This window comes from Cupressus sempervirens, chromosome 3 (assembly GCF_028749045.1).
Source record: "Cupressus sempervirens isolate cs-2001-9-10 chromosome 3, ASM2874904v1, whole genome shotgun sequence".
Taxonomy (NCBI): Eukaryota; Viridiplantae; Streptophyta; class Pinopsida; order Cupressales; family Cupressaceae; genus Cupressus; species Cupressus sempervirens.
This window is the reverse complement of record NC_143120.1, coordinates 9748273-9892451: the sequence shown is the minus strand read 5'-3', so window position 1 is coordinate 9892451 and position 144179 is coordinate 9748273. Positions and strand designations below refer to the sequence as shown.

General features: G+C 34.7%; 2 pseudogenes; both read right to left on the bottom strand.

The window, feature by feature from the left end:
• Positions 1-45684: 45684 nt before the first annotated feature.
• On the bottom strand, positions 45685-90206 carry LOC149564466 (uncharacterized; annotated as a pseudogene).
• Positions 90207-90656: 450 nt separating this feature from the next.
• LOC149564465 (uncharacterized) lies at positions 90657-105797 on the bottom strand (annotated as a pseudogene).
• Positions 105798-144179: the final 38382 nt, after the last annotated feature.

The window sequence follows — 144179 nt, the reverse complement described above, 5'->3', positions numbered from 1 at the left end:
CAGCCTGAGGGTTTGTAGAAGCTTGCATGTCAGTTTTGACAACTACCCAGATCTTGCATGTCATAATTTATGATTGCATGTTGCTTCTAATCAGCTGCATGTCAAAATTTATGGTTGCATGCTACTTCTAATCATTTTCATGTAAGTTCTTGGTGAATTTGGTGGTTGTAGAAGTTTGCATGTCAGTTTTGAGAACTACCCAAATCTTGCATGTCATAATTTATGGTTGCATGTTGCTTCTAATCAGCTGCATGTCAAAATTTATGGTTGCATGCTAATTCTAATCATTTGCATGTTATTTCTTGGTGAATTTGGTGGTTGTAGAAGTTTGCATGTCAGTTTTGAAAACTACCCAGATCTTGCATGTTAGTTTTGACAACTACCCAGATCTTGCATGTCAGTTTTGACAACTACCCAGATCTTGCATGTCATAAGTTGGTGGTTGCATGTTGCTTCTAATCAATTGCATGTCAAAATCTATGGTTGCATGCTACTTCTAATCATTTTCATGTTAGTTCTTGGTGTTTGAAGAAGTTATATCCTATTGGGGTTACACTCTACTTTATCCAGAATGGACAGGTATAGTACAGAGTCTCAGAGGACACGATCTTGGACAATTGATATCTAGAGTCAAAACAATAGAAAGGATGGTTATTTAGACATTCGAGATAAACTTATGAAAATAAGCCATGACATGTCTGAAGAATTGGTTGAGCGCCACCGTATAATGAATGACATGTTGTCTGAACCAGCTAAGGTGGATAAGTTGATTGGATTTCTATTTGGCAGATTTTCTCACAGGACAGATGACACAATTCCTAAGAACTTGCATGAGGAGTTTGAGAAACTAGCTGATAGCCAGGTAGAGGTCTCAGATTCTACTTTGCCACAGGAGGTGGTGGGAAAGGATATTACACAGATTGATAGTAATGGTCAACTTGATACTCAAATTGAGACAATTGTTTACAGGTCGTCGGGTGATGCCACAGGTATTCAGGATGGTATAGTTACAACAGGCAGTGACTACAATGTAGTGGGTTCAGATGATGATTATGAGGATGTTGTTGTGCAGGATGGTGAGATACCTGGTAGAGATGAGCAGACATTGAGCATTCATGACTTTGCTGAGAAAGAGTACCAGGCATAGTTAGATGCTTCATCACATGAGGTTGAGGCTGGTAGTACTTCACATGATTTTTTCAGCCAGCTAAAGGTGAACAAAGGTAGTATTGTGACTTCATTATCTCATCATGACAGGTATATGAAGTTAATTGGTATTGGTCATATTACTCAGGTGAGGAGTTTGCTTGAGTTACCAGTTGATTCTAGTTTACGGATATGGACTCGAGATTGTTATATTAGTGTTTGGGATTCAGTTGACTGGAGATCTTTAACACTTTTTGGTAGCAGTGTTTGTTTGGGTGCTATCATGGATTTGATTAGCAGATTACACGGTGTTGTCTTTTCTTGTGCCAGTATCTTGTCTGATGTTGGTATTAGTTTTTATACACCGATGTTGGGCTTTGTTCATATATCCAGTCGACCATACTTGCTGGAATGTGTTGATGATATTTCATATTTGGCAGTGTGTATAGATGAGTCCTAGGATCATATTGGCATTGATGACATCCAGGAGGATGCAGTGGGCAGTTTTGAAGACTTAGTTTCCTTGTGTATAGAGGAGTTGGACAGTAATGCTAATTTTTTTGATACTCCGTATGTTGATATGAGCTTTAGATTTGATTCACAGGATATGGATGGTAATACTCTAGAGACTAGTAACTTTGAGGATACTCCTTTAGACAGTGCATCAGAGGAGGTTTGTAGGATACAGTCAAGCCAGTGCCATCATGTGTCTAATCAGTTGAGAGTTAGTGACCAAGACATTGCTATCACTTGCCAGCATTTTGGTGTTGCTTGTCAGTTGTTAGCAGTTTATGGATGGGGTTCTCCTACTAGTGATGAGCAGGGAGGCAGTTATCTTTCCTTGACAGAGTTCCACTCTTTATGGGAGGCTATCTAGATTCTAAGAAAAGATTATATGCAGTTGGTAGCCGACAAAGATTATCTTATGGAGTGGGGCAGTACAGTATATGATGCATTGTTGGCCAAGGAAGATGAGGTGAGTGAGCTTACTAAGAAGCTTGAGGTGACTTCTAAGATTCTTGAGAGTATACAGTTGGCTTTCAAGGAGTCACAGTTTCATTTGGCTAAGGTGACCATGGAGTTAGAGTGACTACAGTCTTTACCTGATTCTATACAGTCACAAACTGTGGTGTTTGGTGATCTGAGGATGTCCATGGCCGAGATTGTCAGAGACAATGGAGATGGGGATGCATCCATCCTTGATACTAACATTGGCATATCAGGTTCATTCCCACTAGAGTCAGGTTCAGTTGAGTTGGGTGTTGCAGCAAATTGTTGTATGCCTGACATAGTGGTGGCCTCTAGTACTGATGGCACAGAGACTAGAGATGTATCAAAGATCATGTGTGATGTTGGTGAGTTGGATGTTGGCATGGTTCCTGCTAGTAATACTACTCCCTTGGTGATATCTTTGGAGGTAGTAGTCAATTCAAACATGGTTAATGATCAATTGCAGTTAGTTTCATCTAGATTACAGTCTGAGCCACTGACTGAGATTGGAAAATTCTATTGGCATTACATTGTGAGGTACGCTCATCAATTTACCTTTGATGACCATGTTGATGAGATGATGATACAAAGATGTACTTTGGTTCCTAGTGCTTATCATCAGTTATGGGATAGTTTGATGCCTCAAGATGAGAGTTGTGATGGGCATGACATGGTGATAAGTTCTGCAGTTGATAGCTTGATAATATGTGACTTAGAGCAGGAGTTCGGGAGTGATGCTTCAGTGGGTGTTGTTATTGATTCTACTCCTTTGGCTATGACATCTCTTGACTTAGCTAGTGATCAGTCACAGTGGGTTGTATCACTTGTTCATGGTGAACTGTTGACTAAGGTTGGTTTTTTTAATCAAAATTATATTGCAGGGTATGTACATCAGTTAGCATTTGATCCTTGTTTTGAGGAGTTGATGGCAGGAAAATTTGGTTTGGATTCCATTTCTTACTCTTTATCTTGTAATGTCTTTTCACCATCAGTAGTGCATGGGAGTTATGGTTATGAGATAGTGGTTAGTGATTTACAGAGTTGTGTTGACTGTAGGAGTTGTACAGCGTGTGGATTCTCCATACTTGGTACAATTTCATTCGAGAGCGTTCACCATTGTTGCAGAGTTGGATTGTACATTCCGTATAGGCTAGTGGGATGTGTTGATGGTATTTACTGTGTTGGTAGTTTGATTTGTCCAATTTACTTGAGTTCTAATGTTCTAAGAGTTTGTGTCTCATGGGTTTTTGACTGTGGTAGTGGTGATTTTGGAGTTTGGTTGAGCTATAATTGTCAGTTTGATTATGGATTCCTCTTGGTCATATTGCAGAGGATATTGCAGGAGCCTGTGTTAATTGGTAGTAGTATAGTTCATGACTACATTTGGGATCCAGGTGGATTGATTGGTTTATTGTTCAGCCATTGCTTGAGGACAAGAAATTTTTGGGAGGGGAGGACTTGTCATGTCCCCTTTTCAAATAATTAAAAAAATAATAATCTTTGTTATGGCAGGCAGGCCCAAGAAAGTGAAGTTTCGGAAAAAGGGGGTTAATCTTTGGAAACCGTTGGACTAATAAATGAAAATTATTATTAAAATATGTTTCATTAACCTCTCTTGGACATTAGTTACAGTTATGCCCTCTTTTAAGGAGTTTGGAGGCATTTTGGGCTGATTCCATAACTTGATTTTTGCTCATTCTTTGTTATTCTTAAGAGGCTGCCAAACCTGTGGAGAAGGAGACCCAAGAACGGGAGTTTGCAGGTTTCCAGGGAGACCCAAGAATGGGAGTTTTCAGGTTTCTAGGAAGGCTAAGGACGGGAGTTTGAAGCCATTCCATGTGCATGCTCATACAGAGTTTTCCTTTGTGCTAAACAGTGCAGATTTGTGAGTTTTCGAGTGTGTTTTTTGTATGAGTTTGGTGTTTTCAGTTGAGTATTTCATATCAGTTTGGGTTGCTGCTGTATTTTAGACTTTAAGGTGTTAAAATAGGGCTGAATATATGTATTGGGACGTGATTAAACTTCTGAGATAGATTATTAGTGTTTTTGTGGTGTTTTCGGGCATTTTTGTGTTAATTTCGGGAGCCTGATGAGCATAGTTTTTGTCCTACATTTGAGAACTGTTGTGTAAAGGCTATACGGATCTAGAAATGTCATTTTGTAGGCTATTATGCTGCTGAAATTTTTGTAAAAATGTCCATTTTCAGATTTATTAATAATTTGTGAAATTGTGAAGCTTTTGGCACTATTTTCAGCATACCCAATTTGGGGTTTCTTGAGAAATTTGGTGGATCTTTTTGATATTAGTTGTTTGATCTTAAAGATCTGATTAAAGGTTGGAAATTTCATACAAAACCAGTAAAGGGAAATTTCAGGCACCCATACAAAGTCTTCTACCAATAAACATTGATTTTCCAGATGAGTCAATTCTAACACTCACTCACCATACATGGGTTATGTTCATCGATGGATCCTTCACATAACAAGGATCAGGTGCTAGATTACTTTTCATCACACCACAGAAATACTCATTGCCCAAAGTGTACAAGATTCTATTTCCTTGTACAAATAACATTGTTGAATATGAAGCTTTGATCAATGGTATGAAAATCGCAGCTGAATGGAGAGTAGATCAGTTGGATATCTTCAGTGACTCTCAGCTTGTCATCAACCAAGTAAATGATGTGTATCAAAAAAAGGATGAAAAACTAATTCCTTACAAATGCATAGTTGATGACTTGACAAAATATTTTGCACACATCACCTTCCAACAAGTTCCATGTGCAGATAATAAAGCGGTTGACGCCATGGCCACTCTGGCCTCCCTTCTACAAATGCCAGAAAATGATCTACGACATGAGTTCTTGGTGGAAGCGTTGCACTACCCAGCCTATGACACACCTGATTCCAAGATGATCTATTCTATTATAGGACAAGAATCATCCCGCTACCATCACATCTATTCCTACCTTCATAATCAAACCATTTTGGAAGGTCTAACCTAGAATGAGAAACGTTACCTAATCTGTAACACTTCACATTATGTCATTATTGCTGATGATTTGTATAGGAAAGGTCTCGACGGAACACTCCTTAGGTGTTTAGAACCTGACGAGTCAAAATGTGCACTAATTTACATTCATGAAGGCATTTGCGGATCTCATTCCAATGGCCTAACACTAGCTCGTAAACTCCTTCATGCTGGTTACTACTGGCCTAAAATGGAGCAAGAAGCTATTAAATATGCTAGGTCCTGCAAACAGTGTTAGCTACACAAGAATCTCATTCACGCTCCAGCCAGAGAGTTGATTCCCTCTACTACAACATGGCCATTTCAATAATGGCCCTTTGACTTGGTGGGACAGATTCACCCAACCTCTTCTAATGGACATAAGTTCATTATCACCACTACAGATTATTTCACGAAATGGGTAGAGGCAGTCCCTCTCACAATTGCTGATGGCAAAACTGTAGCACTTTTTATCACAAACTACATCATCTGTAGATATGGTATACCGTCCTCAATCATTATTGACAATGGAGGACAGTTCAAAAATAAAGACCTTAAGGAATTGTGCAAGAAATTCAAAATTACATAACATTGGTCTTCCATTTATTACCCCCAGGGTAATGGCCAAGCTGAGGCATCCAATAAGGTGATCCTCAAAATTCTTCATCGCATAGTCAGTAAGTCAGGGAGAGACTTGCATCTCCAGATCAATCTAGTCCTGTGTGCATATAGAAAAAGCATTAGAACTCCAATGGGCATGATTCCTTGAGAATCTCTATGAAAGGTCTTATCACAGATGATGACTATAGGATAGCCTGGCTTCAAGAGCTTGTATTGCTGGATGAACGATGACAAGTGGCCTGTGATCATCTATGAGCATATCAAAAAAGAATGGCATGAAGCTACAATAGGAGAATTAGGTCACGTGACTTCCAGCTGGGTGATCTCGTCCTGAGAGAGAATCCTAAGAATCAACAACAACGAATGCAAAAGGGAAAGTTTGAACCAAACTAGCTAGGTCCTTACATCATTACTGTAGTATATGGATCTGGCACCTATCAACTTTTGACAACTGAAGGAGAAGTGCTTAAAGAGCCTATGAACACTCTCCACTTGAAGTGGTTTTACAGTTGATTCAATCTCAGCAAGCTCTCTGTACATATCTAAATGTCCTGAAAAAAATCCTAAAAATCAGAAAAAGTCCTGAAAAAAGTTGTTACCCTGGTGAAAACCTAGCAATAGGTGCCTTCGTTACACCAAAAAAATTGAAAAATCTCAAAAATACCAAAAAAAAAAAAAAAGAAAAGAAAAAAAAAAACAAAAAAGCACCATTGATGAAAATCTAGAAATAGGCATCATGGTAGCGAAAAAAGGAAAATCCTGCCAAGAAGGTGAAAACCTAGTAAACAGGCGCCTCTTGTTCCCAATGCTCCATCTTGTAGCACATCTTTTGGCTACTCTGTATAGTCACTTTCATGCTTTTTTTTGCTCATGTATCCATGGATTGAGTCTTTTCATAGCTCGGGGGAATTCCCCTCTAAGTGTCACTTATCTCAAGATTCTCCTCATAGAATCTCCTTCATGATAGTCACCAGTCATTCTGATTGTGTCTGCCTACTGTTACTAGTGTCGCTCATCTCAAGATTCTCCTCATAGAATCTTCTTCGTGACAGTCACTAGTTGTTCTAACTGCGTCTGCCTACTATCACCAGTGTCACTCTTTTCAAGATTCTCCTCATAGAATCTCCTTCGTGACAGTCACCAGTCATTTTGACTATGTCTACCTACTGTCACTAGTGTCACTCTTTTCGAGATTCTCCTCATAGAATCTCCTTCGTGATAGTCACCAGTCGTTCTAACTACATCTGCCTACTGTCGCTAGTGTCACTCTTTTCGAGATTCTCCTCATAGAATCTCTTTCGCAATGGTCACCAGTTGTTACATCTGTGTCTTCCTATCGTTGCTCGGGTCATGTCTCAAGATTCCTTTATGGAAGATCTCTTTTGCATCATTCACCAGTCGTCTTGGCTGTGTCTGTCTACTATCGCTTAGTTCTTCTTAGGTTCTTTATCGTGAAGATTCCTCTTTGACCTTAGTCACTAGTCATTCTGACTGCGTCTACCTACTATTGTCACCCTACTAAAGAGATTTTTTCTTACATGTTTTGGACATTGATACTTGACATCAATCCCAAAAACATTGAACTCAAAAAAAATAAAAATAATGATATACTTGTTTGGATATGCTAAGCATTTTCTTTGTTTTCTTTTTTTTGCTTTATCATATCTCCTTGAGCAACTTGATGATGTCATCTTCGCCTAGAGAAGTAATGACTGGGGGCATGATCTTTTTCTTTGCTTTCTATTTACGGTTTAGTTCTAATAAGTTGATATATTCCTATAAGAGGGGTGTCCACTATAAGAGCCTCCATCTCGTATTGGATGGCCGTGTGTACCTCGACTCCTTTTATACAGATACGTCAATGATATTGGTTCTTCTCCTTGTTTGTTGGAGTGAACTCTTCATGCTACAGTAAATATTGATACTCATCCTGCTAAGTGAACGTACGAGTCACTGTGAGAATATCTAGCACACTTCTATCTCAGGTTACAAATGCAAGGGTCGTTGTGGACAGAATGAATGCAGAATACTTAGCATAAGGGGGATCTCTTGTGTGTTTGGTGTGCCTGTTATGCAAGCAACATTCAGGTCATCCTAGTGTTTATGCTTTGATGCTTATGTTAACTTGATACATTAAAAGGGACAAATGTTCTGGTCATTCTGGCTTCTTGTGCCTCGAATGCTTACATTTAATCCTGACATCCCAATAACGTATGTTATATTCATATTTTCATGATTGCAATGTCAGTGAAAATTGTATAACATACAAGCTTTATTTTATATCCAATGATGATAAATCATCGAGGCTTGGTAACCAGACCTAGGGTTGCATTTAACATAGTCTTGCATACTTCATTTGCATTAGCACGTGATTCAATGGTAATCCTATTCATACTCCACATGCATCAGATTCCTCCACGGCTGTACAAGCGTTTGGTTCATCGATTCTCGCTCCTCAATGGAATACCTGTGACTGTCAAACAAAAACACACAACACTACTTCAGATGTCAATTCATTCATATTTTTTCTATTTAAACATACATCTCATGTACATTAGAGAAAAATAAAATAGACAATGTCATGTACACAGGAATACTCGGCTCAAAATATCGTATATATATATCAAAGAATGGGTCAGTACAAAAAATGGGCGCAAGTCGAATGCAATCGATAAAAAATGATACATCTGGTGCTGGCACACCAATCGATACATAGCTAGAGATCAAAATAAAAAATTAGGCACCGAGTGTCTAAGTCTGTTCCAAACTCTTGCCTCCAGGAGGAGCAAGAGGAACAGGGGCAACAGGTGGTAGAGGCAGTGGTGGCATATCCGGCCTGACAGGAGGTTGTGCACCTCTAGACTCTCGTGCATACTGAGAGAATCGCTACACCTGCAATGTCTCATCAGGTACTGCACTAGTGTATGCAGCATAATAATATGTAGCTCGAGCAGAATGGAAGCGGATCTCATCCTGTGCCAGCTCTAGCCTCCGCTCTGCAGCTTTCGCACACTCTCTCTAATGATCTGTCTCTCTCTGTCTCTCTACCAGCTATGCATCCCTGACTGCCACTACAATCTAAAAATCTCCCAACTATCGAGAGGCTGCACAAATCCACTCTCGATACTGTCGTACTTCTTTCTATACCCCACCTTCCAGCTGATCCGGCATATCCTCATCAACCATCTTTGGTGCATGCTGTTGTAGAGGTGCCTGCTGCGGTGGAGGTACCTGTGGCTGTGGGACTTCCTGCTGAGGGGCCTACTCCTCTATCCTCTTCCTCCTCCATCGATTATGTCCTACCCTACTACCCCCAGCACCTGGGTCTGATCTCATCTGACGTGGAGGAATAGGTATCTACTGTACCCAGTGCTGGACCTATGGTGGCACCTGTGGCTATGCCTGTTACTGCTGGGGCACCTGTCCCTGCCCCTGTACCTGCCCTACCACCCCTAATGGATTTGTGAAGCGTGGGAATGGATGGCTCATCAAAAATGCTTGATATGCAGGCATCATCCCTGCATCTACTACCTTTGGTAGGTAGTCCCACTGAACAGCAGCCAAACTGCGAATATCTATCATGGATCATCTTGGATCCATCCGTTGAGGCCATCCCCGCTCAATATACTTCTGCACCCTGGCATAGGCACAGTACTTAGCTAAAATGTCCTGTGGTCAGCCATACTGCTGCCACACTCATGAGATCACAAATCTCTCTATGACGGATGTCATCTTGCTTGCCAGTGGTCGAGAACTAAACATCCAGGGTAGCTCTCTCGGGGCATCATCCTAGTCCTCTGTCTCTCTCTAGGGTTTCCATATAATAGACACCAGGTCATTGAGATGAGTCTACCAATGTTTAGTCTTACCCAAGTGGGCCTGGGTAATATGCCCTCAATATCTGCAGATGTAGGGCTCCATGGACTCCCGAGAGTCCTCAAAAATTGGCCTACATATAGGGAGATGCTCCCAGGCCCAGATCTGTAGCACATACACACCCGCTGCCATGGTCTTCTTCTCATAAAAGATGACCTCATGCATCTCATGAAAAAGATGGGCCAACATGCACTGACCCCACCCAAAGATCTCAAGTGCCTCAACCATCCTACGGAGCATGACACCCCATCCACACTCCAATCCATGCTATCCCCTATCAGGACATAGGAAGTAGCTCAAGAAAATACCCAGCATGGATGCCAACCTATGTGTAGGTACATAGGTATGCATTAGCTCATCCCAGCTGATGGCTCTGCCTCTCGGTAGCTCTCTCTCTCGAATACAATGGAAAGTGCCTCTGTCCCTAATCGAGGCACTGTATCGTAGATGACTCGAGCACCGTGAAATGGGATCCTCAGTATCCTCCAAATATCCTCCGGGGTAATCATCATCTCACCCATCGGCAAATGAAATGTGTTCATCTTCGAATGGAAATGCTCTACCAATGCAGTCAGTAAACTGTGATTCACCATCATGGCTAGAATCCGACATAGTGAAGACAAACTCAATCGGGCAATGTGTGCCCGATCTGCGTCATCCAAACTTCGCAATAACTCTCTATAAGGCAGATAATGAGATCTGAATGACACGTCTTCGAAGACCTCCTCCATGCACAACAAAAAAATGACAATCAAATGATCAGTATCAAGCCAAATTGAAGCATCAAAATGAAATAAAGTGCGATTTCTAAATGCAAAAACACAAAACTGTCACAAAATTTCGCGCAAAATTCATAAAATCTTGTGCGAAGATGTTCAGTTTCGCACGAAATGATTTTTCTTCATGCAAAGAATCTCTCCTTCGCGCGAAAAAAGATATTCTCACGCGAAGATGGATTTTCCCGCGCGAGAAAAGAGGTTCTCACATGAAACACGAATTGGCTCGCGCGAAGAATCTCCACCTTCACGCGAAACCAAAATCGTCGTGCGCGATGATATTCTGGCCGCGTGCGAAGAAACAGTGCACCCTGTTTCTTCGTGTGAAGAAAGAATAGCTTCGCATGAGAAGAGATTGGTCTCGCATGAAGAAAGAATTGAACATCCTAAAACATGCTAAAAACGTGCATAAATGAACTCGAAATGCGTGAAAATGAAAGTATGATGATGGAAAATCGATGACTCACTGGTGGTCCATAGTCTGCTGGCTGGCTGTGTCATCTAGAGTGCTCAAAATGATGATATCTCATGTTCACTGCCATTTCTCCATCAGAGCTCAAAATCACTACAAGACAAAAAGCAAAAATGAATTGAAAATGACCCTTCAAGCCCTTATATAGGTGTTGACCAAAATTTTCGAAGTGCTCAAATTTTCGCAAAAATTGCACCCCTGGCTAATTGGACCGTTCTGGATCCATTTTCGAGATCAAATTCAAAATTTGACACACCTAAGAGCCTTAAAAATGCATTTTAAAATTTTGGGGACCCATGTGATCGAACGCTTGTGCAGCCCAAATCTTTCAGATACTTTATGATTCTTGAAATCCTTTCAACTTTATATTCTCCACATTTTCAAAATTCATTTTGAAAATAGTCAAACTTAAGTCAACTGTGGCTGAATCTAGTCAACTTTTGGTCAAACTTGGTTTTTACGACTTCGCAATCATTTCAAATCAACCCTGAATTTTCTTTAGATCGTTCTGATCTCTTCTACCTTCTGCTGAATCTCAAATTTCTTCTATATCTCCTGATGTACTGCTTCAATCATATTTCTGGTGTGTCATCTTTCGATTTCACTCCCGAGGGGGCAGAATGATTACATCATTAAATACTTATTTCTCGGGGCATCTAGTTCTCATCTTATGTCCTAGTCACTTGGGGCATCTCATCACTTGGGGGTTTTTGTTCCCTTCTATCTGGCATCTTTACCATCTATCTTATCTTTTCATCAATTGATCAACCTTATAAAAACTCTTCTTAGAGTTTGATATACAGGTATTGGGACAATCTAAACCCCTTCTCCTGAGGATCAAGCCTCATTCTGAGGATGATTCTATGACTCATGATTGAACCTTGTTATCTTTCTTTTATCAATTTTGGGTATCTAGGTGTTCTATCTGGATCCTTGAAGATTACGCTCTGTTCTGGAAATAGTCTTCTAAATGCTTTCAATATCAGGTATCTAGGTGTTCTATCTGGATCCTTGAAGATTACGCTCTATTCTGGAGATAATCTTCTAAATACTATTATTCACGGGTATCTAGGTGTTCTATCTGGATCCTTGAAGATTATGCTCTATTCTGGAGATAATCTTCTAAATGCTATCGATTTCAGGTATCTAGATGTTCTATCTAGATCCTTAAAGATTACACTTCATTCTAGAAGTAGTCTTTTAAATGCTATCACTATTAGATATCTAAGTGTTCTACTCAGATCAATTAGGATTAAGCTCTGTTCTAGAGATGTTCCTTAAAAACTTATCAATTGGTCTCCGTATCATCACCTTCGAAACCAATCTCATCTTTGCATCATGCTTTCTGATTTTCTTTGAATTGAACGTGCTACTCGCACATTCATTCAAAGAGGGGCAAAATGTAATACCCCAAAATTGGCTCATTGCCATCTCAACCAATTTCGGTCTATTTTTTATCAATCTTAAAGTCCTATTCTAATAGGCAATTCTCATTCTGCTATTTGCTACTTGACTTAATTGTCAGATGCAGAAACCCTAAATCTACATTCATCATGCTTATTATTTAATTCCTATAGTATTTACTCATATTAGTCACATTAAACCTATTGATTAATATTTAATTTAATTATTAAGTATTTATACTTTAATTAAATTAAATTTTATCCTAAGGCTAATGTACTATGGAATTAAATTTATTTAATTTAATAAATACACCTATTTTAATTAATTAAATGTAATTATTTAATTAAATGAGAAAGGTATTTCTAATTAATTAAAAGAAATTATTTAATTAAATGGAGTACTTACTTCTAAATAATTAAACAAAGTTATTTAATTAAATGGGAAGCCATTCCTAATCAATTAAATGAAGTTATTTAATTAAACAAAAGTGTCTCTAATTAATTAAAGATTATTTAATTAAATAGAAAAAAATAATTATGAGAGTATATCTCATTTTATTAAATTAAATATCTCAACAAAATCTCTCTTCAGTTCAAAAAGGGAAATTTCTAGTTCACTATTGATCAAAAATGAGTTAAATCAGTTAACTCCTTTTTCTACTCAAATTAAAATAGTTAACTCCTTATTTAACTCAAATTAAGTCTGTTAACTCCCTTTAATTTGGGAATCTCCCTTTATGACTGAACCTCATCTTCAATCCTGACCGTTGATCTGAATCGATCTCAACTGTTGATGGATTCCAGGAGAGTCTATTTAAGAGACCCTCATCTCCTCATTTTGGAGGATGAATGTGGAGAATTTGCATCGAATCGTTGCTGAAATTCATGCTCACGTTTGCTTACATTTCTTGTATACATTCTCATTCTTAGTTTAATCTCATTTTAGTTTAATCATGCATATGCTTAATCTAGTTTGGTTTATTTGTTCTTAGATTACATTGCATCTTTCATTTTAGATTAATTTGCATTCTCATTCTTAGCTTAATTTCATTGTCAAATCCTTCATTCTTAGAGGGTCTGGTTGACTGCACCTTGATTCTGAGGATATTAATAGGCAAAATCCCTTTAGATAGAAGGCAACAGGTCGCTTTGCAGGGCAAATTTCAGATGAACAATCCAATGTTCATTCCGAGATGAATCCGCATGCAATGACTGTGTTGAAGTGTGTGTGTTAGCATAGGCTGCATTTTCACATATACAGTATCATGGTCTTCATTTTTCACCTGGTCAACTATGTTAGATAGTTTCTCTACTATTGGCCTTAACTCATCAAGTGTCTACAAGCTAAAGGCATCCATGAAGATGTCCTTTATCTCATTCAGTGCTTGCCTATATTTATATTCTTTTCTCAAGACCTCTTGTCTCCTTCTTCTATCTAGTGCATTCTATATCTCATTAATCTTTTGTTTAGTGAGGATGCTATATTCATAGTAAGGTATTGTGATTTCCTCATCAAGCTCAAGAATTCCATGCTAAATTTTCCTGGCTACTTTTTTTGAGCTTGAGCTTGGTGTTCTAACTTGTAATGCTAGCATTTTAGTGCTTGGATTCTGAAGATTTTGAGTGGGAGTACCTATTTTTGGTAACTCAACCAAAGTTTATATTGTAGATTGCTCCTCATCTCTTGTCTCTTCCTTCTCTTCAACTTGTTTCTCCTTTTCACTATCAATGGTTGGGGGTGTGCTTACTAGCTATTCTGTTTTTCCTATTTCTACCTCTGCTGTTGCACTCGGCACTTGAAGTGCATCTGTTATTATTTTTGGTGGAGATGGTGGAGGAAGGAATAGAAGTCCAGTAGTTTGAGTGGTCAAAGGTGGTTCTTGTTTTTTCACCTTGACTTCTTTTGATTTTACTACTGCCTTTTGCAACTCATCAACACTGACCAGTATTGGGCTTGAACATAATCTAGCTGCTTGTGTTGATTGGTCAAGGATCTTTGCTAGATTCTCTATAGTTAATGGATTGATGTTTTGACTAGTAGTGTCAACAACATCCTTAACCTTGATAATCTTTGTAGGTGTGATGGTGGCATGAGGAGGGCTAGGAGGTGATAGTTGTGTTTCTTGCACACTTTGTTCTTGCTACTCATCTGTAACCTTTTCTTCCTCTTTCTCCTCTTTATTCTCCTCTTCATCTTTCTTTTCTTCTTCCACTTTCTTCTCTTCCTCAACCTTTTTCTTTGTCATTTTTATTTCCTTTATCTTGGCACTTGCTTCTGCCTTGTATTCCTCATCAAAAACATCATCAATTTTCTTATAAATTATTTTTCACAACTGTGTGGATTTGCTCACAAAATGTTCAATTTTATTCTATAAAATACTAAATGACCTATGCTTTGGAGTAAATCTATTATTGCGCCTCTTGACTGCATTAGTTACTTGACCCTTAGCCAAATTAGGAAACCATCTAGCTAAAGTAGACTCCCTTATTTCCTTTTCCATTTGTAGATAGAAATGCCATTTATCTTCAACAATTTTATACAACTCCTTGGGCATTGAGCCATCTAGCTCTAGAGGTGTGTGCTTGTACTTAGCCATCATAGCATACAAAAATTCCTCTATTTTATTTTTCTCTTCCTTAGTGAGCTTATTAAAATATAAATTCTTTAAATCTTTTAAGTCTCCATTTCTAATCTCTGTACACAATTTATCTATAGCAGACTTGGGTGGATGACTTACCACTTTGAACTGACTATTATCATCTATCTCTGTCTTTTCTTTTTCTGAGTCAAGTTGAGCTACACATTTTCTTCTCTTTCTTGTCTCCTCATTAGTCTTCTTGGTAGCTTTTTTCTTCTTTTCTGCCTCTTCTTTGGCCTTTTGTGTTGTAGCTTTGGTGGTGGCTCTAGTAGTAGGCTTCTTTGGTGCATGTTTTGCCACTTTCTTTGCTTTGGGTTGAGGAGAAGGTGAAGTTTTAGCCTTCCTCTTGGTGACTTTAGTTTTGATAGGTGCTTCCTCAGCTTCTTATTCCTCTACACCTTCCTCTTTATCCTCAACTAGACCTTGTGTTAGTTGTAAAGGCTCATCTTCTTCATTTTCATTATCATCCTCTTCTTCATCCACTTCCTCTTCCTCTATTGAGCCTACTGCTTCAACTCTAAATCTTTTCTTGATCTTCTTGATCAATTTGTCCTTCTTCTTCATTTTTGTGGCTATCTTAAGGTCTATCACCACCCTTGATATGATAATTTCATAGGTTTCAAAATGTTTTGTAGCCTTGTCAATGTCTTTTGTAAGTAGAGTTGTTAGTGCTACTGAGGCTTGATCAACATCAAGTTCATAACCTAGTGGCCTAAGCCATCTCACTCTAGGTATGATTGCTTGTATATACGTGTAATCAATATCCACAAGAAAGCAAATGTCCTTTTCATGCTACTCAACTAATGAGACTGCTATTCTCATCCTTTGTTTCATGGTCTTCTTGAAGTCCTCAAAATAGCTAGTCATTTGGGCATCAAAATTCTCACCCATCTGCTCAATGAATCCATTTATTTTCTCAACAATGGTCTTATTCTAATCCCATTTCACCTTGCCTATTGAAGGGAATTCTTTCATAATATAGAAAAGCATACAAATTAAAACTGAGCCAAATTTGCATTGAGCTCCCTTAGACTTCCTTATAGCTCCGAAATTCTCATTGATCTACTATAACATGAGCTCTACAAGATCATATGTATAATCTTTCTTCATCAATTTATAAGCTACATCCACTGCAATACATGGTACATTGTTTAGTCTCCTTGACTGGTAGAATTTGTGGGATATGACTCTCATAGCAAAATCTAGTAGGGGTTCTGTAATGCTGTCTATTGTCATTCCCTTATTATTCCATTTTGCACTTGTATTCTTCTCTATGGATTCCTTTTTGTCACTTCTCAAGGTCTTTGGTCGATCTAGGGTTGGAATACCAGTAACCCTATGGATAGTTTTCTTTGTAAACTTCACTAGCCTTGTCTCTAACCAAAAGGCTCCATCATGGATTCTACTCAACCCTATGCATATCCATTTTGTTTTGAGAACAATAGGGAAAACTAGGGCTTTGGTCAAACCCTTCTTCTCAACTATGGAGAATTCATCTTTAAGTTTTCCATTATCACATAGTTTATCTGATGCAGGAGCATCCAGAGGTATAAGGGAAATCCTGTGTCACCTAAAAAAAAAATGCACTTAGACTTAGTTTCTGTTTCATGTGTTTTCATTTTTGGATACCCATTTGGGTCAAATAAAGGTTCCAACTCTCACAGTTCTGCTATTAGTGTGTTATAAAATCCTAAAAAAATAGGAGCATGTAATTGGGCTATCATTTTGGTAAACTAGAAGGTGTGAATTGGCTAGATGAATGTAATCATGATTTAGAGCATTCTAGAAAAAGAATCAGGTCAATAGGCCCCACGGTTTGAAAGTTATTGTAGTTTTTCGGGTTTTGGAGACCTCCTAAGAATGCTTCAAAATTAGGTTAGGGGCATTAAATGACCTCTAAAAGGGATAAAAATGGGGGATGATTGAAGCTGGTCCATAGGGCTATAGAGCGCTTTGAGAGCTTTTTGTAAATGTAAACGATTCATCAATCGAAGCTACAGTTCAAAATTTATGCCTCTCAGAAGTTCGGTTACCATTTCTGGATTCTTCTAGATTTGCACCGACTTCTACCACAGCTTTCAGAAACTTCTATTTGGTTGGTGGATGCCTAATAGAACTTTCTAGAATGTACTCCTAGTCCTTAACCCTCTGGGGTCTATTTAAGGAGGTTTCTGGCATTATAAAAGGCAGTTCGGAGTGGAGTTTGAGAGGAGGTACTGAAAGGAGAAATTATCTCTAGATTTATGCTATTGTAAGCCCTTAGGGCATGTTTTGAAGATTATTTTCTCTGTACTATTTGTACTAGCTTATTTTCTCAGTTAATATAATTTCCCTTTTTCTGTTGTGTCCATTCTGTTGTTGGGTTGTGTCCCCATCAAGTGGTATCAGAGCTGGTTTTCCTGAGTGTGTAGACAGAGCGCCGACTGTGAGGCAGTTTGCACCAAGACTATGTGGTTGTGGGTTCGAGTTAGAAGATGCCTCCACAAAGAGAGCATGGTGGAAGGGCTAGAGCTATTAATCCTGAGGAGGTTAGAGCCCTCCAAAGGTAGGTACAAGCATTGCAAGAGGAGCTCCGTAGAAGAGCAAATGTTGTCGCTGGTGATGATAGTAAGGATGACAATGAAGAAAAAGTTATGGGATCAGAAGGGGATTTTGATGGGGAAGTTCTGAATCATGCAGAGGAAAGGCTTTTTAGGGCCATTACTAAGTTTGGGAAAAGACCCACAATTGAAGTGGGTGTATTTTCAGGAAATCTAAAACCAGATGAGTTGATCGATTGGATCAATGAACTGGAAGAATACTTTGAGTATGAGGATGTCAGGGACCCAGATAGGGTTAAGTTTGCAAAGGCCAAACTAAAAGGCCATGCCAAAATCTAGTGGAAAGAGGTTCAATTGGAAAGAAATAGAAGAGGAAAGGAGAAGATCACAAGGTGGGATCGCATGGTGGACAAATTGAAGAAGCAGTTCATTCCTGTGGACTACGAGCTTGATTTGTTTAAGAAGATGCATGGGTTAAAGCAAGCAGGAAGATCAATCCAAGAATATATAGAGGAATTTTATCGACTCTTGATTAGAGCGGGACATGCAGAAGAAAATAAGGAGAAGGTTGCTCGTTATATCAGTGGGCTGTGACCTAGCATCCAGGAGGAATTAAGTTCGGTAAGAATGACCAGCGTTGAAGAGGCATACCAGTTTTCCCTATGAGTTGAAGAGAAGCTGAATAAAAGGTTTGAAGGAAGACAAAAAGGGCGCGGTCAAGGAGGAAGGGGAAGCGGTAGATCATTTGGAGGCTGCAATGAAACCCAAAAGAAAAATGAAGATGTGAGTACTAGCATGAACCAGAGGAATAAGGGTTTCAACTGCTCCCATGATCAAGACTTTGGAAATCAAAGAGGAAGAGGTAGAGGACGTGGAAAAGGAAGAGGTGGCTTCTGTGGTACCTGTTTCCATTGCAATGAAGAAGGCCATCGTGCCTTTGAATGCCCTCAACGACAAGGAAGGATAGATAGGAGAGCTGAGGGCCAAGCTAGGGTTGCTCATGTGGATGAAGATGCACAATCATCACATTCAGAGGATGCAGAAAGAGGAGAGACCTTGGTAAATGAAAGAGTCCTACTAAGTGGTGAGATTGAACTAGGACAACGGAGGAGTCTATTCCGTACTAGATGCAAGTGTGAGGATAAATGTTGTGACGTGATAATTGATGGTGGTAGCACTGATAACTTGGTATCAGAAGAGATGGTCTCTAAGCTAAAAGCTCAAGAGGGAGAAACATCCCCAGCCCTATCAGATTGCTTGGGTAAAAGATGGTCATAAGGTCCTAGTAAGTGAACAATGTTTAGTGAAATTCAAAATTGGGAGTTACCATGATGAAGTTCTCTGTGATGTTATTTCGATGGATGTTTGCCATCTATTGTTGGGTAGACCATGGCAGTTTGATAGACATGCAGTACATGATGGACATGCAAACACATACTCTCTGACAAAGGATGGAGTTTGCCACAAATTGAAGCCCATGAAAAAGGAAGGTGAAAAGGAATGTAGCAATGCTAGGATTTGTCTTGTTGATGGAAGGAAGTTTTTAGATGGCATGAAACATCAGCATATGTGCTATGCTTTGATTCCTAGGAAAGATGAAGAAGGTAGTAGTGAAATACCACTTGAAGTTTCAGATTTACTAGGGGAGTTTGGAGATATTGTCTCTAATAATGTTCCAGATGGATTGCCACTAATAAGGCAAATTAGTCATCAGATAGATCTAATTCCAAGAGCTAGTTTGCCTAACAAGGCTGCTCACAGGATGATTCCTACTAAAACAGAGGAGCTAAATAGATAGGTTCAGGAGCTGTTGAGGAAGGGCTTGATTCGAGAGAGCCTGAGTCCATGTGCAGTACCTATAGTACTCGTACCAAACAAGGATGGAGAGTGGAGGATATGTACAGATTCTCAAGCTATAAATAGGATAACCATCAAGTACCATTTTCCTTTGCCAAGGATGGATGACCTTATGGACTTCTTGAGTGGAGCTAAATACTTCACAAAGATAGATATGAAGAGTGGCTATCATCAGATACAGATTCGAGAAGGAGATGAGTGGAAAATAGCCTTCAAGACCAAGGAGGGTCTTTATGAGTGGTTAGTCATGCCCTTTGGATTGACAAATGCCCCAAGCACCTTCATGCGGCTCATGAATGAGGTACTTAAGAAGTTCTTGGGAAAATTTGTTCTTGGGAAGTTCAAGGCCATGGGAGGACATAAGTATGGATTTTGTTCTTGGATTTCCAAGGACACAAAGGGGTAATGACTCAATATTCGTGGTGGTTGATAGGTTATCCAAAATGGCACATTTCATTCCATTCCACAAAACTCATGATGCTGTCCATATTGCAGACTTGTTTTACAAAGAGGTGGTAAGACTACATGGACTTCCAAGGAGCATAGTTTCTGACAGAGATACTAAATTTGTGAGGTATTTCTGGAGGACATTGTGGAAGAAGCTGAGAACAAACTTGAAATTTAGTTCCATGCATCACCCACAAACTGACGGCCAAACAGAAGTTGTAAACAGAAGTCTGGGAAATTTGCTAAGATGTTTAGTTGGGGATAAGCCCAAGGGATGGGATTTGATTCTACCACAAGCAGAGTTTTCTTAAAATAACTCTATAAATAGGAGCACTGGAAAATCACCGTTCCAAATTGTATATGGGAATAGCCCCAGGACTGCACCAGAATTGAGGAAGATAGAGCAAGGGGAGAGGACAAGTGTTGAAGTGAAAGAATTTGCTAAACATATCCAATGTCTACATGAGGAGGTTCAGGCACAGATTACCAAGATGAATCAAGAGTATAAAGCTAAGGCTGATCAAAGGAGAAGACATAATGAATTCCAAGTAGGGGATCTAGTCATGGTGCACTTACGAAAAGAAAGATTTCTAGCCGGTACTTACAACAAGTTGAAAATGAAAAAATTTGGCCCCTGCAAAATTTTGAAGAAACATGACTCAGGAAATGCATATGAAGTGGAGCTGCCAGATGGTATTCACATTTCTCCCATTTTCAACATTGCAGATTTAACAGAGTATCATGATGATGGTGTAGATGAGGAGCTGGTGTTAGAGCCATGTCCAATTCCTGCTTCTAAGAAGGAGGAGATAGAAGACATTCTAGATCATCGTGTGGGTAGGAGTACCAGAAACAGGCAGTATGAAGAGTATTTGGTCAAATGGAAAGGATGATCAATCGAGGACTCAACTTGGATTTCAGCAGCTGAGGTTTCCCATTTGGGATTTCCTCTACCATTCATAAAGTGATAGGGTCACTTTTCAATCTACCCTAGGTGTCTAATGTAGGAGCATCCAGAGGTATAAGGGCAATCCTGTGTCACCCAAAAAAAAAGTACTTAGACTTAGTTTCTATTTCATGTGTTTTCATTTTTGGATACCCATTTGGGTCAAATAAAGGTTCCAACTCTCACAGTTCCACTATCAGTGTGTTAGAAAATCTCGAAAAAATAGGAGCATGTAATTGGGCCATCATTTTGGTAACCTAGAAGGTGTTAATTGGCCAAATGAATGTAATCATGATTTAGAGAATTCTAGAAAAAGAATCAAGTCAATAGGCCCCACGGTTTGAAAGTTATTGCAATTTTCCAAGTTTTGGAGACCTCCTAAGAATGCTTCAAAGTCAGGTTAGGGGCATTAAATGACCTCGAAAAGGGCCAAAAATGGGGGATGAGCAAAGCTGGTCCATAGGGCTATAGAGCGATTTGAGAGCTTTTCGAAAATGTAAACGGTTCATCAATCAGAGCTACGGTTCAAAAGTTATGCCTCTCGAAAGTTCGGTTACTGTTTCTGGATTCTTCTAGATTTGCGCTGACTTCTTCAGCAGCTTCTGAAACCTTCTATTTGGTTGGTGGATGCCTACTAGCACTTTCTAGAATGTACTCCTAGTCCTTAACCCTCCGGGGTCTATTTAAGGAGATTTTTGGCATTGTAAAAGGCAGTTCGGAGTGGAGTTTGAGAGGAGGTACTGAAAGGAGAAATTATCTCCAAATTTATGCTATTGTAAGCCCTTAGGGCATGTTTTGAAGTTTATTTTCTCTGTACTATTTGTACTAGCTTATTTTCTCAGTTAATATAATTTCCCTTTTTCTGTTGTGTCCATTCTGTTGTTGGGTTGTGTCCTCATCATTATCAAATGCATTAAAAATATCCAAATCTCCTATGGCCCCAACTTTACAGTTATAGCACTTTCAAACGTCTTGAACCATAAAAACCTTATCAGGTATTACAGATAGGGCACCAGTGGGATCATTCTTATAAGTGACTTTAGGAATGGGCCTAAACTCAAGCTATTTGACTTCATTACTAACTAGATGAATTTCAAGACCTTCCTTTCCTTTGGTAGATTTTGACCCAGATGCCATCATTTACTAAACTAGGGTTTAAAATTAAATAAGCTTTCAAACTCTGTATAGCTTAGCACATGAATGAAATACTTGTGAATCGATGAAATTGAGTTGAATCACTATTGGAATCACTACAAATCACTATTTGATTGTTGTAGAATTGCCTCTTTGCTCTGCTCAACTTTTCTTTATGTTTGAATGATTGAAAAATGAACAATTTTCAACTTTATTAGGTTAAAAAACCTAGCATTTATTCCATTTGTGATTACAGTTGTACACTTAACATCCATTATCACATCTTATTCAACATCAACTAAAATTGTCAATTGCTCCACAACCACTAACATGTCTTACTTTGCATCCACTAGTCTATTCAACTCAACATTTACTAGAGTTTCACTCAGCAACCAAAGGTAGCTTGGCATCATCTTCTAAATTTTAACATGACATCTTTCCTCTTGCATATTTATTCTTTGCAATACTTCTATGTTTTCTTGGCTTGATGTATGATACATATTTATATGTATCAGCCCCATGTATCTATCTTGTGCTTAATTGGATGAGGTGTGATCACTTGACCTCTTGGGTGAAGTGATCTCTCCATTTGATGTGTTGCATTCACCTTTCTTCTTCTATGTCTTGTTCATTTGTCCTCTTATTTGTTCAACATCAATCTTCTCTTTTCCTTTGTTGAATTTAGTCTTTGGTGCTTTTGACTTTGTAGGACAATTTCTACTAATATGACCAGTCTTCAAACAACTAAAACATGTAGCTAGTTTAGTTTACCCATCTTTTGTAACTTCCTTTGAAATGTGTCCTTATGCAATTTTCAAGAATGTATCCATACTCATGACAATAGTGATAGCTATACCTAGTATTGTAATCCCAATTGTAGTGATGCGCATGATTGATTCCTCTTATAGGCTGATTAGGTGTCCACACAGGCTTTGATCTGCATTCAAATGCTCTATGTCCATATTTTTTGTAGTTGTAGTAGTGACCTTCAAATCTTGGTGTCCTCATGGTCTTGGTTCTATAGTCTTGTGTTGAATGTCCTTGCTTTTTGCACTTGTGAAAAAAATTTACATTTGTAGGCTTATCATGTTGATGACTATTCTTGCTTCTACACATGTTAGAGGTATGTCCCTTTTTACTATAGAAATGACAAGTTGGTTTAGTATTCTTACCTTTGTTACTTCGTTCTTCTACAACCTTGGATGATTCTCCTTTTTTAGTACTGATGTAGCCAAGTCCTAAAGTATCATTACTAGCCCTTGGTGATTTTAGCAATTGCTCAAAGTACTTGATGGCCTCATTGGGTTTGTGTAACTTTCTGCTATTTCCTTTTCTCTCTTCAATTCATTCTGTAATTGTTCATTCTACATCTTCAAGGTGTATATATCAATGTCCTTTATGTTTAGCTCATGATGAACATTCATCATCTGGCTTAAGTTATCTAGCTGCATGTTTGAGATCTTTTCAAATTCAATTGTCTTCTCTTCAAGCCTATTGATGAGATTTCTCTTGTCATCTTCTATCATGGCCTTGTCATCAATAGCTCTTTTCTTTTGTTCAATCACTTCACAAAGAATTATGGCTTGTGATTCTTGTTCAGGCTTAAGTAATTTGATTTCTTCAGCTTGTGCTCTATTTTTCTCCATTAGTTTTACTATTACTGCATCAAATTCCTTGGAATCTCCATTGGAAAACACTTGTGTGGTGTCAATCTCCTTGTACTGTATGTCATTTTCAGCTATGGCTATCTTCTTCCTTCTTTTCAAGGATTTTCTCAGTTCCTCCTTGGCTTCCTCTACTTTGTGTAGAGCTAGTTGTACATCAATCACCTAATTGTCAATGATCTTCCTAAGTTTGAAGAATTCCATCTTCTAACCTTTTTCTCCAAGCTGTTAGGCTTCTCCTTGTGAGAACTAGTGCTCTAATACCAATTTTTGGAATATTCAAAATGGGAAGAGTACTTCTGAGAGGGGGGGTGAATCAAAAGTAACTAGTTTTTGTCCTTTTAAACCATTATTAACACACAACTAAAAGCAATGTACATGCATGTAAACATATGAGAAAACATGAATTGAAAGCATGCATCAACACATAACACAAAGATTTGGTAACCCAGAAACCCTCCAGGAATAAGAAGGTAAAACTGGGGTGGGGATGACACCCACAAAAATTATTGCAACAATCAATGTTCAACCACTTCTAATGTTTTGCCCTATGAAAGGCCTACCCTATTAAATGCTTTATACTATGTCAATAGTGACCTGGTTAGAGGATTTACAAACACTTACATGAAGTGTCACCCTATTAAAAGATTTACAATAGGTTGTTAAACCCACCTAATACATAGGATTTTCAATCAGCTTCTCCAAAGGTTCTCATACCTAGCTATTAAGCTAACCTATTAACATAGGATTTTGACCTCTAATACAATTGTGAGAGAGTATTAGAACATTTGTCCTAATTGAATGTAATCTCAAATTGCTGGATTCAAGTACTAGATCTACTCGTCTTGTTCTGATCCTTGTCCCTTGTGTTATTCTAATCAACTTGATATGAACTTGCTACTCTAATCCTCTAAGTCTTCCTTCTTCTCACTGAAATTTTTCTATAATCTCCTCATACACTATTTTCATCCACATATGCAATGGTTCATTTGAGCTCCTTATAAAGAATGCAAAGATTGAGGGTTAGGTATGGATCTACAATCCATATCAAATCTCAAATTCTCGCTCAAATTGGTTGTATGCAGATTGCATAGGGAATGTAAATGATTCATCCTTATCATTTTTCTCCTTTGAAATCTCTCTAAGTCAGCTCCAAAAATGGTTTACATTTTGGTTTGTGAAAGCACAAACTCTTATGCTAATCTTGAGTTACTCAACACTCATTACATTATTGATGCTCAACATGAACTGACTCCTAGATTACTCGGCATCTATTACTTTCCTGGTTTGCTTGGCACCTGTTAAACACTGTATTTCTTGGTACATGTATGTTCTATATTGCTTGACATCTAAACATTTCTAGATTACTCAGCACATGAACATTTCTTGGATCACTTGGCACATACTACGTTCTAACTTGCTTGGTACCAATTATGGTTCGACACCTACTGAAATTCTGGCTCGGCATACATTGTGTACTCAACATATATAGTGAAAATGGTTAAGTGTGTTGACACTCAATTGTCAAGACTATTATTTTGACCAACACATTTTCTCAGTACTATTATGACTTAATGTGAATGCATTCGATCATTACCTCGACAATACTCAATCACCAAGAGATAATATAATTTGTAAGTACAAATTTCTACACACTTAGTTTGGTATGAATAGTTTCGATTGAATGCAAGGATAATTTCTTGTGTGAATTCAAGACATTAATGATTAATTTAATTTAGCACAAGTATTATGCAAGTGTGTATGTATGCATGTAAAGCAGCTGACATAGTGATCTGATATACATACATGCAAGCACATATGAATACAATCATCATAATCAGTTGTCAAGATGAATCTAAATAAAGCTATTATATATGAACAAGAGATACATGTTTAGAAGGAAAAAAATAACATTTACATTTGTACCTATTCTCCCCTTGAAGAAAATCATAGAGCAAGCGCACGAAGATCACAAGAGCATCACATGGTAATGAAATACAATGATCACAAGGGAACGGCAACAAAATCCTAGATCACCACTGATATCCACCCTCATTTGGAGCTCTCCACTCTCTTTCATGTGCAACTCTCCAAAATCAATCAAAACAAATGAGGAATGATTAATGTCATTTTTTTTTGTTTTCTTTTTTATAATCCATAATCCACAATCTACAAGATCTCTCTATATATATACATACATACATAGACACACACATATGTGTGTGTATGTGTGTGCGTGTGCGTGTGTGTGTATACATACATACATATATATACATACATATATATACATACATACATGAAAATGATAATGCACTTCCTAAGAGTTTACAATTGTTGAAAAAAAGTTAATATTTTACAAGAAAATGCACCTAAAGTATTGTTATCTCATAAGCAAGAATGTGGCATTGAAACAATACAAAAAGTGCTTGACATGAGAGGTCTACAATTGAGGGTGTTGATCAATCTTGAAAACTTGAATGCTAAAATGAAAGCTATTGATGATAAAACACCTATGCCAGAGTTATAACACAATGTGAAGTTGATTTTAGATAAGGTAGAGGAAAATATTCAAAAGTTTGATAATCAAAATTTAAGGCCCACTAGAGTGAAGGAGAAGGAGCGGCTTTAGAAAGAGAAGGAGAAGAAGTGCTTTAGAAAGAGACTGCATGGCAAAAACAACAACTAGACAACATAAAGGATATCATGGGAGCCACTGGATAGAATCTAGGAAAGTGTTGCAGTGGGTACTATGTTATTGGAATCACTTGCAAGTATCTTTGAGAATTTACAGTCCAAATATCAAATGTTTATAAGAGTGTTTCAAGTATTGGCACAATCTCCCTTCGACAATACAATGTATCAAATGCTTATAAAAGTGTTTCATAGTTGAGAACCACTTCAACATCCTTTGCATGGTTTAGAGGTAATGACATTGTGGCAAAGGCTTCTACAAGGGAATGTGCCTCATGATTATGACATTTACACAGAAGAAGAACTTGCTTCTTCAATTCCTTACACTCAAATCTTCACTGAAGTCATTCTTCTAGTAGTGAGAATAGATGCTACAATTTCATGAGAGCCAAGGGACCCTAAACCTATACTACATTTTCTAGAGACATAGGAGAAGTTACTACTAGCTTCGATACTTCATAACATTCTAGATCATATAGTGATGCCCACATTAACATAACAATAGATACTTGGGATCCTCCCAGGGAGAGCATGTCAATACATGCACATGGTTACATTCTTGGCTTCCATTGTTGGGCTAGTGTATGGAGCCTTTATATCCAACCATTCATTATAAATTGGGGAATGTGCTTCATAGCTGGCATTCAAGTGATGCATCTACATATGCAATTTTATCACCTTGGAAAACTATATTTGATCCTGCTAGTTGTGAACAACTAATTGTTCATTTTATTGTACCTAATCTAAAGATAGTTCTATAGGAATTTGTAATCAACCTAGCTAATCAACAACTAGATCCATTTAACTAGGTTATGGCTAGTTTCTTTCTAAAAATATCTACTATGATAAGTTTTTGTAAAATTTGTTGTGAACTTTGCTTATTTTTCTTGGTCTACATTATTTTTGTAGAGAATCTTGAGGTAACTTAGCATGGGTTGAATGAGTTTTATTTTCTTATTATTTGGATTCTAGTATATGTATGTAGCTAGATCAATTTTTATGTTGTGCTAAGATGTAATAAGAGCCTTAAAAAAGATATCTAAATATACATGTTTAGAAGGAAATATAAAGAGATACCTATTTAGAAGGAAAAGAAATGAACATTTACATAGCCCTTGAAGAAAATCATAGAGCTAGGGCATGACGAAAAAATCACAAAGCAAGGGAATAGAGATCACAAGGGCATGGTATGACAACAAAATCATAGAGCAAGGGAATGACAATGAAATCATAGAGAAAGAGAACAACAACAAAATTTAGAGATCACAAGGGCATGACAACCAAATCGTAGAGCAAGGGCACGAAAATGAAATTTAGAGATCACAACAAAGAAAGCATAGAGCAAAGGTACAAACATGTTCAGAGCTCTCCACCCTCATTCAGGACTCTCCACCCTCTTTCGTACGTAGCTCTCCACAATCAAAACAAATGGGGAATGATTATTTTTTTTATAATCATGGGGGCATTGCAATTACGACACCAATGTTGGTATTGCGATGGCATCAAGGATAGTTGCAAACAAAATGAAAATCACCACAAATTACACCACCATTGCAAATTGTTGTTGCAATTTGACCCCAAATGTTATAGTTCCTCTGTAATGCCTTGCCAAGGAACCCTAGAGAAATTAACCTAAATTTTCACTAAGTTTGTCAAACCTTTTTTTTAAAGATAATGATAATAAACAACAACATATAATACAATGGAAGCAATAACAACAAGAGATAAAATATAGCAGAAGCATTAACCCACATACATAACAACCATCATAAACATATTACATCTCCTAAGGATCCCATGATGTAGAATCACATTTAAGTCTATTAAAATTAAATCTAACACATAAATAAAATCTACCTCATAGAATTATTACAAGTATAAAACCATTTAAAAAATATACAATTATAGGATGCCACTTGGCAATAATCAGAATGCACAATCATCCACTATAAAAGTCATAGGGTATGAAAGGCTAAAAGAATATACGCCATAAAATAAATACATCTCATAAGATCTTTTATAATAAAGTACTGTACAATAGAGAATAATCATCCATCAAAAATTATACGATCAAAAAGTAAGGTACATCTATACAAACACATCCAGCAATGACATCCAATGGTTGGATCTCAATGGTATAAGAAAAATGCACTGCCACTTGACCTCATGGAACCTAAATGGCCCACTTCCACTGTGTTGAGGAGATAAAATCAAGTCCCACATAGGATAACAATACCAAAAGTCATAACCAACATCTAGGTCAAGGAAACACTTGAAAGCAAACTATCTCAAGGGGTACCAAGACTCAAGTATCATCTAATCCAAAAGGCAACACAAACATGTAAGAAATCTACTATGCAAGTGGGAAAGTGTCATCACATGAACCAACTCTAAGGTTATCCTAGTAGCCACTATGGATTTGACCCCCTAGTGTCTCTATGTGACATCAATATCCTTTCGTATAGATAAGGCATACTAATAAGTCAACTCTAAGGTTACCCTAGTAGTCCCTTAAGACTCCAAACCCCTAGTGACTTTGTGTGGCACCTTATCTTACTAATTTATTTTAACCCATTTAATGAAATGTTATCACTTATTAAAATAACCTACAATGGGTTACCCAAGCAGCCTCTTTAGGGCTCTGGCCTCCATTGCAAGCCACTTCCCAACATGTCATACAAATAACCTACCCTAAGCTTAGAGAAAGCAGAAGGTCTCATACATCCATAAACCACACATTAGTTCTTAAACAAGCAACTAGTATGTAATAAAACATCAGTGGTCAAAATCAAAGATTTCACCAATACAATCATCCTAACAAGACTGATCCAAAATCAAGTGCACATATACAAAACCATGACATCATATGACATCATCTTAAAAATAAAAAAACTCATAATCACCTTAGTCCTATACAAGCAACTGGGAAGAAATCCAAAGATAACTGATCAAAGACTCAAAGGTTATATCAGAAAAGACACATCATCCACCTTAGTTCTATAAAAGTAACTAGAAGCATTAACAAACAATGATCAAAACTCATCATAGAAAACACATGACACATTATCATGGTCAGGTATAAAAGATCATAACCATAACATCTCAAAACAAAACCCCCAAGCCTCAGGTAAACATCTTGATTTGGTCAAAGCTAAGTCAACCCTAAAACCCATAACAGTAAATCATATGTCATAAAGATTACATACAAAAGTAACTTTCATAATTCATTAGGTTTTGAAAACACAAAGGTTTAATTTTCACTATGGTTTCAAGCTTTCATTTTTATTTCCAAATATTACAGTTCATAATGTTTTCGATCTCAATGATGATTTCAGATTCCATTCCTCTAGTTGCTAGATTCACTAAGGTTTCTAAGTTCACTAGAATCCTAGATGATTCAACAATTCATATAAAGTTATTTAAACATTGTTTCATAGTTCAATTCCTTATCAAAACATAAGAGTTCAGTAAACATACACATTATAGTTTTTGTCTTTTTAAAGTATGATAACTACTAAGGTTTTTGAATCATAAAATTTTCCTAGTGTTATAAATCATTTTCATATAAAATTGTGCAACCATTAAGCAAAACCTAAGTTTACCAATCTTTCAATTTTTACAAAACAATAATTATTTAATTAAATCAACCTTAGACTTAAAATAAATAACTCAAAAATAATCATATAGGTTTAATATTGAAAACCATTCCCAAAACTTGTCATTTAAACTAACATATAATTTAAATTCATCTGAACTAGATTAAATAATTGATATTAACTAATACAATAATAATAATTAACTATTAATAAATAATTTTAATTTATTAATAATTATCATTACTATAATAATAAAATAAAATTAACTAAATTAATATTATAATACCTTTCAATTTAATTAATTAAATTTGAATTAATTTAATAATAATATATATTAAAACTATATTAATTATATTAATTAATGAAAATTAAAATAAAACATTTTAAAATATTTGGTAAATAGACAATTTAATAAATTTTAAAACACTAAAAAAATAATTTTTAAAAAAATTTGTCTTTAAACAAATACATTTATGGTCTGTAAACCTTAAAGGCATTACTATTGTAGCAGCCTACTACCACAGTAGCAGGGTAATGCATCAGCAGTACCTGCTATTGTTGCAGTAGGACTGCTGTGCACAGTCCTATGCGGCCACCAATATAGTTAGGAAGGAGGAGAAAGGGGTGGGGGGATTGGTGGCCCCCACCTACCCAAATATAGTATACATTTTTTTTTAAAGCCAAACCCAAACAAGCCCGCCCCTTAATTTTTTTTTTAAAATATTTAATAATATAATTACATAGTAATAATTACAGTGTAATTATATATATATATATGTAATTATATATATATATATATATATATATATATATATATATATATATATATATATATATATATATATATATATATATATATATATATATATATAAGTTTCTAATCCAACTCTCATAGAACAAATAGGAACAATCAATCGAATCTGTAAACAACATTCTTGATTTCTTTATTGTTCAAACCCTACTTGAAACAAAAATACATATCTGTAAACTTACAAAATGAGGGTTTCAAAATCATCAATTTGTTTACAGAGGTTTCTCAATGAAGAAGAAATAATTTCATACACAAGGGTTTCAATCTTTATTTATTTATAGACGATTTAGAAATGAAAAACAATAGAATCACAACAAGGGTTTCAGATTTTCAATTCATATATAGAAGTCTCTCAAATGAAGAATGATAAAATTACATACAAGGGTTTCAACCCAATTGAATTCTAAAAATAGATTCACAAACACAGAGAAGATAGAGAAATCAAAGAACAAGAAACTACTGCACAAACCCACAAGATCCTACCTGGATCTGGTGCTAAAATAATGAACACACAAAATACGCAAGAAATTTCTTTCTCTTTCGAAAACCCTCTTCTCGAAAATCAACTCCTCCAAACTTGTGAGTGGAGAAATGAACTCTAATTTCTTAATAAAGTGTTTTTCCCCCAAATCAAGGATTTGATTTTGCAATCCTACGAAAACCTATTACCTTTATATTAATTTATTATATTTTAATTTCATATACAAGGTTTATGCAATTTAATTAAAATAAACTTTATTAAATTAATGCTTTCTTTCTTTAATTAAATTATGAAATACTTTTAATATAATATTTATTAATTTAACTAATATTATTAGTTAGAGTTTATTACTAAAATAAAACTCCTGAATAAATTATTATTAAATTAAATAAATATAAATACGCCAAAATTAGAACTTTAATAAAATCTCTTAAATTTAATTCTTTTATTTAATTAATTTCTCAATTAATTAGATATAATTAAATATTGAGTTTTATTTATGAAATTTTCATTAAATTATCTTTTAATTTGATTTAATTATAACAAAAAATCACAATAAGCCCACAAAACCAGCTACAAAAGCTCAACTAAAAGACAAAGCACATAATCAAACTCTAGAGTTAGAATTACGAATTCATGTCACTTGACAAATTTGGATGGGTAAACAACTCAAATACTTGTCCTACTTTCTAGGACAATTGACTTAGGTTAGGGTTTGAACTCAAGAATTATCTCCCCACTTATACCTTTGAGATACTACGATAGGGTATGCTCATCCTATCAATTCAAGGAAGACGATACCTAGTACCTGCAATTTGCATAAAATCCATGCATGTACATACTCATATATTCTAAACTAAATAGGCAATGGCGGGGAGTGGTACATCATGTAGATCTCAACTAGTAGGTGACTATGACTCCCTCCCTCAACTACATCAGGGACATCAATCATAAAGTAAAACATACATGTACACCATACACATGCAAGTATGGGGTAAGTATCCATAAAAATTGCATATAAATCACTAAATGAACATACATATATCATCATCGAAGTAATCCTGAACACATGAAATAACTAACTAACTCAACACATATATTAACTAAATATGAAATAACATATAATCAATCTAGTAACCAAGTACCGCTAATCATAAAATAGACCTAAAAAAATCTGATAAAACAATATGAAAAGTCAACTAGGGGTAGGCATTACCTCCTCCCACCTATGGAGGAGGTTCTCTATGAGATATCGAAAAAGTTGGAGATAAAGAGGCAGAGAAAGATAAAGAAAAGGAGAAGGAGAAATAATTAATCAAGGATTCTTCCCTTGTGCTAGTTATCAATCTTGATGGCAACAATAACCATTTGGATGGTCAACAAAAGGAGGCATCTCAGTAAGGTGATACTCTTTCCCTCCCAATTACTAAAGAAAATGCCTTTCCATTTGCTAGCTAAGAAAGGTGACACCCCCCGTTGCAAGGAAGCTCTTTGATCCAACAACCATGTAGTCAGAACTCAATGTCCTTTCGACTTAGTCTTGGTTGGAAGAGACCATTGATAGAAAAATGAGCAGATGTGAGAAAGGTGCTCCATATAAATACCTCATTGTACAAGAAACTCAATCTTAGCCAGTGTCAAAGAAGGTGAAGAAGCAGAAAACTCAAGTAGTGTTGGCAACAGATTCTTCTATGGGACACATGATAGTGGAGATTGAAGAACCTTAGAATGAGGGAAAATTTCATGAGTTAATCCTAATTATTTTAAGAGTAGAACTATTGACATGGGCATTCCAGTGCAAGATTCTATGGTCAACATCTAGAAATTAACAAATGTAAATATTGAAGACAAATTGGAAGAGTTAAGGTCAGAGAAAGAGGTAATAAAAGCATCGAATAGAGAATTAATGGATTACATTAGAGTTGCACTTGGAAACACATCTACCAATACAACCAATCCAAATGCAAAGGAGAAAAAGAATTTATTGCTCAAGCTACAATTGGAGAGGCAATTTGATGAAGTTGGTCATGCCTGGATAGATGAATTAAGGAGCCAAAGGTCCCCCTCTCCTTGAGAACCTTGGAAATCTATTACTAGACATAGATAGATTGAGAGAAGCACTGCAAAATCACCAGACCTCAATGAAGGAGTCTAAAATCCTGATAGAGAAATTAGTCATGTTACAAGAGGTGATTGGCATGAAGACAAATGTCAATGTGATCCATGAAATACTTAATTTGGGCCAAGAACCATTTCTTCATTGGAAGAAATCTTTGGAATTCAAAATTGAGAGTTCACTGAAGTCTGGGCATGAACTAAAATATGTCTATAATCTAGTAATGAAAGTAATGGATAAGATATTTGATTACTTAAAGATTTTGCACACTGAATCATATGTCAGCAACAATGACCATCTGGTAGATATTGAACAAATGAAAACTAAGTTTTGGCATTCATTGAAGAAGCTACTAACCAAAAAAACTTCCAAGTGGAAAAGATTCTAGAACTCACAGTAGTGGATTATGTATTGAAGTGTACAATGAAGAATCTCTAATCAAGGATGTCCAGAGTTGAAGAAATAATAGAAATGTATGACTATTGGATGATCAAAGCTGACAATATCCTCATTCCAAGTGTCATGGAGCTGAAGAATGTAACTAATGTAATGAAGCCCTATAGAGATAAATCCATAACTCCAAAGAAGAACTGACACTTTGAAAAAAGCATTACATTTTCCCTACAAGATGTGACAAGTGTCACCCCTTCTCTCTCTTTCTGATATTTTAGCAATATATGGAATTCTCCTTATAGAATGAGGCTCTATAACAGATAACTAACCAGTCAATACTATTTTTAGAATACATCTGTTCAATCATTCTCTATGTAGTAATCATGAAATGTAATTTGCCAATTCTAAAGGGCCTATAAATGTAACTTTTTGAGAAGTGAATAAGATCGACAAAATTTCTATGTGGGAAAATGCCTATAGTTGGGACTATTGTGTGAGACTTTGCATCTACATTTTGAATTTTTTGTTCATGTTAATTTAGTTGTAGCTCTTGCATGGTGTGTGGAATGAAATGTGTTTTTAATGAAAGCTATGGGATTGAAAATAAACCGGGTTTTGTTGCTTTCCTTTTAGTGGTTATATGACATATTACCATCATTCACAATATTTATTCATTTCCTTTTTTCTATGTAAGCAAGTTCCATGTACATTTTCATGGCTATATGGGAAGTTTGGTGTTTAGTTAATATAAGGTGCTAAGTAGGAAGCAAATGGTTGTTGTGAAATCTCATTAACTTGGGCAATCTGGGCAATGTTTAGTAGATCATATTATCTCTTCTTATACAATATGAATTAGTAAATTGTCTTGCATTTTACATCTTACATTTAGTATATAGGATAGAATGCATTTTAGGTGTTAGAAAATATTTAAAATCACTCACATCCATTCATAGTTGTCGAGGTTGTGATTCATTATCTAAAATCTGCCTGGATTGCTTGAAGTGTTGGGAAATCTAGTTATACTTCTTCTTCTCTCTAGTCAAGAGCATACCTCTAAACTTGTTGATCTACTAAAAACAATATGCATTCTAAATCTTTGCACACAAGGTAATTGTACCTTTCAATTTAGGGATCTTTGATAGAATACCTACATTGACCCATTCTATTGCTAACAACTTTGTCTTTCACCACATTGGGCACATTAAGGGTTGGGGTATAAACCATAATCCAAGGAAGAAAATTTTTTAACTAGTAGATTATTTCACCTAAATAGAATAGAAATTAATTGATTTTTTTAAATATATCTTATTAACTTTTGATAAAAGATTTTACAATACTTGAAAAATTAGCTTTCACAATAAACTCTATTATTCTACTATTATCATTATTGATTATTTTGTGTTTAAATCATTTATTATTTATTAGTTTTCAATTTATGTTTTGAATTAATGCAATAGTTAATTTTGTGTTTGAAAATAGAATAATATGAAACTAATTTTAATGGAAAATAGAAACATTTTTTAAAAGAAGTTTTTAATTTGTGCTCCTTGGTGAAGAGTGATAGTGACATTGGAGGAACTCGACAACCACCTAAAGGGAAACAATATGTAATTTTTTCTTCATCAATCTTTCTTTAATCAAACAAAATTTCTTATGCAATTAATGTTTTTGTTTAGTATTTCTTATCAAGCTACCCATGGAAGATTATAGTTTATGAATATGACACCATCACAAAATGATCAAAATTCTACATGTATAATTTGACTCAACTCTTATCTCAAACCCCACCACACTATATGCAGGAACTTTGATTCTTACACCCCTTGTTTTCAAAGATCTAATAACACACATATTTTGTTTTAAAAATTTAAAATTTAAAATAATACTCTTAGAGCTATCTAAATATGAAACGTCCTCTATTTCTTTCTATTCCTCATTGACCTAACTAACCAATTCATTAAATGAGATATTTATACTCCACAACTTACATATGAAAATTTGACAATGACTCTAGATTGCAATATCTATTCTAAAAATTTGATATTGAAGTGCTTTCTTTTCAATAGATGTGAATGAATCCCATCTTATGGAACTATGGAATTTGTGGAGGTTTCCATTTCTACTGAGTTGTCCTTTTAAAGAGGAAAGATTGTTTTAGAAAAAGGGTACAATTTAAATGTCCATAGTATTATGTAAGTAATATCCATTAGTAGATATACATATTTATACATCTAAGAGACTTGACAAATTTTCTATAAATATGAAAATTAAATAAGTTGTCATGGAACTACCATTTCTTTTGAGCATATATCTCAATAGTGATTAGTAAAGAGGAGTGTGTTGTGCAGTTGAAAATAGCTCTAGAGTAATAGTACAAATCAGCTATTGATAATTGCGAAAGATTTGTCTATAATCATAGTATGATCTAATTATTAAATATTAGCAAATGTCATAGAAATTTCCTTTGATTTCTACAATGTTAATTTCTTGATTAGAACAACTTCTATGTTGGAGATCCATCAAACTCATTTTTGTACTATGTTCTCTACTTGTTTAGATTATATTCAATATTTAAAATCAATTATTTTAAAATTTTGTATTGATTAACTAACATAAATATCATATTATTTGAAAATTGTAAATGAAGAAAGGTATTGAGACTTCAAACAATAATATTTGCACACTGTTTGATTTCCTTCAAGCTAAAAAAATATTGCATTAAATTATTTTTAGATGGAATAAATTCCCACAAGTTTTTTTAATGTATTGTCCTTGCTTGAAAGTATGCCATTCTTTGCCACACCTTTTTGATGTACTCATTTTGAAACCTTCCACAAATTCAAACCTTGTTAAAATAAAATAGAAGAGTTTTTAGATGATAATATTGTTGGTAGGTATTAATTTCTCCACTAATTCGTCATTTCACAATCAATCTTCAACTATCACTAGTTGCCTATATTAATTATTGCTATATAGTAAAATTATATGTCATGTAATACATGTGTTTGATATTCTAGAGAGTTCTTAGACCTCTATATATAGAGGCAATACATGTGTTTGATATTCTAGAGATTTTTTAGACCTCTCTATATAGAGGCATTATTTAAGGATTTGAGTATCAGATGTTTATCTGATCATTGTGGATCATGAGTGGATAGAATGTTGTGGCATTCTAAGGACTTGTAAAAAAATTTAGTTATCCATGAATTTGTTGTAAATATAAGGTAGGCAAAGTTACTGAGAGGGGTGAATCATAAACCAATAAAACTTTATCTTACTTCACCAATTAATCCTTCATATAATATTCTGATCTAATTGAATGCATGAAAAAATGAAAGAAAATAAATATTCATAATACTTTGACACAAGATATGGTAACCCATAAACATTCCAATTAGAAAGTAAAACTAGGGTGGGGATGATACCCACAAGCTTTAGTACTTCAATATAAAGTTAACATGTTAAGGCTTATAATTGACCACTTCTGGTGATTTTCCCTATTACGAGCAATAAGGACTATGAGGTCCACCTTGTTAAAGTATTTACAAACATACAATGAAGTATGCACTTGGTTAGAAGATTTAGCAAAAATTGTTAAGTCTAACCTGTTAAAGGATTTGACTGATACACATGTTAGGATGAACTAGTGGATGATCTCTGATCTACAACTCTAATTTACTAGTTGAGATTCCTTGTATTGCAATGATCACCTAACTATGATAGATAAAATTTTGTTGTCCCTTATACTATTTGTGGCCTTATTTAATTTGCACTCCTGATCATTATATACTCTTCACATATATTTTGGATATGATACAATCTATTACATATATATCAATCCAAACTATAACTTACTGAAATCAACTACAATACAAATTTCATCATAATTCACAAAGTTGGCCCAACTGCTATAACTCAGGTTCTTAAGAAAAACTCGGTGATGTTTTGATACTTTAAAAACATTGTCAATGCTTGGAAATCTTTGGTTCTCGATTGAACTTTAAGCTCAGTTCATACTAATTGCTTCCAAGTAGCTTAAACTTGGTCAACACTGTGTGACTTTGTGAACACTGAGAAAATCAATAGCTGCTAGATTACTTGATTGACACTGCATGACTCGGTCAACACTAAATCCACTTTGTTAACCCTAGGAGCTTGGTAGATATTTTTGTACTTGGTTAACACTACAGAGCTCGATTAATACTATGATCTTCTTTAGTTTCTTTGAATAGCTCGATAGCCTCTACTATACTGGTTTGTACTGAACTTGTTTATGAATCTTGGTAAACATTGTGTAGCTTGTCAAACACTATATTCTGACTACTTGGATTAGGAATAACTTAATCACTTGGTTAACACTGCAATTGTAGAGCTTGGTAGAAATTAACTAAGTGTTGAGTCACTGATAGACAAATTGACCTTAATGTCAACATTCTCGCCATTTGGCATTAGTGACAAAAAAACTTATCAAAACAAAAATTTGATCAATCAAAACTTCCTTTTCCATTATTCTGTGTCTTCAACTTAGTTTTGACTTCCGTCTACTATGGCTCAGTAACATACTTTCTTTTTCTAATTTTTCAAATTTTCTTTTTTAAAGGTATTTTTGGCTTATCCATACAAGTATCTTCATGATACTACACTACTCCCCCATACATATATCTCTCCTATATAGTATACATACACATGGAGTATAGTACATACTTCTTCTCCTTTATATTACCTTTTCCCTCTTTACATATTACTATTCCCTCTTTTTAACATAAATGCCAAAGGTGTATAATATCTATATGTTAATACCAAAATGTGACAAGAATTTAGAATGTACCTTCAGAATAAGTACCATTATATTGTCCCAATTCTCCTATAGTACCTTTCTTGCATGCAATGTGATCTAAACTCCTATTGATAATTCCATCATGTGATCAACTATGGAGAAGTTGTTATCATGGATGACTAACTTTGGATGTGCAATGTGTTTTTTTGATGCATCCATGTTTGTAAGAAGCATGCCTTGGATTTTTGCAAGTGTGGCTCTGATCCTAGATTCTTCCTTCAATAATCTACCTATAGATTTATTAGGTATATGATCTTTGAATAATGTGTAGAACTATGACTTGGGTCAAGTGATAGCTGGTGTACACTTGCCTTCATGTCTTCGTCTATCTTGGACAATTTTTCCTTGATTAATTTTGTAAAGATAGAAGTTTCACTTAACTTGACAAATAGTGAAACAACATTGTTAACAGAGATTTCTAGTGAACCAAGAGTAGAAGCTAACTCTACTTGATCTATTGCAATTCTTTGTGCAACTAGTTCCAACACATTGTTTTTAAAATTTCTTTCAACTCTTTGAAGTAGCTTCTCCTGTCCATTCAAGTCTTCATTGAATTTGTGGTTAATTTCTACTAACTGATCAAGAATAGGTTGAGTACCATCAACCTCAATAATCAAAGCATCAATAGATATGCTCTTTATGTCTTCAAAAACTTGATTTTCTTTCTTCTTCTCTTCTCTAAGATTTTGCTGCTTAGCTCTCTTCTTTAGTAGGTCACCCATGATGTCCATTTGATTAGGAGTGAGGGTAGAGATATCCCTATTTGGAATAACTATATCCTCATCTAGATCAATAGCTTCTTCTTCTTTGTCCTTTTCCTTCAGAATGGTGGAAATAATTTACTTTTCCTTGTCTAGGACTTTAGTACTCAGTTGGGACTAGTTCTCAACTATCATTGTACTAGCTATGGATATACTTGGAATAGAAAAAATTGTGGAAAATTATGAACTAGCAACAAATGTTGAAATGACACTAACAATAGAAATACTTGGTTATTTCTTAGTCAAGATTGATGATGGAAGACCTTGCTACTCGACAGATGAAGTGCTGAGCACTTCAGTCAATGTGACATTCAGTTGAAAAAATTTAGAGTTTTGTTGGGTGCTTGGTATAGCAATGATATCCACAACCAACTCGGTAGAACCTATCTCTGAGCCAAGTTGCACTAAGGCTATGCTCAAAGAGTGAGGAAATAAGGCCATGACTACTACTACAATTTTCTTTGCATCAGTTTCCTTAATGCTTTGAATATCTAGAAGGCTTCCTCCAATAGCTTCCAATTCTTCCTCCTCATCATCCAGATTGATATCATCTAGCTCATCATCCTTTATTTCTACATTTTCTTCCTCATCTTCCTCATCCTTATCATCAACATGAACAAGAAAGTCCCTAGGTTGATGCAACTAATATATATTATTCCATGTTGTTGTAGCTACCTTCACCACATATTCAATGTCCTTAAGTAGTATCACACAATTGTTTAACTTGAGAGTGAAATTCTTCTCATTTTGTTTCAAAGATTCTTTTACATCCTTCTTACTAAGATTTGGCATGAATTGCTTCAAGGCCTACTCATAGATGTCCTTGGCAGTCTTCTTTGTATTTTACCATCTAGGCTTCATTGCTTGCATAAGCTCATTAGGAATTTTATGTGCAATCTCATCAGGTGAGTACTTCCATTTACCTAGCTTGGTCATAATAGTGTCCTCAATCTACCTTTTCTCTTCCTCATTCCTTATCTCATACTTGAGAAATTTTAAATTTTCCATGCCAACTCCTTCTATCTTCTTCCATCTTTCTTGAAGTGTAGGTGTAGATCTCTTGAAGATTATTTACTTGACTTCTTCTTCACACAACCTCAATTTCTTCCTTGAATTGGTCTCCCTTCTAATGAATACAACAAGGGATGACTTGGTAGGTCTGGTTATAATAACCTTACCTTTCTTCATTAGAGTTTCTTCGTCCTTAGATTTGGATTCTTCTTCTTCATCCTCTTCATCATCCTCTTTTATATCATCACCTTTTCCCTTAGTAAGCATTAGAGTAGAACTTGCTTGCTTTGTGCTTTTCAGTATCTTCTCTACTCTTTTCCTTCATTTTCTTACTACTTGAGGTAGCTTGATCTCAAGCTCAATTCTAGCTTTTTCCTCATCCTAAGTTCCAAAATAGGTGGCTTTAGGATCCATAGGCTCATTCAATAGAGGCTCAATTATATCCTTAGTGTTGCCAATGCTAACCTCATACTCTAGAGGCTTAACCCATGCCACTTTAGGTCTGACTACCTAAATGTATACTTTGTCATAGTCCATCATGAAACATATATCATCCTTGTAATCATCTACAAGTTTCTTAGGAATACTAAATCTATTATGCATCTTCTCTTTGAATGATTCCAAATAGTTATCCATGATGCTATCAAAAATTTCACCCATCTTTGCTATATACTCATTGATCTGATATAAAATAGGAACATCTTTCCTCCATACTATTGTACCTTTGGAAGGGAAAAATTTCTAAAAAAAGAAGAATAAACATGTCAAAAGAGATCCAAACTTACATGGATTATTCTTTGATCCTCTACTGCTCTCCATTTTTGTGTTCAATTGGTTCAATAGTAACTCGGCAAGGTCGAAGGATAGGTTATTCTTCACAACCTTGTATGTAAGATTGACAGCTTCACATGACACATTATTTAATCAACTAGAGTTGTAAATATTGTATGCAATTAAATTAATGCCAAACTTCAGCTTCATTTCTATTACACCATTAATCTTCATACCTCTTCCACCTGACTCGAAAAGGGTCCACTTTTCCAATTTGACCCAACCTAGGGTTTTGGTTGTTTTAGTTTTATTAAGCATTGGACATCCGGTGATTCTGTGAATCATTTTCTTCATTATTTGAAAGGGTTGTTCCAACCATAACTTCCCATTGTGTACATGGCTTAGAATATATCTGATCCACTTGACCTAAAAGTCTCTTGTCATATGTGAGATATGCGTCAATCCCTTGGTTCCCAAATGTTGATGTTCAAGTTTTAATGCTTTGTCCACACATAATTCCTTGAATTTTTCATTCATCTCTAGGGTTCTGAGTTCCTAAATAGAATAGTGGTAAAAGGAATAAATTTTATACATGAGTAATACATTAAGTAGAGTTTGAGACTATGCACCAACTAGGTCAAGTGCCTCTATAATCGTTGGACTCAACTTGAAATTAGGTTCCTTGCAATCGACTCCATAAACTAACATTTTGGAAACCTTTCTTCGCTTTTCTACTTGAAGATACCATGCTTGGTAGGGTTTTTAAAAACTCAAGAATTCTTCAACAATAAATACTCAAATTGCTCAGGGGCTCTAAAATCACTCTGCACTAATAGCTCTAGAAATTCACAGTGAAACAATGCCTTTGATTTCTTCCTTTTAACAAATTTCCTCTGTTTGATCACCATTATTTCTTCATACTTCATACTCACTTAGTGATAGCTTGTCCTCCATTCAAATTATTCTTTAATGCTTGGGATACATATACACCCCAGTAGAGTCACCATCACTAGGTAGGAACTATCAATTGTGTGTCTACAATAATATGTAACTAGACCTTGCTCACTAAGGTCTTGCAACCCAACCTTGCTTGGTAAGGTCTCCTATTTTCTATCATACTCAGTGATCCTTGCATATCTTGAATGTTGATGTCAATCTTTCTTCTTGCTGGCTAGAACTAATGTTAGATTACTTCTTTTGAATCATAATTCCAGTGGTCTCCATAAGGAATTAAGTTGAAACGAATGAAGCACCCAACTCATTGACTTGGGTGTCATTCACTTCATGATCTTGGTTAGCATTCTCTAGAGATTTTGGTAGCCATTGCTACCTCATTTACTTTATGATATTTCAGCTTTGACTTTCTTATCATCTTCAATTTTACTTGTGTTCATATAGTTCCTATCAAGATGTCCAAGTTCTATACAATAAAACACCTCTTAGTATTATCTCTTTTCCTCATGTGATGTTTCACACAATTTGCTCCAATGTACCCAAATTCACCATAGTAGTGACATCTACACCATGTATTATAATCCCATCCAAATATTGCTTTCATAATTTGTTTTGCTGGGTTCCATTGCTTACTTTTTCACTCTGAAGATTTGTGTCCTTGTTTATTGTAATTGTGACATTGACCTTCAAATTTAGGTTTCTCTTTGCATTCTCTTTCTCTATGACCATGCTTATTGCAACTATAACACTTTCCATTGAATTTTTCTTTACCATTACTACAACATTTTTTTGATGTGTGACCTATCTTACCACAATGATTGCAAGTAGGCCTTTTATTCTTTTGAGCTCTTTGTTGAGATGATTCACCTTCTTCTGTGTATTCTATTCCAACTTTTTCTTTGTGTCTATACTAACTTTGTTCATTTAATTGATTCATGATGTGCTCTCTATCCATTGGAATGAGTTGCCAAAAAAATTCTAAAATTCCCAACCTTTCAGGTACAAACCTAGTTAGAATGTGGTGAGGGTGGACACATCCATATGCTCTCATGATGGTAGTATTCCCAAACAAGAAAATATCCCCCCCAATTATGACTCAATTTTAATTCATCATTACACAAAGTAGGCCTAAGAAATTTTCATACTTCTCTTGGGACCCTCTCCATATTAGGTACTATCATTTTCATTATTGGAAACACAAAATCATTGTAAAATGAAATAGAGTTGGCATGAGGATGAAACCTATTCCATAGTCTGGTCCACAATCACACAAAGAGCATCTCTACCATTTCTTTAGTTTGCTCAATGAAATTAGGACTAATGTGCCCAATATTTGTGTACAATAATAGATGAATCAAGCTTTTCCTTTGTGTCTGTACTAACTTTGTTCATTCAATCGATTCATGCTTTCCTGAGATTTCATCATTCTTTCATAGGTTTTATTTTCAATGTTGAGATCATTTTGTAATCTTTCATTCTCTGATCTTAGATTCAAAATGCCTCCATTTGTATTAGTGAGCTAATCAATGAAGTCTTCTGCTGAAGGGATAGATGTTGGATTTCATTTTTCTTTTCTTCTATATCTTCTTTGTTTTTTTTTTTTTTCTTCCATGACTTCACATAATCTCACTGAAAGGATTTCATTTTCTCTTTTTATCTTTCTAACTTTTTAAAGATTGATATTCTTTTCTAATAGGTCTTTGATTGCTTCATCAACTTCATCTGAATTTCTTTTTGGATATATATCTTCATTTCTTTCTTGAGTGTAGAGATTGTCATTCATTTGTACTGCAAGATCTTTCCTTCTTTTAAATGACTAAGAGAGTTGCTCCTTTACTTTCTTCAGTTTTCCAATGGCCAATTTAAGATCCAAATTTTCATTTTCAATAGCCTTATCTAGCCTATATACCTCCATTGCCTCTAATCTTTTCTCAAGCTGTTAAACTTCTAAAGTGAGAACCAAATTTTTCAAATACCAATTTTTGGAAATATAAGGTAGGCAAGGTTACTGAGAGGGGAGGGGTGAATCAAGAGCTAATACAACTTTATCTTACTTCACCTATTAATCCTTCATTTAATATTTTGATCTAATTGAATGCATGAAAGAATGACAGAAAATAAACATTCATAACACTTTCACACAAGATATGGTAACCCATAAACCTTCCAATTAGAAAGTAAAAATGGGGTGGGGATGATACCCACAAGCTTTAGTACTATAATATAAAGTTAACTTGTTAAGGCTTATAATTGTCCACTTTTGGTGATCTACCCTATTAGGAGCAATAAGGACTATGAGGTCGACCTTGTTAAAAGATTTAAAAACATACAATGAAGTATGCACTTGGTTAGGAGATTTAGCAAAGACTATTAAGTATACCCTATTAAAGGATTTTATTGATGCACCTATTAAGATGAACCAGTGGTTGGTCTTTGATCTGCAACTCTAATTTTCTTGTTGAGATTCCTTGTATTGCAATGATCACTTGACTGTGATAGATAAAACTTTGTTTTCCCTTATACTACTTGTGGCCTTCTTTAATTCACACTTCTCATTATATACTCTTCACATATATTTTGGATATGATACAATCTATTACATATATACCAATCCAAACTATAACTTATTGGAGTAGGCTACAATACCAATTCACCATAATTCACAAAATCAACCCAACTATTGTAACTTGGGTTCTGAAGACAAACTTGGTGATGTTTTGATAACTCAACAAATACTATCAATGCTTGGAAATTATTGGCACTTGATTGAGCTTGAAGCTTACTTCATACTAATCACTTCCAAGTAGCTTGAACTCGGTCAGAACTATGTGACTTGGTGAACACTGAGAAACTCGATAGTTGCTAGATCACTTGGTTGACACTTCATGACTCAGTTAATAATAATCCATTTTGTTAACCCTGGGATCTTGGTAGAGACTATGGGACTTGGTTAACACTATAAAGCTCGGCTAACACTATGATCTTCTTTACTTGCATTGAATAGCTTGGTAGCTTCTGCTACACTTGATTTGTGCTGAACTTGTTTATGAAGCTCGGTAAACACTATGAAGCTCAAAAAACATTGCAAATTGACTTAGGTGCTTGGTAGACATTGTATTCTATATACTTGGCTCAGGAAAAATTGAATCACTTGGTTAACACTACAAAATAACTAATAAGCTTGGTAGCAATGTAATCAATTAACTAAGTGTTGAGCCATTGATAAACAAATTAAACTTAATGTCAATAGAAGTGTTGTAGAACATTTTGATAAATCTTTCTATTTTACATACTGAATTGAATGTTTATCTTTTTGTTTATGTTTGTCCACTACATCCACCTCCTACAAGTGGTACTAGAGCATTGCCTCTATTTTTCAACAAGTATTGTATTTCAATAGGCCACACATGGTTATATTTTAGTATATTTTAATGTAGTAGATGATCAATTTGCACAACATATCATAATTCCAGAGCCTTAAGAAAAGAATATAATAATAAGAAAATAAATTATATTAAGATTTATTTACTTTAAAGCATTTTTATAAAGATTCATGATAAAAACATTCTATAAAATTTTATATCCTTTTTTTAGAGTATTTGAGATATTAACATTATTAATATTGGAAATATGTTTCATAATCTAAATATTTTATCATAAATAAACTTATACTATAGTATATAAGCTATCGAGTCACAAATTTTAACAATATTTTGTTGAAAACAAATACTCTCTTTATATTTAAAATAGAGAGAGAATAATATCATCCATGATTTTAATGCACAGGATACTCCATGTTTTTTTAAGACACAACATTCCTATTACAATTGAAAAGCCAAATGCAAACCTAGTTGCCATATCCCACCATATATCATCCTTTAAATCTTCATCAGAACCTTGATCATCTTCCTAGTGTACCTTTGAACAATTAGGAAGAGTACTTGAACATGTCACATATATTTGTAGACCACATAGACCTAGATCGTTGTTGAAGAATTTAGAATCAAATGTCATGATGTGTCTTCCTTGTGGTATCATCCTTGATTGGTTAGTGTAGGAGACATTAAAGTAACTTAAGGATGTGAGGGGTTGTAGCTCAGTAAGAATTGCCCTTGATAGATAATTTTGAGGAAGATCAAGCAATTGAAGTAGTGTCATCTTTCCAATAGACTTAGGAATCTCTCCACTAAAATGATTACTTGAAATGTTGAGAATAATCAAACATTTGAGTGATACAATATCCTAGGGAATGTTACCTAATAAATTATTGCTAGAAAGATCAAGACATTTGACTAATCTCAAAATTTTCACAAACTCCATAATTTGCACTTTATTGTAAATTGTTATTTCATCTATATAATAGTTCAATGTTTGAAAACTAGAAGCCTCATGTTCAAGCATGCTTATATTTTTTGATTGATTTATCATTGTGCTAAACTTGATAAAGTCTTTTGGAATGGTCCCTGAAATTTTATTTTTGGACATATCTAAAATATGAAGATTTTGTAATTTGGTTAATTGTAATGGGATTGGACCATTGAAACTATTATTTTTTAAAATTAAAATTTGGAGATTGCCCAAGGTTTCAACCCATCTTGAGATCTTACCTTGCAAATTATTAGTTCTCAAATCGAGGATTTGTAAATTTCTACATTTTCTAAAAGATGATGGAATATACCCTTCAAATGCATTTTCTCCTAGTTTCAATGTCTCAAGAGAATCCATTCCCTTACATATATTTGGTATCATTCATTTTAAATCATTCTTCTCTAAATTTAAGATAGTCAATATAGAACAATTCTTGATACATTGGGGTATCTCTCCATTGAACTTATTATTTGACAAATCTAAATTATCTAGACTCTTCAGTTTAAAAATAGAAGCTAGAATATAACCATGAAGACTATTTCCAGCTAAAGAAAGAAACCAAAGATTTTGTGTATATTTATCTATTGATTTTATAATTGATCCATCAAAAAAGTTATCTGAAAGATCTATGTACTGAATGTATGTGAATCCCCAAAGCCAATTTGGAATAAAGCCACTAAGAGAATTGTTTGAAAATCTAAACAAATAATGGAATATTCGGTTGAAATGAATGTAGGGAAACTTCCTCTAAAATTACAGTCATGTAAGGCTAAGTATTTAAGCTAAAATTTGGGAATGATAGAAGCAACAAATTTTATGGTCAACGTATTTCTTGAGAGATCCAAAGCATAAAGTTTGGTGCAATTATTCAAAATTTAAAATGAGAAAGTCCCATTTAATTTGTTTTAGGCTAAATTAAGGAACCCTAGGTCAGATAGCTTAGAAAAGGAAGTTGGGATTGGACTAGTCAAGGAGTTATTCTCCAATTCAAGATCAATCAGGGCTCTAAGATTCCCTAGAGTAGATGGAATGGTGTCATTCAATTTTTTTGAACTTGGACTAAGATATACTAGTTTGGAAAGCTTCCCTAGAGTAGGAAAATTGCTTCCATTTAATTTGTTTGAACTGAGATCAAGTGTGAAAATTCCTATTGCAGCCACTGGTAATTAATCTCCTATCATAACAAATTATTAAATTGTCAAAAAAAAATTTATGGTTAATATCAAAAAATAACACAACTGCAACTTCACTAATAAAATACAGAAAGAAATTCACAACACAAAGAACACAATATTTTTAGACAAATCATCCTTGGAAAAACCCCTAAGTGAAAACCAAATCTACAGATGGAAAATATATTAACTTCAAACAATCAAGAGATTCAAAATTCCTTGTCCCTCACTAGAAGAATTTAGACAACCTCCTAATTTCTCCTAATGATATTCCCCACTGCTATCCCCAATGCTATCACTGCACCTTTGCTAAAACTACAAGATTGTTTTCTATCACTGCAAACTCATTTGCTAACACTACAAATGTTTCTAAAACTTCTTGTTCTCCAAATGCCTCCCTTGACCCCCTTTTATACTACCTAACCAAGAGGTTTCTAGTTTCTTTTTGATGAAAGAAAACCTAACCAAGAAGTTTCTAGTTGCTTCTTGATTAAAATAACCTAACCAATAGGTTACTAGTTGCTTCTAGAAGGGGTCAATTAATTATCAAATCTTTTCTAATTAAACATATATGGACAAACAGTGGTCCAAGATACCTAAACTAACACTCCCTCTTAGTGAGGAAGTTGTTCTGCATGACACCTAGCTTATCTCTGTAGAAGATGAATTTAACCTTCCCCAATGCCTTATTTATAATGTCTGCTACTTGCTCCTATATAGGCATGTACTATAGTTGAACAACCCCCCATTGTACACAATCTCTGATGAAGTGATATCTGATGTCTATATGTTTAGACCTATCATGAAATACTAGATTCTCAAACAACTTGACACAACTCTAATTGTCACAGTGTATCACAGTAGTCTTAATCTTGTGACAAAAAAAGGCTTCTAACAAATTTCAAAGCCATATAAATTCACATGTCGCAATGCTAGCTACTATGTATTCTACTTCTGTTGAACTCAGAGCCACAAACATTTTCTTCCTACTGAACCAAGATACAACTCATGATCCCAAACTAAAACAACACCTAAAGTGTTCCTTTTGTTTGTTGTACTTCCTAGCCAACTACATCAATATATCCTATCAATCTGATACCTTCACCTCAAACATATCTGATCCCATATTCAATTGTACCATGCAAGTAATGCAATACATTCTTGGTCATTGTCCAATGTACTATCTTTGGTTCAACCATGAACTAACTAAGTGAGTTTACTACAAATGCAATATCTGGCCCACTATTAACCAAGTACATAAGTGAACCAATCAACTACCTATATAAAGTGCGATCTACATCCTTCTACTTAGATGTATCTACCTTCCTCCAATTCATGATCATGGGTGTAGACATGGCTTTGCAATCCTCCATATCGAATCTCTTCAAGATTTTAATGCAATATTTCCCTTGACCAAGAAAAATCTCTCCATCTATTTGCCACACATCCATGCCTAGAAAATAGTGCATGAGTCCCAAATCCTTCATCTCAAACTCTTCTACAAGGTCCCTCTTGTAGTCTTTTATGAGCCCTAGTCCACCTATAAGAAATAGGTCATCCACATAAAGAACAAGAATGAGAACCTCACCCCCACCCACCAAGTAGTAGAGGTTAGCATCCACTTTACTCTTCATAAAGCCTATTTCCTACAAGTATGTATCAATTCACTCATACCACACTCTGGGAGCCTGCTTGAGTCTGTACAATTCTCTCTTTAATCTGAACATGTGGGTCTCTTTGCTATGTGCTACAAAGCCTTCTAATTTCTCTATGTACACCTCCTTTAATTCAACATTAAGGAATGGTTCTTGATATCCATTTTATGGATATACCATTCCATTTGTGCTACAAATGAGATCATATATTTTATAGAAGTATACTTGACCACTGGAGCAAATGTCTTCTTGTAGTCTCTTCCCTCCTTCTAAGATAACCCCTTGGCCATGAACCTTGCCTTGCATTTCTTGATGCTACCATCTATACCATGATTTATCTTATAGATCCAACATGATCCAACTATTTCTCTATCTCTTAGTCTAGGCACTACCTCCCACACATAATTTTGCATAATTGAGTTGTACTCCTCAACCATAGCATCCTTCCATACTTCATGTCATGCAGCCTCCTGATAGCTAGAAGGTTCACTATTTACCAACTAACTAACTAATGCCACATAGTCATTGAACTTGGTTGGTTGTCTCTGCTCTCTATTACTCTTCCTAGAAGCTCCCACAAACTTCTAAGTATCCCTTAGTGTCTCTTAAACCTTGAAATTCTTGATGTTAATGATAGAGGATGGAATATCAACCTCTAAGTCTTCTAGATTCATTTACTATTGTACTTGTTGCTCCATGCTTAGTGAAAATTCACCACTTGAGCCTCCACTTGTACTGGTAACTGTACTTGTGCTTTGCTGCCCTTGACTAGGACTTGGAGCTTATATTGGCTACTCACTTTGATCACCTATAGGAAAATTTCTAGACCTTCTAAATGCCTTGTCATCCATGAACTTTACATCATATCTAGCAATAATTCTTCTAGTCCTGGGGATAAAAATCCTATATGCCTTTGAGGTTTCACTTTACCCAACATAGTACCCTCTCTTTTTAGTCTGATCTAACTTGGTACGTGTATCACCTAGAATATGACAATATGCTAAACTCCCAAATATTTTGAAGTGACCAACATCTAGCTTCTTTCCTATGAAAGCTTCCTCAGGTGTCATCTTGCCTAGTGCCTTGTGTGGAACCCTGTTCTAAATATTGACTATTGTACTACATGCCTTTGCCCATAAGTAGTGGGGCATATCCTAGTCATGTAGCATAGCTCTTTCCACCTCTAATATAGAATAGTTCATCCTCTTAGAAACTCCATTCTATTGTAGATTGTAAGGAACAATCCACTCTATCTTGATTCCTTCTCTAGTATAGAACTGTTGGAAGTTATTTCCTTTGTACTCGCCTCCATTGTCTGGCCAAAAAACCTTTATCTTCTGTCCTATTGAGTTATCCACAAGAGCCTTGAACTCTTGGAACTAATTAAAAACCTCATCCTCAGTCTTCAAGAAGTATATCTAGGTCTTCTTGGAGAAATCATTGATAAAGGTTAAATAGTATTCATATCCTCTGAGAGACTTTATCGACATTGGTCCACAAACATATGAATGTACTAGATCAAGAACACCCTCAGATTTGGTATCAGTCCTTGGAAAATATGCTTTTGCAAACTTTCCGAACATACATCCCTTGCATACATCATCATGCTCTATGCTCACCTTTGGAGCACCTGTTATAGTCTCACAAAGCAATTTGAGTGCTCCATGATGAATATGGCCCATCCTCCTATGCCACAGCTTTCCAATATCTTTAAAATTATTGTTGCTCATGAGTGCCTTAGGAGTATCAAGCTACAACCTATAAAGGTGACCACTTCTAACTCCAATAGTTATGGGTGACTACCAATCCTTGTGCTTAATCAACACGTATCCCTCTAAAGAGTACATTATACCCCCTATCACGAAGAACAAATACAAAAATCAAATTCATACCTAATCCTGACACATGCAACACATCATGAGCTAGAATTACCTTTCCATTCTCACTCTAAAATTGAACAATCCCTTTCCCAACTAAGTTGAGTTTGGACACATTTCCCATAGAAATCTAGATATTGGTGTTCTCCTCCTTATAATTGGATAGGTACTCTCTAACTCCTATCATATGAAATGATGCCCCACTATCTATATACCAAATAGTTTGTCAGGTTAAGCTCACCATACAAGCTATAAGTGCAAACTCATCTTCCAGTCTATTAGAGAGTTCAACTACACTTACTAAAGTTTCCACTTGCTTCTTTTCCTTCTTGCTTTCTAGATAATCACTGACACAGTGACCATACTCATGACATATAAAGCACTTGACCTTAGAAAGACCCTTCTTCTTCTTCTTCTCAATTTGTGAGTTTAATCCTTTTCTAGATTCCTTATTTTCTTTTCCTTTCCCTGTTAGGGCAATGTTCTCCTATTCTACCTCACTCTTCTGACTCTTGTTACCCCCATTGACAAGACTTATTCTAAACTCCTCCTGAGTGAAAGCAGTCCATAGTCGATCCCAACTCAGTAAGGTATCTTGTCCATTGACAACTTGAACAAAGACACTCAACTATTTAGAAAACCCATTTAGGGCTATTCTCACTAGTTAATAATCACTAGGACTATCTCCAATCATTGCTAACTCATCCTTCATAAGTCTAAGCCTAGTGAGGTAACTTGTAACATCTTCTCCCTGGTTCATCTAGGTATTCTTCAACTTCTCTCTGAGAATCATCTTCCTATTGGTGGTAGCATTCTAGTACAAATTCAAAATGGCATCCCACATCTTCTTCATCGTGTCTAGCTCTGAGATATGTGGAACAATATGATCCTTGACACCATCAAGGATAATCCTCCTCGCCTTGGCATCATCCTTTCTATATGTTGCAAGTTGTGTCGCATTCGTTGGTACAGGTACAACATTAGTAACATAATCCTTGATAACATTCTCTTACAACAATAAAGAAATTTTGGCCTTCCAGACACCAAAATTTGAAGCACCATCCAGTATGTCCTGATCTCTCAAGCCAACTGAAATCATCTCAAGGGATTAGACCAATAATAAGTCTGAAGAGATAAACGCTTAATTTCTTTCCTAGGAAAAAAAATTTCTACCCTCAATATTGCTATGATACCATGTGAAAATTCCTATTGCAACCACTAATTAGTAATTTCCTATCGTAAATGATTATTAAATTTCTAAAAAATTAATTCATGGCTAATATCAAAAAATAATACAACTTCACCAATAGAATATGGAATAAAATTCAGAACACAAAGAACACAATTTTTTGGACAAATCATCCCTGGAGAAAACCCCAAGGGAAAACCAGTTCTATAGATGGAAAATCTATTAACTTCAGCAAATCAAGAGATACAAAATTCCTTGTCTCTCACTAGTAGAATTCAGACAACCTCCTAATTTCTCCTACTGATATTCCCCACTACTATCCCCAACACTATCATTTCACCCTTGCTAACATTGCAAGACAATTTGCTATCACCACAAACACATTTGATAACATTGCAAATGCTTCTACAAATTCTTGTTCTCCAAATGCCTCCCTTGACCCTCTTTTATACTACCTAACCAAGAGGTTTCTAGTTGCTTCTTTATGAAAGACAACCTAACCAAGAAGTTTATACTTTCTTCTTGATTAAAAAAATGTAACCAAGAGGTTTCTAGTTGCTTCTTGATGAAAGACAACCTAACCAAGAAGTTTATAGTTGCTTCTAGGAGTTAATTAATTAACAAATATTTTTGAATTAAACACCTTGGAATGGTGTCATCGAGCTCATTATGGGTGAGGTCCAAGTGCTCCAATTTCTATAGCTTAGTCATTTCTCTTGGAATTTAGCCTCTAAATTCAAAGCCAAGTAAGCTAAGGTACTTTAGCCTCTTGAGCTCTCCAATTTGTGGAGGGATTGAAAGAGGGGGGAAGTTATTGTAAGAGAAGTCCAAGTGCTCCGAATGGAGGAGTTGGAAAAGACCCTCTCGAACTTCACTTTGTAATACCTCAAAATTGGCTCATTACCATTATACCAATTCTGGCGTATCTGATCAACTTCTAAAGTCCTATTTCACTAGGCAAATTCTTGTTCTGACATTTGCTACTTAACTTAATTGTTAGATGCAAAAACCCTAATCTACATTCATCATACTTCTTATTTAATTTCTATAAGTACTTACTCATATTATTCACATTAAACCTATTTGATTTAAATTTAATTTAATTTAAAGTATTTATACTTTGATAAGTAGGAGATGATTTCCACAGCTAGTCAAATTGTGATGTGAATATCAGGATTTAACTGTGTGATTTTTGAGTCAAACTCGATGACCCATGTTTCATGAGTAGTGATTCAACATGAATCCATCTCTCATGAGAATAAATGGAACACTTAGCACTCATTGGATCTAGGTGATGCTCACAGGGGTGAAGCACCGGGACTTCCCGGGAGGTCACCCATCCCAGTACTACTCCAGCCTGAGCGCGCTTAACTACGGAGTTTCCTCCACAGTTAAACCCAAAGCTTGCAACCCCATTTGCAAAACCTTCACCAAGTGTTGTGCCTTATGAACCATTCATTAGAAAGCCCCTTAAGCTCATCAATTGATAAGTAGGAGATGATTTCCACAGCTAGTCAAATTGTGATGTGAATATCAGGATTTAACTGTGTGATTTTTGAGTCAAACTCGATGACCCATGTTTCATGAGTAGTGATTCAACATGAATCCATCTCTCATGAGAATAAATGGAACACTTAGCACTCATTGGATCTAGGTGATGCTCACAGGGGTGAAGCACCGGGACTTCCCGGGAGGTCACCCATCCCAGTACTACTCCAGCTTGAGCGCGCTTAACTACGGAGTTTCCTCCACAGTTAAACCCAAAGCTTGCAACCCCATTTGCAAAACCTTCACCAAGTGTTGTGCCTTATGAACCATTCATTAGAAAGCCCCTTAAGCTCATCAATTGATAAGTAGGAGATGATTTCCACAGCTAGTCAAATTGTGATGTGAATATCAGGATTTAACTGTGTGATTTTTGAGTCAAACTCGATGACCCATGTTTCATGAGTAGTGATTCAACATGAATCCATCTCTCATGAGAATAAATGGAACACTTAGCACTCATTGGATCTAGGTGATGCTCACAGGGGTGAAGCACCGGGACTTCCCGGGAGGTCACCCATCCCAGTACTACTCCAGCCTGAGCGCGCTTAACTACGGAGTTTCCTCCACAGTTAAACCCAAAGCTTGCAACTAAATTATCTTCTAAGGTGAATGTACTAAGGAATTAAATTTATTTAATTTAATAAATATGCCTATCCTAATTAATTAAATGGAATTATTTAATTAAATGGGGAAGGTATTTCTAATTAATTAAAATGAAAATTATTTAATTAAATAGATAAGTATTTATGAGATCATATCTCATTTTATTAAATTAAATATCTTTCCTAGTCCTCTCTTCGGTTCTAAATGGAAACTCTGAGTGAACTACTTCTCGAAATTGGAAACAATCTAGTTAACTTGCTCTCACACTTATGACAAGTTCAATTAACTACTCATCACACCCAGATCTGAAATAGTTCACTTCACCTACACAAGGAAGTTTCCATCTTAACTGAATCTTTGCTTCAATCCTGACCGTCAATTCAAGTTGATCTCGCCCATCGATAAATTCTTGAACTCTATTTAAGAGACTCCTAATTCCTCATTACAGAGGTTGAATTAAATTGATATTGAATTACTGTTGAAATTCATACTTACTTATGCTCATATATTTTCATACATTCACATTCTTAGATTAACCTCTGTAGGACCAGAAAAATGGGTTAAAAGCATAACATACTATGAGCAAATCAAAAACTCAATAATCATACATTAGCACCCACTAGTCTACCATGAAAGCCAAACTACACAAAAGAAAGCAAACATAATCAAAATTTCCCTTTTCCATTTGTAGCTCCCATGTCCTTCTTTCTTCTCCAAATGATTATAGCTCCAAAGTTTCCTATAGTGCACACAAAATTGAAGCAAAAGCCTATGATAGTGATAATGCCATGAGAATACTTGAAGTGTGATTTTATGTGAGAGAGAGAATGAAAAATGCAAATTAGTAAAGACTCAAAAACTCAAAGATTCAAGGATTCAAGACTTAAGCATTCTAGCTCCAAGGACCCAAGATTTCAGCATTCAGATCTGAAATGAGAGGAAGGGTGTCCATTTTATAATTTTCATGTAGGGTGAGAGCATTGGATTTGTCACCCATAGACATGCAATGTGGCAAGAGATTCCTATGACGCATATGACAGAATATGCCAAAATTAGGATTCTATGACACATGAGATTCAAATTTGGAAGAGAATCTATGACGCGTCATAATATTCCTCAACCCACTTAAAGCCAAGAATCTATGACGAATAAGCCAAATAGGGACATGCGTAAGAGGAAATAATAATTCCTATGACGCATATGACAGAATATGCCAAAAGTAAGATTCTATGACACATGAGAGTCAAATTTGGAAGAGAATCTATGACGCGTCATAAGATTCCTCAACCCACTTAAAGCCAAGAATCTATGACGAATAAGCCAAATAGGGACATGCATAAGAGATAAGAATATTTGATTATGATAAATCTCATCCAAGTGTCAAAGGAGAATCCACGAGGTGTCACATCAAAGTGTCATGATGATGCAATATTTTATGGAATATTTGAATTAAAAATCCTCTTATTCCACAAAATAAGAATTAGTAAAAAATGGAACTTAGGAAATTAAGAATTTCCATGGTTTGCAGATAATGAATCAATTAATTAATAAAATTAATTAATTGAGGATGATAATTGGGAAGAATAATTAGAAGGAATAGGATTAAATTATGGGTTATTTAATCCTATAGAGAAAATTAGCAAATGATTGGCCAAATTGATTAAATGAATGCAACCGTATCTTTTGATGAAAATGTGACGATGATGGATATCGAATAAGATGATGAAAAGGTAGACCAAAGCCATGGTCAAATTAATTGATAGATTGAAATTGATAACATGCCAAGGACACATGACATGAATGAATTGATATGTAACATTTAACCGACATTGTAAATGCTACAGGATTGAAATTGATTGATAAGGTTCGATCACAATAACACTAACAAACATTGTCAATATTATTAAAATGGTTGATGATGCCATGATCTAACATTGAAAGCCTCAACAACGTCAAAGATTGAATGACATGAATGCTATTTTGACCTAGTACTGAGAGCCATGACAGTACTAAGGTCAAATTGATAAGATTGATAAGTTGATAGGTTTTCAAGACATTGAAAGCCACAAAAATGCCTAGGAGTGGATAAATGATGATTGATTTGGGATGTTTGATAAATTATGGGTTGATTAGGACTGATTTTGAATGATTTCGAGTTGATCTGGGGTGATTTTGAGTTAATTTGATATGATTTCGAGTTGATATGAAATTGATGTGAAAAGGGATACAAATGATGAAATAAGGTCAATCTGGCCAAAAGATCAAAGTTAGTAGAATGAGAAAATGGGAAAAAATAGTATGAAGAAGTGATGAAGTCATAGATGTGAACCATTTTTCAGTGTCTACATTTTGCCCCTCTTTGATACAATGTGATTTAGAGCATTGTATCAAAGAATAACTGATGAGAAAGCTACAACATGCCCCAGTAGGGATGATATATATGGGTACCCCCTCAAGAAATTGACTAAGATAAGCATATGATAAGTTAATTTATCGATAACAAGAAGACAAAACCATAGCAACTGACAGATTGTAAATTAGAGCTAAGATGTGAAAGTTGATTGACAGCGTAGGATGATGTAAGAATGCATGAATGCAAGATGAAGATGTTTTGGTGAATTAGAAGACGTGATCATGGTGATGGAGAATGAGAAGAAAGATGAGATGAGGAGATGTTACTATGATGGAAAGACTGTTGCTTCTAGAAAGTGCACTATATGTCAAATGGAGCTTTCTTTTGATATGGCAAATGGAATGCAATGCATCATGGCATAAAGGGCTAGAGCACAAATGCAAGCCTCTTGCGTAAACAAGCATGATGCAAACAGAGAATGACCTTGTCCTTCCTAAGGCATATGTACATGCCCTAGACTCTCAAAGGGACATTATAATAGACAGAAATGGAAAAAGATGACCATGAACCATCTCATCCACTCTCATAGATCAATTTATATCATCGAGTGGCATAGGAACATGATCAAAGAAAAACAAAGCAAAAAATAAATCACTCACTAAACAGCGTGAGCCAACAGCTATCCTTGTCCATTATTACATTCTTGTTAATGTTTTAGGTGTGTAGATAGTGTTTGACATGTTGATAATGTGATAGTTCTAGTTGTGGATTTAGTTGATAAGTTCATAGTGACTGGTTGGATTGATTGTTGGTTCACGTTGGTCAGATAGTGTGATTGTCTTGAAGTATAGTGTTTTGATTTTCAGTCTACAAAGTGCAAGTGTTTACTCAAAAAGGGTGGTTATCCACAGTGAGCATGTACAAGGTTTATTGCAAATTTTTGATGGGTTTTGTGATTTTTAGGGTTTTGTGGAGATATTTGATTTTTTTGTGTAACTGATTTCTTCAAGTCATTTTACGATTTTTAGGTTTTTTTTCAGGATCGTATTTGAATGTTTAGGATTTTTTCAGGACATTATGTGAATGTTTAGGATTTTTTTAGGACATTATGTGATTTTTAGTGATTTTCTCAAGACATTTTATGATTTTTAGTGATTTTTTTAGGATCGTATTTGAATTGTTAAGGATTTTTTCAGGACGTTATGTGTTTTTTATAGATTTTCTCAGGACATTTTATGATTTTTAGGTATTTTTTCAAGATCATATAAGCATAAACAAGTGTTAGCTCCAATCCGTTATGCAATAGGTCTAATGGATAAAAAGAACTTAGGGATATGCCCCCAGTTCAAATTCAAACTCATGCACCATGTAGGTAATATGCCCCCAGACAAGACGCAAACTATGTACAAAGGCCAATGGCAGAGTGTGTGTGCAGACTGGTGATGCTTAGGCAAGGTAACAAAGGACATTAACCAGTTCATGAGCCATGATAAGGGACCAAGGATGTCTTGCAATATGAAGGATATGATCAAGGAATGACAGAGGGGGAAAAGACCAGATGGAATCCTGATAGATGGAGGAGCAATAACTGATTACACATGGCGCCTGTTTGCCAGGTTTTCACCATGGTACTTGCCCAAAGCGCCTGTTTGCCAGGTTTTCACTTTTGGATGAAATTTTTCTCTTGACTCAAATTTTTGTGCCAAGACGCCTGTTTGCCAGGTTTTCATCAAGGCATCCTTTTTTTCATGACTTTTTTCACTTTTTTTTTTTTTTGCTTTTTTCATGACTTTTTACTATTTTTTTGATATTTTTTCATGACTTTTTTCAATTTTTTTGTTTTTTTTCAGGACTTTTAGATGAAATCAAGAATGTCACTGACAAATGTTGAGAAGATATCTATTGTTGGTGCTACTAGCTGATGAGCTCTGGATCCATGACTAACCATAACTATGTAGGAGTCGTTTCAAGTTTGTAGCTAAAATCAAACCACTAGAAAGGCCTCGAGATATACCATCGTGTACTATATGTAAGACAATGTCTATCTCTTGCGAATCAAGGCATCTAAGGATAATTGGGTCAATAGAAATTTCATGTGGGATGTCACTGATGATGACATATGCAAAGGCTTGTTGGATAAAGGACTGATTTTGGTTATAGGACAAATTGGGTAGCTGGATTGGGGGATAAACAAAGGGATATAAGGGAGGGTGGGGAGGGTTGAGACCAATGACCTTCCACATGAATGCTGATTGCGAGAGCTCCAAAAGACTTTGTGGCATATTGAACACTGGAACACTGATATTCATGGCATCATATTTTTCATTTTGTATCATTGGGAGCTGCTTAGCTTTTGATTTTTTATAGTCTAATGGCACCTTTTGATTTTCACCAAGAGACCTATGCTTGCTATCTTTTCCTCTTTTTGCTTTGTAGCTAGAAAGTAGAGTTAGCTCCCCAAAATATTCTAATGTGTTCTCTTTAGGAGAAACTGCTTCTTTATGATCTTCATTCATAATGCCTTCAAATTCTATCATAAGAGTGCCATCATTGTTAAATTGATCAAAAATTGGTGGTCCACATTGGTCCCAATCTAAAGGTTCAGGATAAATTGAGGGCTAAAAGCATAACATACTATGAGAAAATCACAAACTCAATAAGCATACATTAGCACCCACTAGTCTACCATGAAAGCCAAACTAAACAAAAGAAGGCAAACATAATCAAAAACTCCCTTTTCTGTTTGTACCTCCCATGTCCTTTCTTCTCCAAATGATTGTAGCTCCAAAGTTGCCTATAATCAACACAAAATTGAATAAAAGCCTATGATAGTGATAATGCCATGAGAATACTTGAAGTGTGATTTTATGTGAGAGAGAGAATGCAAAACGCAAATTAGTAAAGACTCAAAAACTCAAAGATTCAAGGATTCAAGATTTAAGCATTCTAGATTCAAAGACTCAAGGTCCCAAAATGAGAGAAAGAGTGTCCATCTTATAATTGACATGGAGGGTGAGAGCATTAGATTTGTCACCCACAGACATGTGATGTGGCAAGAGATTACTATGACGCATATGACGGAATAGGCCAAAAGTAGGATTCGGTGACACATGAGAGTCAAATTTGGAAGAGAATCTATGATGCATCATAAGATTCTTCAACCCACTTAAAGCCAATAATTTATGACGAATAAGCCAAATAGGGACATGCGTAAGAGGTAATAATAATTCCTATGACGCATATGATAGAATATGCCAAAAGTAAGATTCTATGACACACGAGAGTCAAATTTGGAAGAGAATCTAGGACACGTCATAAAATTCCTCAACCCACTTAAAGCCAAGAATCTATGATGAATAAGCCAAATAGGGACATGCGTAAGAGGTAATAATATTTGATTATGACAAATCTCAGCCAAGTGTCAAAGGAGAATCCATGAGGTGTCACATCCAAGTGTCATGATGATGGAGTATTTTATGGAATATTTGAATTAAAAATCCTCTTATTCCACAAAATAAGAATTAGTAGAAAATGGATTTAATGATGGAAAATGGAACTTAGGAAACTTTAAATTTCCATGGTTTGTAGATAATAAACCAATTAATTAATAAAATTAATTAATTGAGGATGATAATTAGGAAGAATAATTAGAAAGAATAGGATTAAATTATGGGTTATTTAATCCTATAGAGAAAATTAGTAGATAATTGGCCAAATTGATTAAATGAATGCGACCGTATCCTTTGAGGAAAATGTGACAATGATGGAAATCGAATAAGATGATGAAAAGGTAGACAAAACCATGGTCAAATTAATTGATAGATTGAAATTGATAACATGCCAAGGACACATGACATGAATAAATTGATATGTAACATTTAACCGACATTGTAAATGCTACAGGATTGAAATTGATTGATAAGGTTTGATCATAATAACACTGACGGACATTGTCAATATTATTAAAATGGTTCATGATGGCATGATCTAACATTGAAAGCCTCAACAATGTCAAAGATTGAATGACATGAATGATATTTTGACCTTGCACTGAGAGCCATGACAGTACTAAGGTCAGATTGATAAGATGGATAAGTTGATAGGTTTCCAAGGCACTGAAAGTGACAACAATGCCTAGGAGTGGATAAATGATGATTGATTTGGGATGCTTGATATGTTTTAGGTTGATTAGGACTGATTTTGAGTAATTTCAAGTTGATTTGGGGTGATTCTGAGTTGATTTGATATGATTCCAAGTTGATTTGATATGATTCTGAGTTGATATGAAATTGATACGAAAGGGGATACAAATGACAAAATATGGTCAATCTGGCCAAACGATCGAAGTTAGTAAAATGAGAAAATTGACCAAATTAGTATGAAGAAGTGATGAGGTTTTAGATGCAAACCATTTTTGAGCATCTACAACCTCATTTAGTTATTAAAATGCATACATCTAATATAGTTTCTTTTACATGTTCTTAGATTAAATACATATTTCATTCTAGATTACTTTGCATCTTCATATAGACTAGCTACATCTTTAAATCCTTCATTCTTAGAGGGTCTAGTTGCCTAAGCCTCATCTCTAAGGATATTAAACAGGAAAAATCCCTTTAGATAGGAGGCAATGGGTCTAACTGTCGAGTGTCTTGGGTAAACAATACTATGTTTATCCTAGGATGAATGACCATGTTGAAGTGTGTGTGAGGTTTAGAGGCCCACAAATTCATGCAAACATTTCTGGTGCCCACTATGGGGCTGAGAAAATAAATTTCTCTAGCCTCCTCTACATTTTTTTATGATATTTTAGCTCTTTGTCCATACAATTCGGTATAGTTCCTCAGATTTTTGCACAAGATGATCCATTTTTGTGTGAGGATTTAGGTTCTTGTGCAAAGATTCTTCGCTTTTCATGCTAGAAAGTGCCCCATTAAGTGAGTCTTCACGCGGCATGTTATTTCTTTGTGTGAGTACAAAAATAATTTCTTGAGGGTTCTGTGTGAGATCTCGCGCAAGATCTTGAAACAATAGCTTCAATTTTTGTACTTTTCACAGACTATTTACCTCATTTCATTAATGCATTTTTTTTCTTGGAATCTATGTTGCTCTATTTCTCTAATTTTTTGCAGCTTAACTATTGTTTGCAGGACAATTTGTCAAACATTCTTTATACAACCCACTCAAACATGGACTAACTGTTTGCTTGCAGGATGATTGTCGAAGACATGTTTGTCAAAGAATACATTTAAAATCCACAAAACAATGTGTTTTCTTTCCTATTTTTCAAACTAGACTAAATAGGGCTTGTGAACTTCTTAGGGTGCAAGACAAAAGAATAGGGGATTATGCTCTTCACTAGTTGGAAGTCATGACCAAGGGTGAATCAAAAACCTAGACACTTTCAAAAGATGACATTCCGAGGGAGGCAAGTAGTGTTGGAAATGATTGAAATGATCATAAGAAAATTTGTTGGAATAATATATGGAACTGGTAAAGAATGTCCTCAATTATTGTTTTGTCATTGATGTAAAACTTGCTACTTGCAGGAATGATAATTTCTTTAGTGATCCAAATACTATCAATTAGTTGATTGTCAAGGAGGAGGCAATAAATAAGATGTAACTAGGACACCTAGAGAAAGGTTGAAGTTATGATGTTGTAATGAAGTACAAGGATCAGCTAAGCCATTGATGGAAAAGTGTATTTGATGGAATACTATAAGATACAAAGAATGGGCACACTGAAACATATCAAAGATTTAAGGTTTTAGCTAAGTCTTTTGTAAAGCTCAAACTAAGATCATTAGAGAGAAGGAGTTGAGCAAGCTAGTAAGAGCCGAGTAAATTTCTAGTTATTGCCGAGCAGAATCAAGTGCCGAGAAGAATCAAGTGCCAAGCAGAACCAAGTGTCGAGCAGGTATAGATGCCAAGTAACACAGAGGTGCCAAGCACCAGTAACTCAATAATGTCGAGTTGCTGCATTATTTTGGAAATCAAAGATTCGCCAGATCTAAGCTGACAAGGTTGTTATCTAGAAATTTGTGAATTAAAAGGAAGATAATAATGATGAGTTGGTGGCACAAAACACCATGTAGAACGTTTTTCTTTTAAGGATACAACTGGCAAAGTTTCTAGAAGAGAACAAGATATGGGGTAGATACATTGTATCCTACCTAATCCATTTTGAAGCCCTAAAATTGGAGAGGGAGAATTGAGTGGCAAAGGCAAATCAGACTCCTATTTAAGAAGACATAAGTTAATAAGAAAGAGAAAGGTGTGGTCAAGCATAAAAGCATGAAGTGTTGTAGAATGTGCTAAGGAGAAGAAAGCATTGGAACTCAGTTTGAATAGATGACCACAAGGATGATTGCATTGGAAAAATGAGTAAGAAGACTAAAGGAGACAAAGCTTGAGAGGGAGACAAGTAGTCAGAGCTGAAGTGATTGAAGCCAAGCATAAGGATTGAATTGAAAGTGTGATCTGAAATCTGCAAAGTATGTTGTAATTTATATCAGATCAAAAGACCATTATCGTTACTTTCTAGAAATTGTAACAGTAAGTCTAAATCCTATGGACTTAGGTTGGTTTAATAGCCATTAGATAAATCCTTTAACAGGGTGACATTCCAAGTGAATGTTCTAAAGACCTTTAACCAGGCCCATTCCTAACAGTTTGGTGAAATCCTTTAACAGGGTCACATTTAATAGTGTGTTGTAAGCCTTTAACAGGGCATCACTTTAGAAGAGTGAGAATCAAGTAGCATGTTACTGGTGGTTTTTCCCAAATTGGGTTTCCATGTAAATCATTGTGTCATGTGTTGATCTTGAATGTTTTATCTTTGCATATTGATTTACTGTAATTTTCTTATATGATTGATTTATGTTTGAATAGATGAAAAGGGTATGGATTCATTAAAAGTAGTAAAAAGGTATTAATAGGGCATTTGGACATTGAATAACTGATTCACCCCCCTCTTAGTTATTCTAAAAGAATTCTAACAATTGGTATCAAAGCCAACTGCTAATTCAATTTAAAGGGACTACAAGTAGAAAAGATCAAAATGGCAAAAAGAGAAGTTCCCAAGCTCAACAAAGACAACTTTGTTGCACGAAAAAGTTTGATGAAGCTACATCTTGGATCCATAGGAGATTATGCCCAAAATTCAATTATCACTGAATATGTAGATCCAACAGGTGCTCCTACAGCAAAAGACATGAAAAACAAGCAAGAACACAACCAAACAATGTTGGAAATTGCCTCTGCACTCAGCTATGCTGAATTTGATGATATCAAAGGATGTGACATTGCATTCAAAATGTGGAAAGCCTTATTAGACATTTATGGAGGAGATCAGAATGTACAAAGAGCAAAAAGAGAAAGTCTCAGAGGAAAGTTTGATGACATGAAAATGGAAGAAAATGAGAATGTTGCTCAGTATGGTGAAAGAATAAAGGAAGTGGTAAGTGCAATAAGATGCTTGAGTGGTCAACTGGATGAAGATACTATTAATAGTAAGTTCTTAAGAACCTTGCTCCCTATCTATGCTATTAGAGTATTAGCAATACAAGAGCTAAGATGTATACCAGGAAATAATCTAAGCTTTGAAGATATAATAGGTAGACTCACTACATTTGAGTTATCTAACTTTGACAACTACAAACCTAAAAATGTTGAATCTTCTTTTAAGGCCAAGTTATTACTGAAAGATGTCGAACAGGTGAAATCAAAGAAAGGAAGAAAAATGAAGTATGTATCTAGTGACAGTAGCACTAATGAGGAAGATGTGGAACAATTGGAAGCATTGCTCGCTAGAAGATTTCATAGGGGCAAAAGAAAATTCAAAGGTAAGATGCCTATCATTTGTTTCAATTGCAATGAAGTAGGTCATATTGCTGCAAGATGTCCATAGAAAAAGGATTCCAAGGAAGGCAACAAATACAAGAATAGAAGAGATGATGATAGGAGAGATTACAAAGAAAAAGGTAAGAAGTGTTATATTGTTGAAGAAAATTTTGATGACAATGATGATGAAGTTATTTATGTAGCCATGAAGGACCAATCTAATGAAGAAGAGACCACAACACAGGTGACATGTATGAACAAGAATGATAGATGGATCATAGACAGTGGATGCTCACATCACATGATAGGAGACAAAAGTAAGTTTATTAACTTTACTCAGTATGATGGAAATAGTGTCAGATTTGTCAATGATGCTCCATGTCAAATCAAAGGAAAAGGTTCCATTAAGCTCACAAAACAAATTTCATGTGACAATGCATACTATGTTGAAGGATTAAACTACAATTTACTGAGTGTCTCACAGTTAGGCAATATAGGCTACAAAGTGGAATTTGGAAACAAAACTGCAAAAATCTATGATACTGATGGTAAACTGATAGGAAAAAGAGATCAAACAAAGAGTAATTTGTTTTACCTTGATATGGATGATGTTTCTTGTCTATTTGCAAGATTTGATGATGAATGGTTATGGCATAGAAGATTATGTCATGTCAACTTTGACAATCTAGTCAACATCAGTAAAATAAAGAAAGTCAGAGGTCTACCAAAATTGAAGAAGCCTGATAATATCATGTGCAAACAATGTCAGCTAGGAAAGATGACAAAATCAAGTTTCAAAAGAAAAAACTATACATCTAAAGAGATACTTGAGTTAGTTCACACTGACTTATGTGGTCCAATGGAAATACAAAGCTATAGAGGAGATAAATACATAATGCTATTTGTTGATGACTATTCCAGGATGATGACTATTATGTTCTTAAAACAAAAATTTGATGCTTTTCAAATGTTTAAGTGGTATGTGGCTAGAGTTGAAAAGGAAACTGGAAAAAGATTCAAATGTCTAAGATCAGATAGAGGTAGTGAATTTACATCAAATGAATTCAAAATATTCTGTAATGACAATGGAATCAAAAGACAAACATCAGCTCCTAGAACTCCCCCACAGAATGGAATTGCTGAGAGAAGAAACAGATCTATGATTGACTGTGCCAGAACATTAATGATGGAAAAGAATGTTGCTCTAAAATACTGGAGAGAAGCTATAAGTGTAGCTATTCATACATTGAACTAGGTACAAGTCAAGAAAGGTACAAATACAACACCTTTTGAATTATGGTATGGTCACTCACCCAATGTAAAACACTTCAAAGTGTTTGGTTGCAAATTTTTTATCGTTAAAGATGCTAAAAAAGGAAAATTTGATGCAAAAAGTGATGAAGGTATATTTCTAGGTTATTCCACTAGAAGTAAGGTATATAAGTGTTTGAATATTAACACTAACAAAATTGTGGAAAGTGCAAATGTAAAATTTGATGAGCACACAGAAGTCCAGGCTGAAATACCAAAGAAAATGGAAGAGTACAGAACCTTTGTGTATTCTTATGAAGGAATGATTGTTGATGAAAATGATGTCAATCAAATTGGAAATCAACAATAGGTATCAGTTTCAGCTGATTCACAACCAGTGAATGCCAGGTTGCATTCAGAAGCTGAGTTGTAGAATGAAGAAAATGCACAATCTGGTTTTGAAAATAGTACACATAATGAAGAACAACCTAACAACGAAGTGCATAGTGATCCTGAATCTGAAAGATCAAACATGGAAACAAGGACAGAGCCAAGGTTATCCAAATATGTAAAAAGACATCACCCTGTTGAACAAATAATTGGTGACAAAGATGCAATACCAATGACAAGGAACAGACTAAGACATGAATCATGTCTAATCAAAAAATCTGAACCCAAGACAGTATATGGTGCATTACAAGATGATGACTGGTATAAAGCTATGGAAGAAGAATTGGATCAAATAAGAAAAAATAAAACCTGGAGTTTGGTTTCCAGACCAACTGACAAGAATGTGATTGGCACCAAATGGGTATTCATAAATAAACTAGATGAGAATGGTGAGATTACCAAAAACATAGCTAGACTGGTATGTAAGGGTTATGCTTAAGAAGAAGGAATAGACTATGGAGAAACATTCGCTCATGTTGCTAGAATGGAAGGAGTAAGAACTTTACTTGCATATGCTACCTACAAAGATTTTAAAGTCTATCAGATGGATGTAAAATCTTCCTTCTTAAATGGTATACTAGAAGAAGAAGTCTACATTGAACAACCAAAAGGATTTGTTGATGAAAACAATAGGGATATGGTGTGTAAGCTACATAAAGCACTCTATGGTTTGAAACAAGCACCTAGAGCATGGTATGAGAGACTTCACAAGTATCTAGTGCAAATTGGATTTGAAAGAACTGATGATAACAGCAACATGTACATCAAAGCAGAAGAAGGTAAAGACATTATTGTATCTAAAATATTTGTGGATGACATAGTGTTTGGTGGTAAGGAAGTACTTTACAAAGGCTTTGCTGACAAAATGAAACATGAATTTGAGATGTCTATGTTTGGAGAAATCAAATTTTTTGTTGGATTGCAAGTACATCAACTCAAACATGGAATATTTGTTACACAATCAAAGTACATCAAAGAAATTCTTAAAACATTTGGATTGGAGGAATCCAAACTAGTCAGCACACCAATGGCCATAGGAAATAAGCTGTCCAAAAATGATGAGTCAGTTGAAGTTAATCAAACAATGTATAGATCCATGATTGGAAAACTACAATATGTTGTACATAGTAGACTAGACATAGCATTAGCAGTTGGAATAGTGGCTAGGTTCTCTGCTAATCCTAAAGAAAATCATCTCATAGCAGTAAAAAGAATAATGAGATATCTTAAAGAAACTGATGACTTTGGTCTATACTACAAAAAGAATGGAAAATTTGAGCTCAATGCATATACAGATGCAGAATGGGGAGGAAACATTGATGATAGAAAAATCACAAGTGGAGGTGCATTATTTCTAGGCAAAAGGCTGGTTACCTGGACTAGCAAGAAACAAACATGTACATCCTAGTCCATTGCAGAGTTAGAATATGTGGTAGCTGCAGTCAATTGCACAAACATTGTATGGCTCACACATTTATTGAATGGAATGAAAGAAGAAGTAACCAAACTTGTGATATTGTATTGTGATAATACAAGTGCCATAAACATATCCAAAAATCCAGTGATGCATGCAAAAACCAAGCATATTGCAATCAAGTATCATTATGTCAGAGAATTGGTAGAAGACAAACAAGTGAAGTTGGAATACATTCACACAAAGGAACAAACTATAGATATCTTCACCAAACCATTGCCCAAGGATGCCTATGAATATCTTAGAAGCAAGTTGGGGGTCATACCCCTAACTCAAGCTGTTTAAGGCAACAAGAAAGCTGCCTTGCATCAACAGGAATAAATCATTGAAATATTAACAAGTTGATGCAAAGGATGACAGCAGGAACAGAAACTCCAAATCAGTCACAAGCATGGTGACAGAGGGAGAAAATAACCTAGAAGCCAAAGCTTATATTTTGCATGATAAAGATGCTACATCGTTGGCATTTATGTCAAAGAGGGAGAAATATGTAGAAAACTGATCAATACAAAGAAAGAGGGAGATATATGGGATCAGTAATAAAAATGCAGCAAGACAACGTATACAATCTTGGTGGTAATTGAGTTGATTAACTGATCAGTTTGGTTTGCCATCAATGCCAAAGAGGGAGATTGTTGGAAATGATTGAAATGATCATAAGAAAAGTTGTTGGAATAATATATGGAACTGGTAAAGAATGTCCTCAATCATTGTTTTGTCATTGATGTCAAACTTGCTACTTGCAGGAATGACAATTGCTTTAGTGATCCAAATACTATCAATTAGTCGATTGTCAAGGAGGAGGAAATAAATAAGATGTAACTAGAACACCTAGAGAAAGGTTGAAGTTATGATGTTGTAATGAAGTACAAGGATCAGCTAAGCCATTGATGAAAAAGTGTATTTGATGGAATACTATAAGATACAAAGAATGGGTACACTGACACATATCAAAGATTTAAGGTTTTAGCTAAGTCTTTTGTAAAGCTCAAACTAAGATCATTAGAGAGAAGGATCTGAGCAAGCTAGTAAGAGTCGAGTAAATTTCTAGTTAATGCTGAGCAGAATCAAGTGTTGAGCAGAATCAAGTGCCGAGCAGAATCAAGTGTCGAGCAGAACCAAGTGCCAGGCAAAACCAAGTGCTGAGCACCTACAGGTGCCAAGTAACACAAAGGTGTCGAGCACTAGTAACTCAATAATGCTGAGTTGCTGCATTATTTTGGAAATCAAAGATTTTCCAGATATAAGCCGACAAGGTTGTTATCTAGAAATTTTTGTATTAAAAGGAAGATAAGAATGATGAGTTGGTGGCATAGAAGACCATGTAGAACATTTTTCTTTTAAGGATACAACTGGCGAAGTTTCTAGAAGAGAACAAGATATGGGGTAGATACATTGTATCCTACCTAATCCATTTTGAAGCCCTAAAATTGGAGAGGGAGAATTGAGCGGCAAAGGCAAATCAGACTCCTATTTAAGAAGACATAAGTTAATAAGAAAGAGAAAGGTGTGGTCAAGCATAAAAGAATGAAGTGTTGTAGAATGTACTAAGGAGAAGAAAGCAATGGAACTCAGTTTGAATAGACAACCACAAGGATGCTTGCATTGGTAGAATGAGTAAGAAGACTCAAGGAGACAAAGATTGAGAGGGAGACAAGTAGTCAAAGCTGAAGTGATTGAAGCCAAGCATAAGGATTGAATTGAAAGTATGATCTAAAATCTGCAAAGTATGTTGTAAGTTATATCAGATCAAAAGACCATTATCGTTACTTTCTAGAAATTGTAACAATAAGTCTAAATCCTATGGAATTAGGTTGGTTTAATAGCCATTAGATAAATCCTTTAATAGGGTGACATTCCAAGTGAATGTTCTAAAGACCTTTAATCAATCCCATTCCTAACAGTTTGGTGAAATCCTTTAACAGGGTCACATTTAACAGTGTGTTGTAAACCTTTAACAAGGTAGGCTTTTAATAGGGCATCACTTCAGAAGAGTGAGAATCAAGTAGCATGTTACTAATGGTTTTTTCCAAATTGGGTTTCCACGTAAATCATTGTGTCATGTGTTGATCTTGAATGTTTTATCTTTGCATATTGATTTACTATAATTTGCTTATATGATTGATTTAAGTTTGAAGAGATGAAAAGGGTATGTTTTCATTAAAAGTAGTAAAAAAGTATTAATAGGGCATTTGGATCTTGAATAACTGATTCACCCCCCTCTCAGTTATTCTAAAAGAATTCTAACAAGTAGCTTAGTGGTTTTCTAGTATTTATTCTTTTCTATGATGAGATGATGGTTTCCTTTTTAATGGGATCAAAATCTTTAGGAAGGATGAGTCTGGATTGATTAAGCTAAGTGGGTAATCAATCTATTTTGTGTGTTTGGGTGAGGAAATAAGGTAGAGGATTATGCTCTTTCCCCTTGAGGGAAATTAGAGAATTGGACCCTTAAATCCAGACCACCAGTCCATGTCAATCCTTTAGAGGGCCTGCCAGAGCGATCCAACCTCCAAGAATGATCCAAGTGAGCACACTCCTTTCGCCAGAGAATCCAATTCACTATAATCAAGATGCTTTGTAGAGAAAAAGACTCCAAAGCTAGATTAATTTCTTTCCCTTCATTCTTGATATCGCATATCAAGGGGAAACTTTGTCTATGCACTAGTCGATGTCGACCCCTGGCTTGCTAGCAAGTAGTGTGCACTTTTAGATGCTGGTATGGGCTGCTAGTGTCAACTCTTCTTACGGAGCCACCAAGAATTAATTTGAATGAAAGCCAACTAAAAAACCTCTTAGTTAGAAGCTACCTAGTTCACCTCCAAAAGGAGGCATAATCTTTGTGCAAGGAGGGGGAATAATCTCTCCTATAGAACTCACCATAGGCATGCTACTAGACATTTGAAGGTGGTATACATGCTTGTCCCTTGCCACAAGGGCACTCGTTCAACGTATACTATTGAGTCCTTTGAATATACCAAAAACATGAGTGCCCTGTAGGGGGTGACATGGCATTATGAGGTACACGCATGTGCATAAGATGTGGGACAAAGGTTTTTCCTTCTCCACCATTTTCTATTTCAAGGGATAAAGTGTGTTTGTTATCAATTTTTCAACATGTCCAAGCTTCCTCAAACAAGCTAAGAGTTAAGACTCCCTTGTCCTTCTGAGTTTCTTTTCCCTCAATTGGATTGTATTCAATTACTGCTTGTTTCCCACTATCTTGTTCGAATACTTTTCCTTGGTTGAAACTTAAAAATCTGTCCAAAAAATTTTTCAGAGTTAACCTTGATATCTAGCCAACAAATTTGTCTAGTTATTCTATTTGATGTGTCCAAATGATCAGGAAATCTCTTCGAAATCCAATGTTGTTGTTAATCTAGTCTTGATTTTCGTACACAGACTTGTACTTTCTCATGTGAGAATTCATCTTTTTGTGTGAGCCAATTCAAGTCTTCACGCGAGATTTGCATATACCCACATGAGATCTTGTCACTATCTTAGCTGTCCTATCACTTATTTGTGCGAGCCATAGAAAGTATTTGCACAAAATTAAATTGCTTTTATGAGTCTTCATGTGACTCAGTGAACTTCCTCGTGTGGCTTACAGAGAATCTTCACACAAGATCTTGTTCCAAAATTGTCAAATTAGCTTATTTGATCAATTTGAAATCTGCATCTAGTCAGTTTCCCACACTGAGATGTCCCTTCTCTATCTATACATAGTCCTGAATAGTGGCATTTAGCTTAACCAAATATTTGTGATTTGCATTTTGACTAGTCTTGTCTTTTACTTCTCTAGATTCTTGTTCCTTAGTGCTTGTCATACTCTGTGTTGTGATAGTCATAACCTTTGGCTATTCTAGCCTTTAAATCAAACTATTCATGCTTTAGTATACAATGCTCTTATCTTGCCCTCCTAAGACTAAGTTTTAGTGCAATCCTTGTCCAGGTTCTTGCTTCTTGTCCTTGTCTATGATTGTCACAACAAGAAGCGACAACGTATTTTATCCTCTTAGACTTAGGTGAGTTTGTACTAGGGGTCATAATCATAGTAGAGGCTACCTTCCTTTTGTTCCATACTCTACATCTAGTTCATCTAGTGAGACATATTCACAGTCTCCCTCACCCGTCAGATCATCTTGAGTTTAGTGAATATTTTCCATAAATCTACAACAAACTAGGAACCCTTTGTACTAAGAGGATCCTAAGACTAGCAAAGGTCCCAAACCTTTGAACAAGACATTTGGCTTCCTTTTCAAAGGACCTTTCCAATCACAACATACTACAACTGAACACATTCCCACAATGGCTGATTATGAACTTGAACATGGTAGTCATAGCAGACATCAAGAACCACCTAAGAATGATAAAGAGAAAGACCATGACATTGATGAAGAACAGGAGGAGGTGGAAATACTTCCTGAACACATAGAAAAATGTCAAAAAGATAAAAACTTCCAAAAGGTCATGGAAATCCTACTAAATGAAGAGAAAGAAAAGTACTTTCTCAAACTTTCCCAAGAGGGAGCTAAGTTGGCCTCTCATTTCAATGTGGAAACCATCATCACACTTGAAGAGAAAACTGACACGTCAAAACTCCAAAAACAACTGAAAATCATGCAAGACTAGATGGCTCAGATGATGTATGAGAAAGATAAACCTATTAAAGCATACACATTGGATTCTCTTTGTCCATTCCCATTTGACAAGAGCATAAACATGCCTCCTTTCCCATGAGGCATAGAGCTACCTAAGTACAATAAGTACTTTGGCACCACTGATCCCCAAGATCATTTGTGAGAATTTGGTGCCTTATCTATGGAGTTTATACATGATTAGACATACTTCATGCATTTATTCCACAGAAGCCTAGATGGTCAGGCTTTGGAGTGGTTCTCACACTTACCTCCTGGTATCAAGACATTTGATGAAATTGCCAACTTATTTGTCCAGCAATATTCTCATAACATTCAACACCCTGTCAACATTCGAGATCTATGCAACCATGAATACAAAGTTGGAGAACCTTTTATCACATTCCTCCAATGATGGAGACAACTTTATACTAAGTATTCATGCAAAATCCCAGAAACAGAGAAGCTTGACATTTTCACTGACAATCTCCTACCTGATTTTGGGTATAGAGTTCAACTTCAAGGTCCATGTACCTTTGAAGACATGATCACAAAGGCTATCTGCATTGAGAAATTTATGGTCAAGAAAGGTGAACTTACTCTTCAAAAGGACACAAAACAAGGCTCCACTTCCAACAGGGATAAAACTAAATATGTCAACAAAAATTGAGAAATTGAACATGATGGAGTTGTTGACAATGTCACTCCAAACTATGTTATCCCCTATCGGGTACCAAGAAGCAATTGAGGAATATGGCCAAAACTATGGCCAATCTGTGTGTCTATCCATATGTGTGGACAAGCTCATCCTAGGTGATGGCTCATCTGATCGCTAATTGTCTCTCAAAAATAGCACATAAAGCCTCTGTACTTGCCCAGGGCACTGTGTCATAGGATACCCTCAGTCCATGAAATGGGATGTGGAAGATCTTATATATATCCTTTGGATTCATAGTAATCTCTCCCTAAGGTAGGTGGGAGATGTTCATTTTTGAATGGAAACACTCCACCAAGGCAGTCAATAAATCATGATTCACCAGCAATGTTGGGATCTAGCATAAAGAAGTGAGCCCCAGTGTATCAATATGTGCCATATCTGCTACATCTAAGATCTGCAACAAAGTTCCATATGGAGAATAATGTGATTTGAATGAAACATCACCGCATAGCTCCTACACACACAAACAATAGCAAGAGACAAGAACATAGTGAGTACTAGATCAACAAATCAAAACAATGGAGAAATAAATACGAAAATCATGCTAAAACGTTAAAAACATGCAAATTTTCAATACATTGCTATCACAGATTTTTGTGTGAAGAAGTATTTCCTCACATGAGAAAACAAGTCTTTGTGTGAAAAAGGACTCTATCCCACGAAGAGAGACTCTCTTGTGCAAAAAGAGACTCTATCGTACAAAGAGATACTATATCACACGAAGAGAGCTAGTCTTGTGCAAAATACGAAAACCCTAGCAACATTCACACATTCTTCATGCTAGAAGAGACCATTTTCATGTGAGAAGAGATCACATTTGTGCGAGAAAAGATAGTCTCACATGAAGACCAATTTGACTACCTAAAAACAATCTAAACATGCAATAAATGACCTCAAAATGCATGAAAATGAAAGTACAAAGGATAGTTATTAATCACTCACTGGAGGTCCATAGTCCACCGACCTGCTATGTCATCGAGAGCACTCAAAATAATGATATCTCATGTTCACTGGCATACCTCTCTCAGAGCTCAATCCACTAAAAGAAAAAATGCACAAATGAATTGAAAATGACCCCTTGGGCCCTTATATAGGGCTTGACCTAATTTTTTTGAAAATGTTCTGATTTATGCAAAAATCACCCCATTGGCTAATTTGACCATTCTAGATTCATTTTTAGGATTGAATTCAAAATCTAACACACCTTAGTGCCTCAACAATGCATTTAAAAATTTTCTTGGACCTAACACGATTGAACGCTTGTGTAGTCCAAATTTTTCTGATACTTTAGGATTCCTAGAATCTTTTCAATTCAAAATTTTTCATATTTTTCAAAATTCATTTTGGAAATAGTCAACTCATGTCAACCACAGTTAAATATGGTCAACTATTGGTCAAAATTGGTCTTCTAGATCTCAAAATTAGGCTGAATTGACTTTGAATTTTCTTCTGATCATTATAATCCTTTCTACACTCTACTGCATCTCTAATTTCTTCTGTATACATTTCTGGTGTGTCATCTTTCGATTTCACTCTTGAGGGGGCAGGATTATTACATCATTGAACTTGAATTTCAACTCATTTTGAATCTCATTGCTTGGGACATCTGGTTCCCATCTCATGTCCTCATCACTCAGGGCATTTTGTTTCCCTCCTTTTGACATCTTTGTTATCTATTTCATCTTGTCATTAGTTGAATACTGGTATCGAGACAATCTAAATCTTGACTCTTGAGGATCAAGCCTCATTCAAGGGATGATTCTATATATGATCTTGAGCTCTTATCAATTCAAGTATCCAGATGTTCTATCGAGATCCTTAAAGGTTAAGCTCCATTCTGGAGATAATCTTTTAAATGCTTATCAATTTCAGGTATCTAGGTGTTTTATCTAGATCCTTAAAGGTTAAGCTCTATTCTAGAGATAATCTTTTAAATACTTATCAATTCAAGTATCTAGGTGTTCTATCTGGATCCTTATAGGTTAAGCTTAGATCTGGAGATAATCTTTTAAATGCTTATCAATTCAGGTATCTAGGTGTTCTATCTAGATCCTTAAAGATTACACTTCATTCTGGAGACAATCTTTTAAATGCTTTCAATTCAGGTATCTAGGTGTTCTATCTGGATCCTTAAAGATTAAGCTTTGTTTTGGAGACAAACTTTTAAATGCTATTGATCTCAGGTATCTAGATGTTCTATCTAGATCCTTAAAGGTTAAACTTCGTTCTGATGGAAACCTTTAAAATGCTTATCAATTTGGGTTGCTCGCTTATTCATTGAAAGAGGGGCAAAATGTAATACCCCAAAATTGGCTCATTACCATTGCACCAATTCTGGTGTATCTGATCAACTTCTAAAGTCCTATTTCACTAGGCAAATTCTTGTTCTGACATTCGCTACTTGACTTGATTGTCAGATGCAAAAAACCCTAATCTCCATTCATCATACTTCTTATTTAATTCCTATAAGTACTTACTCATATTAGTCACATTAAACCTATTTGATTTAAATTTAATTTAATTTAAAGTATTTATACTTTATTAAATTAAATTATCTCCTAAGGCTAATGTACTAAGGAATTAAATCTATTTAATTTAATAAATATGCCTATCCTAATTAATTAAATGAAATTATTTAATTATATGGGGAAGGTATTTCTAATTGATTAAAATGAAAATTATTTAATTAAATAGAAAAGTATTTATGAGATCATATCTCATTTTATTAAATTAAATATCTTTCCTAGTGCTCTCTTTAGTTCTAAATGGAAACTCTGAGTGAACTACTTCTCAAAATTGGAAACAATCTAGTTAACTTGCTCTCACACTTATGACAAGTTCAGTTAACTACTCATCACACCTAGATCTAAAACAGTTCACTTCACCTACACAAGGAAGTTTCCATCTTAACTAAATCTTTGCTTCAATCCTGATTGTTGATCCGAGTTGATCTAACCCATCGATAAATTCTTGAACTCTATTTAAGAGACTCCTAATTCCTCATTACAAAGGTTGAATTCAATTGATATCAAATTGCTATTGAAATTCATACTTACTTTTGCTCATATATTTTCATACATTCACATTCTTAGATTAACCTCATTTAGTTCTTAAAATGCATACATCTAATATAGTTTCTTTTACATGTTATTAGATTAAATGCATATTTCATTCTAGATTACTTTGCATCTTCATATAGACTAGCTACATCTTTAAATCCTTCATTCTTAGAGGGTCTAGTTGCCTAAGCCTCATCTCTGGGGATATTAAACAAGAAAAATCCCTTTAGATAAGAGGCAACAGGTCGCACTATCGGGTGTCTTGGGTAAACAATACCATGTTTATCCGAGGATGATTCTACAGGTAATGACCACGTTGAAGTGTGTGTGAGGTTCAGAGACCCACAAATTCATGCATACACACTCCACTCAATGAATGAGTGACGTGGGCAGAGTGTGGATGGTAGACCACTCCTTCCCAACTATAGCAGTTCACCCTGCTCCATGAATCTAGTGGCTTGATCAACTGATATTCTCTGTAATATGTGAAGTTCATGCCTTGCTTGAAATCCAAGAGAGAATTTCATTCCTCTTCCAAATAGACAAAGAAGTAAATAATAGATGTGAGAAACAAGAACACCACCCAAATCTCCAAACCCATTTTGTATTGCCTTCTATAAATAGAGAAAAGCAATACAATATTAGAATTCTCACTACAAATGACACAACATAATGAGTGTTTTTTACTTTGCAAATATCAGAGGCTTCTTTTCTCTTGTCTGATGATTAAATGGGGGTTGGAAGGTGAGGCAGATTTATAGATCATTCAAACTGCAAATATGTTGCGTCAAAAGAGGAGTCTAACAAAAATTTTGAGTTAGTCTCATTTTTAAAGAAAATGAGGAGAAAAATGAGCTACGAAACTAGTTTTTCAATCACAGCAGCAGAAGAAAATATCTCATGTGATTTTCTTGCGTTTAAAGTTTCATGACTTTTTTCAGAGGACAAAAATCACTCATGGAAACAGGATGATGTATTTTAGGGTAAGAATTTCTATATATAAATATTTAATTAATTTAAATTTCACATTCTATCATAATCTACTAATATATGGATAAAACATTATTATTAATTTAAATAAATGAATGGTGAAAGTAAATGTTTTTTATTAATCTGTGATATATATATATATATACTTTTTTTTGTAATTATAGTATGGAAACAAGTTTAAGGACAAATATCATGTATATATGAAAATATTCAAATGTTTCAAGGATTAAAAATATCTAGATAAAGAATGTGAGCATGTTCTCAAGTAAAGTATAAGCATTAATGCATACATGATGAAATGGGCATGTAAAAATATAGTATGATAAAGCATGCAAAATGTATGTGTGCCAGAGATAAACATTTTTTTGACAAATTCTTAAATGTCCCTCAATGTCCATAAACACCTATTCAATTATGGTAAAACATTAGATCAATATATACCCTAATAGAACATCCAAGAGGGGAAGGCACAACTTTAGGTACATGATGTATGTTTTACATGCACAAATGTAAAACTTAGAACATGAATGAATTATGTGGGCACAATAGTGTAACATGTGAAATTATTGTGGTATTAAAATAACTTCTTTCAAACTTTCATATAAGTAAATGATATTATGGGTTCCATCACCATAGGGATTTTCCCTCTAATCAAGGGTTTCCCTGGTTAACAAATCATTGTGTCATTGTGTATAATCTATCTCTTTGCATTGTTCATATTACTAGTTATTGTAGTTGGATTTGATAAGTTAAGTTTGATTTGATTAAGCATACAACTAATTCACCCACCACCCTCATCCAACTAACAATATCCATATGTCACTCGCACTCACAATTACAAATTGGTCTCATAATTATACTGATTACAAAAAAACATCTATTAGGTGCAATAGCCAACCTAACATAATATAATATATGAAAATTATACTCAATCACTAGTATGATCCAAAATAAGTCAATTAAGACTTGGGTAGGACCCATGTCTTCAACCATGTACATGCTACACCATCATCAACACATTACTTCATCAAATCAGTTAGGACCTAAATGAAGAAGTGCCCACACACTACCAAAATAGAAATTTTGATATCCTCAATTAATGTAGACTACCAAAATGATCATCACATGATCCAAAAATATAAATAAGTAGCATGACTATCATCAGAAACCTTTGCAACATGTCTAACATAAAATCCAAACTCATCTTTAGTACCAAACGCTAAGAACAATGAATTGGCAAACATAGTCAAATCAAAAGATAGCTTGTTGTCGTCAAAATAATGAAATATAGAAATTGTGACCACGTGAATAAGGAACAATGAGAATACTAACATCCCAATATTCGAATCATTAAATCCAACTCATACCAAATCAAATACTCACCTCTGCAGGTGGTCCCACAATGGTATGTCCCACTTTTTTGGATATCCTAATTCTTGTTGGAATCATGTGTGAGATGTCCCAATTTTATGTGACATGTGTGAGATGTCAAAACTTTAATATTTCCAATTTAAAATTAACTTTGTATTGATTCATTTGATTGAAGATACTAATTGTAAACTATTATGTTAAAATAATTATTATTACTTAGATCTTGTCATCAAGAAATGATACATTTGCGAGCCTCAATTCCACTAATCTTGTTTAATCAACAATAATTATCCCAAACCAACAAGAAATCATAACTCTTCTTTAATCTTCTATTAAAAACCATTGCATTCTATAAACTATTTAAGTTTTCTAAGAATAATTATGTTCTATAAACTAGTGAAACAATTATCAAGTATGATTTGAATTTAATATTTGAAATACACCTATCTCATTATTAAGATTCTTTATTCAATTTTAAAAGAAAATGAGAGGAAAAAACCAGAGAATTACATTGAAAAATGAGAAAAAAAATGTCTAAACATATTCATATGTCTGAATTTGACGATATGAACACTTTAAGCTTTCAAGTTCTCTTATCTAGAACTAGTTCATCTTGTTATATCTTCTATAGTAAAATTATTAGACATTTTTAAGGATAAAATAATGATCCAATAAAATAAAGAAGGCTTTTTTATACCAACCCAAACCAAGAAATAAATATTCAAGATTATTCAAAGACTGGTCATCTTACTATTGTTTCAAAAGGATGGAATTTTCATATGATTGGGATTCTTTCCATCCAATTTCTCAAGTTCAGAAAAAGATTTCCTTTCCCTTTTTTAATTGAAGTTTAACCACAATCTAAAATCAACATTCCTAATCATAGTTTCCAAATCCATAAGGAATGACTTTATTAAAACTTATCTTGATTTATCCCCATTTAAATCTACAATTGGAATGGATTCATAAAATTCTAAAACATCAAGTTCTAACATCCTTTCTATGAAATATTTCATGTTTTTCCCCCCTTTCCCTCCAATTTATCATGGTCATTTAGTCCAAGTAAGTCATATATGACCTCACACTCCCTAGGTAATCAATCCCCCTCTTTGATGCAGGAGCACATAGTTAGGCTAAGCTTGAAACCTAGGTATTTCCTTATTTTTGGCTTGTAGTGATACTAGCCACATCAATAGTCTAATAATAGGATCAACTAGGTCCTAAGGTGAGGTTAGATAGGTTAGAAGAGCCCCATAATGCAATATTGCTTCTAATTGCTAAAAATTGCTCATTTGGTTCAACAGAGAATTTTTGGTTTTTGAGGGCCAAATAGGGAAAGAAAGTGTTTAAGGGTCCTTATTAGGTTTTTTGGATCTATATTAAGCCTTTTGGAAAGTTTGGTAGCAAGTAGAGCAAGTTTGGATAGATAATTTGGAAAATTGCAAAAATTGCTCCTTTTTTTGCAAAGTTGTCATTGACAACTTTTGTAAATTTTATGCAAAAAAAGCAACTTCTTTATGGGAGACCTTTAACCAATTAAAGTAGTTGGAAACATCCATGCCAATCCTATATTAGGTTGAACTCAACCTTTTCAAGAGGTTGGAGGAAGGAGAAATGAGAGTTTAAGAATTGTAATCAGCATTTTTACTACATTACAGCAGTTTCTTGCTTTGGAGTGTTTTTCATGCTTTGTACAAATCAGACTTAGGTTATTCTGAGTTTGAAGTGTTAGTATTATTTTTCCTTCAATTATTTTTTTAGTTTTTGTGTTGTTATAGAGAGTTTTGTGTGGTTGAATAAATTATTTTGTAAGTTAGCAGGTTGTTGTTCTGAACTGGTTAGCGAATAAAAAATGGAGCCTTAGGGCCTTTTCCCACCATATAAAATGTACGGCCTCTTGGGATTTGGAACTAGACTCCTTCTAAATTATGTACAAAAAAGGAGAGCCCATGGGAAGCATGAAAAGCATTTTTAAAGTGATTCCCTAGGCGAGCCAAATGTAACTTGGCTAGGAATCACAGTTGGAAAAATGAGCTATGGAGGGGATTGAGCATGCAAACATCTCAATCTAGCCACACAAAAAGTAAGGAGAAGGTATAACCTTGCTTCAATCCAAGGGAGAAGTCCTAGAACATTTTCCAAGGTGGTTTTCCATCACAACAGCAACAAAGCACTTGAAATCCTCATTTTTGGCCTAAAATTGTACTTTGGTTGTACGGATAGTTTGGGGGTTGAACAATCACAAAATCTTGAAGTAATTCAAAAAGGGTATGCAAAAATGTAATTTTTTTGTAGGGTTGTTAAGAAGTTTTTTAAGAAATCTTGTTTCCAGCTATTTAGGAGGGCTAATTCCTAGTAGCCTTTTTGGAGCAATTTGGTATATTTTCCCTAGTAGATTGAATGTACCTATTAAATCAGCATTGTTTAGGTTCATGGATGTTAGAAGTAGTCTAAACAAACCCTGGATGAAGAACTAGTACCCTTGGAGCTATAGATGGACTTGAGGGTTAGTAGCGGATTGGAGCTGGCTAGTAAGAAATTTGATGTTACTTTGTTGGTGTGCCCCCAACTGAAGGATTATGATATCTTGAGCAAGTTCTTAGTAAGCATAGGGTGTGAAGAAGCCCTAGTGGCTCTAGTGAATGACATAAGGTAGCCTTGAGAGAGCTTGGGGTTTGGAAGCAAGGTTGGGGTGTTACATCAGAGTGGTATCAGAGCAAGTTAAAGATTTCAGAAAAGGTAGTAGATGTTTGAAGCTACTGAAGAATACGTAGGAGAATCAATGATGGTGACTTATGTGGAGTTAGCCAAAGAGGTTAATGAACAAAAGGAAAGAAACTGGCTTCTTGAAGAAGCACTGGAAGAGGTGAAGCAAAAACTAGATGCAGTTGCAGAGGAAGCCAGAAAAAGGGAAGAAGAAGAAGATGGGAAGGGTAAGAATGTAGTAGAGGAAAACATCATACCTGAACCTGATCCTATCTTTCAAGAAGAACCTTTCTTGAAGGAAATCAAAGCCTTGGGAAGTAAAGCCTTGGAAGGAGTTCCACTTTTTAGTGGTAAGATGGATATTGATGCAGTTATGGATTGGTTAGAGGGTATGGAGAACCACTTTGAGTGTGACGGTATCTCAGAGGCACAAAAGGTTAAGGTGGCTAAGTCAAGGCTTAGAGGCTCAGCCTTAACATGGTGGAAGTATTTACAAGATGAAAGAGTCAGCATGGGCAAGAATCCAATTGCAAATTGGAGTGCTATGACAAGAAAAATCAAGGAGAACTTCCTACCTAAAGAATTTGAGATCCAACTCCATTAAAAAAGGCAAGGACTAAAGTAAAAAGATCTTGATGTGACCTCCTATACTAAAGAATTTTAGAGGTTGTTTTTGAGATCCAAGAAGCAAGAAGAGGAGTCACTCAAGGTGGCAAGTTATCTCAGTGGCTTGAAGTGGAACATTCAAGAGGAGCTTAGCTTATGGGCCCCTACCACTGTCCAAAGAAGTCATTAGCTACCTTTGAAGGTAGAAGAAAAGAACAAGAGGAAAGGAGATTCTAACTTCAAAGGTAGAGGGAAAGGCAGAAATTAGAAAAATCAAAGAGGAGGCTACCAAGGCAAAGGTAGTGATCAAAAGAACCAATGAGAAAGCAAACCCATGGAGCAAACTAGTGACCACTCTTCAAGAGGTGGTTATAATAGAGGGAGAGGCAATCAAGGAGGATCAAGCAGGGGTAGAGTTGGTAGGAGCAGCTCTTACTTTGCAACAATGAAGTGTTACAATTTTGGTCAACTAGGTCATCCTGCCTATAGGTGCCCGGACAAACCCTCTTCCTCAAGCCAAGATAAAAGGCTAGCATATGCACAAGAAGATAATAAAAGTTGAAAGGATGCTGATATAGACCATATTGAGTCTAAAAAAGGTGAGAACCTCATGTTTAGGAGGGTTCTAATCAAGTAAATAGCTCCTGATGAGCCTAGACATAGGAGGGCATTGTTTAGGATCAAGAGCAAGATCCTAGGAAAAGTATGCAAGGTGGTGGTTGATTTCGGATCAACTAATAATGTAATATCAGAGGAGGCTGTTACAAAGCTCAAACTAAAGAAGATACCTCATGACAACCCTTACAAGGTCACATGGCTTAACAAAGGGCAAAGCATCCTAGTGAATGAGCAAGCATGGGTGGACTTCTCAATTGCAGGATATAAAGACTGATTGTTGTGTGATATTTTTCCAATGGATGCTTGCCATCTTTTGCTAGGGAGGCCATGGAAATTAGATAGGGAGGTGGTGTATTATGGTAGGGATAATTCCATAATGTTCAAAAAAGGAGCCAAGATTTTCAAAATTTAGTCTTTGTTGGAAGGGGAAGAACCATAGTCCCAATTACCTAGTGTGCTACTATGTGGAGAGAAAGAGTTTGTAAAAGACCTTAAGCATAAGTAGAGCCAAGGATTTGCAATGATACTAAAGTCCACTAATGAAGAAAAATCAGGCAAGGAACCCTTACCAGTTGAAGTCCAAAATTTTCTTGAAAAGTATAAGGATATAGTGAGTGATGGTACCCTAGCTACCCTACCTCCTAAGAGGGTTATAAGTCATCAAATTGACTTTGTACTAGGTGCCTCTTTGCCTAATAAGGAAGCCTATAAGCTCACTCTAGATCAAAACATTGAAGTTGCAAGACAAGTCCAAGAGTTGATGAACCAAGGTTTGATCCAAAAGAGCATAATTCCTTGTGTAGTCTCGGTGGTCTTGGCATCCAAGAAGGGAGGAAAATAGAGGTTGTGTACTGACTCAAGGGCCATTAACTGCATTACAATTAGGTATAGGTTTCCTATTCCAAGAATTGAAGATCTTATGGATTGTCTAGGAGGTGTTATGTATTTCACTAAGTTGGACTTGAAAAGTGGGTATCACCAAATCAAAATAAAGTAGGGAGATGAACAAAAGACAGAATTTAAGACTATTGATGGTCTTTATGAATGGCTTGTGATGCCATTTGGTCTTTCTAATGCCCCTAGCACATTCATGAGGCTCATGAATGAAGTGCTCAAAGATTTCATAGGTAGATTTGCCACAGTGTACTTGGATGATATCCTCATCTACAACAAGACCAAAGAGGAACATGTCAAGCATGTAGAAGTGGTTTTGAAGATGCTTCATGAGGAGAAGCTAGCTATCAACCTTGAGAAGAGTGACTTCTTCAAGAAAGATTTGGTGTATCTAGGCTTTGTGGTGTCTAAAGGAACCATGAAGATGGACAAGGAGAAAGTTTCTACTATCCTAAGTTGGCCTACACCTACCACTACCATTGAGGTAAGAAGCTTCCATGGATTGTCCCAATTTTATAGGAAATTCATTAGAAATTTTAGTGGTATTTGTGCACCCTTACTTGATACCATAAAGGGGGGAGTTGAGTCTAAGTTTAGGTGGACCTTAGAAGCTGAAAAGTCCTTTGATATGTTGAAGAAGAAAGTAGGCACTCAACCCATCCTACAATTGCCTAGTTTTGACAAGCTATTCACCCTAGAATGTGATGCAAGTGGCTCAGTAGTGGGTGGGGTTTTGAGTCAAGAAGGTAGAACAATAGCCTCCTATAGTGAGAAGCTAAATGAGGCCAAGAAAAAGTACTCATCATATGACCCAGAGCTTTATGCCTTAGTCCAATGTCTTAGGAAATGGAGACACTATTTGTTGCCAAAAGAATTTGTTGTGTTTACAGATAATCAAGCTCTTAGCTACATCAACACATAGGAGAAGTTGAGAAAAAAACACTTAAAGTGGATGGAATATTTGTAGGCCTTCACCTTTATAATCAGGCATAAGAAAGGACAAATGAACAAGGTTTTCGATGCATTAAGTAGAAGGGTTTTAATATTCCAAGAGATTCAGCTCCATAGCATTGGAGTGGAGAGTTTTTAGAATCTTTACAAGAATGATGAGGACTTTGCTGAAGCCTATAAGGTATGCATGGACTTTGAAAACCACTTTCATAGAAAATTTTCAGAATACACTTTGCAAAATGGGTTTCTATTTAAGGGTAACCAGTTGTGTGTACCAAGAGGTTCTATGAGAGAGAATCTAATACAAGAGAAGTATAATGGTAGCTTGAGTGAGCATTTTGGTATCATCAAGATAATAGAACTAGTGCAAAGGTTCTATTATTGGCCTAAATTGGTCAAAGATGTAACCAAGTATGTGGAGCAATGCATGGTGTGTATGAAGGTAAAAGGAGGAATGAGCAATGTAGGTCTTTATCAGCCTCTACCAATTCCCAACCGGCCATGGGATTGTGTAAGCATGAATTTTGCTGTAGGTTTTCCTAAAACTAAGCAAGGATATGATAGCATCTATGTTGTTGTTGATAGATTTAGTAAAATGGGGCATTTCATTACATGTAAGACAACTAATGATGCAAGTCATATAGCTCATTTGTTTTTCAAAGAGGTTGTAAGGATTCCTGGACTTCCATTAAGCATTGTGTTGGATCGAGATGTGAAATTCATGAGTCACTTTTGGAAGACTTTATGGAAGAAGCTTGGCACTAACATGTCTTTTGGTTCAGCTTACCATCCTCAAACTGATGGTCAAACTGAGGTGGTTAATAGGACTTTAGGTAACCTTCTTAGGTGCCTAACTAAGGAGTATGGTCAGAGTTGGGATGTTATCATCCCACAAGCGGAATATGCCTACAATGATAGCAAGAATAGGACTACCGAAAAGAGTCCTTTTGAAATTGTTTATTGCATGCATCCAAGAGGTGTGTGTGAACTAAGGTGTCTTGGAAACATGGATCAGATTAGTGGTCAAGCTAAAGACTTTGTACAAACCATGAAGGAGATTCAGGAGAAAGTCAAGAAGACTATTCAAGACAACACTCTAAAACTCAAAGCCAACATGGATGAAAAGAAGAAGGATGTTTAGTTTGCTATTGGGGACTATGTGATGGTCCATTTGAAAAAATCAAGGCTTCAAAAAGGTATTCCTACTAAGCTACAAATGAAGAGGGTAGGACCTTGCAAAATATTGGCTAAATATGGAGAAAATGCCTATAAGGTAGATGTACCTTCCAATTTGGGCATATCCCCTATTTTTAATGTGCAAGACTTGGTGACATAAAAAGGTGACTCATCTTAGATCAGTCCAAATGTTCATGAAGATCTTGAACCTATTGCAGCACCTACAAACACCAAGTTGGAGGTAGAAAAGGTATTAGACTCAAGGGTAAAGAAGACTACAAGGCACAAGGTGTACATGGAACACCTCATCAAATGGAAGGAAAAACCAGTTTCAGAGGCTACATGGGTTTCTGAGATAGATTTAAAGAAGGTTGGCATACCTCTAGATTTGTTGCAAATTGATCCACCTTGAGTTCTTTGTTGGAGGGGAGTATGGTGCAGGAGCACCTAGGTAGGCTAAGCGTGAAACCTAGGTATTTCCTTATTTTTGGCTTATAGTGATTATAGCCACATCAATATTCTAATAATAGGATCAACTAGGTCCTAAGGTGAGGTTAGATAGGTTAGAAGAGCCCCATAATGCAATATTGCTCCTAATTGCTAAAAATTGCTCATTTGGCTCAATAGAGAATTTTTGGTTTTTGAGAGCCAAATAGGGAAAGAAAGTGTTTAAGGGTCCTTATTAGGTTTTTTGGATCCATCTTAAGCCTTTTGGAAATTTTGGTAGCAAGTAGAGCAATTTTGGATAGATAATTTGCAAAATTGTAAAAATTGCTCTTTTTTTTGCAAAGTTGTCATTAACAACTTTTGTAACTTTTATGCAAAACGAGAAACTTCTTTGTGGGAGACCTTTAACCACTTAATGTAGTTGGAAACGTCCATGATAAGCCTATATTAGGTTGAACTCAACCTTTTCAAGAGGTTGGAGGAAGGAGAAATGAGAGTTTAAGAATTGTAATCAGCATTTTTACTACTTTACAACAGTTTCTTGCTTTGGAGTCTTTTTCATGCTTTGTGCAAATCAGACTTAGGTTTTTCTAAGTTTGAAGTGTTAGTATTAGTTTTCTTTCAATTTTGGTTTTAGTTTTTGTGTTGTTACAAAGAGTTGTGTGTGGTTGAATAAATTATTTTGTAAGTTAGCAGGTTGCTGTTCTGAACTGGGCAGCGAACAAAAAATGGACTCTTAGGGCCTTTTCCCACCGTATAAAATGTACAGCCTCTTGGGATTTGGAACTAGACTCCTTGTAAATTATGTATAGGAAAGGAGAGCCCATGGGAAGCACATAAAGAATTTTTAAAGTGATTCCCTAAGCAAGCCAAATGCAACTTGGCTAGGAATCACAGTTGGAAAAATGAGCTATGGAGGGGATTGAGCATGCAAACACCTCAATCCAGCCACACAAAAACTAAATAAAAGGTATATACTTGCTTCAGTCCAAGGGAGAGGTCTTGGAATATTTTCCAAGGTGGTTTTCCATCACAACAGCGATAAAGCACTTGAAATCCTCTTTTTTGGCCTAAAACTATACTTTGGTTGTATGGATAGTTTGGGGGTTGAAGAATCACAAAATTTTGAAGTACTCCAAAAAGGGTATCCAAAAATGTAATTTTTTTTTAGGGTTGTTAAGAATTTTTTCAAGAAATCGTGTTTCCAGCTATTTAGGAGGGTTAATTCCTAGTAGCCTTTTTGGAGCAATTTGGTATATTTTCCCTAGTAGATTGAATACACCTATGAAATCAGCATTTTTTAGGGTCATGGACGTTAGAAGGAGTCTAAACAAACCCTGGATGAAGAACTAGTACCCTTGGAGCTATAGATGGACCTGAGGGTTAGTAGCGGACTAGAGTCGGCTAGTAAGAAATTTGATGTTACTTTGTTGGTGTGCCCCCAACTGAAGGATTAGGATCTCTTGAGCAAGGTCCTAGTGAGCATAGGGTGTGAAGAAGCCCTAGTGGGTCTAGTGAATGACCTAAGGTAGCCCTGAGAGAGCTTGGGGTTTGGAAGCAAGGTTGGGGTGTTACATCACTCTTACATGCTACCGAGCCCAAAATGAATCCCCTCTATTATAATATTTCCTTTTCTCAACTTTCATTCTTCAATTTTAATGTCTTTCTTTTTCTTACTATAGTTTTCATTCATGTTTATATGTTCAAAAGGAGGAATCTAAACCTAGACAAATCGACCTAAATCCTAAATATCACTATTTAGTTTTTCAACATATAATAACTTAAGCTTGTCATGTTTACTAGATAAAGAAAAAAATTTCATCTCTTGACTAGATAAATATGAAGAAATTAACTACAAACTACTATTTAAAAATTCACAAAGAGCACCACTTTTTGAAATTTTTTATAGATCTTTCCAGAATGTGTTTCCTAAAATACTTATTTACAATGTCTTTAAACTTTTTTGATTGAGGTAAGGTTTTGGAGGCTTCCTAATTTTCCTTTTTCATTAATATGTTTTATTTCCTCCTCCCTAAGTTTGTGCTTTTAGGTGTCTCTTGTTTATAGAGATGCCCATAAATTGGATTTCTTTTCTCACTAGTACCCCCTAAGGATCTTCTTTTGCCCATTTTATTTTTCAATGGGGTGCAATCCTACTTTTGCGCTTTACTAATCCAAGGTTTTCCAAGATCATATTTTCTAGCAACGTTGCTCCTACATCCTTAGGCTTTAGTTATGAATTAATTGAAACTAGTTATTGATTGCCTATTAAGGATTTGGCAAGATTTTCATTTTCCCCCCTTTTATCATTCACAGATAAGTTTTGAGCATTGTTAACTTGAGATTCTAGTAGTACCATGCCATAGTCTTCTAAGAGAACTTGGTATGTTATTTATTCAACAATCTTAGATTGTATTTCAAGAATACATTTCCAAAAAATGTTTCCCATTTCGTGAATAAGAAAATGAATCTTGAAAATAGATAAAATTCCCTCCTCTTAAATTTTTTTTCCTCTATACCTTTTGCTTGCCAAGTTCATTTGAGCCTCTCCTACTTTTGAATTGATGTCTTAGAATGCTTTTTAGACATTTTTGTTGTGTACGAATATTTTTGCAAACCACTATCGGCTTGATTATAGATACCTAGTTGCATACTTTTAACCTATTTTCTTGGCCAAATAAATACTTCCTTCTTTTGATTTTCCAAATAGTCCAAGCCTTTCACCAAACTATTTCCCCGTTTCTAACAATTTGTGGGAAAATAACTAATTTTAAACCCTTTATATTTATGAATTCTTCGGAAAAGTCTTGGAAAATATGAAATATTTTAAATTAAAGATGCTAATTCCATACAAGTTTATGTGGATTGGGACTTTTCTTGACTTCTACCTTTTTCAACTTCTAGAGACAATGATAGAATCCTATCTTCTTGGATCCATGTCAATAGAAAAGACCCCAGACACACAATTTAAGAATTTGTGAAAGTTATATGCAATGTCATTAGCTTTACAAAGTTGATGGTTTTGTTGTCTTCATAGAAGTTATTTTCAATCCATTTTCTATTTCTTCTTATGAATTTAAGGGAAGAGGGTAAATCTTTGTCCCTATCCATTAATAAACATAATTTAGAAGGGATGTAGAATTATTTCAAAAGGATAGGATCAATCTTATAAAAACCTAACTCGTATCTTATATTCTAGAGATAAATTAAGAATTTGTACCTAAGCAGGAATAATTTTGATATGATTCTCTTTCCATTATATTTCTTTAAGGGTGATTCTATTTTCAAATGCTTTTGTAGCAAAGAAAAATTAAAAAGACCTATGTGAAATTATCACATCAAAATAATTTGCATCAAAAGTAGCCTTAAAATCTTGTAGTTTTAGTAGCTGGTTTGGTGGCTTCCTTCCCATTCTTAGATTTTAACTCTATTTCAGCTACTTTTCATAGAAAAGATAGAGGAGCATAAGAAACTCACTTTATTTTACATAAAACTATGTTCATGATATCTACATTAACTTCACATGGAAAAGACAGAGGGGCGTGATTTTTTGTGATATCAAAATAAGAATAAAGAACATGAACATACAAGTGAAACATATTGGTAAATCAAAAAGATTGTCACAAAGAAAGAGTACACCTTAAATTTCCATACAATTATGTAATTGACACCCATTAGCAAATATACATTTTATATATCTAAAAGACTTGACATATTTCCTATAGATATGAAAGTTATATTGACAACATTAAATAATTAAATAAGTTGTTAGGGAACTACCACTGATCTTGTATAGATTTATTTTGAGCATATATTTCAATAGTGATTAGTAAAGAGTAGTGTTGTGCAGTTGAAAATACCTCTAGAATAATAGTGTGCAATATAGATTAGTGGTTGATAGTTTTGAAATATTTATGTCTAATCATAGTGTGACCTAATTATGAATTTCCTTTTATCTCTATAATATCTAATTATTTTATTACAACAACTTCTATGTTTGAGAGCGTGTTTTCTTTAAATCCACCAATCTCATTTTTGTATTGTGTCCTCTACTTGTTTATATCCAATATTTAAAATCAATTATTTTAAAATTTCATATTAAATAACTAAACATAGACATCATATTATTCAACAATTGTAAATGAGGAAAAGTACAATATTAGCACATGGTTTGAATTCCTTCAAGCCAAAAAAATATCGCATTAAATTATTTTTAGATGACATAAATTCCTATGCAAGTTTTTTTTAATGTACCTTCCTTGCTTGACACACCATTCTTCACCATACATTTTATGAACACGCTCATTTCTCAACTTTCCCCAAATTTTGGCCTTGTTAAAAATAAAATAGTAGAGTTTTTAGATGATAGTATTGTATTTTATTTCAATAGGCCACACATGCTCATATTTTAGTATATTTTAATGTAGTAGATGATCAATTTGAACACAATATCATAATTCCAAAGCATTAAGATAACAATATAATAATGATAAATAAAAATAATAATATTAAGACTAATTTTCTTCAAAGTATTTTTATAATGATTCATGATAAAAAAACATTATATCAAATTTTATATTTATGTTTTTTTTTCCTTGAGTAATTGAAATAACAATATTAATTAACTTTATTAATATTGGAAAATGTTTTTCATAATCTAAATGCTTTATCATAAATAAACTTATAGTATAATATATAAGCTACTGAGTTGCAAATTCTAACAATATCATACAACATACAAATGCTCTCTTTATATTTAAAATAGAGAGAGGATAATATCATCCATGATGTTAATGCATGGGATACTCCATGTTCTGTTGAGACACAACATTCCCATTACATTACAAATCCAGATGCAAATCCCGATGCAATTCCAATATCCCACCATATATCATCCTCTGAGTTTTCACCATCTTCCTCATGTGTGTTTGGAGAATGAGGAGGGTTACTTGAACACGAGACATATATTTGTAGACCACATAGACTTGGATTGTTGTTGAAGTATGTAGAATCAAATGTCATCAATTTTCCTCCTTGTGGTATCTTTCCTAATAGGTTATTGTAGGAGACATTAAAGTAATTTAAGGATGTGAGAAGTTGTAGCTCAGTAAGAATTGCCCCTGATAAGTTATTTTGAGAAAGATCAAGTGATTGAAGTAGTGTCATATCTCCAATAGACTTAGGAATCTCTCCACTAAAATGATTTCTTGAAATGTTGAAATAGTTAAACCTTTGAGTGATCCAAAATCCCAAGGAATGCTACCTGATAAATTATTGCTAGAAAGATCAAGACATTTCACTAATATCAAAATTTTCATAAACTCCATAATCTGCCCTTTATTGTAAACTGTTATTTCATCTACATAATAGTTTGATGCTTGAAAACTAGGAGCCTGATGTTCAAGCATTTTTTATATTTTCTGATTGATTTTCCATTGTGGTTAACTTCATAAAGTCTTTTGGAATGGTCCCTAAGAATTTATTTTTGGACATATCCAAAATTTGAAGATTTTGCAATTTGGTTAATTGTAATGGTATTGGACCATTGAAACTATTTTTTTTTTAAATTAAAATTTGGAGATTGACCAAGGTTTCAACCCATCTTGATATGTTACCTTGCAAATTATTGTTTCTTAAATCAAGGATTTGTAAATTTCTACATTTTCCAAAAGATGATGGAATATACCCTTCAAATGTATTGTCTCCTAATTTCAATGTCTCAAGAGAACCCATTCCCTTACATATATTTGGAATCTTCCCTTGTAAATTATTCTTCTCTAAATTTAAGATAGTCAATATAGCACAATTCTTAAGACATTGGGGTATTTTTCCATTGAACTTATTATTTGACAAATCTAAAATTTCCAAACTCTTTAGTTTAAAGATAGAAGTTGAAATATAGCCGTAAAGATTATTTCCAGCTAAAGAAAGAAATTAGAGATTTTGTGTATATTTATCTATTGGTTTTATAATTGATCCATCAAGAAAGTTATTTGAAAGATCTATGTACTGAATATTTGTGAATCCCCAAAGCCAATTTGGAATAAAACCTCTATGAGAATTGTTTGACAGATCTATATATTGAATAAAATGTTGCATTGAAATAAATGTAGGGAAGTTTGCTCCAACATTACAGTCACATAAAGCTAAGTATCCAAGCTGAAATTTGGGAATGATAGAGGCACTTACTTTTATGGTCAATGTATTGCTTGAGAGATCCAAAGTAGTAAGTTTGGTGTAATTGTTCAAAATAAACAATGAGAAAGTTCCATTTAATCTATTGTTGGATAAATCAACCCACCCTAGGTCAGATAGCTTAGCAAAGGAAGTTGGGATTGGACCGCTCAGAGAAGTATTCTCCAAATCAAGAAAATTCAAGATTGAGAGATTCGCTAGAGTAAACAGAATGTTGCTATTCAATCTGTTTGAACTTAGATCAAGAAATTGCAGTTTGGAAAGATTCCCTAGAGTAGGCAGAATACTGCCATTTAATTTGTTTGAACTGAGATCAAGGGACTCCAGATTGGAGAGGGTGCTTAAAGAGGAGGGAATAGACACATGATGTATGTTTTACATGCACACATGTAAAACTTAGAACATGAATGAATTGTGTAATATGTAAAAGTATTGTGGTATTAAAGTAACTTCTATCAAACTTTCCAATTAACACTTAGATAGGACCCATGTCTTCAACCGTGTACATGCTACACTATTTCCAACACATCACTTCATCAAATCAGTTAGAACCTAAATGAAGAAATGCTCACACACTACCAAAATTGAAATTTTGATATCCTACCAACAAGCTATCCTAATTCTTGTTGGAATCATATTTTTTAAAGAAAATATGATATTAAACAATCCTTGACAGGTCGCATTTAGAAGAGTAGCATGAAACCCAAACTAGAGTTCCACCAAACAACATTATTAATTGATTAGTTTTTATTATTATAATCAATTACTTTAATGTATTAGTTTAGTTTAGTTAGCTCTCATGTTTAGATAATCAATTAAGAATTTGCACCATAGAGCAAAAGCACAAAAATTGTGTCACCTTTTATAAAGGAAAAGAATATCAATGCAACTATTCAACTTTAATGACATGAAAAATGATATTTGTGCTTAGATTTTGAAGATGATGTAAACACATGAAATGTGTAGAATTAGATGAGTTTTATGTCTATAACTTTTAGAATTTTTTTGAGTAAGAATTCATTCATTTTTTTAAAATTTTGAAGTCCATTTTTTAATTGTAAAAAATATAGGGTGTAGCTCCCATCAAACAAGTATATGCAAATCATTTCTTTTTGTTCTAATTTGAAAATATCTTATAGATGACATGTATAGCTAGGGAACAAAAAAGAAAATAATTATTTTTTATTAATATTTTCTTTTTTATAGGTACTCAAGTTTGACCTTATCAAAATCCAATAGTTTTTCTCCCCGTCAAAACTTTCCTAAGAAATCTACACCATTTTGAAAAAAATTACATATTCCTAAGGAGGACTCTCTCCTCTAGAGAGATATAATTTTTAAATTTTTTTGATATGATTTACTATTTCTTTTTCCTTTTTTGACGAAACGTCTTCTAAAATGTTAGAATATCAACTTATAATATTTTGAAATTATAACATATTATAATGTATCAAAACACTCTAAAATTTATATAATGATGATATTGAATCTGAGATCTATAAAATGGTATTTTTTAGTTTTAAAAAAAATGAGTTTTGATAGAGAAATGAGATTTGACCAAAACAGGTTTTGGTATCTTAAAAGGTGACACAGATCTATGCTTTTATCCATTGTCATACATTTCAATGAATTTTGCATGAAACAAGGATCAATTTATGTATTGTTCAAATTGTTGTAGGAAGTCCTTAACTAAAGGATTGTCATCATAGGTTTCTAAATAGGTATAGTTTTCTCACATAAATGTTGTAATATCTTTCATTAGCATAAGCTAATAGAATAATGAAATACAGTTTATTTTGCCCAAAAAACAGTTTCCTCTATTCACAAACAAAGTTTTTGATTTTCTATTTTATGTATATTGTTTCTCCTTCTTTGTATGTTGCTTCTTAAAATCAATAGTTGTCATACTAGTTTATTTTAGAGTTTTACAATTTGTTTAACTAGTAAATGGAGGCCAAGAGAATTCATTATCAATACTCAATAAAAAAATTTTGTTTTCTTAATTTAAGTCATTTCTTTTTCATGGTTGTTTGGCTAGGGACAACCTTTCATCCCAAGGATAGTAGGGGATATCAAGAAACTAACACATAGTACAAAACAAGAGGAGTGTGTCTCTTTGTTTAGTTATCTACCTTGTACTTGTTCAATTGATTGGACCCCTAATAATCAAGATGGGAGATGCACCTTAAGAAGCGTAAAACCATAATAAGTCATGGAATAGTGTCATTTTGTTTTTATTGACTATGACAAAAGAAAAAAAAATTATAGCTAGTTCATTTTTTCTTACTAGTATTTGGCAATGGTGAGCTTATTGAAATTTGGTATTTAGGAAGTATTATGATGAACCTCCATATTATGGAAAAAATAAGAGCACTAATTAGGTCAATTATGCCTATAAGTTATATGATATAGTAAAATCAAATAGGTGCACTGCCACAAAATGATAAACAAATACATCATTTCTTCCACGTGAAAATCCTTTATAAGATAAGATTTACTATTGAGTGAATATAGAATCCTGGTTACTTGGTGTGCATAAAAGTGTTACACTGTTAAAATAATGTTTATTTAATAATGCAATAGTTGAGCATTCATTACAGTACCTAGAAACATCCATTCATGAGGAAGACTCTAGAGGTTTTTCTCATCATAGCTTCAACAAAATTCTCTAAAGGCTGCATAAATCTATAAATAGACCAACCACGCCCCATATATGGATGTAACAAAAAATTGACATTTTTTATTAAATAAAGTTCCAGTTTTTAGTGCACATCACTGCTATATTTAATCTTGTCTCTACTTCTCTGTGATACTTTTCTCTCTATTTGAGTGTTATATCATTTTTAATGGTCCAATACATGGTATCAGGATCTATTCATATTTTTTGGGTTGTGCATACATGTCTTTTGTATGAATATTAATATTTGCAAGTTGTAATCTTGGAGTGAGCATCACTAACATTTCTTTTGGTAAAAGACGAATATTCTAGCAAGAGAAAGAGAGTTCTTTTAACAATTTGGTGATAAAACTTCAAATTCAATTTGGGTATTAATTTTCTTTTTAAATATCTTTTGTTCTCATCCAAAATGGAGATAATTTTACAATGGAATCTCTCCATGTCACTTTTCTCACCATTAAATTTAATGGGAAAATTTACTATGATTCAGAAATCACTCTAAAAAGGAGAAAAAATTACATTAATATCTCATATTGAAATCACTCTAACTCTTCAAAATTGCTAGGAAATTGTGATTGGTAGTGAACAATGGCCTGCAAATCCAAGAAAGGATCAACATAATTGGGATAGAAGGGACAAGAAGTTAGCAACACTAATCAAGCTTACACTTTTGGAGGAGGTTTTTCCAATAGTTTGTAGTAAAAGAAGTGGAGTCAAAGTAAGGAAAATTTTGAAGGATCTATATCAAAATTTAGGTGATGTATCGATCTTATCTCTCACTACTAAGTTATATAATATGAAATTATCAAGATCACAAGAGATAGTTCCACATTTAAGAAAAATAAAGGAAAAGAAAAATGAGCTTGACTCTCTTGGCCTGATATATGGATGAAAGAGATTTTGTGCAAATTATATTACAAAGTTTTATGGGATCTTACCAATCATTTATAAGGGCTTTAGATACAACAGATAAGTTAAAAAATATAAAGTCTAAAGAATTGTGTGCTAAGTTAGTCCAAGAAGAGAAAAGATGAGTTAAATAAAAAAATCATTTGATGTTGAATCTCAAGCATTTGTATTGAAAGGAAAACAATATTATAAGAAGTCACAAGATAATCAATCTAAAGAAAGAAATTAGAATTATGAAAATAAAAGTTCTTCATCTATGGATCTATTGTCCCATTTTTGGTCATCCCTTTTTTAAGCACTCCCCTTAGTTACCAAATCCATGCTAAAATAATTCTAACCCTTATGTTAGGTTTGGCTAGGAATTGCTTCTCATCGAGACACCATTGCTTCCCTTTGTTAGTTTTTTTTATCTTAGTGCATGAGCATTTCATCTACTTTCTTTAAGTGTAGAATCCCTTTGTTTAGTGTGCACATGGGTTATTGGGTTTTCTAAGTGTTTTTCTTCCTTATAAGTGCTTAGGATTCCCCCTGATGAAATTCTCTGCTTCTCCCCTGACCAAAAGAAAAAAAATCTCAAGGAGTTCTTGAAATGTGAAGGAGGTTGTTCCAACAGCTAAGTCCTAAAGAAGTGTCAGGCATATTGTTGTAGAGTGCAATGTATTACAAAGAGAGGAAAGTTTTGAAGTTTTCAAAGGGAAGAAAAATTCGAGTGTAAAGATTATTTAGGAAGAAGCTATTTTCAAGTTAACCTAAATTCTAGTGGCTGTGATCCTCAATTTTTTGAAAGTGGAAAAGTGACCAAGTCCACCAAGTTTTGTTTGTGGATTTTCACTTTCCAAAGATGTGAGGGAAGTGAAATGTTTAGAGAGGATTTCAAAGAGGATAATTGTTATAAGATATCCAAAACGAAAAAATGGCTAAGTACCAAGAGATTTGGAAAAGATGTGAGAAGATCTCCAAAGCCAAAAAAGAAATAGTCTTTATCAAAAGCTAAAAACCCATAGCTCAAAAGCATCACCATGCCTTAGCCAAATTTCATGTCAGGAAGACATAATTATGGATTCCCCATTGTAAGCTGGTAGAGTTTCAAAATATTGGATCTTTTCCATCAATGGGTCATACTCGAAAAGGTGTGAGTGATATCATTTTTTTCCCATTGAATTAGGAGTTAATGCAAATTTGATCATTGAAGGCCTCAAGCATACCAGAATTTAATGAAAACTTGATTGCCAAGATTTTTAACCAATAATCAAAAAGTGAATTTATAAAGTAAGATTCGCCTAGAAAAGTTATCATTTTTCTACCTAACGACTATGTTTGAAATCTGTAAGTTACTTCTCAGACTGCTATAAAAGACATGGTTGTGAGGTTTATGGGTTATTGTAGACTCAACAAAATTGATCGAATAGTGAAAAATTTACGTGATACTTTGTTGAGGTTTTATGATCTGGTTAATTTGCATCAAAGATTGAATGTGGGCCCAATTCACCCTATCATATAGAGTTTGAAGGAAAGGAGTTTCATTGAGGTGGTTGATTTTCTTGTTGTAGTGCAAACACCAGAGCTAATCTATGAGTGCATAACTCATTTCAATCTAGACACCAAGCATATCAAAATGCTAGGAGACAAAGTTTTGCTAACCCTCAATTGGAACACATTACAAAATAGCTTTAGATTGTCAATGAGGGATGTATACATGTACATGTGTTTCTAGAACTCAGCTTCTATGTTTCATGATGGGAAGACACCACAGAGAGGAGACATGATGATTACCTGGTTCTAGACCCCCTGAAGTAGAAAGAGAAAAGTGTTAAAGGTATTATATGAGACAAACCTAAAGCAAGAGATTATTGATATAATGGTGCTTTTGCATCATTTGAAAGGAAATCATAATTCTCTAAATTTTGTGGAGCTCTTTTTCTACATGGTCAAAATCATATGTGTTAAAGGAGAATGTATAGAATAGGGTCAGATTCTTAGTGATAATGTTTCCAACTAGCTCCAAATTGCCAAGGTCCAATAATAGGTATATATGTCTTCATATTTAATGTATGCCTTGGTAACTATTTAGCTATGGTCAAGACTACCACATATCCATGATTTTGATGAGACCACCCTGATGCATGAGTTTAATCCATGTCTCTAGTTGCATAGAAGCTATGCAGATTTTGTCAAATTTAATGGTACATTCACATTGTGAATCTATTAGATGTTGCAAGGGTTCCTTGAGTGTCATTTCTCCCTACAGGCTATGTCGATGGTTCTTCAATTTGGGATTTTTTTCATTTAGTTCCTGGCATTTTCATACATTAGGGTAGCAGGTTTTGATGGGTTTTTGACGCAAGGATGGTATGAATAGCTAGGGCCTAAGGTGCACCTAACTATCCAAACACCTTGCCAAGTAAACACAACAGAAGAAAAATACATAGAGAAAACCACCAAGGAGAGAGAGAAAGAAAAAACTTTACTGATTCATCAAGTTATCAACATACATGCCCAGTTGTAAGGCCTTCTAGATTATGAATTGGTACAAAATATAACTTCAAGATCCATGATCTAGCTTAAAAAATTATTTTTGAAAAAATCTGCTCTGAAATATCTAAGTTATACCTAACCCAAACCAAATACCCCTACTTATACTTGTCAAAATGGCTTAGAGAAAATTCTAGATCATTACATAAAAGAAAGGCCAACCTTAAAATGGTCTTCACACATCCCAAGACAAGATCCTATCATTAAATTCATGATCACAATTAAATACATAAGTCATCTCAAACTAAGAACCAATCACAAATAGACTCGGTCAAAGAAGCAACCAAACATCACGTTCACTTGGCACACGAAGGAACACTCAGTCAACACTAGAATTTGGTTAATACTGGAACTTGGTTAACACTAGAACTCGATCAACACTAGAACTCAGTTAACGTTGGAACTTGGTTAAAACTCTTGGTTAACACTAAAACTCAATCAACACTATTGGTTAATATTAAAACTTGGTTAATAGTGTTGGTTAATACTAAAACTCAGTTAACATTGCCAGTTAATACTGAAACTTGGTGATAACTTGTAGAGGTTACGATCTTGCAGGGCCCTTTTTGTAAATATGGTTCAAGGTAGAGGAAATATTGACACTACTATTATGGACATGTTGAGACAAATTACAGCTAGATTAGATGTCATAGAGAAAACACATAGGAGAGGAGCACATCTTGATGATGTGAGTGTTGATAAGAAATGACACTAAACCCTAATCTAGAACTTGAAGAAGATCAAGATGAGTAAATATCATTGAGAGTGTTGTCTAGGGCACATTCAAAGCCTATTGTAGAAGTTTCTCCTTATGATGGAAAATTGGACACCAATGTTTTGTTGGATTGGATCTCTGATATGGAGAAGTTCCTTGAGTTTCAAGGCACTCCTAACAATAGGAAGGTGAAAATTGAAATCACTAGTTTTAAAGGCCATACCTCACTGTGGTGGGAGCATTTGCAAAGTGATAGACAAAGGATAAGGTCATGACTTGGCTAAAAATGGTGAACAGAGTTAATAAATTTCCTTCCTATTGATTACTAAGTTAGCTTGTTGAGAAAGATGCAAAATTTGATACGAAAGGATAAGACTATGAAGGAGTATACTAAGGAATTCTATAGATTGGACATTAGATATGGACATGTGGATGATAAGGTTGAGAAAGTTTCAAGGTATCTAAATGGATTGAGATGTAGAACTCAAGATGAGATAAATTTTGTGAAATTAGAAAGTGTGGAAGAATCATACCAATATTCATTGAAAGATGAGGAGATCTTGATAAAGAAGGATGAACAAAGACAAAGAGAAAGAGGTGGTAGATTCTAGAGAGGAACAGGAAGATCTTATGGAGAGAGTAGTAGATCTAACAATTCTATGCAAGAAAAGTGTAAGTCTAAATGGAAAATGGATGACAAAGGTAAGATCGAATAGAAAGGTGGTAATTCATACTAAGGAGTTACTAGTTTTTACCGAGGAAGAGGTAATTCTTATTCTAGAGGTTATTTTCTTAGTAATTGTTTCAAATGTGGTAAAGAAGGAAATAGATCCTTTGATTCTAGATACTCTAGTGAGAATGAACAAGGTAATAGAAATGCTATGATTCAAGGAGATCTTGAGGGTTCACCAAGTGGGCCTAAGGTTGGAGAAAATCTAATGGTGAGAAGAACTTTGTGTAATAAGGGAATTGTTGAGGAACTTTTCCTAAGGAGAACTCTTTTCAAGACTATATATAAGATGATTGGAAAATATTGCAAAGTGATCATTAACAGTCAAACTTCAAAAAATTTAGCATCAGAGGAGCTAGTTACAAAGTTGCAGTTGTAGAGGCTGAAGCATGCTAAACCCTATCATGTTTTATGGATTAAGGATAAGCATAAGATATTGGTAAGTGAACAATGTGTTGTGAAGTTCAAGATTCGAAATTACTTTGATGAAGTTCTATGTGATGTTATGCCTATGGATTGTTGTCATATTTTGTTGGGTAGACCTTAGCAATATGATAGATATGCTATACATGATGGAAGATTGAATCAATATACTCCTTGGGTGCATGGGAGAAAGAAAGTATTATTGCCTTTGATTTAATGTCTAGATGAGGTTAATTGTACGATTGTTCAAGTTTTTATGGTCAATGGGAAGCAATTTGAAATGAAATGAAGAAGAATCAAATCTATTTTCCCATAATTCCTAGAAAAGTGAGTTGTGCTAGTAGTAACCAAGTGACAGTAGAAGCTAACAATGTTAAACAAGTGATAGCACAAATTGAAATCTTCTTGAATAAGTATAAATAAATTATTGTAGAGAATATACTTGATGGTTTACCACTTGTAAGAAGTATAAGTCATTGTATGGAATTGATTCCTGGAGATATTTTGTCAAATAGAGCACTATATAGATGGAAACCTATAAAGAATAAAGAACTTAATAAACAAGTGCATGATTTTTTATAGAAAGGTTTGATCAGAGAAAGTTTGAGTCCATGTGTTACACCTTTTGTATTAGCACCTAAGAAGAATGGAGAATTATTTTAGAGATATTAATAAGATCATAGTGAAATATAAATGTTCTATGTCAAGGATGCATGACATAATGGATTGTTTGAGTGGAGCAAAGTATTTTACCAAGATTTATTTGAAGAGTGGTTATCATTTGATTAGAATCAAAGAAGGTGATGAATGGAAGATTTCTTTCAAGACAAAATATGATTTGTATAAATAGTTGGTAATGTCTTTCAATTTGACAATACACCTAGTACTTTCATGAGGTTGATGAATGAATTTCTTATGATATTTTTGGGTAAGTTTGTGATTGTTTATTTGGATGATATTCTAATATTTAGTAAGACTAAGAAAGAACATCTTGAGAATGTTAGACAAGTATTGCCAAGATTGAAAGAGAAGAAGTTGTTGATTAACTTGAAAAATGTTCCTTTATGCAAGAGGAGATTATGTATTTGGGATTTGCAATTTTAGATGATAGTTTGAGAATCGATCGTGAGAAGGTTAAAGTAATTTTGGAATGGTGTACACCTAAGAATGTGGGTGAGGTAAGATCATTTCATGCTTTAGCTAGTTTCTACATGAAGTCTATAAGGTTTTTTAGTTTTGTTTGCAATGTTATGACTAAGACAATGAGAGGAGATAAAAATGATTTTAAGTGGACACGTGGAGCTGATAAGAGTTTTGAGACTTAAAAAAAAAAGGTTTTTGAGTTTCCTATATTAGATTTTCTTGATTTCAATAAGGTATTTCAAGTAGGATGTGATGCAAGTGGTAGTGAAATAGGAGCTATGTTAAGTCAATAAGGTAAACATGTTGTTTTCTTTAGTGAAAAGTTGAATGGTGCTAAAAGGAATTATTATGTCTATGACCAAGAGTTTTATGCTATTGTTCAAGCCTTGAAGAAGTGGAGACATTATTTGATTCCTAAGGATTTTGTGTTGTATACTTATCATAAAGCTTTGCAATATCTAGGAAGTCAACATAAATTAAATCACAGACCTATAAAGTGGGTTGAGTACTTGCAGTGTTTCATAGTTGTGATCAAGCATAAGAGTAGAGTTACTAATTGAGTTATTTATGCATTGAGCAAAAGATGTTCTTTGTTGACCAAGATGAAAGTTGAAGTTCTTGGTTTTGAAGAAATGAAGGAATTGTATGATATTGATCCTAACTTTTGTAAGGCCTAGAGAGAGTGTAGAGTACCAAATCTATCTGGTCACATAAGTATGATTAGTATTTCATTCAAAAAGGTATGTTGCTCAAAGGAATTTAGTTACATATACCAAGAAGTTCTATGAGAGTTAATTTGATTAGGAAAAGCATTGTGGTGGATTGGCTGGATATTTTGGAAATGATAAGAAATTGAGTTTTTTGAAGGATAACTATTATTGGCAACAAATGTATAAGGATGTTTAGAAGTTTATAATAATTTGTTGAATTTTTCAAGTTGCAAAAGGGCTAAGTCAAAATACTAGATTCTATATAGTTTTTTTCTTAAGAAACCTTGGAATAACATTAGTATTGATTTTGTTCATGGATTACCAAAGACATCAAGAGGGTATGATTCCATATTTTTTGTTGTGGATAGATTTTCTAAAATGACACAATGGAAACCTCAGGGTGTCCACCTTGAAGGCATTCAAATCCTTACCAAAGGCTTATTCCTTTTTCATTTTGGCACCCATGGCCAAGATGAGCATGTTTTTATTCAAGGTCCTTAGACTATCAAGTCCTCTCTTCTAGTTTTTTAGTGTTGGTCACATGATTTTTCTATTTCTAATAATTGCAAGCTTAAGGTGCCTATATGGGTGGAGCTCTTTGGGCTTCCTATTCCATGCTAGTCCTTTTTGTAAGCCATTGAGCTAGACAAGTTTTTCAATGCTTGGCCCTAGTGTAGGGTATGTGTTGAGGTCATCCTCTCTAGGGACCTCAAAGAATTAGTGGAAATACAGATAGGTTGTACCACCTTGACTTAGAAGGTGTTTTACCTAAACCTCCTAAATACCTACTATCATTCTCAGTCCATAGAACACAAGATTAAGGATTGTTAATTGTTCGAACACAATCATTTTCTAGTCCTAGAATCCAAGCCAACTCTAGCTACCAAAAAAGATGGATGGAATACTATTGTAAAAAAAAAGCAAGGGCTCCACTCTAGCTAAGGTAGGCTCTCCTCCCCTAGATAATGGTAGACCGAGCACAAGCTTAGTGTTATCAAAGCCTTCAGTCCCCTTGCTCCTAACACTGCATGTCTCAAACCTTGGTGCTCAAGGGACAGTAGGCATTCACACCCCCAACCCTCCTCCATTATGGGTTCAAGTGTTGTAAGTGGCATTGATGATTTCATCATAGACCCTCCATCATTCTTGCAACCCAAAAGGTTGCAATGAGGTTCATGGTTTTAGAGTAATTAGACATTTTTGAATTAACTCTAGTTTTCTTAAGCTAAACTTTAGACATCTAATAATTAATTCATTTATTAATTATTATGATGCAACCTAGGTTAGACCTTTTTTGGGTTTCAATCTCCTTTATAAGGACGATCTCTCTTTTTTATTATTAACCAATTCACTTTTGATAATAGCAATCTATCTTTTTTCTCATCAAGAATGTCTCATCTATGGATCTAGGAATTCCAACCTCTATAGCTTTTGCCTCTCTCTTTCTGTGATAGGTGTTTGCATGCAAGTCATTCTTAGGAGTTGTGGGGTTGATCTTTCATCAAATTCAACATGGTATCAGAGCTCCAAATCTTCATGCCTCTTTTTTGTTTATGAGAATTTTGTCTTGGCTTTCATATTTGTTTTCTTTTTCTTTTTCTTTCAGAGGGTTTTATTTTTCAGAGTTATTTTATACTCACTAGTAAAATTTGACTCATTTTTTGATGAAAATTGGTCAAATTTTTGACCCATGTTGGTCTAATTTTTGACCAATTGGTTTTCTAGTATTTTTATTGTCAAAATTTTGACAAAAGCTTGTATTGATCAAAATGTCAATGATTTATTTGGTTGAAATTGAATTGTTTTTTCATTGCATCTTGGTGAATGCATTGGTTGAAATTGCCACCAAGATTGGTAAAATGTTCTAACATTTTTTGTTGATACATTGGTCAAAATGTTGACAAATCTTTGGTCAAAATTTCCACCAAGATTGGTCAAAAGTTCCAACAATGTTGGTTGATACATTGGTAGAAATTTTGACCAACTTGTCTTTAAAAAAAAAACCATTGCTTTGCAAGTGCCAGACATGAAATGTGTAACAATTCCAAAGCACCAAAAAGGAAAAGATGATTATCTCACAACCAACTATTTTATGCCATTCTAGCTTCATGACTTTATTTCTTCATTGACCATGTAGACCTATAAAGTTGTGAAGACAACTTTCAACCATTGATTACTCCATCATGATTGCTTCTTGTTTCTTTCTACTAACTACTATGAAATGGTGATAACTACTAGACTAATTATCATCACACCATCATGACTTAGGTTCTTAAATTAGAAAAAAACCCTATGATGGTGTGAACAATGACTATATAGCTATGCATCCTTGACCTTGGTTTGCACTTAACTCTTTGCAACAGTGCGAACAATGCATTCTGCATCATTGACATCTTGACCCTAACTTAACCTTCATCACTTGCAATGGTACAAAATGTACTACTCTAGTTATCTTTCACATTGTTACGACTTAAAGTCTAAAGCTCATTTTGATGCAATGCATTGATCAAAACTAGTATGCATCTATCAAAGGGATACTCCTTCAAAAATTAAATATGCACTAGTTGACATCTATCAAAGGGATATTCCTTTGAAAACTAAATATGAAAAAAAAATTTAATAACTAAGTAAATGTAGCTATCTCAAATTAAGATAGCTCTTTAGCAGTGATACAACGATACATCAAACTAAGTTATGCAGAAAAAAAAGTACTTTTCAAACAATTTTTTTTACAAAGAACAAAAAAAGACAACCCATTGCTCAATAACTTCCAATTGCTTCTCCCGTTGGCTCCCACCTATTAGCTCCCCAACCTGTGAAGTAATGCACTCATAACATTAGGCATATGTAGTCTAAAAGAAAAAGGAAATATATATCAAAACTTATTATATGCTCACCTGTAATTAAAGATCAACATCTTTTTAACTCCTAGAAGAATTTGTAGATCCATAGCCTCAAATCCCTAGATACTTCTTCCCCTAAAATAAATGGAAAATCTCAAATATGATTTAAAGAATGATCAAATCAGAATAATTTAAGAGAGAATGCAAAATTCAATATTGATATTCATAAATTTGTATTGATATTCAATAGATGATTATGTAACTTACATTGATATATTGTATTTGTAGATGCCTAGAGCCAAGTATATCTGTCAGCAAAAATGGTGAGCATTAAAGAAATTTGGTATTCATATGAATTAAAGTATAGAAATGTAGTTAAAAAATAATTATAAAAGAGTACTTGATCAAGGTTGATTGTTGTTGTAGTTCCTAATAGGGGATAAGTGACATGATCTAGATAAGAAACATGACTAAGCAATGTTGCAAATTTCTTTACAAGGCTTGCAAGATCATTGTTTGTGAATCCAACAAATCTTGTCATGTCTCCCTGCATTATTCAAATACAAAATTTAGCTAGTCATATGAAATTCTTTTATGTATACATGTATATGTATAGATTGAATTGAAGGTGAGTTCAAAGGTTGTTGATTGCAAGGAGATTTGATAGCAAGTATAGTCATCATCATGGAAGGAAATATGGATGCAAGATTCATTCAGTCCATATTATAGTGACAAATCTAGTTATCCATTTGAAATCCCTAAAATTATGTTACCGTAATGACTTTTTTCCCTAGATTCCTAAAAGTGGGTTCACATATTTAAGAATGTGTGAGAGTTTTCCCACTTAATTTTTAAGCTTTTCCTGCTTAATTTTTTAAAGTCCTAACTTTTTTTTAGCCATTGTGACAATGCGATGAGAACCTCATATGAACCTAGCTTACCAAGAAACATGTCAAAAGCTTGTATTCCTGCATTGGCTAAACTTTGTGTATCTTCTGAAAGTGTGAATATGTCAGCCATTCATCTAACAAGATTTGATGGTTATGAAAATTGTGGGCCCCCTAAGGTATTCTTAAGGTATAACTTAACTTGTGACCATGTAATGTATGGTTAGTCATAACTTCATGACTTAGAACTAGATGCTATCCTTCTGAGTTATGCTAACTATTGAGATGACTATGTCATGCCTTTGCAGCTCCTCTAACAGTTAAGTAATGAATTAGGGAAAAAGAGATAATCTAATCACATTGTTGCAACTTCAAAGTTTCCATTCAATGTGAAGGAAAAGGACTTGGGATATAAGGAAGGAATAAGGTTTTTATGTATCCCTATCAATTTTACATGGTGATAAATGCAAACTGGATGTAGAAGACAAGATTCAGTCTAAGGGTTATCTACTTCCTATATTCAACATAATTCTTTTCAAATCTAGACCAAATTCCACAAAATCATAGGGACTCTCTACACTTTAGGCTGTGTAAGGCCAAGGTGGGTGCATCTTAGGGATGATAATGACTGGATATTTTCTACTATTCTTTTAAGTGTTCATTCATTCACACTCTTCTCTCCAGATCTATCCCCTATAGCAGATAATGGTCACAATTATTCTTAGATTTGTAATAACTCCTTGATTATAGTAGCTCCCTATAATTCAAAAAACTATTATTACAAATAAGTGAAGACCAACAGTTTGAGTCTTCATTACATAAAAGAATAATTGATTTGATTTATATGTGCTTTGTGTAACCAAACAATTGCATCAATTTGCATCACAACTTATGATCAGTGCCTTATCCATTTGTTGTATAAAGTCACACTAGTAAATACTTGACCTAGATAATTGCATTGCAATTAAAATTATTAGCTATTAACCCTAAACCTCATTCTTATGATATCCCTCTCAAATGCTTTGAACCCTATTTATGGAATAAATTACTTAATTCCTTGAATTAAAAGCAACAATAAATTGACAACAACCTATCTAAGTTGCATTAAGTTGCATGAACTTTTCTCACTCAATATCAAATTAACAAGCATATGAAAATTGACATAGAATTTAGAGACACGAATATTCAGAACTCCCTCCTTATATTAATATTCTTTGAAACTAATATGTTACTAGTATAAACTCAATAACAACTCCAGATATGATAGACTTGTTATTTAATATTCTTATACTTGCAAAATTCAATACATCATACAATTAACACAAACAAAGCTGGACCAATTGTAGAAAATAGCATAAACACTAAAATTTTTACAAACTTCAGACCCTCCTCTAGCCTTAGGAACTCACTTATATAATGTAAGATGCAACAAGCTATGGGCATAGAGGGAAAAGGAAAACTATCCTTAGAACAAAAGATAGACAAAAGGACAAAAAAATTTGATATCACAAAAAGAAAAAATTTGGTGCTTTCTTACAACAACAAAATGTCTTTATCACTAATCTTCTTGTGGTGGGACCAATTTTGTTGTAGCAACTACTTGTTGATCCACTATATTGGGTGATTGGCTCTGTTGCATCTATTTCTCTTCCAATTATGGAAACACTTGGCTTATACTTGATGTATCAGGTTTAGTGATCTAGATATTTATCACAATTGGTTGATCCCTTTCCATACCATCAATTTGAACTACCATGTCCATAGTTGCAATTGGTTGTTCTTCATCTAATCTCTCTATTTGTGTTGATACTTCAATTAACTACACCTTTTCTGCAGCAATAGACTTGTCCATGTTTTCTCCTTCAATTGCCTCTTTCAATAACTATGTTAATGTTGGAGCATAATCAGTTACCCACTTGTCAAAGAGTGTATCATCAAGTAAATTGAAACTCAATATTTCTTATTCCTTTCTCAAGACATTTCCTCCAATTGTCCTTATTTCTTCAAAAACTTGTTTAAAAGAATAAAAAAATAATTGTACTTGTACCACTTCCCTTGTAGTTCTAGAAAACCAAATATACTTTTTATCATTTACAACTATATTAACCCTGATGCTCATTAATTCATTCAATTCTTTAGCCCATTCCTCCTTTTCTCTTATCTCACCTATACCTTTAAGTACATGTGGAAAGAGATCAAAATTTTTACCAAGATATTTTAGGAAACAATTATTTATTTGTCTCTACAAAAAAATTCTCTTACAATCAAAATCTAAGAGATTAGTTGTCTAGTCAAAAGTTCTTTCAACTCGTTCATTAGAAAAATCAATCACATGACAACAAAGGGTTGTAATGATATCATCCCTACTAATCCATTTGTCCAAAATTGGCCTTAAAATTGCCTCATTATTCATTAACTCATTCCATATCTCTATTGATTTTGATAATTCTAAATAAAATGAAGGCCAACCAACTCTGTCCACTAGATACAAAATTGTATCTCTGGTTCTATCTTCATGCTTGATGCCCAATTCCACATGCAATGACCATATTTTTTCCTTATCCTCATCAAGCTCCTCTTTTGTATTCATTTATGGCTCTTGAGGAGTACTAGAAATCTCTACAATTGGGATGGTATTAAAAGGTGGTACTAAAGGAGGAGGATAAGAAATCCTAAGCTGACCAAATTGTTTACCTACCTTTGTTTTCCCAAATTTTTTATCCATTTATGCAATCATGTTTTCCAGTTGGTTGATCTTCTTTCCTCTTTCTTTGTAGGCATCCAAGACCTTTTCAATTTTATCATTTAACTCAAATAACTTATTCTTTTCTTTATCAGCAACAACAACTCCAAAACCAGCCATTTCTTTAGTCATTAGGGTCACTTTGTCACTTTCTACCTCTTCTACCACGTAAACCATGAGACTGCTTGTGTGCTCAAAATTTGAGACCTCTTCAATTTTGGCCTTGTTTCTTTTTTGAATAGACCATATGACCAAGGCTTGATGGTCATCACTATATTTTAACCCTTTATGGGCTTGCAAAACTTCCTCCTCAATTTTGAATTAGGTATATTTTTCCTTTCTAACTACATCAAAGATCATTGCATTAGCAATGTCCCATTCAAGATGTATCATGATCCCTGAGTCCTTTAGAAATTGCCTCGCCCCTCATGGGTTATTTTCTCAAACTCTTCTATGATTCTAGCCTTGACCTCTTCTTCAATTTTAGAGTATTGCCTATTAGGTTACTTTGTTTTAATTTTCTTACACCTTGCTTCAAAATTGCTAATATTGCTCCTCCACAAAAATTGATTAAATGTTCAAGACCTTACAAATCTTTCATCATCCAAAAACTTCTTAGATGCTTGTTCCACCACAAGACCAATTTCTCTACCTTGAAAATCTCCTACAATAAGACCTAACAATGGCATGGGAAGCTCTTCAAGTGCTCCTTCCTCTATCTTTGTTGTAGTTATAACAATATTCCTTTCATATTCCATCTATTTCAATTGCTCCCTTAAGGAATCTTCATCATCTATTCAATAGGGATATATGAAGGAGAATACTCTAAAATCTTGGAAGAGGAACCTTTTTCTAACTTTTGCTTCTTTGTAGTAGGTGTAGTTGGTGGACCCTCTGATAGTTGTCTCTTATAAAGAGGCACAGGCTGAATATTTATTGCCACAACATAACCAACTCTCTTCTGCAATGTGTATAGCAAGGGGATTATACTTTGGCTCAAAAGCATTAACAAATTCAAGCGCCCTGCTATACTCTTTCTATTTTTCTTTTCTAACCTCTTGCTCTTGTAGTGAAAATTGATTTCTAATTATATCTTCAAGAAAATAAACAATATGTTCATGTGATTTAGCTCTTGTTCTCTCCTTAAACAAATCATATGAACCTTCAAGATCTATAAAACAAGAATGGGACCGGGCCATCTAGTATTTGTCCAAAAAAATTCTAATTGTCTCCAACCCTTCTTGACAAAAACAAAATTGTGGAAAATAGTGATCTGAGGGAAGAAAGTACCTTTAGATCTACCTAATAGTTCCTTTTCTTCTAATCCTCCGACTTGCCATAAGAATTTTGAAATCCCCACCTTCAAAGGTACTTGATATGACAACACATGTGGTTTCCCCAGGAAACCATATACTCTAAACATAGTAGAAACTGAATATGGGATAATGTCTCCCCAATTATTGCTCACCTTCAGTCCTTTGGAATTATCTTTTGGTCTAATCAATTCTAGCAAGGACTGAGGTATTCTAGGGTTATCTCCAGTCAATAGAATTCTTAGATTGAAAGAAAAATATAGGTCAAATCTATAAAAGCTAGCATCAATGACCTCCTAGGTCATATCTAATGTAGGAGCATCCTAGGTTGCCTTGTTATCCTACTCATTTTATTCATTTTGCATGTTGATGTTGAGTTACTATAGCTCTAGTGTATGCCAAGTGACTCTTCATTCGCCAAGTTACCCAGTGTATGCCAAGTGACTCTTCATTCACCAAGTTATCTAGTGTACACCAAGTGACTCTTCATTCGCCAAGTTACCCAATGTATGCCAAGTGACTCTTCATTCACCAAGTTACCTAGTGTACACCAAGTGACTCTTCATTCACCAAGTTACCCAATGTACACCAAGTGACTCTTCATTAACCAAGTTACCCAATGTATGCCAAGTGACTCTTCATTCACCAAGTTACCTAGTGTAAGCCAAGTGACTCTTCATTCACCAAGTTACCCAGTGTACGTCAAGTGACTCTTAATTAACCAAGTTACCCAATGTATGCTAAGTGAATCTTCATTAACCGAGTTACCCAATGTATGCCAACTAACTCTTCATTAACCGAGTTACCCAGTGTATGCCAAGTGACTCTTCATTCATCAAGTTATCCAGTGTATGCCAAGTGAGTCTCATTCACCAAGTTACCCAATGTATGCCAAGTGACTCTTCATGTGTCGAGTTACCTAGTGTATACCGAGTGCCAACATTTGGATGTGATTTTTGTAAGCCAATTTGTAGGATTTATTTTGATCACGACATTTATGTTAAGATATTTTCTTGGGATATGTCTAGACCATTGTTGGGTCAGCCTTCCTCTTATGTAATGTTCTAGATTAATTTGCAAGCCATTTTAGCAAGTATATATAGTGTTTAGGCTTAGAGTTAGGTAAGTTTTTGAGAAGAAGATTAGAGGGAAGAACTGAAAGTGTGAATTTGTAGTTAGATCTTTGAATGTGAATGTATTTGTAAATGGCTATAACCCAAAAGGCATTATAGCTGGGCATGTAGGAAGATATTTTGATGAATCAATAAAAGCATTTCACTCTTCTTCCTCCTTTGCTTGTTTTTTCTTGTGTTTTCTTCCATTGTGTTAACTCTTTCAGGGTAGTTTGGATAGCTAGGTGAGCCTTTGGCCCTAGCTATTCACCCTTTTCCTACGTTAGTTGGTATTAGAGCTTGAGGTTTGCCCTTGTGGATATTGGATCATATAGAACCTTGATTTGGATTTGGTTGTAGGGTGGTAGATTTGTAAATTTGATCTATAGCTTGCAAAGTTTTGTAGGAACCTAATTTGTAAAGATGGTTCGTGGTAGAGGAAATAACGTTGATAATGCTTTATTGGATCAATTGAGACAAATTATAGCCAAATTAAATGTTGTGGAGACAACCTAGAGGAGAGGAGCATGTCTTGATGATGTAAGTGATGATAAAGTAGTAGCACCAAACCATAATCTAGAACCTGAAGAAGATCAAGATGAGGAAAGATTGTTGCAAATATTATTTAGGGAAAATTCAAAGCCCATTGTAGAATTTTTTCCTTATGATGGAAAACTAGACACCAATGTTGTGTTGGATTGGATCTCTGATATGGAGAAGTTCTTTGAGTATGAAACCACTTCTGATAATAGAAAGGTGAAGATTGTAGTCACTAGGTTGAAAGGTCATGCATCACTATGGTGGGAGCACTTACAAACTGATAGATAGAGGAGAGGAAAGGAGAAGATTAGAACTTGGCCAAAGATGGTGAACAAGGTAAAAAACAAATTCCTTCCTATTGATTACCAAGTTAGCTTGTTGAGAAAGATGAAAAATTTGAAACAAAAGGACATGACTGTGAAAGAATATATTGAGAAATTCTATAGATTGGACAACAGATCTAGACATTTGGATGATGATGTTGAGAAAATTGCAAGGTACATTAATGGATTGAGATCTGGAATTCAGGATGAAATATTTTTTGTGAAGTTGGAAAGTGTGGAAGAAGCATATCAATATGCCTTGAAAGAAAAGGAGATCTTGACAAAGAAGCATGAACAAAGACAAAGAGGTACAAGTGGTAGATTCCAAAGAGGTAGAGGTAGATCTTATGGAGAAAATGGCAAATTTGACAATTCTATGCAGGATAAAGGAAAATCTAAATGGAAGAATATGACAAAGGCAAGACTAAATGGAAAAGTGATCATTCTTATTAAGGAGGCTCTAATTCTTACTGAGGAAGAGGTAATTACTATCCTAGAGGTGGATTTCATGGTAATTGTTTTAGATGTGGTAAAGAGGGACATAGATCTTTTGAATGTAGATCCTTTGATACTAGGAAAGGTAACAAAAAATTTGTGATTCAAGAAGATGATGAGGATTCACCATGTGGACTCGAGGCTGGAGAAAATCTGATGGTGAGAAGTACCTTAGGCCCCGTTTGTTTGCTGGAATTAACCTGGAATAGGGAAATGGGAATAGGAAAATTGGAATAAATCTATTCCAATTTTGGCCCAAAATGAGAATAAATCGAATTCCAAAAAAAAATTAGAATTTGATTTATTCTCATTTTGGGCCAAAATTGGAATAGATTTATTCCAATTTTCCTATTCCCGTTTCCCTATTCCAGGTTAATTCCAGCAAACAAATGGGGCCTTATGTAATAAGGGAAGCGATGAGGAACCTATTTTAAGGAGGTCTTTTCAAGACCAGATGTAAGATGGCTAGAAAATGTTGCAAGGTGATTATTGATAGTGGAAGTTCTACAAATTTGGCATCAAAAGAGTTGGTTACCAAGTTGTAGTTGCAAAGGCTAAAACATACCAAACCTTATCATGTTTCATAGATCAAACATGAGCATAAGATATTGGTAAGTGAGCAATACCTTGTGAAGTTCAAAATTGGACATTGCTTTGATGAAGTTTTCTGTGATATTATGCCCATGGATTATTGTCATATTTTGTTGGGTAGACCTTGGCAATATGATAGATATGTTGTACATGATGGAAGATTGAATCAATATACTCTTTGGGTAAATGGGAAGAAACAACCATTGTTGTCTTTGATTGAAAGTCTAGATGAGGTTAATTGTACTGCTCTAAAAATTTGCATGGTTAATGGGAAACAATTTGAAAAGGAAATGAAAAGGAATCAAGTCTATTTTGCCATAGCTCCTAGAGGATCGAGCGTTGGTAGTAGTGGCCAAGCAGTAGAAGCTAGTAATGACCAAGTGACAATAGATAGTGATAGTCGAGTACCAATAGAAATTATAGAATTGTTGAATGAGTATGAAGACATTATTGCTAATGATATTCTTGATGGATTACCTCTAGTAAGAAGCATAATTCATTGTATGGATTTGATTCTTGGAGGTAGTTTTCCAAACAAAGCACCATATAGATTGACACCTGCAAAGAATGAAGAACTTAACAGACAAGTGCATGAGTTGTTGCAGAAGGGTTTGATCAGAGAAAGATTGAGTCCATGTGTTGTACTTGTTGTGTTAGCACCTAAAAAGAATGGAGAATGGAGAATGTGTACTCATTCCAAATCCATTAACAAAATCATAGTGAAATATAGGTTTCCTATGCCGAGGAAGGATGACATAATGGATTGTTTGAGTGGAGCAAAGTATTTTACCAAGATTGATTTGAAGAGTGGCTATCATCAGAGAAGGTGATGAATGGAATACTACTTTCAAGACAAAAGATGGTTTGTACGAATGGTTGGTTGTCTTTTGGTTTGACTAATGCACTTAGTACTTTCATGAGGTTGATGAATGAAGTTCTGAAAAGATTCTTGGGTAAGTTTGTGATTTTTTATTTGTATTATATGTTGATATTTAGTAAGAATAAGGAAGAACATCTTGAGCATATTAGACAAGTATTGTAGAGGTTGAAAGAGGAAAAGTTGTTGATTAATTTGAAAAAGTGTTCTTTTATACAAGAGGAGATTGTGTATTTGGGAATTGTGATTTCAGCTGATGGACTAAAGATGGATCCTGAGAAGGTTAAATCAATTTTGGAATGGCCTACGCCTAAGAATGTGGGTGAGGTAAGATCATTTCATGGTTTGGCTAGTTTTTATAGAAAGTTTATAAAGAATTTTAGTGCTATTTGTAATGCTATGACTGAGACAATGAGGGGAGATAAAAAGGAATTCAAGTGGACACATCATGCTGATAAGAGTTTTGAGATATTGAAACAAAAGGTTGTTGAATTACCTGTATTGGCTTTACTTGATTTCAAAAAAGTATTTCAAGTTGAATGTGATGCAAGTGGTATTGCAATAGGAGCTGTATTAAGTCAAGAAGGTAAGCCTATTGCTTTCTTTAGTGAAAAGTTGAATGATGCTAAAAGGAAGTATTCTTTGTATGATCAAGAATTGTATGCCATTGTTCAAGCATTGAAGAAGTTGAGACATTATTTGATTCTTAAGGAGTTTGTGTTCTATACTGATCATAAAGCTTTACAATAATTGGGAAATCAACATAAATTGAATCAGAGACATATGAAGGGGGTTAAGTACTTGCAGAGTTATACATTTATGATCAAACATAAGAGTGGAGTTACCAACACAATTGTTGATGCATTGAGTAGAAGACATTATTTTTTGACTAAAATGAAGGTTGAAGTTCTTGGTTTTGATGAAATGAAAGAATTGTATGATGTTGATCCTGATTTTTCTAAGGTGTGGAGAGAGTCTAGAGCACCAAATCTGATAGACCACATAAGTAAGTATGATGAATATTTCATTCAAGAAGGTATGTTGTTCAAAGGTATTTAGTTGTGTATTCCTAGAAATCCTATGAGGTTGAATCTGATTAAGGAAAAGCATAGTGGTGGATTAGCTAGACATTTTGGAATTAATAACACATTAAGTTTGCTAAAAGAGAAGTATTATTGACCACAAATGTATAAGGATGTTTAGAAATTTGTAAAGAGTTTTCAAGTTTGTCAAGTTGCAAAAGGAGTGAGTCAAAATAATGGTTTGTATACACCTATTACTATTCCTAAGAAACCTTTGACTGACATTAGTATGGATTTTGTTCTTGGATTGCCCAAGACAGTGAAGGGGTATGATTCTATATTTGTTGTAGTGGATAGATTTTCTAAGATGGCTCATTTCATACCATGTAAGAAGACATCAGATGCTAAGCATGTTTCTGAACTTTTCTTTAAAGAGATTGTGAGATTTCATGGATTACAAAGAAGTATTATTTCAGACAGAGATAGTAAGTTTGTTGGTTATTTTTGGAAGACTTTGTGGAAGAAGATGGGTACTGAGCTGAAGTTTAGTTCTACATTCCATCCATAGATAGATGGACAGATAGAGGTTGTGAATAGAAGCTTGGGAAATTCACTAAGATGTTTAGTTGGGAATAAGCCAAGTAATTGGGAGATGGTATTGGCACAAGTTGAATTTTCATATAATAATTCTATGAATATGAGTACAGGGAAGAAACCTTTTGAGATTGTTACTAGAATGTATCCTAGAGGTCTATTAGATTTGAGAGATGTTGTTGGTGAAGAAAAGAAAAGTGCCATAGGAGAAGAATTTACTAATTTTATGGAGTCTTTACATAAGGAAGTGAAGTTGAGATTGGAACAAAGTAATCAGAAGTATACAGAGAATGCTAATTAGTCTAGAAGACACCATGATTTTCAAGTTGGTGATGAGGTGATAGTTCATCTAAAGAAAGGAAGATTCCTACTTGGAACATATAGTAAGCTAAAGATGAAGAAATTTGGGCCTTGTAAGATCTTGAAGAAGTTTGACAATGGTAATGCTTATGAAGTTGAGTTACCTAATGACATAGATATATCTCCTATATTCAGTATTGCTGATTTGTATAAGTATCATGAGTTAGATGATGAAGTTATTGTATTAGAAGATTATCCTAAGAAGTAGATTGAAGAAGTTGAACAGATATTGGATCAGAGAGTTGGTAGGAGCACAAGAGAAAAAGATTACTATGAATATTAGATAAAGTGGAATAACAGGCCTATTGAAGATGCTTCATGGATTTTGCAATCTGAGTTGGATTCCACTCAGATTGTGACATCTCAATGATTTAGGAGAATCATTCCTTTCAACCCTAGTTGTTTGATGCAGGAGCATCATAGGTTACCTTATTATCCTACTCATTTTATTCATTTTTCATGTTCATGCCAACTTACTGTAGCTCTAGTGTATGCCAAGTCACTCTTAATTAACCAAGTTACCCAGTATATACCAAGTGACTCTTCATTTTCCAAGTTAACCGGTGTACACCAAGTGACTCTTCATTTTCCAAGTTACCCAATGTATACCAAGTGACTCTTCATTCGCCAAGTTACCTAGTGTATGCCAAGTGACTCTTCATTTGCCAAGTTACCCAGTGTATGCCAAGTGACTCTTCATTAACTAAGTTACCTAGTGTATGCCAAGTGACTCTTCATTTCCCAAGTTACCCAGTGTATGCAAAGTGACTCTTAATTCGCCAAGCTACCTAGTGTATGCCATGTGACTCTTCATTAACCAAGTTACCTAGTGTATGCCAAGTGACTCCTCATTAACCGAGTTACCCAATGTAGGCCAAGTGACTTTTCATTCGTTGAGTTACCCAGTGTATGTCGAGTGACTCTTCATTCATCGAGTTATCTAGTGTATGCCAAGTGAGTCTTCATTGGTCGAGTTACCTAGTGTATGCCAAGTGACTCTTCATTCACTGAGTTACAAAGTGTATGCCAAGTGACTCTTCATGTGCCAAGTTACCCAGCGCATGCTAAGTGTCAACATTTGGATGTGATTTCTATGAGCCAACTTGCGAGATTTATTTTGATCGTGACATTTATGTTAAGATATTTTCTTGGGATGCATCGAGACCGTTGTTGGATCGGTCAACCTCTTATGTAATGTTCTAGATTAATCTATAAGTCATTTTGGCAAGTATATATAGTGTTTAGGCTTAGAGTTAGGTAATTTTTTGAGAAGAAGATTAGAGGGAAGAACTAAAAGTGTGAATTTGCAGTTGGATCTTTGAATGTGAATGTATTTATAATTGGTCATAACTCAGAAGGCCTTACAACTGGGCATGTAGGAAGATATTTTGATGAATCAATAAAGGCATTTCACTCTTCTTCCTCCTTTGGTTGTTGTTCTTTATGTTTTCTTCTATTGTGTTAACTCTTGTAGGGTGGTTTGGATAGCTAGGTGAGCCTTTGGCCCTAGTTATTCACTCTTTGCTTGCGTCAATATCAGTGCTCCATAGTTGGACTAGTAATTTCTCTCCATCCTTCTTTAGCTCCAACTTCATCTCTTTGGAGAAAATGGCAACACCCTTGTACAAACATATGTACATCAACATTGGGTACCAGAAGAATGATTTTACAACTTTAGCCTTATTTATGCCTATTGATTCATCATGGATTTCTTCTCCCAAATTTGTAGAAAAATAAAAAATTGAGGTCATGCCATATTGTAGTATCTAAGAAATGGTAAAAATAATAGATCCTTGGATGTTATCCTATTCATCCATTCCAAATATTTTCTAGAGAAAAATATAGTGCTTGAGCCCTAGGATTAAAATATTTCCTTAACAATGACTTTGGGGTATTGGCAACCACCAATGGTAATTGACCTATTTTAACAAAATGTTCCTATAGTGGCCCTCTCCTTAGGTACACCCTCTATGCATCATATCTTGCTTGCAAATCCTCCATGTCAATTTTCTCATGTATATCATGATTAGGGTTTAACCTAAAAACTTCCCTAATCAGCTCTGGAAAAACCCTAAAGAGATTATCTCCACTATGATTCTTGACCATCCTCAACATTGGGTCATATCTATTTTCTATCATGGCCAAAAAATCATCATCGAAGAAAACACCTAGAATAACTAGCTTACCAATGTCGAACTCCCATAAATTGTTTAGAGGAGTATTGAGTTTTCTCTTCGAAAACCATTTATGGAGAAGCTCTAAACCCCAAAAAGATATTTGGACACTCTTAACCAATTGGCCTTGTCATAAAAACCCTCACTAACCAATAATCTAGGGTTTTTAGGCACTAGCTCTTTTCCTTTCGAAGACTCATTATTTGATTGTGGTAATTGTTCCAAAAAAAATATGCACAGTTCTCAACTAGTAATCTACCTTTTCTAAAAAATCCCTTTGTGAAGGCATTTCATCTATATTATCTAAATACTCACCTAGACAAACTTGTTTTCTCCACTAAGAGTTTCATCTACAATAATTTGTGGCTTCGAGGAAATGTAATTTGGAATTCTAAATATTTCTACACTTTAAAAATTCTTTGCTACTTGGTACTCAATAATGAGAGGAATTATGAATTTTATGGCAATTGGCTTCACACAAACTTTCATTGATCAGAATTAATGTTGTAACAATGATATTTCAAGCCGTGCCACAAAATTTCAAACCTAACTATCAATTTACACCAAATTAGATGATTCCTTTTAAAACTTTAAAAAGTTGCATTACATTTTTTAGAACATAGATACATGTTAATGCATCACTTCCCTACTTTGGTTAAAGTTTGATCATCTTCAAAGTTTGGGGAAGCGACGATTGACGATCCTAAGTGAATCCAACTATTACTATGTTCACTTAAAAGACATCAGGCCCATTGATCCAACTCAGCATCCACATTTGCTTACATGTTGTACCTTTGGAAAATCACAAAAAAATATTTGGCATATTATCCAACTCAGTGTCATCTGGAAACTCATGACACAACTGACCCCACCAAGTCTACATGTCACAACCTCACTTCCCTACTTTGGTTAAACTATGTGCACTTTCAAAATGTGGGGAAGCAATGGTGGTTGATTATTATTTGATCAATGGTTAGGAGTTTTGATCTAAGCTCATAAAGATTTTAAGTGTGCAACCTGGTGACCAAGTTGATCATAGAGTTGAAACTTATCAAAAGACAACAACATTTTATAGCATGACCTGGTGAAGTAGTGAAGTTTCCCTAGTCACTTAGTCAAATTAGTTAAGCACTCAACTATCTTTTAGCCCGCAATTGAGAAAAAAAGTTAGTAAAGCCTCAGTCACATGATTGCTTGAATGAGAGAATTATAATGAACCTTCATAGTGAATAGAGAACCTTCACATAAGTATAATGATCTAGTTATTATCAAACTAATGATTGTGAATTAACGGGGAACTTGATTGTCAAAAGAGTAGAGGATACTCCAAATAAAGAAGCAACAAAATTAAATGCTGAAACAACCACTCTTACCTTAACCACTACTAGGAAAGAGAAAAGGTTTATGCAAGAGCTAGAGGAGAAATATGAACAAGTCCTAGATGCCTATAATAAGGAAGTCCAAAAAAGGATTAACCTTGAATATAAAATGATAGGACATAAAGGACATCCAAATGACACATTTTTTAATAGTTGGATGGCAGAATATTCCTTAGAAAATTAGTTGTTACCAGAAGAAGTTGAAAAATGGATGTGGACCAAGATGAGGTACAAATAATTGATGCATTAGTTCGAACAGAAGAAAGAAAAAGGGAGCAACCAACTATAATAGTTGACATGGCTACTCGAAATGGTGATGTGGCATAAGAACAGCCAATTACAATAGTGGATGTGACTACTCAAAATGATGATCTCGAAGAAGAGCTAGTTGTAATTAATATCTAGATATCAGAGCATGACACATCATGTCAAAGCCATTATAAGAAAATATTTCACCTTTATAGATATAAATTGAATGCAATATATATTATGTTGAAAACAAATTGATACAAGTATGAGAATATGTTTCAATTATTATTTTGTCACTAATTTCAAACCTGCTACTTGTTGGTAAGATAATTGCTTAGTTGATTTGAGTACTATCAATTGTGTGATTGATGAGGAGATTTTGATCAAATAAGATAACAAAAGCACCTAGAGGAAAGGTTGAGTTATAGTATGAAAAATGAGTGCAAAGATCAGTTAAGACAGTGATGTTATAGTGCATTGATTATCTACTTAAGGTTGTAGATGATGGATACATTAATTAAGTCTAGAAAGATAAGTAAGAAGAATTGAGTTTGCTAAGCTTGACCAAGTGGATAGTAGGTGTTGAGAAAAGTTAGTGCAAGCCAAGTAGAAAATCAATTGGAGCTAAGCAAAGTGAAAGTTCAATGTATGCCAAGTGATATAGTGTAAGCCGAGTAAAGTTTAGTTGATGTTGAACACCAGTAAACTTTAGTTTTTTCTATTTTATCTAGTGGATGACAAGTCAAAGAATAGTTGGAAGCTGAGTGACAACATATTGATGTCAAGTGCTAGTATTCATGTTAAATCTAGGATTTGATGAATCTAAGTCGACTATTTTGTTCTCTTGAATTTTGTGAAGTGTGTGGAAGATAACTATGATGAGTTGTTGGCATAGACTTCAAGGTAAACCATTTTGAGGTGAATTCAAAGAGGATTTAAGAAGTTTTTAGAAGGGACTCAAATGAAAAAATGGGTAGATTCATTGAATCCTACCTAATCTTAGCTAACCTTAAAATGGATGATAGAGGATGAATGAAAAAAGATCTTAATTTTCTATTTATAGAGATGGTTGGTCAGAAGCAAGGAAGGTCAATGTTTGAGAGCCTAAGTTAGACAAGAGGTCTAAGATATTGCTTCATTCAGTGACTAAACAAAAGAGACTACTATTGGTAAGCAAAGAATGAAGGCTTAAGTGTATGAATTTTTGAAGGGTGAACATGCTATTAGAGCTAAAGTGTGTGAAAGCCAAGAAGAATGGAGGACTGAAATAAAGATCTATAATCTGTAAGTGAGTTGTAATTTGTTATCAAATCAAGCCTTACTATTATTTTCTAATCATTGTACTAGTCTAGGGTAAATCCTTTTAATTAAGGTTCACCTACCAATCATTTGTAAATCCTTTAACCAAGTGACATTCCAAGTGAATGATCTAAAGTCCTTTAACAAGGCTCACTCCTAATAGGGTTATTTGAATCCTCTAACCAGGTCACATTTAATAGTGTGTATTGTAACCTTTAATAGGGTTGGCCTTTCATAGGGCATTAATTTAGAAGAGTGATAATGAGTAGCATGTTACTCGTGGTTTTTCCTAAATTGGGTTTCCATGCAAAATCCTAGTGTGAAATGTGTAATTGAATCTATGTTGTTTCATCTTTACACTTCTGCAAAGTTATTTTGGCCTAGAATAGTAATATACAAACTTAAGCGATTTTATGATCTAATGAATGCATGCATTAATATGTTTTATGGATATGGGTTCACTAAGCTATCAAAAGTATTATTTGTAAATTTGGAACTTGGAAAACTGATTCAACAACCCCCCACCCCCCCCCCCCCCAACATATTAGACAAATCAATCACAAAAAAAAAAGAGATTTATGTAAATAATAGAGTATGAATTAATTAATTAAGCTAAAAATTTAAAATCAAAATATAATTTAATAATTACATCTACCTATATATATATACACACACACACACACACACACACACACACACACACACAAACTATCAACTAAAACAATTCAAGTGCTCTATACGAGAGATACAATATATACTCATTTCAGAAATAGGAAAGCTTACTTCCACTAAATTTAGTGTCCACTAAAATATTAAAACATTTTCTTTTTATTTGACTTATTGAAATTAATTCAACCTAAACATAAGCTAGTTAAATCCAATCTTAATTTAGTCATATTTGTTTTCTTATTAATGTTAAATAGGCATAATATTTTATTTAGCCTAAACATAAGATAGTTATATCCAATCTTAATTTGGTTATATTTGTTTTCTCATTATTATTGAATAGACATAATATTTTAGATGCCTACCATTTTTTTTCCCATCCAAAAATGGCCTGTTATCTACAAACATAGAGCATATGAAGTAGAGCCAATTTATTCTTTCTCCCTATCTAAGATTAGTTTATTCTTGTTCTTGCTCTTGCTTATTGGCCAAGGAAGTTTCTTTTAATTTAGTTTAACAGAATATTCTTCTAAATTTAAAATAGCCAAAACACCCCTAATTTGATGGCCCCACAAATAAATTTAGCTTCTAGGAAAAATAGTTTCCCCTATAAATACAGTGAGCAAGGTTCATGCTCTTCAATTTATTTATTTGTTTGGATCTACTCAAAACAATCAAAATTTAATGCACTGCAATGGCTCACAAGGGAGAATCCTTGTAAGTGTAAGATCAATTCTCTACATCTTTTTCATTTTCTACCTTTGCCTGGTTAGGTATTTCCATGGATTTGTGAAAAAATGAATTATTTTTGTTGGTAATAGGAAAGGAACTAAAAGGGATTTCAACACAACAATTTTAGAGTGGAAGAAGGAAGGGAATTAGCTAGTTGTGAATGAAGCCATTAATGATGATAACTCAATGGTTTTCCTACACCCAAAAACCATGGAAAAGTTGTAATTGTTCTATGGTGATACAATTCTTATTTAGGTATTTTCATTATCTCTTTTCCCTTTATGAGGTTAGGGTATTTGTGTTTGGGATTAGGCGCTTAGGGTTTCTAATTTTTCTTTTATTTTTCCCTTCAATCTCTCATTGGCATTGTATTATAGGGAAAGTAAAGGAAGGATGCAATTTGTATTGCTCTAGCAGACGAGACTTGCGAATAACCTAAAATTAGAGTGAACAAGTTTGTACGGTCAAATTTGAGGGTTTGTTTTGGAGAAATTTTTGTTCACCAATGACCCAATGTTAAGTATGAAAAGCACGCACATTTCTTCCCATTGATGATATCATTGAGAATACAAATGGATCTTGAATGAAAATTCTATCATATCTTGAGTTATTCCTGAGTTTATATCGGTAAAATATTAGTTTCAAAGAATATTAATACCATTGTGCAATTTTGAGAGTACAAATGGATCTTGAATGATAATTCTATCATATCTTGAGTTATTCCTGAGTTTATATAAATAATGTATTAGTTTTAAACAATATTAATACCATTGTGCAATTCTCAGATACAAATGAATCTTGAAGGACAATCTTTAATACCATTGTGCATATTTGAGAATACAAATGGATCTTGAATGATAATTCTATCATATCTTGAGTTATTCCTAAGTTTATATCAGTAATGTATTAGTTTCAAAAAATATTAATACCATTGTGCAATTTTGAGAATACAAATGGATCCTCAATGATAATTTTGTCATATCTTGAGTTATTCTTGTGTTTATATCAGTAATGTAATAGTTTTAAAGAATATTAATACAAGCAAGAAATTCTACAATATTTGTGTCTCTAAATTTTTCTATAGAGGATAGATTTGAAGAAAAGAGTGTGAGTGAAGGATTTTTGAAGTATAATATCAAATAACTAGTCATTTCCATCCCTATGGTGTGATAGCCCACATTTTCAATTTGTCAATTGTCTAAAAAATTTAAGGTGAGTGTGCCTTGATTTGTGTTATGCAGTAAAGATGATAAGTTGTGACCTGGTGATTAGTACTACAAAGTGCTTCAAATTTTTATTCTCTTAGTTGTGTTGTCAAAGAAGATAAGAGTGATTAAGTTAGTGACTCAATGACATGGTCATCTTAGAAGAAAATGCATGTGATCGCACTGTCACAGTGATAAGAGGAAAGTGATTGAAACAAGTTGTGACATGGTGAAACCAACTAAAAGGCACTTGTTTGCATGGTCATGTGGTTAATAAATGTAATGCATGATTAGATCATGACCATGTTATGCAATCATATTGAAAGCAGAATGTAAAGGGATGTGCAATCACGATGTGAAAGAAATAGTAGTAATGATAAATCATGAAGCAATGATTGTGTTAGAAGAGCATAAAATATCCTTTTCACACATGGTTGTGAACAACCATTATCAGATAAGCCATGCTGAAAGTTGATGAAGTCTTAAGGTTAATCTATATACAATATCTTGATCACATAGTCATAGGAATTGTTAGTACCCAATATGGTCACAATTTTAAAGCTTCAAGTTTAGAGTTGTTGAACCACTTCGAAGTGAAGTTCAAAGTAGTTCAAAGTAGTTCAAAGTGGTTCAATGGTTAATATGAGCATCTTGTAGTTTTAGTTCAATAAAATTTCACATTCATATTTCAAAATGTAGGTTCATTGATTCAGAAAGATTTAGAATTCAATTGTTCGAGTTCAAAGTTTCAAAGATTTGAAATTTAGTTCAAAGCAATTCAAATAGGTTTGAAAGGCAGAAGTGTTAATTTAGGAAAGTTCAAAGTCTAGCCTCAGTTCATGATTCAGAGTCAGTGCAGAAGTTCAAAGGTTGTAATTTGAATATGCACCTTGATCAAAGAACAAAATACCAGTATGGCAAATCTTTGAAATTTCTTAATTTTGAAGTTCAACATTCAGGCTCAAAGATCAATTTCAACCCAAAGGGGGTACTTTCTTCTCATTTTCAAGTTAGATTGATCCAATCCCAAAAGAGAAAGCCAAGAAGGAGTTATGTGAATGAAGATGGGATGAACTTGGGTATATAAAAAGTGGAAGCCCGTGGCTGTAAGCTAGGAACTTTGCAGTTACTTTTGGCCTTTTCAGTGCTCTTCTCCAAGGTAGTTGGCTTACACAATTTGTTAAGGAACTGAAATTAATTTGTATCTACTAATACACGAAGGATCAACCGAGGTGGTCAAGTTATGTTAGTCTATTGCTCTCCAATTCTGTGAGCATCATAGGGAACCCGATGGGTTGATTATATGCTATTTATCATTTGATCCAACTACTTACTTTGGATTACACAATGTGGTGATGAGCCTGGAATAAGCCTTTGTGCTTTCATGACCATTTGAGCACTAGTTAAATAGGAAGAGGCTGCAGTGAAAAGACAAGAATTGAGTTTCAAATATGCAGGTTGGCAGACAAGATTATATTGACTCGAGATTCAGCACGAAAATTGTTTGGACTATTATGAAGCCTCTATTAGAACACATCATCACCCTAGAGACTTTATGCTACCATCTTGTTCGGGAGTAACAAGAGTTATTGCTGCAAAATAATGCTATTAACAGGGAAGCATGTTCAAAATGGAGTCCAATGATCAGTAGGGAATTTCAATTTAGCAAGTCGGATTTTCTGATAGTCATATAGACCCTCAAACAGAGATCTGTAACTTTTGACTTTGGCATTATTTTCAAAATTGCCTTGTGAGAATGTGGAGAACTAGGATTCAGATAACATATCCAAAATTCAACAAGATCCAACTGTGGAATAATTAGTTATGCCCCCTGTAATCAGGCTTATTTTTACTAAAAGAATCATTTCTAATCTGCCCAGCATCATGAATATCGTATTTAAAATTAGATCATTCAAATGACAGGTGGCATATGTAAACTCTCTCACATAATGCAGATATATGATAGGTGTCTAAAATTAAAGTTTGGAAAGGAACAAATAAAATTATAATGTTTCATTAAACATTATAATTATCAGGATATATAAAAAATTCTGGGTTATAAACATATCTCTCGTATAATCTTTTCAAGATAGAATGTGAAAGATTATGTATTATATTATAACTTTAATGAAATATGTCATTAAGAGTTAATATTCAAATAAGAATTAGTGGGAGATATTGCAAAGGAAGAGGGAAATCAAAAGCTTTTCAAGAATCAGTTGCGAAAACTGAATAGTCACAAACATCAAAAAAGATAAATAGGTTCCAACAAATGTAAATGGGGTTCCAATTTCTTCCGACTTCCAAAAACTATAGACTTTGGGCTTCAAGAAAGGAAGGAGGAAATTTTGACAGGATAGTTTCATCTTCTTGAGGGACAGAGAGAAGCAGAGTATGGGCATAGTTCCTTTCTTATCAGAATTGTGTGTCTGAGATAGGGTTATATTTTTTATGTCTGATGTAATATGGTGGAAATAATTTCTATTTTCTTTGAATGATGGTTGGATTGTAATGTGTGAAAGAGGCTTTGTAACCTTTACAGTCAGGGAAGGGAGGCTAGAGGTTGAATACATTTAACTTTGGCTATAATGTGTTTTTCCTTCCACTGAATTCGATCTTTGAGTCATTTTCAGTTTTCTTTGAAAAGTTACAGTTTCATGTCATTGTTCCTTTATTATGTTTTCATTTCTAAGTATCTTACGAGGCTCTGATTTTAATTCTCCCAAGAAGGTGAAAGGCCTAGTTTTATCCTTGTTACATAATGTAGCATTTAGCAAATGAACTTTGCATCATTTTCTATTCTTTATTCTCTTTTTATGCAGCAACGTAAGTTTTCGCATCTACATTGTATTTACAGGTAGATGTCTGTTATCCTTTTGTGCTTTCTGGTTAAAAGCATCCCCATTTAATTCATTGGATATCTTGTGCGGGGAGTTGTACTCAATAAAATTCAGAGGAAGGTTATCAATCCCATGATAACCTATCCAACTGTTGGTGTTAGTTTGTTCTTTCATTTGGGCATCCAAGGTCAGATTTGCGTGCATTTCTTCAAAGGACAATCTGTTCACTAATAGATTTTTGGCGACTCTGTTGGGGACTTTTGAAGTGAAGATTTAAATGCCTAACATTTGCTTCCTCAGTTTTATAATTATCTCCGTGTGCAGGAGATTAACGACTCTATGCGAAGACCATGCCAGACATGGAAGTCATGAGAAAACAAAGGCCAGATCCTTCTCTCTTAGAGCTTTGTCAAATTGATGATAAAGTGTTACATGATTTTATGGACAGTTTTAGAAAAAGTATTTCCAAAGGTATCCAGAAAAATTTGAGTTTTGAAGATGATGCAAGTTCTTGGCTGCTATGGAAAGGCCTTTGCGAAAGATTTCATAAGCTAAAACATTTGCAAAACCTTGAAGAAGAAGTGGCTCGGTTAAAGGAGCATTTGAAAGAAAATGATGATGGACCTCCCATTATTTCAGTCTCACCCATGTATCTCAATCTCCTTGTCATGAGTGATCAAGAAGTACAGCCAGAGTTACTCCAGCCTCATGCTGATCCAGTTTCAACAGATGAAAATATATGTGCCAACAATGGAGCAAGGTTAAGCAATAATGATGAAATCTTATCTCAAGATTTTTCTTCATCCAATGTAGAAAGTTTTTCAGTAAAGGAACATGGTGATCGTTCTTTGCTTGATGATTTTGTTGGAATGTTGTCTAGTGATGCTTTTCCTATAAATGAATATTTAAATGTCATGAGAAATTGTGAAAACATTGGCTCTTTGAATGAGAATGTTGGAAGAGATCATGTTCTTGAAACTTTTCCTTCTAAAGACGTTGCAGCAACAAGCCCTGTAGATGATGCTGATTTTAATGGAAATATATTCAAATATTTTTCTCCACATCTTGAGAGTTTCAATTTTAACTATGTTGATAGTCTCCCTATTTCAAAAGTTCCTATTGATGAGGAAGTAGATAACTCGCCTCCGGATTTTCAATCTTTCACCTTTGATATTGATCATCTTTCTACGAAAAGTCTTCTTGATGAAAGAATCCAGAATAACATGCAATCTAAAGATGAACTTCCTATCATTATAAAGAATGAAGATGATTCCTTTTGCTTGCAAATCAGTGATGAGTCCTTGCAAAGATTTTTTCCATGTGATGATGAAATATGTAACTATGACAAGGTGAAAGTTCATGAAAAAGAGCTCCTTTCTCATTATGAAGACGCTGAAATAAGTATTCAGTTTGAAAACTGCCCAGCTGAAGCATGGAGAGGAATGTCACTTGATCAACAAGAAGAAACCATTATCAAATTCTTGTTATATCTTTAGCCGGAAGATTTCCCTCAAAATAGTCCTTTTAATGGTGATTCATTCTTTCATAGAGACGAGAAAAAGATACCTCTAGATAAAGACACCTTTGCTGAATTTCTTGTTGAGATAGAAAAATATGAAGCTGACCTTCAATCTAGCATTGTTTCAGCATATGTGTTAAAGAATGCAATTCTTAATGAAGAAGAGGAGGTCATAAACACATTTTTGTCATGACTAAATCCGGGGTACTTCTTCAATAATATCTCAGGTACTTGTTTTTATCAGTTTCAGAATGAAACATTTCTTGATATCTTTCCTCTTCATCCATCTATGCATAGTGTTACTGATTGGGATTGTGGAAGAAATGCTGAAAAGTTTGATGACATTTTGGCAAGAGAAAAGAATAGAATTCATGGCCCGTTTGATGATAGTTGGTTCCTTGAAAGAAATAGAGAAAACATATATCCAAGGATTGATCCTATGTTGAAGGAGGCGTCATTATGTCTGCGAGATGATCATGACCATACACTAGAGTTCAATTTGCATGACAATGTTCTTAAGGATTGCATATCATCTTTTGGTGAGGATTTTTCATATCATGTTTTTCAGCTTGAGGTGGAATCAAATTTTGCTAGCATGAAGGATCCATTTTTAGGTGAAGGAGAATACTATGATGAATTGTGGTTGTTCGGAAAAGAAGGTTGGATCAGCATATGCATGCACACAGTTAGTTTGAAGTTTGGCATTGAAGGTGTAATCAGCATGCTATGGTTTGGAGCTGGTCCAATGAGACATGACTTGCTGCTCCGGAAAGGATGCTACTTCTCCCAGCCGATAAATGAATTTGCATGATTCCTTTCCTTTCTTCTAGTTCTCATTGTAGGTTCTCTTCCTACCTTTGTATATATTTTGTAAATAAGTTTTGTTGTGTGTAGTGTAGTTGGAATAATGCGCAAGCTTCAGGCTTGCTGGTAGTTTTGGTTTGTTGTTGGTTTTGGTTTGTTGGTGTTGCCCTGCTCCCCTCCACCCTCTTTGCAAGAAACTCTCGGTCTTCTCTTCTTGTTGACTCTATTTGCCCATGGATAATGCACTATTCTTTTCTCAAAGATTACTGGAGTTCTCTGAATTTGCATCAAAATCAGTCCCACAGTTAGAGCCCCTATTAGTACCCAATATGGTCACAATTTTAAAGCTTCAAGTTTAGAGTTGTTGAACCACTTCGAAGTGAAGTTTGAAGTAGTTCAAAGTAGTTCAAAGTGGTTCAATGGTTCATACGAGCATCTTGTAGTTTCAGTTCAATAAAATTTCACATTCATGGTTCGAAATGTAGGTTCATTGATCCAGAAAGATTTAGAATTCAATGGTTTGAGTTCAGAGTTTCAAAGATTTGAAATTTAGTTCAAAGAAATTCAAATAGGTTTGAAAGGCAGAAGTGTTAATTTAGGAAAGTTCAAAGTCTAGCCTTAGTTCATGATTCAGAGTCAGTGCAGAAGTTCAAAGGTTGTAATTTGAAGATGCACCTTGATCAAAGAACAAAATACCAGTATGGAAAATCTTCAAAATTTCTTGATTCTGAAGTTCAACATTGAGACTCAAAGATCAATTTCAACCCAAAGGGGGTACTTTCTTCTCATTTTCAAGTTAGATTGATCCAATCCCAAAAGAGAAAGCCAAGAAGGAGTTATGTGGATGAAGATGGGATGAACTTGGGTATATAAAAAGTGGAAGCCCGTGGGTGTAAGCTAGGAACTTTGCAGTTACTTTTGGCCTTTTCAGTGCTCTTCTCCAAGGTAGTTGGCTTACACAATTTGTTAAGGAACTGAAATTAATTTGTATCTACTAATACACGAAGGATCAACCGAGGTAGTCAAGTTATGTTGGTCTATTTCTCTCCAAGTCTGCGAGCACCGTAGGGAACCTGATGGGTTGATTATATGCTATTTATCATTTGATCCAACTACTTAATTTGGATTACACAATGTGGTGATGAGCCTAGAATAAGCCTTTGTGCTTTCATGACCATTTGAGCACAAGTTAAATAGGAAGAGGCTGCGGTGAAAAGACAAGAATTGAGTTTCAAATATTCAGGTTGGCAAACAAGATTATATTGACTCGGGATTCAGCACGAAAATTGTTTGGACTATTACGAAGCCTCTATTAGAACCCATCATCACCCTAGAGACTTTATGCTACCATCTTGTTCAGGAGTAACAAGAGTTATTGCAGCAAAATAATGCTATTAACAGGGAGGCATGTTCAAAATGGTGTCCAATGATTAGTAGGGAATTTCAATTCAGCAAGTCGGATTTTCTGACAGTCATATAGACCCTCAAACAGAGATCTGTAATTTTTGACTCAAGCATTATTTTCGAAATCTCTTTGGTGAGAATGTGGAGAACTAGGATTCAGATAACATATCCAAAATTCAGCAAGATCCAACGGTGGAATAATTAGTTATGCCCACCGTAATTAGGCTTATTTTTACTGATAGAACCATTTCCAAATCCGCCCAGCATCATGAATATCTTATTTAAAATTAGATCATTCAAATGACAGGTGGCATATGTAAACTCTCTCACATAATGCAGATATATGATAGGTGTCTAAAATTAAAGTTTGGAAAGGAACAAATAAAATTATAATGTTTCATTAAACATTATAATTATCAGGATATATAAAAAATTCTGGGTTATAAACATATCTCTCGTATAATCTTTTCAAGACAGAATGTGAAAGATTATGTATTATATTATAACTTTAATGAAATATTTCATTAAGAGTTAATATTCAAATAAGAATTAGTGGGAGATATTGCAAAGGAAGAGGGAAATCAAAAGTTTTTCAAGAATCAGTTGCGAAAATTGAACAGTCACAAACATCAGGAAAGATAAATAGGTTCCATCAAATGTAAATGGGGTTCCAATTTCTTCCGACTTCCAAAAACTAAAGACTTTGGGCTTCAAGCAAGGAAGGAGGAAATTTTGACAGGATAGTTTCATCTTCTTGAGGGACGGAGAGAAGCAGAGTATGGGCATAGTTCCTTTCTTATCAGAACTGTGTGTCTGAGATAGGGTTATATTTTTGATGTCTGATGTAATATGGTGGAAATAATTTCTATTTTCTTTGAATGATGGTTGGATTGTAATGTGTGAAAGAGGCTTTGTAACCTTTACAGTCAGGGAAGGGAGGTTGGAGGTTGAATACATTTAACTTGGCTATAATGTGTTTTTCCTTCCACTGAATTCGATCTTTGAGTCATTTTCAGTTTTCTTTGAAAAGTTACAGTTTCATGTCATTGTTCCTTTATTATGTTTTCATTTCTAAGTATCTTACGAGGCTCTGATTTTAATTCTCCCAAGAAGGTGAAAGGCACAGTTTTATCCTTGTTACATAATGTAGCATTCAGCAAATGAACTTTGCATCATTTTCTATTCTTTATTCTCTTTTTATGCAGCAACGTAAGTTTTCGCATCTACATTGTATTTACAGGTAGATGTCTATTATCCTTTTGTGCTTTCTGGTTAAAAGCATCCCCATTTAATTCATTGGATATCTTGTGCAGGGAGCTGTACCCGATAAAATTTAGAGGAAGGTTATCAATCCCATGATAACCTATCCAACTGTTGGTGTTAGTTTGTTCTTTCATTTGGGCATCCAGGGTCAGATTTGCGTGCATTTCTTCAAAGGACAGTCTGTTCACTAATAGATTTTTGGCGACTCTTCTGGGGACTTTTGAAGTGAAGATTTAAGTGCCTAACATTTGCTTCCTCAGTTTTATAATTATCTCAATGTGCAGGAGATTGACGACTCTATGCGAAGACCATGCCGGACATGGAAGTCATGAGAAAACAAAGGCCAAATCCTTCTCTCTTAGAGCTTTGTCAAATTGATGATAAAGTGTTACATGATTTTATGGATAGTTTTAGAAAAAGTATTTCCAAAGGTATCCAGAAAAATTTGAGTTTTGAAGATGATGCAAGTTCTTGGCTGCTATGGAAAGGCCTTTGCGAAAGATTTCATAAGCTGAAACACTTGCAAAACCTCGAAGAAGAAGTGGCTCGGTTAAAGGAGCATTTGAAATAAAATGATGATGGACCTCCCGTTATTTCAGTCTCACCCATGTATCTCAATCTCCTTGTCATGAGTGATCAAGAAGTATAGCCAGAGTTACTCTAGCCTCATGCTAATCTAGTTTCAACAGATGAAAATATATGTGCCAACAATGGAGCAATGGTAAGCAATAATGATGAAATCTTATCTCAAGATTTTTCTTCATCCAATGTAGAAAGTTTTTCAGTAAAGGAACATGGTGATCGTTCTTTGCTTGATGATTTTGTTGGAATGTTGTCTAGTGATGCTTTTCCTGTAAATGAATCTTTAAATGTCATGAGAAATTGTGAAAACATTGGCTCTTTGAATGAGAATGCTGGAAGAGATCATGTTCTTGAAACTTTTCCTTCTAAAGACTTTGCAGCAGCAAGCCCTGTAGATGATGCTGATTTTAATGGAAATATATTCAAATCTTTTTCTCCACATCTTGAGAGTTTCAATTTTAACTATGTTGATAGTCTCCCTATTTCAGAAGTTCCTATTGATGAGGAAGTAGACAACTCGCCTCCGGATTTTCAATCTTTCACCTTTGATATCGATCATCTTTCTAGGAAAAGTCTTCTTGATGAAAGAATCCAGAATAACATGCAATCTAAAAATGAACTTCCTATCATTATAAAGAATGAAGATGATTCCTTTTGCTTGCAAACCAGTGACGAGTCCTTGCAAAGATTTTTTCCATGTGATGATGAAATATGTAACTATGACAAGATGAAAGTGCATGAAAAAGAGCTCCTTTCTCATTATGAAGATGCTGAAATAAGTATTCAGTTTGAAAACTACCCAGCTGAAGCATGGAGAGGAATGTCACTTGATCAACAAGAAGAAACCATTATCAAATTCTTGTTATATCTTTAGCCGGAAGATTTCTCGCAAAATAGTCCTTTTAATGGTAATTCATTCTTTCATAGAGACGAGAAAAAGATACCTCTAGATAAAGACACCTTTGCTGAATTTCTTGTTGAGATAGAAAAATATGAAGCTGACCTTCAATCTAGTAGTTATTCGACATATGTGTTAAAGAATGCAATTCTTAATGAAGAAGAGGAGGTCATAAACACATATCCAACAATCCAACAACTAAAGCCTTCCATAGGAAGGATATGGGTATCCTATGTAGACTGTGATGGCACTCAAAATTGCATTCCCGCTTTGAGTGCCTATTCCAAATTTTTAGTTACTTTAAGCCCCTATGAGTGCCTTTCATGCATATGTACTTGGCTATCATTTTAATGCCTAAGTGGTGTTTTATGTTTCTAACACCCTTTATTCAACCTATGCATGTGTTTAGTAATGATAAACTAACATTTTGAACTATTCTGCGAAGTCCCATTTTGAGTTGTTTTCAGTTCTGCATTTTCTGCCAAGTGTCAAATAGCGAGCAAAGGGCATGTTTGCATTTGAATATCTCCTACTTTGTTAAGATTCATGCCTCACCACTTTGAGGATGTTTATTATGCATACTAAATAACCTATGTTCCAAGTTTCAAGTTATTTCAAATACGTTTGACTAGGTTTCAAACCTCTCAAAGTTGGTGATTTATTGTTTTCATACATCTGCATTTTGTTCATATTTTCGGGTAGCCTTTTTTTACAAGTTATAACTTTTGACAAGTTGACCCAAATGAGAAAATTCATTTTGCATCATATTCTAGGGGTGAGATACTTTATACGCTCAAGATTTGAGCTTATGACGAATATGTTTGATCAGTTTTTAAATGTGATTTTGTTTGCAATTTTAGAGTTTCGTTGTTAATCAGAAGTGCAGATTCATTGGGAGCCCTGTTTGCGATGTCATATCTTTGAATCCATGATTGGTGGGACCAAATGGTTTGTTCCCCTACATTCCACTCTAAAAATACTATAGGTGTGCCAATTTTCAAGTCTTGACGAATCCATCTGCACACTTTTCCAGGTCATTCCATTCGCAAAAAAACACTCTTTTGTAAATGATCACTGTCCTACAAATCCAAGTAGCCAGCTTCAGACCTTTGCCAAATGTGTCTCGTGATTCTTCATGAACCCAAATCACATAATTATATTCTACTCATGACAAAGAACTAGTTCCCCAGTTCTCAAAATCTCAAGTGCCTATTTGCCCAATTTGCGAAGCCATTTCCAAATGCACTTTCTAGTTTTCTAACATGTTTATTTGCAGGTAATTTTAAGTAGGCATGTTTGGATACCAATATCTTTTGACTTTGATATCATCATAAGCTACAATTTGGCAGGCCTACTAAGTATGTTTGAAAGAACAGAAGTCCAAAGTTTTAGAGCCGACCCAAGTGTTTATGATAGTTTTTAAAGCTAGGCAATAGGCCTCCTAACAGAGATTTCACAATGGTGTAGAAATGATTAAATTAAGTTTTCAGTGATGATTCAGTGATCAAGTTTGATTTCAGATAGTTCAAGGTGGTCGATGAATCAATTTGCCATGTCAGTTGTCTGGAAATGAATTTTTTTTTAGTAGGACCCACTTTGGTGCCCTACTGATTACATTAGATTGATGGAATTATGTAGGGAGTGAAGAAGCTCAAGTTGCAATTGGTGAATAGAAAGGGTCCCCATGATTCCACTCATTAGTTCATGCTCAAAATATTGAGTCATCATGAGAAATGTTATTTATAAATGACCAATAATTTATAATGCTCTTACATTATATTGACATGAAACCATATTATCATTTCTTCATATATTGTGCTTGTAATAATTGAAATTATGTTCTCATACACCGGATGCATGAATCAATTTTAGAGCTACATAGAGGACGAGGGATTTATATTTCTATGGTGCCTATGGATGGATTAAGGGAGCACAGTATCCTTGACTGAAGTAGAGTTTGACATGACAAAGACAACAATAACCAAGGGTAGAGTCAGTATCCCATGTGAAGAATGAGAAGACTAGTAGACGTCTCATGACATCTAAGGGCAAGGCAAAGCTGTTGTTTTTTTTTTTTTAAACCAAGGAGAGGAAGTTGTGGCATGATTTCAGGGCAGCCTACGGCTCCAAAGGCAGGGAAATGCCATCCCCCATTCCTCCATGTGTAGGGGGCAACTCATGTTTGGCAGGACACAGTATCATTAATGGCTTCCACAGCTCTACAGCTCACGGCATTGGGGATTGAGGAAGTCTTCAAATGTAGAGGAAAAAACATAGCAATCCCGCCCCCCTCGCCCCCCGACCCCCCCAACAAGAGATGAGGACGACAATGGTAGAGGAATGGGGGATGGCATCAAAGGCCCACTCTATGCTAAGCAAGCACGAAGAGTAGGAATATCATATAGAACGCTGAAGGGAGCAGGGAGCCCATGTCCATGCATAGGCAGAGTATGACATTAATAGAAAGGGATGTATCTACAAAGGAAGCCATTGTCATGGGTATCCATCGCATGAGAAGGAGGAGGCCTCTCACCATGAGCAGTAGCTGCCAGACGTTTATTCCCATATGCATGGGATATTAAGTTTGCTTGTGTTTTAAACTCTTGGAAGCTTGACATTATAATATCTTCAAAGACACAAATATTAAGTAACGCCAAGTGTATGAGTGCGGAGGGGCCTGCCCACAACCTGATGCGGGGTCAATAATGTTTTGACCTCATCGCGTGATTGGGGGATGAGATTTGAAGTTGTGCGATGTCATGTGGTCAGGGGCCGGCTTTGAAAGGGTCGCGATCATGACCAAAGAAGCATGATGATCTGTAAGATCGCAAAAATAATTTTTTAAGGATAATATATCACAAGGTTATCGTAGCATCAGGAGGGTCAAATTTTCATGTGGATATGCTACGACATGAACATTGAGTTGAGTTAAAATGTTAATTAAAATGTTTATCGAATGATGGTCAAATAAAAATAAAAATCAAAGCTTATCGCATGATCGGGAGGATGTTTTATGATTTGGTCATAATATCGTAGGCTTAAAAAATAAAAAAATTTCAAATACATGATTAGTGTGGCCCCGCTTGAGCATATCAACAAATAAAAGATCGACACATGGCAAAGGGGAGAAAAGGAAATGATTTAAAACTAAAAATTTCATAAAGATTTCAATGCATGAGTTTTTCAACTTGAAGGATTTGAATTATTTTTAAAGTTTATATAGTTTATACTATATGATTTTTAAAAATTTTCAGATTTTTAATGCTCTATTCAGTTCGGGAGCTAGACTTTTGAAATGGTCTCAAGGCGACGATTTTTGTCTGAAGTGTATAGTGTAATATATCGTTGGAACTGGCAAAAAACGAACTCTCCATTTTTGTAGTCAAATTTTGAGCTGGTATCAGCAAGAAGCAACTACAGGAGGTTTTTTGATTTCAAGGGCTTCTAAGTGAAAATTGCAACCAGATATAGACATAATTTCATTAGATTTGACTTCTCCAGCAATTTGAAGGATGAATTGAATGTTTTTTAGGGTGGTTGAAGCAATTATGTTTCTTAGTAATAGCACAAGTGAATTGCCTAACAAAAGTAGAAGTGACAAGAAAAGATTAGATTTTTGAAGCCTAGTACAGTTTATGATGTATTTTTGATATTTTCTTCACAAGATATTTTGCAAATTAAAAGGGGAGATATCAGATATTTTGGCATCATTGATGATTTTAATTACAGGTAGATGAGGAAGTTCAGTTTCAACAACTCCAGATTGAAGACATTTCAAGGGGAGACATGTCAATTTTAGAGGGCAATCCCAGAAATATATTGTCTCCTATATATCTTCATTTTTTGCTCTTTGTAATGCTTCCAATTTTTGGATACTTTTCATTACAGTGTAACTACTTTGTGGTTCTAGTCTAGTTGAAATCCTTTCCCATTACTATGATACCAATTTTCTCAATGTTCTTCTGTTATGAACAACAGTAGTGTAATTCTTGTGAGGCATTTCATATTATACAATCAATCATTGTGTATTTTCTAAGTGTCAACATGTAGATGATGTATTGGTTTCAAGGAAATTAATGCAAGAGCTTAACCTTCTTAGTTTCATTCTAATTTTTGTCTCCTTCTTCTATTATTTGCAATCTTTTGTGTTTGAGAATGAAGAGCTTCAACTCAATTGTAGTCCTAAAAGGTTGTATGTCTAGATAAACTTGCTAGTGGAATAAAGATCCATATAAATGCTTGTTTACATTGACAAGGTTGTAGGTTACACCAGAAGGATTTCATAAGTATGAGAGTTTTTATGAATATTGATGTCTATTTGCAAGTCAAATAGATAGATCAAAGGTTTGAATGTATGAGTATATTTTATGTATCCATCTGCATGTTAAGGTTCAATTGATGCCCAATGGATAAGGAACTGGTTAGCTTGGAGAGTGCATGTGCTCTATTGTTGCATACCCTAGTTATGCTGAGAGATAAAAACTTAAAATGAATATCAATTTCCCATTTTATGTATTGAAAAGCTAGAAGTGTCAGTCATGGCTTGTTTGTTGTTAGTTTCTTTGGTTGTAATTAGCTATTACAATCAGGAAGTTTGTTAGCAGATTATAGAAGGATATTGACCATTTTTGCTATAGGGGATAGTCTTGCAGAGAAGAAGCATCAAGATTAACCAGAAAAATCCCTTAGGTTTGTCCGCCTTGGCTTAGCAGAGCCTAAAGTGAAGTGAGTCCTGATGACTTTGTTAATTGGTCCAAAACAGAGATTTAGCCTTGTTGAACATAGGATTTAGCTCATCCTTAGGCTTGTCCCTGGTCTTTGTTTCTTGGAATCAAGTTTGAATCTACCTGATATGTTCTTTACCATAAAGAACTCCAACAAAATGGCTACTTTGCTAGGGATTGACACAATGAAATACTACAGTGGTAAGGAATTGTAAGTTTTTTTTCATCTCTATGTTGGATTTGTGTCTCTCAGTTGTTCCTTATTCTTGGGAGCAGTAACTTTGAAGATTAGTAATAGATAAGTGAACACAAAGTATTGTTGTGCTTTCAAGGGTCAAGATTATGTTTTCTTTCACTTTGTTAAGGGTGTGAAATTCCAAGGTTGTGTGTGGTTTTCAATTACCTATTATAAATTATGGACCAGCTTGTTGTTTTGTGCAAGTTGGGAAAATCTTTTCCCACTTAGTGAGTGGCGACTCGAAGTTATATCTCTACACTAGTGCAATTGTGAAGTAGAGGGTATTGTGAAGATTGCAACAGTTGGAATGCAGATTTGAAGAAGTCATCTCAGGCCCTTGGCAATAGTTGTAAAGAAAGTGGGTGATGCTTTGCAAGAGTTACTAAATCAAGAAAAGATTTGAGTTTGCTATTGTTCATAGCATTGAAGAGATCTGCAAGCATCACATTTAAGGTATTTTCCTCTTTCTTGAATTTCTTTTCAGGAAAGTAAGTAATACGAAAGTGTTCTCCATCAAGTGATATTTTGACACTAAGTAGGAGAAATGTTTACTGCATCTTAGCATATTCTATGAAAGGTAGTTTCAAAAAATGTATTTATATCTTGGCATATGTTAGAGATTTAAGTTGGTAGATGAGTTTTTAGATCTACTACAAGTTATAAATTCTAAAAGTTATTTTGGTGAGTTGTAAGTTTGCATGAGATGGCAGATTTCTTTTTACCTAGTATGCACTCCATTGACCAAAATCATAGATCTTTTTCTACCAAGAGATACACGCCATTATTTTTGAATGGTATCTATGGTTTCTCAAATGTCATTCTTGATGATATTAGAAAACATTTATCTAAATTCAGTGGGAACCATATTATTTCAGTTAGTCAGTATTTTCAAGTTTTCAGTGATTTGATGGGTGACTATGAGATTGCTCATGAGGATGTGCACATGAAATTATTTGTTCAAACTTTAGAAGGTGATGCTAGAGATTGATTTTCATTTTTACTAGGATGTTCTATTTCATCTTGGAGTGAGTTGCATACAACCTTCATGGAGCAATTTGGAGAAAGGGTAAGCATATCTGATTCATATAGTAAATTTTTAAGGATTCATATTGAGGATGGTGAACTTGTTCCTCAATTTAATATCAGATTTGCAAGAAACTTGAATGAGATCCTTGAGAAATGTAGACCAGATGATCAAGTGAGTTTAATAGTTTACCTTGGTGCATTTGATAAGAAAATGAGTTATTGGTTAAGGGATAAAGAACCTCAAACATTATATCAGGCTTTTATGACTGCTATGGATATTGATAATAATTTGAAGTATGGACTTACTACAAGTCATTTCTCTCAGGTTGCTTGCTTGCATAATGAAGACAAAAATAAAGACCAGTATCATGTTGAGTATTCAAATACAAATCAATGTATACATTCCCCTGCTATTGAAGATAGTATTATTACAAATTCAAAATCAAAAACTTTTGAAGTTGAAGTTGAAATCCCTTTGTTTCAAAGCAGAGATAATATTGTTCTTGCCGATCGGAGTGCATATGTTTGCAGCACTTCAGCAGTGAATATTGGGGTTGATTCACTTGATAAGTTATATGTAGAAGATATAATTTCAGTTGTTGCTTCTCCAATTGATGATTTTCTTTGTGTTGAGAATGTAACTAATCATGAAGTTGCAAGGCATTCATCTCAATTTTATGTGGGCGAAGAAGTTGAAAGTTGTGTTTCAAGTGATGTGAACATTGTTACTGATCTTGTGTATTATGAAGAGGCATCATATGCATAAGATGATGAGAGTGGTTATTCTAATCAAGATGAGGAAAATGATATTAGATGTTATTTTTCATATGAGTCTGATGTTGATTGGGAGGAAGAGAGCAATGAGGAAAGTAAGTGTCCTTAACCAAATGAAAGTATATTTTCTTTTTCTGAATTTGAAAGTGAAAATGCATCTTAGTCTTTGCATTATATAAATCAGTTAGTTGATGAAGGATTTGAGAGTGATTTGTCCTCCTGCTATGAAGATAAAGAAATGGTGAATCCAATTGATGCTAATGAATTTGAATATGAAGATCTCAAGGAAGGGTTGTCAAGTGTTTCTACATCAGACAATAAAGTTGCAGCATGTAGTGAAGAGTTTAGGAATGAATCATGGTCTATTCATGATGATAATCCTAAACATGATAATGAAGACAATTTAATTTTGGATACTATATGCATGATAGAAGAAATAGAGAGTGAGTCTTCATCAAGTTCTGATTTTTCTTCATATGCTGAGAGTCTCCATGAAAATTAAATGGGTAGTGAATTCAAGCTTTATGCTAATGTTTTATATGGTGAAGATTCTAATGATGATCAGCCCATCTATTGTCAAAATGTTCAAAGAGGATCCTTGTATGGAGTTATCAATCCATTGTTTGAAGAGGACATGGAATTTTCAGATTTAGCTGAGCTAGATACAAATGGTGACACACTGTCATACTGCTGCAACAAATTAGATTGTTCTTCTTCCATTTGTGACAATGAATATCCTAATGATGCTGCATTTTGTGAGCTCAAAGATGAGGTCCCTGATGAAGTTTTCTTTGGAAATAAGCCAACACTTCATAGTAAGTTCTATGATGATTCATATGAGGTAAGAGCAAATCAACATTTCAATTATGGTTATGATGGTGAGGTGTTAGATGAAGTGGTTATTGAAAATCTGCCTACACCTTGCATGGAGTTATATGATGAATGTCTTAATGTAACTGATCCATTTCCTAATTGTGAAGAATTAATGAAGATCTCAGGGTTGGTTTTAGTCATTGACAAGGATAATATTGGTGGGTATAAATCTAGTTATTCATTTGAATGCCAATTGGCTATGCATAGAGATTCATGTTTTCAAGGTGTGCCTGATCTTTTTCCCAATTTGGATAGAATGCATAATTCATCTGTCGAAGAGAGTTATCAGTTTTATCCTGGTAGATTTGAGCATGTTGACCCCTATTTTCATAGTGAACATTATGTTAAAGAAGCCCTTAGTATGCACTATGAAATTCAGGAAAGTTATTTTGTTTCACCAGCTGAGCTAATTGAGAATTCTTATGTGTTTGGTGAAACTGACAGAATTTTTTTTTCCAATTTGTCTCAGGGAGACATAAATGAGAATCAAGTGTTTGATAGAGGTAAGAATTTTGAAGAAGTTTCGGTGGCCTAGGGTCACCATCTTGTACAGATAGAGTAGTTTCCTTGTTTTCAAAATTTTGCTCAAATTTTTTTTTTGAGTGGTCTTCTTCATCTAGAGATTTGATTTCTTCCCATGCCCACAAGGGGCATGCATCCCCAAATAGAGCCACTGATGGCACTCAAAATTTCATTCTTGCTTTGAGTGCCTATTCCAAATTTTGAGTTTCTTTAAGCCCCTATGAGTGCCTTTCATGCATATGTACCCGGCTATCATTTTAATGCCTAAGTGATGTTTTATGTTTCTAACACCCTTCATTCAACCTATGCATGTGTTTAGTAATGATAAAATGACATTCTAAACTATTCTGCGAAGTCTCATTTTGAGTTGTTTTCAGTTCTGCATTTTTTGCCTATGTCAAATAGCGACAGAAGGGCATGTTTAAATTTGAATATCTCGTGCCTGGTTAAGTTTCATGACTCGCCACTTTGAGGATGTTTAGTATGCATACCAAAGAACTTATGTTCCAAGTTTCAATTCATTTCAAATTCGTTTGACTAGGTTTCAAACCCCTCAAAGTTGGTGATTTACTGTTTTCATACATCTACATTTTGTTCATATTTTTGGGTAGCCCTGTTGGACAAGTTATAACTTTTGATTAGTTGAGCCAAATGATAAAATTCTTTTTGCATCATATTCTAGGGGTCAGAGACTTTATACGCTCAAGATTTGAGCTTATGATGAATCTGTTTGATCAATTTTTAAACGTGATTCTGTTTGCAATTTTAGAGTTTCACTATTAATCAAAAGCGCAGATTGATTGGGAGCCCTGTTCAGGATTTTATATCTTTGAATCTAAGATTGGTGGTATCAAATGGTTTGTTCTCCTGCATTCTACTCCAAAAATACTAGAAGTGTGCCAGTTTTCAAGTCTTGACGAATCCATCTGCACACTTTTCTAGGGTCACTCCATTTGCAAAAAATGCATTTTTTTACTGATGATCATTATCTTGCAAATCCAAGTAGCCAACTTCAAAACTTTGCCAAATGTGTCCCATGATTTTTCATGAGCCCAAATCATAGAATTATATTCTCCTCATGACAAAGAACCAGTTCCCCAATTTTCAGAATCTCAAGTGCCCATTTGCCCAATTTGCGAAGCCATTTCCAAATGCACTTTCTAGTTTTTTAACATGTTTATTTGCAGGAAATTTTAAGTAGGCATGTTTGGATATCAATATCTTTTGACTCTGGATCATCATAAGCTACGATTTGGCAGGCCTGTTAAGTATGTTGGAAAGAATAGAAGTCTGGAGTTTTAGAGCCCGACCAAGTGTTTATGATAGTTTTTAAAGCTAGGCAACAGGCCTCCTGACAGAGATTTCACAATGGTGCAGAAATGATTAAATTAAGTTTTTAGTGATGATGCAGTGATCAAGTTTGATTTCAGACAGTTCAAGGTGATCAATGAATCAATTTGCCATGTCAGTTGTTTGGAAACGAATTTTTTTTTAGTCGGACCCACTTTGGGGCCTAACTGATTACATTAGATTGATGGAATTATGTAGGGAGTGAAGAAGCTCAAGTTGAAATTGGTGAACAGAAAGGGTCCCCATGATTCCACTCATTAGTTCATGCTTGAAATAAAGAGTCATCATGAGAAATGTTATTTATAAATGACCAATTGTTTATAATGCTCTTACAGTATATTGGCATGAAACCATATTATCATTTCTTCATATATTGTGCCTGTAATAATTGAAATTATGTTCTCATACACCGGATGCATGAATCAATTTTAGAGCTGCATAGAGGATGAGGGATTTATATTTCTTTGGCGCCCATGGATGGATTAAGGGGGCACAATATCCTCGACTGAAGTAGAGTTTGACATGAGAAAGACAACAATAACCAAGGGTAGAGTTAGTATCCCATGTGAAGAATGAGAAGACTAGTAGACATCTCATGGCATCTAAGGGCAAGGAAAAGCCGTTGTTGTTTTTGAAAAAAACCAAGGAGAGGAATCCATGGCATGATTTAAGGGCAGCCCACGGCTCCAAAGGCAGGGAAATCCACGTTTTTGCAGGTGCCAAGAGGAGGAGGTGTCAATGGATCCCCCACGTGCAGGGGTCAGCTAATGTTTGGCAGGGCACGATATCATTAATGGCTTCTATAGCTCTATAGCTAATGGCATTGGGGATTGTGGAAGTCTTCAAGAGATGAGGACGACAATGGCAGAGGAATGGGGGATGGCATCAAAGGCCCACTCTATGCTAAGCAAGCACGAAGAGTAGGAATCTCATATAAAACGCTGAAGGGAGCAAGGAGCCCACTTCCACACATAGGGAAGGTATGAGATTAATAGCAGGGGATGTATCCGCAGAGGAAGCCCCTGCCAATGGTATCCATCGCATGAGAAGGAGGAGGCCTCTCACCATGAGCGGCAACTGCTGGACGTTTAATCCCATATGCATGGAATATTAAGTTTTCTAGTGTTTTAAAATCACAGAGGCTTGACCTTACATAATTTCAAAGACACATATATTAGTTAATGCCCAGTGTATGCGTGTGGAGCGGCCTGCGCACACCCTGTCGCGGGGTTAACATTGTTTTGACCTCCTCGCGTTATCGGGGGATCTTGTGGTCGGGGGCCGGCTGTGAAAGGGTCATGATGTTACGATTTTGCAATTGAGTTGAGTTAAAATACATGTTTTTGACCTCCTCGCGAGATCGGGGGATCGTGTGGTCGGGGGTCAGCTTTGAAAGGGTCGCAATGTTACAATTCTGCCATTGATTTGAGTTAAAATATTAATTTAAATGTTTATCAAATGATGGTCAAATAAAAATAAAAATCAAAGCTTATCGCATGATTGGGAGGATGTTTTCAAAGAGCTACGATATTGCGATGTTGAGTTAAAATACTAATTAAAATGTTTATCAAATCATGGTCAAATAAAAATAAAAATCAAAGCTTATCACATGATTGGGAGGATGTTTTCAAAGAGCTACGATATTACGATTTGGTCATAATATCGTAGGCTTAAAAAATAAAAATATTTCAAATACATGATTAGTGTGGGCCCCGCTTGAGCATATCAACAAATAAAAGATCGACATTTGGCAAAGGGGAGAAAGGAAATGATTTAAAAATCAAAATTTCATAAGAATTTCAACACATGAGTTTTTCAACTTTAAGGATTTGAATTATTTTTAAAGTTTATATAGTTTAATACTATATGAATTTTTAAAATTTTCAAAATTTTAATGCTTTATGTCCGGAAGCCAAACTTTTGAAATGGTCTCAGGGTGACGATTTATGTCCGAAGTGTACGGTGTAATATACTGTTGGAACCAACAAACAACGAACTCTCTATTTTTGCAGTCAGATTTTGAG